Source organism: Salvelinus fontinalis, unplaced genomic scaffold (genome assembly GCF_029448725.1).
Source record: "Salvelinus fontinalis isolate EN_2023a unplaced genomic scaffold, ASM2944872v1 scaffold_0011, whole genome shotgun sequence".
In the NCBI taxonomy this organism is placed as follows: Eukaryota; Metazoa; Chordata; class Actinopteri; order Salmoniformes; family Salmonidae; genus Salvelinus; species Salvelinus fontinalis.
In genome coordinates this window covers 491,410-635,588 of record NW_026600220.1, presented here as the reverse complement: position 1 = coordinate 635,588, position 144,179 = coordinate 491,410, and the positions used below count along the sequence as shown (strand labels likewise).

Genomic DNA, 144,179 nt, shown 5'->3' with positions numbered 1-144,179 from the left:
TGCCTCAGGCCTCACATCATCAAGGGGCCTCGTGAGCGGGGCATAATTTATTAGCTACAGTCAAGGTTATGTCATATCTAATCAACAGAAAATCAAATAAGAATTACAGAATAAAAAATATAAGGAGAAGGATATACTACAACTACCAAGTGCCAACTGGCAGGCTGCAATTTAATATTCTGAATGGAGTTGAAACTGTAGGAGAAGAAAGCGCATGCAGCCTAACTAGCTAACTTTAGCTATCTTAACTAGCTTCTGCCGGTTTGAAGCAGTCAAGACAGGTACTACCTAATCATATTGGATGATAAATAACTTAGCTATGGCAGCTATTAGTCTACTATAGCACGAGTTGGCTTGCTTTGTTGCTGATGCTTGTCTTTTCCTCCCTGTGTCGCTCGCAGCGGTAGCACGGCCCCACCCGCATGCTATAGCGGCAATCGCTTCTTCTTCCTTTGTCACGCCCTGGCCTTAGTATTCTTTGTTTTCTTAATTATTTTAGTTAGGTCAGGGTGTGACATGGGGAATGTATGTGTTTTTTGTAGTGTCTAGGGTGGTTGTAAGGTTTAGGGGGTTTATTAGAGTAGTTGGGTTTATGTTTAGTATAGTAGTCTAGCTGTGTCTATGTTGAACGTAAGTAGTTTGTGTGTGCACTTGCGTTTGTAGCTTCACGGTCGTTTGTTGTTTTTGTATAGTTTGTATAAGTGTTTCGTTTCATGTTCATCTTCGTCGTTATAATAAAAGAAGATGGCTTATTTTCCACATGCTGCGTTTTGGTCCGTCTCTCCTCCACATGATCGTGACATCCTTCTTCCTTTCAAAGCCACAGGGGACCCGCCAACACCACTGATGACCGACTGTACTGCTCTGGAGGAAGCGCCGATCCATCTTCTAAATATTTAGCAGAACTTTGGGTATGTTACAACACTGTATTGAAAAGATTCCCTTGGCATATCCAATACATAGTGCAGGCTCAAATGGCTGAATTCATTGCCAGACTGCGTAATGCATTCATCATAAGACCTATATCATAATGCCTTCATCATAACACCTATATCATAATGCCTATATCATAATGCCTACAACATAACACCTATATCATAATGCCTACATCATAACACCTATATCATAATGCCTATATAATAATGCCTACAACATAATACCTATATTTACAAATGAAATGTCTGCATTAGTTACTATCGTACTACAGAAGGTTATCTTGTGGTTATTAGTCCCACCCTTAAGCTCATTTCAACCCCTCCCATCATACAGAAGGCTTTGTATCAAATAATTAGCATTAAATCTTTATAAAACTCAAATAAAACTCCATTTGGAAAGACAAAACACCCATTTATTCAGTGGTGGAAAAGGTTCCCAATTGTCATACTTGAGTAAAAGTAAAGAGTCAAAGTCACCCAGTACAATATTAATTGAGTAAAAGTCTAAAAGTATTGGGTTTTAAATATACTTAAGTATCAAAAGCAAATGTCATTGCTAAACTATACTTAAGTATCAATTGTAAAAGTATAAATCATTTCAAATTCCTTATATTAAGCAAACCTGACGGCACCATTCTTGTGTATTTTTACACTACTACATTTGTTGTATCAAAACACGCATCAAGAATGTGGTTCAGGCTTGTGTCTTAAAATAGTGACGTCTGCCTGTTGAGTTGGTTAGCTAGAATCGTATGTCTACAAGTGGAGATGTAGCTGACGTTTTATAGCGACGTGGGGGCATAGTTGTACTTCATGAAGTGACTGGTCACCCTTATCTTGAAGGTTTTCCCTTTCTAGTCAGTCAGGTTATTTATTGTAAATCATGGAGGTCCAGTCTGTCAAGTTCAGGTGCAGAAGCAGTTGCTCCTCCCTCACATACTGCCTGCCTCACCTGGGACAACTTTAGATATTGCTGTTTTTCTACAGTCAAAACACTACAACCAAGGAAACCATGACTGCAGACAACGTATTTTCTGTAATCTAAAAATGATTCAACATTTTGTTTAAAGTAATAAAGTTTATTTTCTATTTCTATTTCAAATGGAGCACACTTTATTAATAACATGTATTACATCATATTAAATAATGTAATTCAAATAAGTTGACTCACCCACGTACAGTTGGTATGAATTATTGGATCCTTTCATAAAGATAAAAAAAATGTATTTGAATGTAAATGCATGCATAAAATACTGAGCGATATTGTCTGCTCTTTTTTTTATTTTATTTTTTTACAAAATAATAATATAAAAAAAGGGGTCAAAATGAATGGATGCTCTGTTTTCAATACTCCAGCTCCCTGACCTTGTGTGGACACGTTTTCTTAAATGTGTTATGAGATTGGAGGGGATCTCCTAAATCATTGGGAGGGATCTTGACCATTCCTAATTACAGAATCTTTCCTTTTCCTTGATTTCATTCATCTGCGTTCATGAACTGTCCTCTTCAATTCAAACCACAGGTTTTTAATGGGGTTCAAGTCCGGAGACTGAGACGGCCATTGCAAAATGTTGTGGCCCTACAAACTAATACAAACCCATTGAAAGCTGAGTCTCATCAGGAACACACACGTCGGTTGTTTTGCTCTATGACACTCACAAGCATCACAACACTCGTCTGAATGTAACCTTGCATCAGTCCTCTTAAGGATCTGACCTTTTTTTCAATTTTCACCTGAAATGACATACCCAAATCTAACTGCCTGTAGCTCAGGACCTGAAGCAATGATATGCATATTCTTTATACCATTTGAAAGGAAACACTTTGAAGTTTGTGGAAATGTGAAATTAATGTAGGAGGATATGACACATTAGATCAGGTAAAAGATAATACAAAGAAAAAAACATGTTTTTTTTCATCATCTTTGAAATGCAAGAGATTATATATAATATTATATAACCATTATATAACTTAGGAGTCTATGCACTATTTAGATTTTGGCTACTAGATGACTGCAGTGTATGTGCAAAGTTTTAGTCTGATTCAATGAACCATTGCATTTCTGTTCAAAATGTGGTATCAAGACTGCCCAAATGTGCCTAATTGTTGTTTATTAATACATTTTCAAGTTCATAACTGTGCACTCTCCTCAATCAATAGCATGGTATTATTTCACTGTAATAGCTACTGTCAATTGGACAGAGCAGTTAGATTAACAATAATTTAAGCTTTCTGCCCATATCAGATATGTCTATGTCCTGGGAAATGTTTTTGTTACTTACAACCTCATGCTAATCACATTAGCCTATGTGAGCTCAACCGTCCCGCCGGGAACCCACCGATCCTGTAGAGGTTTTTTTTTTTAAAGAAGAAAAAAAAAGTACTTTAGTGGCAAAAAAAAGTTGTGTTCACATTTTTCTATATCCATGTTAGTTAGGATTTCTCCTTCGTCAAGATAATCCATCCACCTGACAGGTGTGGCATATCAAGAAGCTGATTAAACAGTGTGATAATTACACAGGTGGAGGTGCTGGGGACAATGAAAGGGTACTCTAAAATAGAGGTCAACCGATTATGATTTTTCAATACCGATATCGATTATTAGAGGACCAAAAAAGCCGATACCGATTAATCGCCCGTTTTTAAAAAATGTATTTGTAATAATGACAATTACAACAATACTGAATGAACACTTATTTTAACTTAATATAATACATCAATAAAATCAATTTAGCCTCAAATAAAAATTCTAATGGTTTAAATAATGCAAAAACAAAGTGTTGGAGAAGAAAGTAAAAGTGCAATATGTGCCATGTAAAATAGCTAACGTTTAAGTTCCTTGCTCAGAACATGAGAACATATGAAAGCTGGTGGTTCCTTTTAACATGAGTCTTCAATATTCCCAGGTAAGAAGTTTTAGGTTATAGTTATTATAGGAATTATAGGATTATTCCTCTCTATACCATTTGTATTTCATATACCTTTGACTATTGGATGTTCTTACAGGCACTTTAGTATTGCCAGTGTAACAGTATAGCTTCCGTCCCTCTCCTCGCCCCTACCTGGGCTCGAACCAGGAACACATCAACAACAGCCATCCTCGACGCATCGTTACCCATCGCTCCACAAAAGCCGCGGCCCTTGCAGAGCAAGGGGAACAACTACTCAAAGTCTCAGAGCGAGTGACGTTTGAAACGCTATTAGCGCGCACTCCGCTAACTAGCTAGCCATTTCACATCGGTTACACCAGCCTAATCTCGGGAGTTGATAGGCTTGAAGTCATAAACAGCGCAATGCTTGAAGAAATGTGAAGAGCTGCTGGCAAACGCATGAAAGTGCTGTTTGAATGAATGCTTACGAGCCTACTGCTGCCTACCACTGCTCAGTCAGACTGCTCTATCAAATATCAAATCATAGACTTAATTATAACATAACACACAGAAATACGAGCCTTTGGTCATTAATATGGTAGAATCCGGAAACTATCATCTCTAAAACAAAACGTTTATTCTTTCAGTGAAATACGGAACCGTTCCGTATTTTATCTAACGGGTGGCATCCCTAAGTCTAAATATTGCTGTTACATTGTACAATCTTCAATGTTACGTCATAATTATGTACAATTCTGGCAAATGAATTACTGTCTTTGTTAGGAATAAATGGACTTCACACAGTTCGCAACGAGCCAGGCCGCCCAAACTGTTGCATATACCCTGACTGCTTGCACGGAACGCAAGAGAAGTGACACAATTTCCCTAATTATAAGAAATTCATGTTAGCAGGCAATATTAACTAAATATGCAGGTTTAAAAATATATACTTGTGTATTGATTTTAAAGAAATACATTGATGTTTATGGTTAGGTTTGGTGCAACGACAGTGCTAAATCATTACCCGTTTGGCGAAGTAGGCTGTGATTCGATGAGAAACTAACAGGCACCGCATCGATTATATGCAAAGCAGGATAATGGCAGGGGAAAATGTAATGCAGTAGGTATCACGTAAGACACGGAAGGACTAGGGGGCAAGGACAGGGCAGCCACCTGAGAGCGATAGCTGTGCAAATAATCCTAATACCTTTTCATGGACTATATTCACATTTTAGAAAGAAGTAGAATGTGGTCAATCAACGTGAGTAGTTGGTGTGCAGCCATCATTAGACAGTAAAAGGCACAACGCTCGCTCACTATTAAAAATGTGTGGTTTTATTAGACAAGTTTAAAAGATTGACGTTTCGACCTTCAATGGCCTACATTCAAACCTTGTCTTCTTTTAGAGCCTGAACTGGTATGGTCAGATTTAATTAAAGCACAGTTTGAATCTTGTTGACATTCATCCAAGGACTCCTTGACTTTCATCACACACCCTCACTGCAGAAAGATTTCTAATGAAATCATGTGACTTACAGTTAGAGAAAAGGATTCCTGTAAATGTGCCCTGCTACAAGCAGTAAACAAGTTATGGCCAAACCAGAAATCTGATTTCTGTTTGATAGCAACTCTAGATGATGAATGTGTGAACTATCTTGTCATCTTTTTGGCTAACCACATTGGAACCTTCTAATATTTAAGGACATGAACTGGCAGAACAGGTTTAAGCAAAGTATAGTGCCATTGTTTTCAGGAAGGTGTATCCATGGTTATAGGAGGGACAGGAGGCAGACTAAGGGCATGGCCGCCACCTGAGGACAATAAGGCTTTGGTCAAAAGAAGTGCACTACATAGGTAATATGGTGCCAGTTGGGACACAATCCATGTCTTCCACCTCAGAGAGTTCAAGGGTAGGTAGCAAAATTTTAATAAAGCGAGGCAGGCTAGCGAAGTACTAGTTTATTATGTATTATCTAGATACTGCTGGTTATCATTTGATAACGCTAGCGAGGCAGGCTAGCTAGCTAATGTTAGCCTATAAGTCAGATTTGCAAAGTTAGTTCGTAGCTCATACAAGTATTTTCTGTATTGTCAAAACTAAATAATAGATACAGCTATGGTGGTAGCTAACTCATATCTGAGTCTGACTAACACAGTGAACTAGAAGAATCAAACCGTAACTGTGTCACCTGCCTGAATCTAATCCAATCTGGAGCTACAGTCAGTCTACATCAGTAAAAAGCATAGCATTAAGGTTACCACAGCCACAAAGTCAAAATGAGCTATATCGTAAAAACAATACTGAAAAAAAAATTGTTATGTGAGAAGTTGTATTAAAAAAATACCCAGTTTGATAAACTAGTAGGTAAATTACCCAGCCAAGCAGATACAAGTAGTAGAGCTAATTTTGGTTGTGAAGTGAATCAACGCCGGGTTAATTACCCAGCCATGCAGACATTGCTCGTCCATATATTTATATATTCTTAATTCCATTCCTTTACTTAGATTTGTGTGTATTTGTGTTTATTTGGTATGTTGTGAAATTGTTAGATATTACTTGTTAGATATTACTGCTGTCATGACGTAACATTTAACAAAAAAATCCACAGTCTGTTAACAGACAAAAGCAAACACATTAAATTAGATATAAACTCATAAGCAAAGAGGTTCACATTTCCATCACAGGGGAATGTGTGCAAACATGGCTGTTGTTGAACCACACCAATGATTAGACTATATCTTCATCATCACATCATGAAAGGTCATGTTGATGTTCATTTCTCTTCTGTCTCTCTTTATCCTCTGTGTCTGTCGATGCTCTCTCTTTCTCCTCTCTCTTTCTCCTCTCTCTTTCTCCTCTTTCTCTCCCTCTCAATTCAGATCAAGTTAAGGGCTTTATTGGCATGGCAAACATATGTTAACATTGCCAAAGCAAGTGAAATAGATAATAAATAAACAAGAACACATTTACAGTAAACATTACACTCACAAAAGTTCCAAAGGAATAGAGACATTTCAAATGTCATATCATGTCTATATACAGTGTTGTAACGATGTGCAAATAGTTAAAGTATAAAAGGGAAAATAAATAAACATAAATATGGATTTATAATGGTGTTTGTTCTTCACTGGTTGCCCTTTTCTTGCCTCTCTCTCCTGTATATCTCTCTTTCTCCACTCTTTCTATATCTCTCTCTATTTCTCATCTTTCTCTCTCCTTTCGGTCTCTCTCATTCTCCTTATTTTGTGTCTCTCTCTCTTTCTCCTCAGATCTCCAGGCTCAAAGCGTCAGTCCACCAGGTAGGTAGAGTATAAATCTACAGTGATTATAGCAGTTCAATAGTAGCCAGCTTTATTATCCCACATGTGTTTAGTAAGAAAGATAACTGTCTCTCTCTTTTCTTTTCTCAGGGCCTGGTGTGAAGCTGGTGGGAGGAGACAGTCGCTGTGCTGGTGGAGGGGATTGATACCACCAGGGAGAATGGACCCCCTCTGGAGGGCTGAAACTTTATTTTTCTATGACCTTGGAAGAAATTTAGAAGGAATGACTGCAACCACCATTATTCCTTTTTGTTTGTTTAGACTTTTGCCATGGGGGAAACATGGGGTTTTGTTTAGAGACTAGTTTAATTACGTCTGTTTTGCGTTCTGTACATTTAATTCCAGGATTTGTAGTTTTTTTTATTTTGTAGATCTTATTTTGTTGATTCTTAAAGAGTCGATGTATGCGTCCCCTGCGGAAATCTAATTAGTATAATACAAAAATCCCATCAAAATCCATCAGTTTAAACTAGAGAAATCTGGGGGTTTTGCATTGGATGCATCTCAATCCACCGCATCCGCTGATGTCACCTTCCGCAGCTGCAGCAGTTTGGGTTACACATTAATATGACCCTCCCTCCATGAACATGTGATTGTGGGTTGTTCTGCTGTAGGACGCCCACAAGCCTCACAAAACTCGTATGAGGGTCCCCAGTACCAGTTTCTAAAATAAAGGGTTGAATACAAACGTTCCTGATATTTCTTATATCTCTCTGATATAGGACACTTCACCACAAACTGCCTTTCAATCTGTTGTTTCATGTGTTATTCAATGCGTTTCTATGGGCCAACAGCATTAGAGAGATGCTGGTTGGATAGAGGGTAAATTCATGCTTTAGTCAATATACAAATTAGTTGTTATTTTCTAAGGTTATATTCTATCAATATACAGTATTATCAGAACACATAAATAGGCATGCAATGCCTTGAGGATGTATTTAAAATGGATTCAATTACGATTTTGTGTCACTGGCCTACACACAATACCACATAATGTCACAGTGGAAAAATGTTTTTAGAAATGTTTACAAATGAATAAAAAAATTAAAACTACTCAACCCCTTTGTTATGGCAAGCCTGAATAAGTTCAAGCGTAAACATTTTCTTAACCAGTCACAGAAGTTGCATGAACTGTGCAGTAATAATGTTTCAAACCTCATCTCTGTTCCCCACACCTATAATTATCTGTGAAGGCCCTCTATCCAGCAGTACATTTCAAATACAAATTCAAACGGAAAGACCAGAAGTTTTTCCAATGCCTCGCAAAGAAAGGCACGTATTGGTAGATGTGTAAACATTTTCAAAAGCAGACAATGGATATCCCTTTGAGCATGGTGAAGTTATTAATTGCACTTTGGATGGTGTATCAATACACCCAGTCACTACAAAGACACAGGCGTACTTCCTAACTCAGTTGCCGGAGTGTAAGGAAACCACACAATGAGGCCAATGGTGACTTAAATGTTCAGTTTAATGGCTGTGATAGGAGACAACGGAGGATGGATAAACAACATTATAGTTACACCACAACACTAACCTAAATGACAGAGTGCCTAGAAGGAAGCCTGTACAGAATACAAATATTACAAAACATGCACTAAAGTAAACTGGAAAAAATGTGGCGAAGAAATTATCTTTGTCTCCTAAATACAAAGCTAAATGTTTGGGGCAAATCCAACACATCACTGAGTACCACTCTTTATATTTTCAAGCATGGTGGTGGCTGCATCATGTTATGGGTATGCTTGTCATTGGCAAGGTCTAGGGAGATTTGTCTGATAAAAATAAATGGATTAGAGCTATGCAAAGGCAAAACTCTAGAGGGAAACTTGGTTCAGTCTGCTTTCCAAAACTGAAAAAACTTCACCTTTCACCAGGACAATAAACTAAAACATAATTCCAAATATACACCGGAGTTGCTTACCAAGATTACATTAAATGTTCCTGAATGGCCTCGTTACAGTGTTGACTTAAATAGGCTGGAAAATGTATGGCAAGACTTGAAAATGACTAACTAGCAATGATCAACAATCAACGTGGCAGAGCTTAAAGAATCTAGGAGTGCAAAGCTCTTAGAGACTTATCCAGAAAGAGTCACCGCTGTAATCGCTGGAAAAGGTGATTGATTCAGGGGTGTGAAGACCTATGTAAATTAGATATTTCTGTGTTTCATTTTCAACAAATTAGCAAAAATGTCTAAAAACATGGTTTCTCTTTGTTGTTGTGGGGTATTCTGGGTATTGTTTGAATTCAGGATATACATTAACACAACAACATGTGGAATTAGTCAAGGGGTATGAATAGTTTCTGAAGGCACAGTATGGTATAAAAATGTTAGCATGGGTTGTTTCAAATATGCTTTTTTTTAAATATTTGACAAAGTCAAATTCCCACCAAAACTGGTGAATTACGTTTACTTTCTGTCCATCATTATACAATTGTTTGTGCTATAGTTCAGTCAATATTTAATGGATTTTTTCAATTCTAAAAGCTTTGAGTATCTCATTCTTTATGCAGCTGTTACATTTATCCGAACTGGATTTTTTGTAACCTTTTATACGTTTTGATAACCGTTGCTAGCATTACTATTATTAATATGATCATCTGTCCATTCTTATTTTTCTGTAAAAAAAGGGGATTTCTATTCCACAAGCCATTATGGAATGTTGTTGAAGTTTGAAAAACAAACAAAAAATGTTTTCTTGTTGATTTTTACCTCTCAATACGTTATTGACTATGAATTCTGAATATTATTATGTGGATTATTGTTGTTAGTACAGTATATAGAGATAGTTGGCCAATTGCAACCAACAGGCAGAACAAACTTCTTTGGGCTGCAGGGGCAGTATTGAGTAACTTGGATGAAAGGTGCCCATCTTGAATCCAAGATGGCGTAGCAGTCAGATGTCCTTTGTCCTCGTCCTGTCCCGTGTATATATTTTTTATATATTTTTCTTCGCATTTCTTTTTATATATATATTTTTTCTTCTTAAAAACTCAACTTCAAAACACTCTCCTGCAACCTACCTCACCAAATGTGGTGCGGATCTGCTTTTTTTCTCCTCAAAGGTATTATTCACCTCGTATCCGAAATCTACAACAGAAGCTAGCCAGTAGTTAGCCAGCTCACAAGCTAACGTGAGTAGTTCAGCTAACCACAGCTAGCGCTTATCAGCTATCCTTTAGCTCTGAAAACTATTGCCAGTTTTGTACAACGCGACTCAGACCAGAGCATACCAGACCTATTTTCTCTCCATATCCCCGGATTTTTACCGCAAGCTCTGGACATTTACACCTGGATCTTGCAGCTAACTAGCTGCTATCCGAGTGACTATTGGCTAACATCAATTCCGGAGCAAACACCAATTATCCCGGAGCTAGCCAGCTGAAGAGTTCCATCAGCCACTCCTGGGCTACTATCACCTATCCGGACCCGTTTTACTGCCGATGCGGAGCCCCGCCGGGCCTTCACGACTGGGATACCGACGTTATCTGCCCGAGGGAGTTATTCATCTAGCCAGAAGTTAGCCAACTCACAAGCTAACGTGAGTAGTTCAGCTAACCACAGCTAGCGCTTATCAGCTATCCTTTAGCTCTGAAAACTATTGCCAGTTTTGTACAACGCGACTCAGACCAGAGCATACCAGACCTATTTTCTCTCCATATCCCCGGATTTTTACCGCAATCTCTGGACATTTACACCTGGATCTTGCAGCTAACTAGCTGCTATCCGAGTGACTATTGGCTAACATCAATTCCGGAGCAAACACCAATTATCCCGGAGCTAGCCAGCTGAAGAGTTCCATCAGCCACTCCTGGGCTACAATTACCTATCCGGACCCGTTTTACTGCCGATGCGGAGCCCCACCGGGCCTTCACGACTGGGATACCGACGTTATCTGCCCGAGGGAGTTATTCAACTGGCCCCTCCATCGCGACGTAACCTGAACGCCCATATGCTAACTGCGGCCCGCTAATCGTTAGCTGTCTTGAGCATATCGGCTGCTATCTGAACAGGTCTATCGAACAATCTTACGCCGCCGGCTAGCTTAGTGGAGGCCTCACTACTCCATCTACGGCTGCCCCCTGGACACTATGATCACTTGGCTACATATCTGATGCTTGCTTGACTGTCCATTAATTCACGGTACTCCATTCCGTTTATTTGTGTTTTATCTGTCGGCTCTGTGCTTTAACTCAGGATCTGTGTGTAGTTAATCCGACCCTCTCTGCCTAGCCGTCGCCATTTTTACCTGCTGCTGCTGTGTTAACTGACTAGCTGCTGTTATCTCACCTGTTGTTTTAGCTAGCTCTCCCAATCAAGACCTGCAATCACTTTATGCCTTATTGTATGTCTCCCTCAAATATCAATATGCCTTGCATACTGTTGTTCAGGCTAGCTATCATTGTTTTGGTTTGCAATGGACCCCGTAGTTCCACTCTCCGTACCTCTGATACCCCCTTCGTCCCACCCCCCACACATGCGGTGACCTCACCCATTGAGACCAGCATGTCCAGAGATACAACCTCTCTTATCATCACCCAGTGCCTGGGCTTGCCTCCGCTGTACCCACGCCCCACCATACCCCTGTCTGCACATTATGCCCAGAATCTATTCTACCACGCCCATAAATCTGCTCCTTTTATTCTTTGTCCCCAACGCTCTAGGCGACCAGTTTTGATAGCCTTTAGCCGCACCCTCATCCTACTACTCCTCTGTTCCTCGGGTGATGTGGAGGTAAACCCAGGCCCTGCATGTCCCCAGTCACCCTCATTTGTTGACTTCTGTGATCGAAAAAGCCTTGGCCTCATGCATGTCAACATCAGAAGCCTCCTCCCTAAGTTTGCCTTACTCACCGCTTTAGCACACTCTGCCAACCCTGATGTCCTTGCCGTGTCCGAATCCTGGCTTAGGAAGGCCACCAAAAATTCTGAGATTTCCATACCCAACTATAACACTTTCCGTCAAGATAGAACTGCCAAAGGGGGAGGAGTTGCAATCTACTGCAGAGATAGCCTGCAAAGTTCTGTCATACTTTCCAGGTCTATGCCCAAACAGTTCGAACTTCTAATTTTAAAAATTAATCTCTCCAGAAATAAGTCTCTCACTGTTGCCGCCTGCTACCGACCCCCCTCAGCTCCCAGCTGTGCCCTGGACACCATCTGTGAATTGATCGCTCCCCATCTAGCTTCAGAGTTTGTTCTGTTAGGTGACCTAAACTGGGATATGCTTAACACCCCGGCAGTCCTACAATCCAAGCTTGATGCCCTCAATCTCACACAAATCATCAAGGAACCCACCAGGTACAACCCTAAATCCGTAAACATGGGCACCCTAATAGACATTATCCTGACCAACCTGCCCTCCAAATATACCTCTGCTGTCTTCAATCAAGATCTCAGTGATCACTGCCTCATTGCCTGTATCCGCCACGGGTCCGCGGTCAAACGACCACCCCTCATCACTGTCAAACGCTCCCTAAAACACTTCTGCGAGCAGGCCTTTCTAATCGACCTGGCCCGGGTTCCCTGGAAGGATATTGACCTCATCCCGTCAGTTGAGGATGCCTGGTCATTCTTTAAATGTTACTTCCTCACCATATTAGACAAGCATGCTCCGTTCAAAAAATGCAGAACCAAGAACAGATATAGCCCCTGGTTCACTCCAGACCTGACTGCCCTCGACCAGCACAAAAACATCCTGTGGCGAACTGCAATAGCATCGAAGAGCCCCCGCGATATGCAACTGTTCAGGGAAGTCAGGAACCAATACACGCAGTCAGTCAGGAAAGCAAAGGCCAGCTTTTTCAAGCAGAAATTTGCATCCTGTAGCTCTAACTCCAAAAAGTTCTGGGATACTGTAAAGTCCATGGAGAACAAGAGCACCTCCTCCCAGCTGCCCACTGCACTGAGGCTAGGTAACACGGTCACCACCGATAAATCCGTGATAATCGAAGACTTCAACAAGCATTTCTCAATGGCTGGCCATGCCTTCCTCCTGGCGACTCCAACCTTGGCCAACAGCCCCGTCCCCTCCGCTGCTACTCGCCCAAGCCTCCCCAGCTTCTCCTTTACCCAAATCCAGATAGCAGATGTTCTGAAAGAGCTGGAAAACCTGGACCCATACAAATCAGCTGGGCTTGACAATCTGGACCCCCTATTTCTGAAACTGTCCGCCGCCATTGTCGCACCCCCTATCACCAGCCTGTTCAACCTCTCCTTCGTATCATCTGAGATCCCCAAGGATTGGAAAGCTGCCGCGGTCATCCCCCTCTTCAAAGGGGGAGACACCCTGGACCCAAACTGTTACAGACCTATATCCATCCTGCCCTGCCTATCTAAGGTCTTCGAAAGCCAAGTCAACAAACAGATCACTGACCATCTCGAATCCCACCGTACCTTCTCCGCTGTGCAATCCGGTTTCCGAGCCGGTCATGGGTGCACCTCAGCCACGCTCAAGGTACTAAACGATATCATAACCGCCATCGATAAAAGACATTACTGTGCAGCCGTCTTCATCGACCTGGCCAAGGCTTTCGACTCTGTCAATCACCATATTCTTATCGGCAGACTCAGTAGCCTCGGTTTTTCTAATGACTGCCTTGCCTGGTTCACCAACTACTTTGCAGACAGAGTTCAGTGTGTCAAATCGGAGGGCATGTTGTCCGGTCCTCTGGCAGTCTCTATGGGGGTACCACAGGGTTCAATTCTCGGGCCGACTCTTTTCTCTGTATACATCAATGATGTTGCTCTTGCTGCGGGCGATTCCCTGATCCACCTCTACGCAGACGACACCATTCTATATACTTCCGGCCCTTCCTTGGACACTGTACTATCTAACCTCCAAATGAGCTTCAATGCCATACAACACTCCTTCCGTGGCCTCCAACTGCTCTTAAACGCTAGTAAAACCAAATGCATGCTTTTCAACCGCTCGCTGCCTGCACCCGCACGCCCGACTAGCATCACCACCCTGGACGGTTCCGACCTAGAATATGTGGACATCTATAAGTACCTAGGTGTCTGGCTAGACTGCAAACTCTCCTTCCAGACTCATATCAAACATCTCCAATCCAAAATCAAAGCAAGAATCGGCTTTCTATTCCGCAACAAAGCCTCCTTCACTCACGCCGCCAAACTTACCCTAGTAAAACTGACTATCCTACCGATCCTCGACTTCGGCGATGTCATCTACAAAATAGCTTCCAATACTCTACTCAGCAAACTGGATGCAGTTTATCACAGTGCCATTCGTTTTGTTACTAAAGCACCTTATACGACCCACCACTGCGACCTGTATGCCCTAGTCGGCTGGCCCTCGCTACATGTTCGTCGTCAGACCCACTGGCTCCAGGTCATCTACAAGGCTATGCTAGGTAAAGTGCCGCCTTATCTCAGTTCACTGGTCACGATGGCTACACCCACCTGCAACACGCGCTCCAGCAGGTGTATCTCACTGATCATCCCTAAAGCCAAAACCTCATTTGGACGCCTTTCCTTCCAGTTCTCTGCTGCCTGCGACTGGAACGAATTGCAAAAATCTCTGAAGTTGGAGACTTTTATCTCCCTCAACAACTTTAAAAATCTGCTATCCGAGCAGCTAACCGATCGCTGCAGCTGTACATAGTCCATCTGTAAACTACCCACCCAATTTACCTACCTCACCCCCCATACTGCTTTTATTTATTTACTTTTCTGCTCTTTTGCACACCAGTATCTCTTCTTGCACATGATCATCTGATGATTTATCACTCCAGTGTTAATCTGCTAAATTGTAATTATTCGATTTATTGCCTACCTCATGCCTTTTGCACACATTGTATATAGATTCTCTTTTTTTTTCTACCATGTTATTGACTTGTTTATTGTTTACTCCATGTGTAACTCTGTGTTGTCTGTTCACACTGCTATGCTTTATCTTGGCCAGGTCGCAGTTGCAAATGAGAACTTGTTCTCAACTAGCCTACCTGGTTAAATAAAGGTGAAATAAAAAAAATAAAAAAAATAAAAATTTCAAACGGCCTCGTACTCAATTCTTGCTCGTACAATATGCATAGTATTATTACTATTGGATAGAAAACACTCTCAAGTTTCTAAAACCGTTTGAATTATATCTGTGAGTAAAACAGAACTCATTTTGCAGCAAACTTCCTGTCAGAAAGTGAAAAATCTCAAATCGAGGCTCTGTTCCAGGCCCTCCCTATCATTTTGCTTGAGATGTATGACTATACATGCACTTCATACGCCTTCCACTAGATGTCAATAGGCAGTGAGAGAAGAAATGGAGTGTATAGCTTGAACTGAGGTCGAATAAGAGCTATTGGCATGACGTGACACCAATTTCCTGTTTTCAGGAAGACGCGACAAGGAACCTGGGATTGCCTTCTGAAAAGCTGTCGTTATAGACGGCTATTATCTCCGGCTTTGATTTTATTTGATAAATGTGACAATATCATCGTAAAGTATGTTTTTTCAATATAGTTTAATCAGATTATTGAAATTTTTTCGCGAGTTTTGCCGTGTTCCGTTCTCTGAGTTTGTTGACGATGGAGAGATTTGCGCCACTTGGCTAGTGTGCTTGCTAAATCGAGAGGGAAAAAGGCCGTTCTAAAACCAAACAACGATTGTTCCCGACAAAGGACCCCTTGTACAACATTCTGATGGAAGATCATCAAAAGTAGGACCCATTTATGATGTTATTTCATATATCTGTCGAACATGTGTACTATTAGTTTGCGCCCAGATTTTGGGCGCTCTCTCGCCATAACGTAAGCTGGATGTCGTAATGAAGTTATTTTTAGAATTCTAACACGGCGATTGCATTAAGAACTAAGCTATCTTTAATTTGCTGTCCAACATGTATTTTTTAGTAACGTTTATGATTAGTTATTGATTAGATTAGGTGCCTCTCCAAGATTTCTCCGGACATTGTTATTGCATTTTGCCTAGTATTCACATTGTATAACCACGATTTGTGCCGCTAAATATGCACATTTTCGAACAAACAATATATGTATTGTGTAATATGATGCTATAGGACTGTCATCTGATGAATTTTGAGAAGGTTAGTGAAAAAATTAATATATTTTGCTGGTTTATTCGTTATCACTACTGTTGGCTTGAATCAATGCTGTTGTGTTTTTGGCTATTGTGGTAAGCTAATATAATGCTATATTGTGTTTTCGCTGTAAAACACTTAAAGAATCGTAAAATATTGTCTGGATTCACAAGATGTTTGTCTTTAATTTGGTGTACACCATGTATTTTTCATAAATGTTTTATGATGAGTATTTAGGTATTTCAATTTGGTCTCTGTAATTGTTCTAGCTGCTTCGGTGCTATTTCCGATTGTAGCTGCAATGTAAAACTATGATTTATACCTCAAATATGCACATTTTTCGAACAAAACATAGATTTATTGTATAACTTGTTATAAGACTGTCATCTGATGAAGTTGTTTCTTGGTTAGTTTGGTATGTTCTTGGTTAGTTAGGTTGGTTTTGTGCAAGCTACCTGTGCTGTGAAAAATGTCTGTGCTTTTTTGTATTTGGTGGTGAGCTAACATAAATATACGTGGTGTTTTCGCTGTAAAACATTTTAAAAATCGGACATGTTGGCTGGATTCACAAGATGTGTATCTTTCATTTGCTGTATTGGACTTGTTAATGTGTGAAAGTTAAATATTTCTAAAAAATATCTTTTGAATTTCGCGCCCTGCACTTGGACGGGCTGTTGTCATAAGTGTACCTTTAAGTGCAGCCATAAAAGGTTAACATGCAGCTTAATGTTATGAACCGATTTCTTAAAACACTACTAATGGGAGATTACATGCACCTGGCTATTAAAACAAACCTGCTTGCATCCAAAAACCCACAAGAATAAACCAGCAGATTAGTTGATCTCCTGTTGTTACTGGCCACGTTCCACTGCCCAGACGTTGCTGACATATGCCAGACCTTACAATGCCTGGATAGGTATTTTAAGTATCAGCTAACCACATTATACGTTACAGCAATCTGGCGCTTGACGGTACAGTCGATGACGTGGCATGCAACCATTGGTTGACGCATGCAACGTCTGAGCAGGGGAATGTGACCACTGTGTCAAACCAGTTTGATACCAGACAGCTGCGTTTACGCCTTGATCACCCGACAGCGTCATTGCGCAAAATGTTACGCAGCATCATCTGGATATGTGTGCAACAAAAGTTCAACATTCACCTTCTGCTACCATTTCTGTCAAGCCGTCTACACGTACAGTTTGATGCATACGTTCGATGAATCCAACTTATGCAGCACCGGTGGCGACACATTTATACTTTTTTTTTGTCTGTTCTGTATTTTATTATTTTGGCATTAATACGTGTACGGAAAATACAGAGCTTAGGGGTTGGTAATGTTCTCTAGTTGCGCCGTGATTTGCTCAGTGTTCTGTCACTCATGGGGACACTACGTCACCCCTAAATCGGGTAGAGCTCGAAAATTCAAGCCCCTTGGGTGCTGCCCATCCAAGAAGGCTCAAGGTCATTGGCCACAGATAAAATTACCAAAATCCCTTTAAATCTACAGTAGCTTTGATTGGACTAATCATGTCAACATCATACTTTCAAAACCTTAACTAGCAAGCTAGACAAGCAGCCGTCATCATGCATCAAGTCGGCAATCTACTGGTAATTCCTTTTCAATTCTTGTCATATGAAGAGAAATTATAGATAAAACGTATCACTGCTCATCGGCCATTGGACATAAACATTACACAACAAGTTGGAAATCGCAAATTCAACAATGAGTGCTGCCGCCCCGGGTTTGATCTCAGGCTGTTTCCGCCGGCTGTGACCAGGAGACCCATGAGGCGGCGCACAATTGGCCCAGCGTCGTCTGGGTTAGGAGAGGGTTTGGCCGGCCGGGATGTCCTCATCATGCTCTAGCAACTCTGGTGGCGGGGCATGCTCCTGTAAACTGGCTTCGGTCGTCAGGTCGACTGTTTCCTCCGACATATTGGTGCGGCTGGCTTCCAGATGAAGTGAGCAGTGAGTCAAGTAGCAGTGCAGCTTGGTTATTGACCTTCGCCGAGTCCGTAGGGGAGTTGCAGCGATGAGACAAGATCGTAACTAGCAATTGGATATCACGAAAAAGGGGCTATCAATTGGATATCACAAAAAACGCCATGGGCCAGAAAAGTCGAATACATTGGCCATGCTAGTCTGCCTCGTTCAAAACAACTGGAAACTCAGAACTGGGAAATCTCAGACTGCAGTGAGTTCAAGACAACTGGGAACTCGGATAAAACTTGATTCGACTGGGAAAATATGGAAAATCATTTTGAATGGTCATCTAACTCGGAATTCCAAATTGGGCCTCTTTCTAAAGCCCACAAGTAGGACCGCCGCGACACCTTCCTGTTCAAGTGAGCACAGCACATTGTGAGTCCAAAAATGTCTTGTATGCTGCTGCATAAATGATGTAATATGCCAGGGAGATATGTATACTGTAGCTAAGAAAGTGATACTAAGTGTATGTTGTGTAGTAAGCTGTTAGTAGCCCATGTGCCTCACCCTAATAATTTGGTCCCTTTCCCCCTCATAACTTAGCTTACTGTTCTGACTTGGTGGTTCACATGTAGCCTAAAGCCTGTTTTAGAGAAATGTCATCATAGAATATTGTAAGAGCTTTCATCGCCTGTTTATATGCCCCCTTTATTTAAACTATGATTCTGACATGTACAGGGAGAAAACTGTAAGAACGGCCCATGTTCTAAATTCTGTCGCTGTACATTTAAAAAGTGCTGGACAAATAGTTATATGTCGGTCTTAGCTAGCTCATTAATGTCTTGATAGTCAGGTGTAGCAGTGGTAAAGTGTTGGGATTGCTGTTGGGTAATGTTGTGTTTTGTTGTGTAGTGGCTTAGCTGGCATGCATCTAAAAAAAATTGGGGGGAGTTTGCCCCACACAGAACGAACTGCAACTGCAACGAAATGCGTACCATTGGAAATGAATGTACTTCTGGTATACTCAACTACATTTTAACATGTGGAGAGAGAATGCAGGAGACAGTCAACTAATAAAGCAGGCAGCGGACCATTTTGTGGTGCTGAAACGTAAAGCTGCAACCACAGCGCATTCAATGGAAGGTAAACAGCGCCTGGTGCTGAAAATATAGCTAACTTGTTATATAAGTGGCGCATAGCAACAGATAGAGAAAACATACACCAGTCGAGTAATTCATGTCAACAATCATCTTCATTTTAATTTGACTTCACAAACAAAAAAAGTGCTTAATTGGAGTAAAAAAAATTCCAAGCCTAGTCCAATAAAAATAACTTCACTGGCTGAGGTAGGCTATAAGGTATACCTCACTGATTTGACAGCTTCAATGCAGTTACACACCTCCGACAGCACCAAAATATCAGCTATGCAGATTATTGTTTTTGTTTCAATGAATGATTCTTGCACTGAAGTTGTCATGTTTTGTCTTTCATCATGTCTTGTCCCTGTGCTTCCCTCTGCTGGTCTTATTAGGTTCTTTCCCTTTTTCTCTCTCTCTCTCTCCTCCTCCCTCTCTCCCTCTCCCGCTCTCTCTCTCTATCGTTCCGTTCCTGCTCCCAGCTGTTTCTCATTCTCCTAACGACCTCATTTACTCTTTCACACCTGTCCCCTATTTTGCCCTCTGATTAGAGTCCCTATTTCTCCCTCTGTTTTCCGCTTCTGTCCTTGTCGGATTCTTGTTTGATGTTTGCTGTTCCTGTGTCCTTGTTCCGCCCTGTCGTGTTTTTGCCTTCTTCAGATGCTGCGGGTGAGCAGGTGTCTATGTCAGCTACGGCCTGTGCCTTCCTGAAGCGACCTGCAGTCTGTGGTCGCGTCTCCAGTCGTTCCTCTCTATTGAGGAGAGGAGTTTACCATTGATAATATCCAGGAGAATCATTATTTGTTTAATACTGGAATAAAGACTCTGTTACTATTACGTCGCTTTTGGGTCCTCATTCACCAGCATAACAGAAGAATCCGACCAAGATGGACCCAGCGACTATGGATTCTCTCAACACTGCCGTCGAGTTCCAGGGAGCAATGCTCGGCAGACACGAGCAGGAATTGTTTGCTGCTCGTCATGCCGTTGAGACCCTGGCCGCTCAGGTCTCCGATCTCTCTGGACAGTTTCAGAGTCTTCGTCTCGTGCCACCAGCTACTTCCTGGTCTTCCGAGTCTCCGGAACCTAGGGTTAATAACCCACCATGTTACTCTGGGCAGCCCACTGAGTGTCGCTCTTTTCTCACCCAGTGTGATATTGTGTTCTCTCTCCAGCCCAACACGTACTCAAGTGAGAGAGCTCGGATCGCTTACGTCATATCACTCCTTACTGGTCAGGCTCGGGAGTGGGGCACAGCTATCTGGGAGGCAAGGGCTGAGTGTTCTAACGATTATCAGAACTTTAAAGAGGAGATGATACGGGTTTTTGATCGTTCAGTTTTTGGGAAGGAGGCTTCCAGGGCCCTGGCTTCCCTATGTCAAGGTGATCGATCCATAACGGATTACTCTATAGAGTTTCGCACTCTTGCTGCATCCAGTGACTGGAACGAGCCGGCGTTGCTCGCTCGTTTTCTGGAGGGACTCCACGCTGAGGTTAAGGATGAGATTCTCTCCCGGGAGGTTCCTTCCAGCGTGGACTCTTTGATTGCACTCGCCATCCGCATAGAACGACGGGTAGATCTTCGTCACCGAGCTCGTGGAAGAGAGCTCGCGTTAACGGTGTTTCCCCTCTCCGCATCTCAACCATCTCCTCCCACCGGCTCAGAGACTGAGCCCACGCAGCTGGGAGGTATTCGCATCTCGACTAAGGAGAGGGAACGGAGAATCACCAACCGCCTTTGCCTCTATTGCGGTTCTGCTGGACATTTTGTCATGTCATGTCCAGTAAAAGCCAGAGCTCATCAGTAAGCGGAGGGCTACTGGTGAGCGCTACTACTCAAGTCTCTCCATCAAGATCCTGTACTACCTTGTCGGTCCATCTACGCTGGACCGGTTCGGCTGCTTCCTGCAGTGCCTTGATAGACTCTGGGGCTGAGGGTTGTTTTATGGACGAAGCATGGGCTCGGAAACATGACATTCCTCTCAGACAGTTAGGGAAGCCCACGCCCATGTTCGCCTTAGATGGTAGTCTTCTCCCCAGTATCAGATGTGAGACACTACCTTTAACCCTCACAGTATCTGGTAACCACAGTGAGACCATTTCCTTTTTGATTTTTCGTTCACCTTTTACACCTGTTGTTTTGGGTCATCCCTGGCTAGTATGTCATAATCCTTCTATTAATTGGTCTAGTAATTCTATCCTATCCTGGAACGTTTCTTGTCATGTGAAGTGTTTAATGTCTGCTATCCCTCCTGTGTCTTCTGTCCCCTCTACTCAGGAGGAACCTGGTGATTTGACAGGAGTGCCGGAGGAATATCATGATCTGCGCACGGTCTTCAGTCGGTCCAGAGCCAGCTCCCTTCCTCCTCACCGGTCGTATGATTGTTGTATTGATCTCCTTCCGGGGACCACTCCCCCTCGGGGTAGACTATACTCTCTGTCGGCTCCCGAACGTAAGGCTCTCGAGGATTATCTGTCTGTTTCTCTCGACGCCGGTACCGTGGTGCCTTCTTCCTCTCCCGCCGGAGCGGGATTTTTCTTTGTTAAGAAGAAGGACGGTACTCTGCGCCCCTGCGTGGATTATCGAGGGCTGAATGACATAACGGTTAAGAATCGTTATCCGCTTCCCCTTATGTCGTCAGCCTTCGAGATTTTGCAGGGAGCCAGGTGCTTTACTAAGTTGGACCTTCGTAACGCTTACCATCTCGTACGCATCAGAGAGGGGGACGAGTGGAAAACGGCGTTTAACACTCCGTTAGGGCATTTTGAATACCGGGTTCTGCCGTTCGGTCTCGCTAATGCTCCAGCTGTCTTTCAGGCATTAGTTAATGATGTACTGAGAGACATGCTGAACATTTTTGTTTTCGTTTACCTTGACGATATCCTGATTTTTTCACCGTCACTCGAGATTCATGTTCAGCACGTTCGACGTGTACTCCAGCGCCTTTTAGAGAATTGTCTCTACGTGAAGGCTGAGAAGTGCGCCTTTCATGTCTCCTCTGTCACATTTCTCGGTTCTGTTATTTCCGCTGAAGGCATTCAGATGGATCCCGCTAAGGTCCAGGCTGTCAGCGATTGGCCCGTCCCTAAGTCACGTGTCGAGTTGCAGCGCTTTCTCGGTTTCGCTAATTTCTATCGGCGTTTCATTCGTAATTTCGGTCAAGTGGCTGCCCCTCTCACAGCTCTGACTTCTGTCAAGACTTGCTTTAAGTGGTCCGGTTCCGCCCAGGGAGCTTTTGATCTCCTCAAGAAGCGTTTTACATCCGCCCCTATCCTTGTTACTCCTGACGTCACTAAACAGTTCATTGTCGAGGTTGACGCTTCAGAGGTGGGCGTGGGAGCCATTCTGTCTCAGCGCTTCCCTTCTGACGATAAGGTCCATCCTTGCGCTTACTTTTCTCATCGCCTGTCGCCATCGGAGCGCAACTATGATGTGGGTAACCGCGAACTGCTCGCCATCCGCTTAGCCATAGGCGAATGGCGACAGTGGTTGGAGGGGGCGACCGTCCCTTTTGTCGTTTGGACTGACCATAAGAACCTTGAGTACATCCGTTCTGCCAAACGACTTAATGCACGTCAAGCTCGTTGGGCGTTGTTTTTCGCTCGTTTCGAGTTCGTGATTTCCTATCGCCCGGGAAATAAGAACACCAAGCCTGATGCCTTATCCCGTCTCTTTAGTTCTTCTGTGGCTTCTACCGACCCCGAGGGGATTCTCCCTGAAGGGCGTGTTGTCGGGTTGACTGTCTGGGGAATTGAGAGACAGGTAAAGCAAGCACTCACTCACACTGCGTCGCCGCGCGCTTGTCCTAGTAACCTTCTGTTCGTTCCTGTCTCTACTCGTCTGGCTGTTCTTCAGTGGGCTCACTCTGCCAAGTTAGCTGGCCACCCCGGCGTTCGGGGTACGCTTGCTTCTATTCGCCAGCGGTTTTGGTGGCCTACTCAGGAGCGGGACACGCGTCGTTTCGTGGCTGCTTGTTCGGACTGCGCACAGACTAAGTCAGGTAACTCTCCTCCTGCCGGTCGTCTCAGACCGCTTCCCATTCCTTCTCGACCATGGTCTCACATCGCCTTAGACTTTATTACCGGTCTGCCTTCGTCTGCGGGGAAGACTGTGATTCTTACGGTTATCGATAGGTTCTCTAAGGCGGCACATTTCATTCCCCTCGCTAAGCTTCCTTCCGCTAAGGAGACGGCACAAATCATCATTGAGAATGTGTTCAGAATTCATGGCCTCCCGTTAGACGCCGTTTCAGACAGAGGTCCGCAATTCACGTCACAGTTTTGGAGGGAGTTCTGTCGTTTGATTGGTGCTTCCGTCAGTCTCTCTTCCGGGTTTCATCCCCAGTCTAACGGTCAAGCAGAAAGGGCCAATCAGTCGATTGGTCGCATATTACGCAGCCTTTCGTTTCGAAACCCTGCGTCTTGGGCAGAACAGCTCCCCTGGGCTGAGTACGCTCACAACTCGCTTCCTTCGTCTGCTACCGGTCTATCTCCGTTTCAGAGTAGTCTTGGGTACCAGCCTCCTCTGTTCTCGTCCCAGCTCGCCGAGTCCAGCGTTCCCTCCGCTCAGGCTTTTGTCCAACGTTGTGAGCGCACCTGGAGGAGGGTCAGGTCTGCACTTTGCCGTTACAGGGCGCAGACTGTGAGAGCCGCCAATAAACGTAGGATTAAGAGTCCTAGGTATTGTCGCGGTCAGAGAGTGTGGCTTTCCACTCGTAACCTTCCCCTTACGACAGCTTCTCGCAAGTTGACTCCGCGGTTCATTGGTCCGTTCCGTGTCTCTCAGGTCGTCAATCCTGTCGCTGTGCGACTGCTTCTTCCGCAACACCTTCGTCGCGTCCACCCTGTCTTCCATGTCTCTTGTGTCAAGCCTTTTCTTCGCGCCCCCGTTCGTCTTCCCTCCCCCCCCCCCGTCCTTGTCGAGGGCGCTCCTATTTACAAGGTACGGAAGATCATGGACATGCGTTCTCGGGGACGTGGTCACCAGTACTTAGTGGATTGGGAGGGTTACGGTCCTGAGGAGAGGAGTTGGGTTCCATCTCGGGACGTGCTGGACCGTTCGTTGATTGATGATTTCCTTCGTTGCCGCCAGGGTTCCTCCTCGAGTGCGCCAGGAGGCGCTCGGTGAGTGGGGGGGTACTGTCATGTTTTGTCTTTCATCATGTCTTGTCCCTGTGCTTCCCTCTGCTGGTCTTATTAGGTTCTTTCCCTTTTTCTCTCTCTCTCTCTCCTCCTCCCTCTCTCCCTCTCCCGCTCTCTCTCTCTATCGTTCCGTTCCTGCTCCCAGCTGTTTCTCATTCTCCTAACGACCTCATTTACTCTTTCACACCTGTCCCCTATTTTGCCCTCTGATTAGAGTCCCTATTTCTCCCTCTGTTTTCCGCTTCTGTCCTTGTCGGATTCTTGTTTGATGTTTGCTGTTCCTGTGTCCTTGTTCCGCCCTGTCGTGTTTTTGCCTTCTTCAGATGCTGCGGGTGAGCAGGTGTCTATGTCAGCTACGGCCTGTGCCTTCCTGAAGCGACCTGCAGTCTGTGGTCGAGTCTCCAGTCGTTCCTCTCTATTGACGAGAGGATTTCAGTTCCTGTTTTGGATTACCATTGATAATATCCAGGAGAATCATTATTTGTTTAATACTGGAATAAAGACTCTGTTACTATTACGTCGCTTTTGGGTCCTCATTCACCAGCATAACAGAAGTGGTAAGAGAGCTTTAATACTTCAGGCTTCAAATGATTGAATTCATTGCCAGACATCATTAGAAGTGCAGAATGTGTATTAAATATTTAAGTCCATATTTGTCCCGCTTTAGGAATGTGCATAATGCCTACATCATAATGTCTACATTATAATACCTACATCATAATGCCTACATCATAATACCTACATCATAATGCCTAGATCGTAATGCCTTGATCGTAATGCCTACATCAGGGGTGTCAAACTCATTTCGCATCGTGGGCCACATACGGCCTAGGGAGATGTCAAGTGGGCCGGACCATTAAAATTATACCATACTCTGCTATAAATAACCAAAATATCATGTCTTTCCTTTGTTTTGGTGTAAAGAAGCACAAGAACATTAGGAAAATATTGAAATTTAATGAACTATCCTTTTACAAAACATTTCATGAAACACCTCATATTTCCTTAGACAAATGTGCAATTTACAATTTACTGGCAAAAGCTTGTCGCTTCTCGGGACATACAAGTTCAGCCGCCTTCATCATGCATCGTTTAACAAAGTCACCGTCGGAATACGGCTTCGATGCTAATGCTATTTCGCTAGCAATTAGGTAGCTGGCTTTTACCGCTGCTTCACTGACTTCTCGGCTCTGGATGAAAGTTGACTGCTGTTTCCTCAGACCCGCCAGCAATTCGTTAATCTTATCTCTTCTCAGTTGTCCTTGCAAGCCGTCATATTTTTCGCTGTGATGAGTCTCGTAGTGGCGTCGAATATTATATTCCTTCAATACCGAAACTTGTTGCAAACACACCAAGCACGAAGGTTTTCCGTGCATCTCTGTAAATAAATAGGACGTGGTCCTAACAATGTCGTAACAAGCAGCAGATGGCGCATTGATACCGTCTGCTGTTTTCAGTCTGTCTCAGTGATGCGGCTTGTCTTCTACTCTGATGGAAAGAGTGCGCCCCTTAGCGGATAATCCATGAATTGCAGCGAATTAAAAATATTAATTCCATGTCTTTTATGCATTTTTTCCACTTTCAAATTATCCTGCGGGCCTGATCGAACCTCCTTGGGGGCCGGTTCCGGCCCGCGGGCCGTATGTTTGACACCCCTGGCCTACATCATCATGTCTACATCATCATGCCTACATCGTAATGCCTAGATCGTAAGGACTACATCATAATGCCTAGATTGTAATGCCTACATCATAATGCTTACATCATAATGCCTACATCATAATGACTATATCATAATGCCTTCATCATAATGCCTACATCATAATGACTATATCATAATGCCTTCATCATAATGCCTACATCATAATGCCTTCATCATAATGTCTATATCATAATGCCTACATCATAATGACTATATCATAATGCCTTCATCATAATGCCTACATCATAATGCCTTCATCATAATGCCTACATCATAATGACTATATCATAATGCCTACATCATCATGCCTACATCATAATGACTATATCATAATGCCTTCATCATAATGCCTATATCATAATGCCTATATTTACTAATGACGTATTCATTAGTTACTATTGTTACAATAAACATATTATAGAAGGTTTGTATAAAATAAATTGCATATGCAGTCTTTCCAAATTATTCACAGATATTAAACTTTGTCATACTTCCTTTTTGAATGTCAATTTGGAAAGAACACCCATTTGTAATACCAAAACATGCAACAAGAATGTGGTTCAGGCTTGTTCCTTGTAAGTGTAACTTTATAGATGTCCTTACCTTTGCCTGTTGAGTTGGGTATCTAGAATCGTATGTCTACAAGCGGAGATGCAGCTGACGCTTTATAGCGATGCAGGGTGTTGTACTTCACAAAGTGATTGGTCACCCATATCTTGAAGGCGTTCCCTTTCTAGTCAGTCATGCAATTTCTTGTAAATCCTGGGTTGAGTTGCTGCCAGACTACATTGCTGACTCACTCCAGATCTTACAATGTCAGTGTATCACTATCACTTAATCTCCAATATACGAATGCCGAGAGAGAGAGAGAGAGAGAGAGAGAGAGAGAGAGAGAGAGAGAGAGAGAGAGAGAGAGAGAGAGAGAGAGAGAGAGAGAGAGAGAGAGAGAGAGAGAGAGAGAGAGAGAGAGAGAGAGAGAGAGAGAGAGAGAGAGAGAGAGAGAGAGAGAGAGAGAGAGACAGAGACAGAGACAGAGACAGAGACAGATCGAGATCTGTAAGATGCCCCTACATGTAAAGATTATAACGACAAATAATGCATGCAGGGCAGAATTAGGCCAATATCCACCAATAATAAAAACTAAAAAAATAGCAATTCAGTTTTGAGTTCACAAACCTGTTCTACTAACACACTGAAGCCTCAGTCCCCTCATCCAGCTAGTCCTGGGGCTGAGTTCACAAACCTGTTCTACTAACACACTGAAGCCTCAGTCCCCTCATCCAGCTGGTCCTCGGGCTGAGTTCACAAACCTGTTCTACTAACACACTGAAGCCTCAGGAACAGAAAATCCAAACAATCAGAATAAACCAAATTACAACACAGTCAAAACAAAACTACATTACCTATTGGGAAACACAAGCACAAAGGAAAATGCATTGATATCTGGCCCTAAATCGACAGTACGCCACGGCCACCTTAGAAAAACCTTGACAAAGTACAGACTTCAATGCTTCCCAAAGTTGTGTCAAGTTGGCTGGATGTCCTCTGGGTGGTGGACCATTCTTGATACACGCGGGGAACTGTTGAACTGTTGAGGCATTATGTACATTCCTAAAGCGGGACAAATATGGACTTAAATATTTAATACACATTCTGCACTTCTAATGATGTCTGGCAATGAATTCAATCATTTGAAGCCTGGAGTATTAAAGCTCTCTTACCCCTTCAGTGCTAGAATCATTAATTGAAACAAAAACAATAATCTGCATAGCTGATATTTTGGTTCTGTCGGAGGTGTGTAACTGCGTTGAAGCTGTCAAATCAGTGAGGTATACCTTATAGCCTACCTCACCAGTGAAGTTATTTTTATTGGACTAGGCTTGGAAAAAAATGGACTCCAATTAAGCACTCTTTTTGTTTGTGAAGTCAAATTAAAATGAAGATGATTGTTGACATGAATTACTCGACTGGTGTATGTTTTCTCTATCTGTTGCTATGCGCCACTTATATAACAAGTTAGCTATATTTTCAGCACTAGGCGCTGTTCACCTGCCATTGAATGCGCTGCGGTTGCAGCTTTATGTTTCAGCACCACAAAATGGACCCCTGCCTGCTTTATTAGTTGACTGTCTCCTGCATTCTCTCTCCACATGTTAAAATGTATTTGAGTATACCAGAAGTACATTCATTTCCAATGGTACGCATTGCGTTGCAGTTGCAGTTCGTTCTGTGTGGGTCAAACTCCCCCCAATATTTTTTAGATGCATGCCAGCAAAGCCACTACACAATTTAACACAACATTAAACAATACATTAGTTGCACTAAAACTGTGACAAACGGTGCCCACAAACTGTTAGAGCCTACAAAAAGCTGTCCCAACAGCAATCCCAACACATTACCACTGCTACACCTGACTATCAAGGCATTAATGAGCGAGCTAAGACCGACATATAACTATTTGTCCAGCACTTTTTAAATGTACAGCGACAGAATCTAGAACATGGGCCGTTCTTACAGTTTTCTCCCTGTACATGTCAGAACCGTAGGATAAATAAAGGGGGCATATAAACAGGCGATGACAGCTCTTACAATATTCTATGATGACATTTCTCTAAAACAGGCTATAGGCTACATGTGAACCACCAAGTCAGAACAGTAGGCTTAGTTATGAGGGGGAAAGGGACCAAATTATTAGGGTGAGGTACATTGGCTACTAACAGCTTACTACACAACACACACTTAGTATCACTTTCTTAGCTACTGTGTACATATCTCCCTTTGCACATTGTATCATTTATGCAGCAGCATACAAGACATTTTTCGACTCACGATGTGCTGTGCTCACTTGAACAGGAAGGTGGCGCGGCGGTCCTTCTTGTGGGCTTTAGAAAGAGGCCCGAAATCCCGATTTGGAATTCCGAGTTAGATGACCATTCAAAATTATTTTCCATATTTTCCCAGTCGAATCATGTTTTATCCGAGTTCCCAGTTGTCTTGAACTCAATGCAGTCTGATATTTCCCAGTTCTGAGTTTCCAGTTGTTTTGAACCAGCATGGCCAATGTATTTGATTTTCCTGGCCCATGGCGTTTTTCGTGATATCCAAATGATAGCCCCTTTTTCTTGATATCCAATTGCTAGTTACGATCTTGTCTCTTCGCTGCAACACCCCTACGGACTCGGCGAAAGTCGAGAGCCAAGCTGCACTGCTTCTTGACTCACTGCTCACTTAATCTGGAAGCCAGCCGCACCAATATGTCGGAGGAAACAGTCGACCTGACGACCGAAGTCAGCTTACAGGAGCCTGCCCCGCCACAAGAGTTGCTAGAGCACGATGAGGACATCTCAGCCGGCCAAACCCTCCCCTAACCCAGACGACCCTGGGCCAATTGTGCACCGCCTCATTGGTTTGGTCAGGGTGTGATTTGGGGTGGGCATTCTATGTTTTTGTTTTCTATGATTTTGTATTTCTATGTTTTGGCCGGGTATGGTTCTCAATCAGGGACAGCTGTCTATCGTTGTCTCTGATTGGGAACCATACTTAGGTAGCCCTTTTCCCTCCTTTCAGTATGGGAAGTTGACTTTTGTTAGTGGCACTTAGCCCTGTAAGCTTCACGGTTGTTTTCTTCGTTTGTTGGAGTCATTTTTTCTAGATAAAAGGATTATGTACGCTCACCACGCTGCACCTTGATCCACTTCCTTCAACAACGGCCGTGACAGAACTTCCCACCACCAAAGGACCAAGCAGCGTGGTAGGGGGAGCAGCGTTTTCAAGAGGACTGGACATGGAAGGACATCCTGGACGGCAAAGGATCCTGGACGTGGGAGGAGATCCTGGCCGGAAGGGATCGCCTGCCGTGGGAGCAGGTTCCCCCAGGTTCTCACATTCCCCTGCTCAGACGTTGCATGCGTCAACCAATGGTTGCATGCCACGTCATCGACTGTACCGTCGAGCGCCAGATTGCTGTAACCTATAATGTGGTTAGCTAATGTGGTTAGCTGATACTTAAAATACCTATCAAGGCATTGTAAGGTCTGGCATATGTCAGCAACGTCTGGGCAGTGGAACAACTGATCTGCTGGTTTATTCTTGTGGGTTTTTGGATGCAAGCAGGTTTGTTTTAATACGCAGGTGCATCTCCCATTAGTAGCGTTTTAAGAAATCGGTTCATAACATTTAGCTGCATGTTAAGTTCTGCCTGTTGGTTGCAATTGGCCAACTATCTCTATATACTGTACAATAATCCACATAATAACATTCATAATTCATAGTCAATAACGTAATGAGAGGTAAAAATCAACAAGGAAACATTTTTTGTTTGTTTTTCAAACTTCAACAACAAACAAAAATGGCTTGTGGAAAAGATATCAGATGATTATACTAATAATAGTAATGCTAGCAACGGTTATCAAAACGTATAAAAGGTTACAAAAAAATCCAGTTTGGATAAATGTAACAGCTGCATAAAGAATGAGATACTCAAAGCTTTTAGAATTGAAAAAATCCATTAAATATTGACTGAACTATAGCACAAACAATTGTATAAAGATGGATAGAAAGTAAACGTAATTCACCAGTTTTGGTGGGAATTCAGGTTTAGACTTTGTCAAATATTTTTAAAAAAAAGCATATTTGAAACAACCCATGCTAACATTTTCATACCATACAGTGCCTTCAGAAACTATTCATACCCCTTGACTAATTCCACATGTTGTTGTGTTAATGTATATCCTGAATTCAAACAATACCCAGAATACCCCACAACAACAAAGAGAAACCATGTTTTTAGATATTTTTGCAGATTTTGCTAAACACAGAAATATCTCATTTACATAGGTCTTCCCACCCCTGAATCAATCACCTTTTCCAGCGATTACAGCGGTGACTCTTTCTGGATAAGTCTCTAAGAGCTTTGCACTCCTGGATTCTTCAAGCTCTGCCACGTTGATTGTTGATCATTGCTAGACAGCCATTTTCAAGTCTTGCTATACATTTTCCAGCCTGTTTAAGTCAACACTGTAACGAGGCCACTCAGGAACATTTAATGTAATCTTGGTAAGCAACTCCGCTGTATATTTGGAATTATGTTTTAGGTTATTGTCCTGGTGAAAGGTGACGTTTTTTCAGTTTTGGAAAGCAGACTGAACCAAATTTCCCTCGAGTTTTGCCTTTGCGTAGCTCTAATCCATTTATTTTTATCAGAAAAATCTCCCTAGACCTTGCCAATGACAAGCATACCCATAACATGATGCAGCCACCACCATGCTTGAAAATATAAAGAGTGGTACTCAGTGATGTGTTGGATTTGCCCCAAACATTTCGCTTTGTATTTAGGAGACAAAGATAATTTCTTCGCCACATTTTTTGCACTTTTACTTTAGTGCATGTTTTGTAATATTTGTATTCTGTACAGGCTTCCTTCGAGGCACTCTGTCATTTAGGTTAGTGTTGTTGTGTAACTATAATGTTGTTTATCCATCCTCCGTTGTCTCCTATCACAGCCATTAAACTGAACATTTAAGTCACCATTGGCCTCATTGTGTAATCCCTGAGCGGTTTCCTTACACTCCGGCAACTGAGTTAGGAAGTACGCCTGTGTCTTTGTAGTGACTGGGTGTATTGATACACCATCCAAAGTGTAATTAATAATTTCACCATGCTCAAAGGGATATTCATTGTCTGCTTTTGAAAATGTTTACACATCTACCAATACGTGCCTTTCTCTGCTGAGGCATTGAACAACTTCTGGTCTTTCCATTTGAATCTGTATTTGAAATTTACTGCTCGACAGAGGGCCTTTACAGATAATTATAGGTGTGGGGAACAGAGATGAGGTAGTCATTCAACAATCATTTGAAACATTATTACTGCACAGTCCATGCAACTTCTGTGACTGGTTAAGAAAATGTTTACGCTTGAACTTATTCAGGCTTGCCATAACAAAGGGGTTGAGTACTTTTAATTTTTTTATTAATTTGTAAACATTTCTAAAAACATTTTTCCACTGTGACATTATGTGGTATTGTGTGTAGGCCAGTGACACAAAATCGTAATTGAATCCATTTTAAATACATCCTCAAGGCATTGCATGCCTATTTATGTGTTCTGATAATACTGTATATTGATAGAATAATAACCTTAGAAAATAACAACTAATTTGTATATTGACTAAAGCATGAATTTACCCTCTATCCAACCAGCATCTCTCTAATGCTGTTGGCCCATAGAAACGCATTGAATAACACATGAAACAACAGATTGAAAGGCAGTTTGTGGTGAAGTGTCCTATATCAGAGAGATATAAGAAATATCAGGGAAGTTTGTATTCAACCCCTTATTTTAGAAACTGGTACTGGGGACCCTCATACGAGTTTTGTGAGGCTTGTGGGCTTCCTACAGCAGAACAACCCACAGTCACATGTTCATGGAGTGGGGGTCATATTAATGTGTAACCCAAACTGCTGCAGATGCGGAAGGTGACATCAGCAGATGCGGTGGATTGAGATGCATCCAATGCAAAACCCCCAGATTTCTCTAGTTTAAACTGATGGATTTTTTTTTAATGCTAACTACATTTCCGCAGGGGCGCAGACATCTCTTTAAGAATCAACAAAATAAGATCTACAAAATAATCCTGGAATTAAATGTACAGAACGCAAAACAGACGTAATTAAACTAGTCTCTTAAAATAAACAAAACCCCATGTTTCCCACGTGGCAAAAGTCAAAACAAACAAAAAGGAATAATGGTGGTTGCAGTCATTCCTTCTAAATTTCTTCCAAGGTCATAGAAAAATAAAGTTTCAGCCCTCCAGAGGGGGGACATTCTCCCTGGTGGTATCAATCCCCTCCACCAGCACAGCGACTGTCTCCTCCCACCAGCTTCACACCAGGCCCTGAGAAAAGAAAAGAGAGAGACAGTTATCTTTCTTACTGAACACATGTGGGATAATAAAGCTGGCTACTATTGAACTGCTATAATCACTGTAGATTTATACTCTACCTACCTGGTGGACTGACGCTTTGAGCCTGGAGATCTGAGGAGAAAGAGAGAGAGACACAAAAAAAGGAGAATGAGAGAGACCGAAAGGAGAGAGAAAGAAGAGGAGAAATAGACAGAGAGAAAGAGAGAAAGAGAGGAGAAAGAGAGATATACAGGAGAGAGAGGCAAGAAAAGGGCAACCAGTGAAGAACAAACACCATTGTAAACCCATATTTATGTTTATTTATTTTCCCTTTTGTACTTTAACTATTTGCACATCGTTACAACACTGTATATAGACATGATATGACATTTGAAATGTCTCTATTCCTTTGGAACTTTTGTGAGTATAATGTTTACTGTAAATGTGTTCTTGTTTATTTCACGTTTATTTATTATCTATTTCACTTGCTTTGGCAATGTTAACATATGTTTCCCATGCCAAAAAAGCTCTTAACTTGATCTGAATTGAGAGGGAGAGAAAGAGGAGCAAGAGAGAGGAGAAAGAGAGAGCATCGACAGACACAGAGGAGAAAGAGAGAAGGGGGAAAAGAGAGACAGAAGAGAAATGAACATCAACATGACCTTTCATGATGTGATGATGAAGATATAGTCTAATCATTGGTGTGGTTCAACAACAGCCATGTTTGCACACATTCCCCTTTGATGGAAATGTGAACCTCTTTGCTTATGAGTTTGTATCTAATTTAATGCATTTGCTTTTGTCTGTTAACAGACTGCGGATTTTTTTTGTTAAATGTTCATTTACATAGGTTGGGCTTCCATAGTTGGACTCCTAGTTTCACATTCTTTTTCTATTAGGGTTAGAATTAAGGGTTAGTGGTTTGGGGTTAAGGCTAAGGTAAGGGTTAAAGTTAGGGTTAGGTTAAAGGTTAGGGTTAGGTTTAGGGTTAGGCAAAATAGGATAATTAAATTGCAATCAATTGTTTGGTCCCCAGAAGGATAGTAAAACAAATATGTTTGTGTGTACGTGTGTGATCAAAACTTGACGTTCAGTTGAGATATGTACTGTATGTATACAGTACATTCTATTTACTTGTTGATTGTGAATTTAGGATTATGAATATCATATAGATTTAATGATCAGTTAAACAATTCCGGGGATGTGAATTGTAAATCGATCTACCTTGCAAATGTGATAAGGTTTCTTACATTGTTTTCAGTATAAAAGATCCCGTACCCTTGGCACTGAAAAGCACACACACTGATGTACCCAGAGGCCTTGTCTTGACACGGTGCGCTATGCACATCAGCCAGTAGAGGACAGTATTTACCTCAACAAGCTAAATTAATGATTGGCAGACAAAGCTTAGACTAGTGGACTCGTGTTCCTGGAGGGACGCAGGCTTCACCGTAGTGCTGATTTCCTTTATTTTGGGTGATTGATTGATTGGTGGTATATTGGCTAAAGAGTAATCCAGGTCTGAATCAATCCCTGAGTAGAGGAAGATGTTGATCATTATGATGTACTGTTACTATGGGAAACCTTTTCTCCGTATCAGCAGTGGTGTTGCTGTTGTTAGTCATGTTCACACTAGATCAGTATGAAATAAGTGTTTCCTGTCTCTGTGTGTGTGTGTGTGGTCTGCTTCTGAGTTTGAGGGTACACTATGTAAATGTTATTTCTCAGACGAACAGAGGAGGAGCTGTGAAACTACCGTGACAATACTAGTATAAAACAGCCATGAATACAGATACAGCATCTTAAAGAAGCTTCATCTAAACACAAGGTCATTTCTATTCCATGTGTGTCTGACACAGGGTTTCCATTGCTCCCCACAGACACGTTTGTTTGCAGCCCTTAACTCCAGAGGAGGACAACCCTCCTCTTGGAAAGCTACTGTGTTTCAGCCTGCTCAAACACACCTGATTCAACATACAGTGACAGAATCCTGATTACATTTGAGTAATTTAGCTGAAACTCTTATCCAGAGCCATTCGGGGTAGGCGCCTTGCTCAAGGGCACAGGCAGATTATTCATCTAGTCGGCTCCGGGATTCAAACCAGCAACTTTTCAGTTACTGGCCCAACCCTCTTAACCACTAAGCTACCTGCCAAATAATTGAATTGGATGTGTCGAAGCAGGGTTGCAGTAAAACCCTGCACCCACAGTACTGTTGCTCTCCAAGAGGACAATTTGCTACCCCTGTTTAACACAGTCATCAATAATGCCATAATGTTACTGTGTTTTCTCTGTCCCCCTTTATGTCTGCGGTTGATTTGAATGAAGATGGCGATCGTTACAGTGTGGACATTTCTTCTGTTGACCTCTGGTGTGGCCGGAGAGATGGTAAGCTGAGTTAAATGTATCTTTTGGGTTTGTGTATGCGTGTGCCTGTCTGTGTGTGTGTGTGTGTGTGTGTGTGTGAGGGTGAAAAGGGGACTAAATTGAGCCTAATGTAGCTACTGATATAGATGTAGAATCTTAATTTGATCTCTCTTTTGTTGGTAAGAATTTTCCTGTTCAGCAGGAAATCCAAACTTGTAGGAAATCCAAACTTGTAGTGTATTGGAGGTAGTGTAGTCTATTCGAATAATTAAAAAGGATTCTAAAGATAGTAATTTCACTTTAAAATGTCATACTTAATTTGCCCTAACACAAAATGTATCAACCCGTACAACATTTTTTCCATTCATTATAATCCACATAATAATCTACATTTCCTGCTGCTCTGGGATAATTTTCCTGCTGTAGCAAACTAGCTCAAATTAAGATCCCACACATACGGTACAGTGCCTTCGGAAAGTATTCAGATCCCCTAACTTTTTCCACATTTTGTTACAGCCTTATTCTAACATGGATTCAATACACACTACCCCATAATTACAAAGCGAAAACAGGTTTTTAGACATTTTTGCAAATATATTAAAAATAAAAAACAGATACCTCATTTACAGACTAGAGGTATTCAGACTCTTTGCTATGAGACACGAAATTGTGCTCAGATGCATCTTGTTTCCATTGATCATCTTTGAGATTGACAGTGCATGTCAGAGCAAAACCAAAGCCATGAGGTTGAAGGAATTGTCCGTATTGTCCGGATTGTGTCGAGGCACAGATCTGGGGAAGGTTACAAAACAACTTTCTGCAGCATTGAAGGTCCCCAAGAACAGTGTCCTCCATCATTCTATAATGGAAGAAGTTTGGAACCACCAAGACTCTACCTAGAGCTGCCCGCCTGGCCAAACTGAGCAATCAGGGGAGAAGGGCCTTGGTCAGGAGGTGACCAAGAACCCGATAGTCACTCTGACAGAGCTCTAGAGTTCCTCTGTGGAGATGGGAGAACCTTCCAGAAGGACAACCATCTCTCCATCACTCCACCAATCAGGCCTTTATGGTAGAGTGGCCAGACGGAAGCCACTCCTCAGTAAAAGGCACATGACTGCCCACTTGGAGTTTGCCAAAAGGCACCTAAAGACTCTCACACCATGAGAAACAAGATTCTCTAGTCTGAGGAAACCAAGATTGAACTCTTTAGCCTGAATGTCCAAGCGTCACGTCTGGAGGAAACCTGGCACCATTCCTACGGTGAAGCATGGTGGTGGCAGCATCATGTTGTGGGCTGTTTTTCAGTGGCAGGGACTGGAAGACTAGTCAGATTGGAGGCAAAGATGTAAGTACAGAGAGATCATTTATGAAAACCTGCTCCAGAGCGCTCAGGACCTCAGACTGGGGCGAAGATTCACCTTCCAACAGGACAACGACCCTAAGCACACAGCCAAGACAATGCAGGAGTGGCTTCGGGACAAGTCTTTGAGTGTCCTTGAGTTGCCCACCAGAGCCCAGACTTGAACCCGATCGAACATCTCTGGAGAGACCTCAAAATAGCTGTGCAGCGACACTCCCCATCCAGAAAATGGGGGAAACTCCCCAAATACAGGTGTGCTAAGCTTGTAGCGCCATACGCAAGAAGACCCGAAGCTATAATTACTGCCAAAGGTGAGTAAAGGGTCTGAATACTTATGTAAATGTAGTATTTCAGTATTTTCTTATACATTTGTAAACATTTCTAAAAACCTGTTTTTTCTTGGCGTTATGTGGTATTGTGTGCAGATTGATGAAGGAAAAAAACAATTTAATCCATTTTAAAATAAGGTTGTAACGTAACAAAATGTGGAAAAAGTCAAGGAGTCTGAATACTTTCCGAATGCACTGAACACTATATATACAAAAGTATGTGGACACCCCTTCAAATTAGTGATTTTGGCTATTTCAGCCACACCCGTTGCTGATAGGTGTGTAAAGTTGAGGACACAGCCATGCAATCTACATAGACAAACCTTGGCAGAATAATAGCCTTACTGAAGAGCTCAGTAACTTTCATGGTTACACTGTCATAGGATGCCACCTTTCTAACAAGTCAGTTTGTCAAACCCCTGCACTTTTTCACATGTTGTTAGAAGATGGGATTAAAATGTATTTAATTGACATTTTTTGTCAATGATCTACACAAAATACTCTGTAAGGTCTCTGTAAAGGGGCTGCAGGTAGCCTAGTGGTTAGAGTGTTGGGCCAGTAACCGAAAGGCTGCTGGATTGAATCCCCGAGCTGACAAGGTAAAAATCTGTCATTCTGCCCCTGAACAATTGTAAATAAGAATTTGTTCTTAACTGACTTGCCTAGTTAAATAATGGTTACATAAATGTTGAAGAGGAAGAAAAAATTCTAACAAATATGAAAAATAAAAACAGTAAAATATCTTGATTAGGTGTTCACACAATTAACAAAGGGTTGGTAAGACGTTCAGTCAGCCCCTTTGGTTCATTTATGGCCTTTATCACCCCTTGTTTGTGTGTGTGTGATTTACTTCATAAATATCTCATCCATGGCCTTATACAGTCAGTGTGAATCAGGTAGTTATGTTCTCTATACAGTCAGTGTGAATCAGGTAGTTATGTTCTCTCCACAGTCAGTGTGATTCAGGTAGTTATATTCTCTCTATACAGTCAGTGTGAATCAGGTAGTTATGTTCTCTCTACAGTCAGTGTGATTCAGGTAGTTATGTTCTCTCTACAGTCAGTGTGAATCAGGTAGTTATGTTCTCTATACAGTCAGTGTGAATCAGGTAGTTATGTTCTCTATACAGTCAGTGTGATTCATGTAGTTATGTTCTCTCTCTATATACAGTCAGTGTGATTCAGGTAGTTATATTCTCTCTATATACAGTCAGTGTGATTCAGGTAGTTATATTCTCTCTATACAGTCAGTGTGAATCAGGTAGTTATGTTCTCTCTACAGTCAGTGTGATTCAGGTAGTTATGTTCTCTCTATACAGTCAGTGTGATTCAGGTAGTTATTTTCTCTATACAGTCAGTGTGATTCAGGTAGTTATGTTCTCTCTCTACAGTCAGTGTGAATCAGGTAGTTATGTTCTCTATACAGTCAGTGTGAATCAGGTAGTTATGTTCTCTCTCTATACAGTCATTGTACAGTCTCTCTACAGTCATTGTGATTCAGGTAGTTATGTTCTCTTTCTCTCTACAGTCAGTGTGATTCAGGTAGTTATGTTCTCTCTCTACAGTCAGTGTGATTCAGGTAGTTATGTTCTCTCTACAGTCAGTGTGATTCAGGTAGTTATGTTCTCTCTCTACAGTCAGTGTGATTCAGGTAGTTATGTTCTCTCTACAGTCAGTGTGATTCAGGTAGTTATGTTCTCTCTCTACAGTCAGTGTGATTCAGGTAGTTATGTTCTCTCTGCAGTCAGTGTGATTCAGGTAGTTATGTTCTCTCTCTACAGTCAGTGTGATTCAGGTAGTTATGTTCTCTCTACAGTCAGTGTGATTCAGGTAGTTATGTTCTCTCTACAGTCAGTGTGATTCAGGTAGTTATGTTCTCTCTCTACAGTCAGTGTGATTCAGGTAGTTATGTTCTCTCTACAGTCAGTGTGATTCAGGTAGTTATGTTCTCTCTACAGTCAGTGTGATTCAGGTAGTTATGTTCTCTCTACAGTCAGTGTGATTCAGGTAGTTATGTTCTCTCTACAGTCAGTGTGATTCAGGTAGTTATGTTCTCTCTCTACAGTCAGTGTGATTCAGGTAGTTATGTTCTCTCTCTACAGTCAGTGTGATTCAGGTAGTTATGTTCTCTCTACAGTCAGTGTGATTCAGGTAGTTATGTTCTCTCTACAGTCAGTGTGATTCAGGTAGTTATGTTCTCTCTCTACAGTCAGTGTGATTCAGGTAGTTATGTTCTCTCTACAGTCAGTGTGATTCAGGTAGTTATGTTCTCTCTACAGTCAGTGTGATTCAGGTAGTTATGTTCTCTCTCTACAGTCAGTGTGATTCAAGTAGTTATGTTCTCTCTCTACAGTCAGTGTGATTCAGGTAGTTATGTTCTTTCTCTACAGTCAGTGTGAATCAGGTAGTTATGTTCTCTCTACAGTCAGTGTGATTCAGGTAGTTATGTTCTCTCTACAGTCAGTGTGATTCAGGTAGTTATGTTCTCTCTACAGTCAGTGTGATTCAGGTAGTTATGTTCTCTCTCTACAGTCAGTGTGAATCAGGTAGTTATGTTCTCTCTCTACAGTCAGTGTGATTCAGGTAGTTATGTTCTTTCTCTACAGTCAGTGTGAATCAGGTAGTTATGTTCTCTCTACAGTCAGTGTGATTCAGGTAGTTATGTTCTCTCTACAGTCAGTGTGATTCAGGTAGTTATGTTCTCTCTCTACAGTCAGTGTGATTCAGGTAGTTATGTTCTCTCTACAGTCAGTGTGATTCAGGTAGTTATGTTCTCTCTCTACAGTCAGTGTGATTCAAGTAGTTATGTTCTCTCTCTACAGTCAGTGTGATTCAGGTAGTTATGTTCTCTCTCTACAGTCAGTGTGAATCAGGTAGTTATGTTCTCTCTCTACAGTCAGTGTGATTCAGGTAGTTATGTTCTTTCTCTACAGTCAGTGTGAATCAGGTAGTTATGTTCTCTATACAGTCAGTTTGATTCAGGTAGTTATGTTCTCTCTCTACAGTCAGTGTGAATCAGGTAGGTATGTTCTCTCTATATACAGTCAGTGTGATTCAGGTAGTTATGTTCTCTCTACAGTCAGTGTGAATCAGGTAGTTATGTTCTCTCTCTATATACAGTCAGTGTGATTCAGGTAGTTATGTTCTCTTTCTCTATACAGTCAGTGTGATTCAGGTAGTTATGTTCTCTCTCTACAGTCAGTGTGATTCAGGTAGTTATGTTCTCTATATACAGTCAGTGTGATTCATGTAGTTATGTTCTCGCTCTATATACAGTCAGTGTGATTCAGGTAGTTATGTTCTCTATACAGTCAGTGTGATTCAGGTAGTTATGTTCTCTCTCTATATACAGTCAGTGTGATTCAGGTAGTTATGTTCTCTTTCTCTATACAGTCAGTGTGATTCAGGTAGTTATGTTCTCTCTCTATACAGTCAGTGTGATTCAGGTAGTTATGTTCTCTCTCTATACAGTCAGTGTGATTCAGGTAGTTATGTTCTCTCTACAGTCAGTGTGATTCAGGTAGTTATGTTCTCTCTATATATACAGTCAGTGTGATTCAGGTAGTTATGTTCTCTCTACAGTCAGTGTGATTCAGGTAGTTATGTTCTCTCTCTATATACAGTCAGTGTGATTCAGGTAGTTATGTTCTCTCTCTATATACAGTCAGTGTGATTCAGGTAGTTATGTTCTCTTTCTCTCTACAGTCAGTGTGATTCAGGTAGTTATGTTCTCTTTCTCTCTACAGTCAGTGTGATTCAGGTAGTTATGTTCTCTTTCTCTCTACAGTCAGTGTGATTCAGGTAGTTATGTTCTCTCTCTACAGTCAGTGTGATTCAGGTAGTTATGTTCTCTCTCTACAGTCAGTGTGATTCAGGTAGTTATGTTCTCTCTCTACAGTCAGTGTGATTCAGGTAGTTATGTTCTCTCTCTACAGTCAGTGTGATTCAGGTAGTTATGTTCTCTCTGCAGTCAGTGTGATTCAGGTAGTTATGTTCTCTCTCTACAGTCAGTGTGATTCAGGTAGTTATGTTCTCTCTACAGTCAGTGTGATTCAGGTAGTTATGTTCTCTCTACAGTCAGTGTGATTCAGGTAGTTATGTTCTCTCTCTACAGTCAGTGTGATTCAAGTAGTTATGTTCTCTCTACAGTCAGTGTGATTCAGGTAGTTATGTTCTCTCTCTACAGTCAGTGTGATTCAAGTAGTTATGTTCTCTCTCTACAGTCAGTGTGATTCAGGTAGTTATGTTCTCTCTCTACAGTCAGTGTGAATCAGGTAGTTATGTTCTCTCTATACAGTCAGTATGATTCAGGTAGTTATGTTCTCTCTACAGTCAGTGTGATTCAGGTAGTTATGTTCTCTCTATACAGTCAGTGTGATTCAGGTAGTTATGTTCTTTCTCTACAGTCAGTGTGAATCAGGTAGTTATGTTCTCTATACAGTCAGTTTGATTCAGGTAGTTATGTTCTCTCTCTACAGTCAGTGTGAATCAGGTAGGTATGTTCTCTCTATATACAGTCAGTGTGATTCAGGTAGTTATGTTCTCTCTACAGTCAGTGTGAATCAGGTAGTTATGTTCTCTCTCTATATACAGTCAGTGTGATTCAGGTAGTTATGTTCTCTTTCTCTATACAGTCAGTGTGATTCAGGTAGTTATGTTCTCTCTCTACAGTCAGTGTGATTCAGGTAGTTATGTTCTCTCTACAGTCAGTGTGATTCAGGTAGTTATGTTCTCTCTACAGTCAGTGTGATTCAGGTAGTTATGTTCTCTATATACAGTCAGTGTGATTCATGTAGTTATGTTCTCGCTCTATATACAGTCAGTGTGATTCAGGTAGTTATGTTCTCTATACAGTCAGTGTGATTCAGGTAGTTATGTTCTCTCTCTATATACAGTCAGTGTGATTCAGGTAGTTATGTTCTCTTTCTCTATACAGTCAGTGTGATTCAGGTAGTTATGTTCTCTCTCTATACAGTCAGTGTGATTCAGGTAGTTATGTTCTCTCTACAGTCAGTGTGATTCAGGTAGTTATGTTCTCTCTACAGTCAGTGTGATTCAGGTAGTTATGTTCTCTCTATATATACAGTCAGTGTGATTCAGGTAGTTATGTTCTCTCTACAGTCAGTGTGATTCAGGTAGTTATGTTCTCTCTACAGTCAGTGTGATTCAGGTAGTTATGTTCTCTCTCTATATACAGTCAGTGTGATTCAGGTAGTTATGTTCTCTTTTTATATACAGTCAGTGTGATTCAGGTAGTTATGTTCTCTTTCTATATACAGTCAGTGTGATTCAGGTAGTTATGTTCTCTCTATACAGTCAGTGTGATTCAGGTAGTTATGTTCTCTCTCTACAGTCAGTGTGATTCAGGTAGTTATGTTCTCTCTACAGTCAGTGTGATTCAGGTAGTTATGTTCTCTCTCTACAGTCAGTGTGATTCAGGTAGTTATGTTCTCTCTACAGTCAGTGTGATTCAGGTAGTTATGTTCTCTCTACAGTCAGTGTGATTCAGGTAGTTATGTTCTCTTTACAGTCAGTGTGATTCAGGTAGTTATGTTCTCTCTCTACAGTCAGTGTGATTCAGGTAGTTATGTTCTCTCTACAGTCAGTGTGATTCAGGTAGTTATGTTCTCTCTACAGTCAGTGTGATTCAGGTAGTTATGTTCTCTCTCTACAGAAATCGGTTGGTGGTCGCTCTGTCTCTCCTCCGATTCCCCTGAACATGGCCCCTGACTCTGTTGACGACATGTACAACGGCTGTGGAAAGGAAATGTCCGGGCTGGTAGAGAACAAATATCTTGAGGAGGAGAAAAAAACAACTACAAACTTCAATGCTTCCTGGACAAAGGCAGAAAAGTGTGCAAGAAACAAGACCATTAGTGACAATCTTAAACTGAAGCATGTCCAGGCTATCTGTGCTTACAGTGCAGGACAACCAACAATATACAAAGATTTTAACCAAGCATGTTTTACCAACAAGAGCATCTACACCTCTGCATTCAAGTTCCATTCCCTGCATTTCCTGCTGACTGAAGCTATTCTCCTCCTGAAACAAAACCCAGACCAACGGAGCTGTTGCACCACATACAGAAGAACTAAATTGAACTTTACAGGTGAAGTGAACAAGGAAATCCGTTTTGGCTCATTTGCCTCCAGCTCTTTCCTAAAGAACTTGACACATTTTGGAGAGAAGTCCTGCTTTGAGATAAATACATGTTTTGGCGCTTTCCTCAAATCCTACCCAGTGATGGGAGATTATGAAAAGGAGGTGTTGATTCCACCCTATGAAGTGTTCAACATTACAGCCGTGATCAAGAAAGAAGAAGTGAAGGATCTTGGTGCGATGTTGTGTACAAACTACAGGGTAACAAAACACTGAGTGACCTGAATTGCAAAATGGTCAAGTTACTCCAAATAGGGTGAAATAAAACCAGCACATCTGCTCTCCTACAGTCGGTAAAACATGATCAGCAGGTTACAGTACACCCTTCCTCAAGTTCCCTTCATCATAAATAGAGAATGATCAATCATTCCCAAATCTCATCTGTTATGCTACTGTCAACATGGCGTGATTTGCATTGCTTGCTCAATTAAGGCATGGTTTGCACATATTAGGATTCTTCTTTTATGATATTGTTGACATTGTTCAGCATGTGCATGCAGCTTTTGCTTTGGTCAATAAATAAAACATGATTATATGTGATAGATTGGAAATTAAATGAAAGTAGTGTTAGGTTAAGCTCTTTGTGTATGAGAAGAGTATAATGATTTAGTGGACTGCAGTGGACTGTAGGAATGTGTACTCCCAATAACTCTCCTGACTGATAAGTCCTGTGGTGTGCACGGAGGAGCATGGAGAAATCCTGGCTGATGTTAAAGTAGTGAAGTACATCTTTGTGGAAGGGAGGGGGTGAGGTCTAAGTGTATAAGTGGACACTGCACTGTATTGAATGTACTGTATTCCGATGTGCATCTTCACTGAGTAAACATTTGAAACGTCACTCTGAGTCTGGGCTCTTTTGTATGATAAATATGTTTATTGTATATTAGGCAATTGGTCTTATCACATCTCATGTCCTTTTTTTATACCAACTCTGTTATAGATCTATGGATAATAAAAATTAAAAATACACTTTTAATGGAGTTGAAGATTAATCAAACTGAAAGAGAAAGTAGCTAAGTTATCTATATTATTAATATAACTCATCAGCTGCCAACATCAGGATAGAATTTGAGAGCACTAGTTAGCTCCAAAGTGGTTATAGCGTTGACTGCATGCTGACAGTGCATTTAGTGTCTTACCAGACTACAACCTTCATGTCAAGGTTCCTGTGAAGCAACTGTAATGGCAGTTCACCACAACATACCAGAACGCTTCCTGATTAACAAGGGGTAGTCTGTCTTTATCTTCATTGTGTTTTAGAAACACAGTTCGAGATCATTGTGAGGGGTTTTCTATAGTGGTTGAAAGGTTTATTAGGTTTCCTGGGAAAATGTTGTCTGAGGTTGTAACCGGGGGGGGGGGGGGGGGGGGGCTTAACGAATAGAAAATTCTATCCTCAATGTCAGACCTTAGTCTGATGTTATTTTTTTTGCTCAAAAGTGTTTTTTCACATCACGTGCCGTTACCAAGACAAACTATAAAGGACTGGAAATGAGCATTGCAGGAAATGAGCATTGCATCTGCATACTATTTCAGAGGCTATATGAGTGAGTGGATGAACAATATGATAGATAGCAGAGGACAATTGGAAAGAGCTAGGTAGCCTAGTGGTTAAGAGTGTTGGGCTAATAACCGAATGGTTGCTGGTTCAAATCCATGAGCTGACCAGGTGAACAATCTGTCCATGTGCCCTTGAGCAAGGCTCTTATTAACACTGATTGTTCCTGTAAGTCACTCTGGTTAAGAGGTGTCTGCTAAATGACTGAAATGTAAAGATAGTAGAGGGTGAATGGAAAAAGTCCAGTGGATGTGCTTTTCTAAAAGAACAGTTCATGGCTATACACTCAGTGGTCAGTTTATTAGTTACACCACCCTGTTCACGATGATGGTTTGCTCCTACAGACAGTCACATGGCCGTGACTTGCTATATAAAGCAAAGAGGCATTTATTTACTGTTCGATTGAATGTTAGAATGGGCAAAACGAGTGACCTAAGCGAGTGCGGTATGATCGCCGGTGCCAGGCGGGCCTGTTCCAGTATCTCAGAAACGGACGGCCTCCTGGGCTTTTCACACACGACAGTGTCTCGGGTTTACAGAGAATGGTGCGACTAACAAAAAACATCCGGTCAGCGGCAGTACTTTGGGCAAAAAGAGCTCATTGATGAGAGGTCGAAAGGCAAGAATCATTCAAGCTAAAAGGCGGGTCACAAAAAGGCAAATAATGGCGAGTGCAATAGTCATTGGTGGAAAAAGTACCCAACTGTCATACTTGAGTAAAAGTAAAGATACCTTCATAGAAAATGACTCAAGGAAAAGTGAAAGTTACCCAGTAAAATACTACTTGAGTAAAAGTCCAAAAGTATTTGTGTCACACCCTGATCTGTTTCACCTGTTTGTGTGCTTGTCTCCACACCCCTCCAGGTGTTGCCCATCTGCCCCATTATCCCCTGTGTATTTATACCTGTGTTCTCTGTTTGTCTGTTGCCAGTTCATCTTGTCACGTCAAGCCTACCAGTGGTTTTCCCATACTCCTGCTTTCTCTCTAGTCTCTGTTTTCTAGTTTTCCTGGTTTTGACCATTCTGCCTGCCCTGACCCTGAGCCTGCCTGCCTGCCATTCTGTACCTTGTGACACTCTGTACCTTGTGACACTCTGTACCTTGTGACACTCTGTACCTTGTGACACTCTGTACCTTGTGACACTCTGTACCTTGTGACACTCTGTACCTTGTGACACTCTGTACCTTGTGACACTCTGTACCTTGTGACACTGCCCTGGATTACTGACCTGTCGTTTGCCTGCCCCCTGTTTTTGTAATAAACTTTTGTTACTTCGAACTGTCTGCATCTGGGTCTTCTCCTGAGGTCTGATCATTTGGTTTTAAATATACTTAAGTATCAAAAGTCAATGTAATTGGATCACGAGTGTAGGGAGGGTCACGAGTGAAGGGAGGATCACGAGAGAAGGGAGGGTCACGATTGAAGGGAGGGTCACGAGAGAAGGGAGGGTCACGAGTGTAGAGAGGGTCACGAGTGAAGGGAGGATCACGAGAGAAGGGAGGGTCACGATTGAAGGGAGGGTCACGAGAGAAGGGAGGGTCACGAGTGTAGGGCGGGTCACGAGAGAAGGGAGGGTCACGAGTGTAGGGAGGGTCACGAGAGAAGGGAGGGTCACGAGAGAAGGGAGGGTCACGAGTGAAGGGAGGGTCACGAGAGAAGGGAGGGTCACGAGTGTAGGGAGGGTCACGAGAGAAGGGAGGATCACGAGAGAAGGGAGGATCACGAGAGAAGGGAGGTTCACGAGAGAAGGGAGGGTCACGATTGAAGGGAGGGTCACGAGAGAAGGGAGGGTCACGAGTGTAGAGAGGGTCACGAGTGAAGGGAGGATCACGAGTGAAGGGAGGGTCACGATTGAAGGGAGGGTCACGAGAGAAGGGAGGGTCACGAGTGTAGGGCGGGTCACGAGAGAAGGGAGGGTCACGAGTGTAGGGAGGGTCACGAGAGAAGGGAGGGTCACGAGAGAAGGGAGGGTCACGAGTGAAGGGAGGGTCACGAGAGAAGGGAGGGTCACGAGTGTAGGGAGGGTCACGAGTGTAGGGAGGGTCACGAGAGAAGGGAGGATCACGAGAGAAGGGAGGGCCATGAGAGAAGGGAGGGTCATGAGAGAAGGGAGGGTCACGAGAGAAGGGAGGATCACGAGAGAAGGGAGGATCACGAGAGAAGGGAGGGTCACGAGAGAAGGGAGGGTCACGAGAGAAGGGAGGGTCACGATTGAAGGGAGGGTCACGAGAGAAGGGAGGGTCACGATTGAAGGGAGGGTCACGATTGAAGGGAGGGTCACGAGAGAAGGGAGGGTCACGAGAGAAGGGAGGGTCACGAGAGAAGGGAGGATCACGAGAGAAGGGAGGGTCACGATTGAAGGGAGGGTCACGAGAGAAGGGAGGGTCACGAGAGAAGGGAGGGTCACGATTGAAGGGAGGGCCATGAGAGAAGGGAGGGTCATGAGAGAAGTCACCCTGATGACTGTAGCTGAATGCGGATATTATTTTATTAAATATTTTAAAAGGACAATTAAGATATTCTATTCAGTTCTGTCCAATTCTACTCTATAATGTTCTATTACATTCAAATTCCAGAGCTTGATGGTTAGATGAAGTGAATCTTTATATCAGATGTGTTAGTCCTGGGCTAAAACAACAATGTGCAACTCAAATGCAGCTCAACTTATTTGAGGCAAACCAGAGGAGAGGTCTGAAATGATTCCAGGTAACTACCAGTAGAACTGTGACCTTTGTGTGCTCTTTTAGGACTATTCCACTGGTTCTGTTATGCAGGGCTAAATCAAGCACACATATCAATGAAAACGAATACTATTTAAACCCAGTTCTGGTAGTGGTCCTGGAGAGCATGTGCATGGTTGTATTGGCTCTTAATAATATCTCTTGTGTCATCACCATGACAACGTTATGAAGGTGGTGGCCAATATTATGACAGCATTGTTGCTTTTCTGACACTGTTATGACACTTATGCAGCTAAAGGTCTTAGTGGTGTTGAGGATGCTCTAAGGGAGTACATTTTATTTATATTGAGGGATACATGGAGGTATTTGGACGTCTTTGAAATTAAAATAGATGTCCCTCCCCCTGAGGAAAATATATATTTTACCTGGCCCTCCCAAAGCGTTAAAAAAACTAAAAAAACACATGTAACCCTCCCCCTCCAAAATGATAATTAAAACTAAATAGCAGGGAATATTACATCGATCTTTTTAGTAGGCTATCAGTGTTAAAGTCGTGATTTTTGTCAAATTAACCCGTGGTTTAGAACCACTGCTGTATTCATACCTAACCATTTTGACCACTAGAGGGGAGCATTTACCAATTTAAACGTTAAGGGCTGTCCACATCAAGGACGACAACTATAATGATGCATTTTACATAACTATAAAACGTTGGCGAGCATCCACACTAGAGGAAAGTTTATTGTTCTACAGTAGCCTACACCTGTCAATCAACTGATCAACGCATCCTATTGCACCGCTGTAGACCTATTAACGAGGTGGTAAGACAGACGGTTCAGTGCTTTAGGATATGTTCGTTGTCATAGTGACAACTGTAAACAATACTTCAAAGTAGGCTACATGTAGCCGAATGAAAAATAGAATACAGAAACTCGTATTTAAATTAAATGTAGAAATTCAACAAAAAACGCTGTTTGGCCTGTGCATCTTGTCATGCGTGCCTCGTTGCTCAAGTAGTTTGTAAGTGATTTCCATTTTTCTAAGGAATGTTCTTATGGAGCATATTTTTCACTGTGCTCATCACTGTCTGTCCTGTGCAACCATTTGATACATCAGTGCAAAAATGTTAACATCACTGGCCATGTAAAAAAAAGAGAAAAAAAAGACACTTGTTTTTACATTTTACGGATAGCCAGGGGCACACTCCAACACCCAAACATAATTTACAAATTATGTATTTGTGTTTAGTGAGTCGGCAACATATACTATGTTGAAGTTCGAACAGGTCAGACTAAGCCTACCTAATTCTGGTGTCCCCATTGACGACTGTTGATGTGCAATTGTTAGGATTTGTGTTTATTGCACTATAACCCAATGCTATATCACATGTGATATACACTGCTCAAAAAAATAAAGGGAACACTTAAACAACACAATGTAACTCCAAGTCAATGACACTTCTGTGAAATCAAACAGTCCACTTAGGAAGCAACACTGATTGACAATAAATGTCACATGCTGTTGTGCAAATGGAATAGAGAAAAGGTGGAAATTATAGGCAATTAGCAAGACACCCCCAATAAAGGAGTGGTTCTGCAGGTGGTGACCACAGACCACTTCTCAATTCCTATGCTTCCTGGCTGATGTTTTGGTCACTTTTGAATGCTGGCGGTGCTTTTACTCTAGTGGTAGCATGAGACGGAGTCTACAACCCACACAAGTGGCTCAGGTAGTGCAGCTCATCCAGGATGGCACATCAATGCGAGCTGTGGCAAGAAGGTTTGCTGTGTCTGTCAGCGTAGTGTCCAGAGCATGGAGGCGCTACCAGGAGACAGGCCAGTACATCAGGAGACGTGGAGGAGGCCGTAGGAGGGCAACAACCCAGCAGCAGGACCGCTACCTCCGCCTTTGTGCAAGGAGGAGCACTGCCAGAGCCTTGCAAAATGACCTCCAGCAGGCCACAAATTGATGGAAAAAAAGCCAAAACAGGAAGTGCAATTGCCCTTTAAAAAAGGTCAGATTGAATAGATAGAAACTAGTCGATCTCAGAAAAGTTATAGCAGTATGAGAATTGCCCACTAGATGGTGATCTTGGTATGTCATCTGTGGACATGTGACTACACCAAGGGGGCGTTCAGCAGGATGCAATGTTTAGGAACGTTCAGGTAGAAATGTGCTATGTAGAACAAACATGTCTCTCTGACATGTAGAAAAGAAGAAATCATTTCCACTTAATTCATAGCATTTCTATCTGCAACTTAAAACCACGTTTCGCTACTGAACGTGGCCAGAGGCTCTTTCTCAATTGTCTAAAAATCCGTCTTCTCCTTGTCTCCTCCCCTTCATCTGCACTAGTTGGAAAAATGTTCACAGGTGAAAACAGTATGGCGGAAGGAAGCACATCAATAGGCTGGCTTAACTTTCACCTGGTTACTTCTTTCAGATCAGTGAAGGAGAGGGACAAGTTTTAGACGACTGAGAAAGAGCCCAGGTGTATGAAGTTAGTATTGAATTAGGAAGGTAGTCCTAGATTCTATAGTTTAAAGTGCATCTTAATCTACCTTACCTCCCCACCACCACCAATTGTTTTTCAGTCCGCTCATACTTTTCTTTTATTCTGTATATATTCACTTCCTTGTTTTTTCTCTCCAAGGTCTATTGCCACATTCAAGTCCTATCAAAATGTAGAGTTATCAGAGGAACGACTTGTCAACTTGGAGTAAGAACTTGGGAATGTTAGCAAACAATTTATAGTGTTAAAAAAATATATAGTTATGTTTATTAAAGTTTTGTTGTTGCATTTAACTGCAGAAAATGATGCCATCAAAGTCATTTCCGTGGTAGCTGATGTCAGAGATCAGCATGTGGGGAAAGTCAGGGTCCAAAGATGATAACTGAGTTTCCAACATGTGTTAAGGATTTGTTTTTATGAACGTTTTTTCTGAGTCGGGATCTCGAATTTCAAATATTATTTGTTTTTGTCATGCACCGAATACAAATTAAATGCTTACTTACAAGCCCTTAACCAACAATGCAGTTCAAGAGATAGAGTTAAGAAAATGTTTACTATATAAACGTAAGTAAAAAAAAAAAAAAGGAACAGTAAAATACCAATAACAAGGCTACAGTGCCTTTCAAAAGTATTCATCCCCCTTGGTGTTTTTCCTATTTTGTTGCATTACAACCTGTCATTTAAATAGATTTTTATTTGGATTTCATGTAATGGACATACACAAAATAGTCCAAATTGGTGAAGTGAAACAAAAAATACAAAAATCGGAAAAGTGGTGTGTGCATATGTATTCACCCCCTTTGCTATGAAGCCCCTAAATAAGATATGGTGCAACCAATTACCTTCAGAAGTCACATAATTAGTTCAATAAAGTCCACCTGTGTGCAATCTAAGTGTCACATGATCAGTCACATGATCTCAGTATATATACACCTGTTCTGAAAGACCTCAGAGTCTGCAACACCACTAATCAAGGGTCACCACCAAGCAAGTGTCACCATGAAGACCAAGGAGCTCTCCAAACAGGTCAGGGACAAAGTTGTGGAGAAGTACAGACCAGGGTTTGGTTATAAAACAAATATCTGAAACTTTGAACATCCCACGGAGCAGCATTACTGGGAAACTGGTCAGAATTGAAGGAATGATGGATGGCGTTAACTACAGGGACATTTTTGAGGGAAACCTGTTTCAGTCTTACAGAGATTTGAGACTGGGACGGAGGTTCACCTTCCAACAGGATAATGACCCTAAGCATACTGCTAAAGCAACACTCGAGTGGTGGGGAAACATGTATGTGTCTTGGAATGGCCTAGTCAAAGCCCAGACCTCAATCCAATTGAGAATCTGTGGTATGACTTAAAGATTGCTGTACACCAGCGGAACCCATCCAACTTGAAGGAGCTTGAGCAGTTTTGCCTTGAAGAATGGGCAAAAATCCCAGTGGCTAGATGTGCCAAGCTTATAGAGACATACCCCAAGAACCTTGCTGCAAGTGCTGCAAAAAGTGGCTCTACAAGGTATTAACTTCGGGGATCTCCTTCCAGAGAGACATCAGGGACTGTAACATACTGTTTCACAGAACCATGACTCTCTCCGGATATACTGTCCCCATCCATACAGCCAGCTGGGTTCTCAGTACATCACGCAGACAGGAATAATGGGAAGAAAAAAGTCAGTGGTGTATGTTTCATTTATGGTGTGATTGTGATAACTTACAGGAACTTAAGTCCTCTTGTTCACCCGATATAGAATACCTTACATTCAAATGCAGTCCGTATTACCTCCCAAGATAATTATCTTCGGTTATAGTCACAGCTGTGTATATTCCCGATACCACAATGGCCCTCAAGGAACTACACTGGTATTTATTGTAGCTGGGGATTTTAACAAAGCAAATTTGAGGAAAACGCTACAGAGGTTCTATCAACACATTGCCTGTAGTACTCGCGCATCAAAAACTCTCGACCATTGTTACTTCCCCTTCCAGGATGGCTACAATGCCTTCCCCCACTCTACCTTCTGCAAATCAGATCACGACTCCATCTTGCTCCTCCCTTCCTATAGGCATAAACTCAAACAGGAGTGGGTCATGGGAATATGGTTGAATACAAACAGTGTAGTTATTCCCTCCGTGAGGCAATCACACAGGCAAAACGTCAGTACAGGGACAGAGTGGAGTCGCAATTCATTGGCTCAGACTCAAGACGTATGGGGCAGGAACTCCAGGCAATCACGGATTATAAAAAGATAACCAGCCACGTCACTGACACCGACGTCTTGTTCCCGGACAAGCTAAACACATTTTTCGCCCGCTTTGAGGATAACAAAGTGCAACTGACATGACCCACTCCCAAGGACTGCGGGCTCTCGGTCTCCATGGCCGATGTGAGTAAGACATTTCAGCGTGTTAACCCTCGCAAGGCTGCCGACCCAGATGGCATCCCTAGCCGCGTCCTCAAACCAGCTGGCTGCAGTGTTTACGGACATATTCAATCTCTCCCCATCCCAGTCTGCTGTCCCCACTTGCTTCAAGATGTCCACCATTGATCCTGAACCCAAGAAAGCAAAGGTAACAGAACTAAATAACTTTAGCCCGATAGCACTCCCTTCTGTCATAATGATATGCTTTGAAAGGCTAGTTAAGGATCATATCACCTCCACCTTACCTGACACCCTAGACCCAATTCAATTTGCTTACCGCCCAAATATATCCACAGATGATGCTATCGTACTGCACACTGCGCTATCCCATCTGGACAAGAGGAATACCTATGTAAGAATGTTATTCATTGACTATAGTTCAGCCTTCAACACCATAGTACCCTCCAAGCTCATCATTAAACTCGGGGGCCTGAGCCTGAACCTGCGCAACTGGGTCCTGGACTTCCTGGCGGGCCGCCCTCAGGTGGTGAAGGTAGGAAACAACACCTCCACTACACTGATCCTCAACACAGGGGCCCCACATGGGTGTGTGCTCTGCCCCCTCCTGTACTCTCTGTTTACCCATGACTGCGTGGCCACGCACGCCTCCAACTCAATCTTCAACTTTGCAGACGACGCAACAGTAGTAGGCCTGATTACCAAGAATGACGAGACAGCCTACAGGGAGGAGGTGAGGAAGGAAGGCCAAAAAGATCATTAAGGACATCAACCACCCGAGCCACGGCCTGCTCACCCACTATCATCCAGAAGGCAAGGTCAGTACAGGTGCATCAAAGCTGGAACCGAGAGACTGAAAAACAGCTTCTATCTCAAGGCCAGATGACTGTTAAATAGTCATCACTAGCCGGCTTCCAACCGCTTAGTCAACCCTGCAAGTTAGAGGCTGCTGCTCTATGTACATAGACATGGAATCAATGGTCACTTTAATAATGGAACACTAGTCACTTTATTAATGTTTACATACTGCTTTACTGATTTCATATGTATATACTGTATTCTAAGGTATTTTAGTAAACTTAATAGTTGTATTTCTTATTTCACTTCTTTTACTTTTAGATTTGTGTGTATTGCTGAGAATTGCAGATACTACTGCACTGTTGGAGCTAGGAACACAAGCATTTGGTACACTCACAATAACATATAATAAATATTTGTATGTGACCAATACAATTTGATTTGATTATTATATATTATTGTTTTTATGACTGTAAAATCACTTATAAGGAACTTTGTCTTTCTCTGTTTCCATCTGTTCTCTCCCTGCTGTTGGTGTAACTGCTCTTGACCTGACTCTCTTTCTCCTTATGGTCACCCATCACTCCTTTCAGAAATAGCACAACACTCAAATCGTATGTAACCACATGTACTGCGTAAACATGTCATTGAATCATACACAACCAATTTGTTACGTCATTCAGTTTTCTTTAATTGTTTTTCTATGTTAGTGTAGGTTTCAAATGACTTTGGCCAAACAACCCATTCAATTAGTAACTAAAGTATCAGACCCCCCTCCCCCCAAGGTCTGCGCAAGTCCGCTTCTAGTCAGTCAGGGGATTTCTTGTAAATCATACTCTCTCCTGCAGTTACATAGCAATACCTTACTGATTAAATAGTTTTTTTTACACAATGTAATCTTAGTCATATCAGTGACCCATTATCACTGTCTAATCGTGACATATGGCATATATTATATTTTATATATATTATTAGACATTATTCAGTATGAGACAGTATAAGCTCTCATAAGATGTGATCGTTGTCTCTCTCTTTGCATCTGATCTCTCTCTGCAGTCAGGTTGGTATAACTGCTCTTGATCTGTTAGTTTTAGTTTCAGTTTGAGTCACCTGAAATCCCCAGACAGACTAAACGTGGGGAGGGGTCTGAGAAAGTCTGTTTCTAGTCAGTGAGGGGATTTCTTGTAAATCATGCACCATGCTGCAGTTAAAAAATGATACCTTACTGATTACATTTAATGTATTTCTTTATTTTACATTGTTGGGTTAGATCAGCTATCATATTGCAGATAGATTTTTACTTCCGTCATGTCACGCCCTGACCGTAGAGATCATTTTTATGTCTCTATTTTGGTTGGTCAGGGCGTGAGTTTGGGTGGGCATTCTATGTCTGGTGTTCTATGTTGTCCTTGTGTTGTATTTCTGTGTGTTTGGCCTGGTATGGTTCTCAATCAGAGGCAGCTGTCTATTATTGTCTCTGATTGAGAATCCTACTTAGGTAGCCTGTTCCCACCTGTGTTAGTGGGTGGTTGTTTCCTGTTTAGTGTTTGTTTCACCTTTCAGGACTGTTCGTTTGTTGTTTTTGTTGTTTTGTCTAGTGTTGCGTATTTTATTAAAGAATATGAACACTTACCACGCTGCACCTTGGTCCTCTTATTCTCCTCCAGACGACAATCGTTACACATCAATGTAATTTTCTGCATCATTTCCAATCCCCCATATCTTTTTTGGTAAATATATACAGTATATATATCTGCATATATTTTCCTTTATTATTTTTCCCTAACCCTACCACCCCTCCTCTAACTGGAGTAAACATAATAATAATAACATAACATAATAATACAGAATGTTTTCAGATCAGGTTGAGGCCACTTCAAATCAAATCAAAGTTGATTTGTCACGTGCGCCGAATACAACAGGTGTAGACCGTACAGTGAAATGCTTACTTATAGGCTCGAACCAACATTGCAAAAAAGGTATTAGGTGAACAATAGGTAAGTAAAGAAATAAAAACAACAGTAAAAAGACAGTGAAAAATAACAGTAGCGAGGCTATAACAGTAGCGAGGTTACATACAGGCACCGGTTAGTCGGGCTGATTTAGGTAGTATGTACATGGATTTATAGTTGAAGTGAATATGCATATATGATAAACAGAGAGTAGCAGCAGCGTAAAAGAGGGGTTGGGGGGGCACACAATGCAAATAGTCTGGGTAGCCATTTGATTAACTGTTCAGGAATCTTATGGTTTTGGGGTAAAAACTGTTGTGAAGACTTTTTGTCTTAGACTTGGCACTCCGGTGCCGCTTGCCATGCGGTAGTAGAAAGAACAGTTTATGACTGGGGTGGCTGGGGTCTTTGACAACTTTTAGGGCCTTCCTCTGACACCGCCTGGTGTAGAGGTCCTGGATGCAGGCAGCTTAGCCCCAGTGATGTACTGGGCCGTATGCACTACCCTCTGTGGTGCCTTGCGGTCGGAGGCCGAGCAATTGCCGCACCAGGCAGGGATGCAACCCGTCAGGATGCTCTCGATGTTGCAGCTGTAGAACCTTTTGAGGATCTGAGGACCCATGCCAAATCTTTTTAGTTTCCTGAGGGGGAATAGGTTTTGTTGTGCCCTCTTCATGACTGTCTTGGTGTGTTTGGACCATTCTAGTTTGTTGGTGATGTGGAACTTGAAGCTCTCTTCAAGGAACTTGAAGCTCTCAACCTGCTCCATTACAGCCCCGTTGATGAGAATGGGGGCTCGGTCCTCCTTTACCTGTAGTCCACAATCATCTCCTTAGTCTTGGTTACGTTGAGGGATAGGTTGTTATTCTGGCACCACCCGGCCAGGTCTCTGACCTCCTCCCTGTAGGCTGTCTAGTCGTTGTCGGTGATCAGGCCTACCACTGTTGTGTCGCCTGCAAACTTAATGATGCTGTTGGAGTCGTGCCTGGCCATGCAGTCGTGGGTGAATTAGGGAGTACAGGAGGGGACTGAGCACGCACCCCTGGGGGGCTCCAGTGTTTAATATCATTATGGCAGATGTGTTGCTACCTACCCTCACCACCTGGGGGCGGCCCGTCAGGATGTCCAGGATCCAGATGCAGAGGGAGGTGTTTAGTCCCAGGAGACTTAGTGATGAGCTTTGAGGGTACTATGGTGTTGAACGCTGAGCTGTAGTCAATGAATAGCATTCTCACATAGGTGTTCCTTTTGTCCAGGTGGGAAAGGGTAGTGTGGAGTGCAATAGAGATTGCATCATCTGTGGATCTGTTTGGGCGGTATGCAAATTGGAGTGGGTTTAGGGTTTCTGGGATAATGGTGTTGATGTGAGCCATTACCAGCGTTTCAAAGCACTTCATGGCTACGGACGTGAGTGATGCGGGTCTGTAGTCATTTAGGCAGGTTGCCTTCGTGTTCTTGGGCTCAGGGACTATGGTGGTCTGCTTGAAACATGTTGGTATTACAGACTCAATCAGGGACATTTTGAAAATGTCAGTGAAGAACCTGCCAGTTGGTCAGCACATGCCCAGAGCACACGTCCTGGTAATCCTTCTGGCCCCGCAGCCTTGTGAATGTTGACCTGTGTAAATGTCTTACTCACCTCGTCTATGGAGAGCGTGATCACACAATCGTCCAGAACAGCTGATGCTCTCATGCATGCCTCAGTGTTGCTTGCCTCGAAGCGAGCATAGAAGTGATTTAGCTTGTCTGGTAGGCTCGTGTCACTGGGCAGCTTGCGGCTGTGCTTCCCTTTGTAGTCTGTAATGGTTTGCAAGCCCTGCCACATCAGACGAATGTCGGAGCCGGTGTAGTACAATTCAATCTTAGCCCTGTATTGACGCTGTTCCTGTTTGATGGTTCGTCGGAGGGCATAGCAGGATTTCTTATAAGCTTCCGGGTTAGAGTCCCGCAACTTGAATGCGGCAGCTCTACCCTTTAGCTCAGTGCGAATGTTGCCTGTAATCCATGGCTTCTGGTTGGGGTATGTGCGTACAGTCACTGTGGGGACGACGTCCTCGATGTACTTATTGATAAAGCCAGTGACTGATGTGGTGTACTCCTCAATGCTATCGGAAGAATCCCGGAACATTTTCCAGTCTGTGATAGCAAAACAGTCCTGTAGTTTATCATCTGCTTCATCTGACCACTTTTTTATAGACCAAGTCACTGGTGCTTCCTGCTTTAATTTTTGCTTGTAAGCAGGAATCAGGAGGATAGAATTGTGGTCGGATTTTCCAAATGGAGGGCGAGGGAGAGCTTTGTACGCGTCTCTGTGTGTGGAGTACATGTGATCTAGAAATGTTTTTTTCTCAGGTTGCACATTTAACATGTTGATAGAAATGAGGTAGAACTGATTTAAGTTTCCCTGCATTAAAGTCTCCGGCCACTAGGAGCGCCGCCTCTGGGTGAGCGGTTTCCTGTTTGCTTATTTCCTTATACAGCTGACTTGGTGCGGTCTCTTCTTGTCTGGGATCCATAGCGCTTCGGGCCAATTTCTCATCTCGTCTGGGTTCCATAGCGCTTGGGGAAACTTCCTCTTCTCGTCCTACTGTTGCCCCAGATAACATATTGGGGGTCACAGGTCACAGGAAGTACAAAGACACTTCAAACCGACACACTAATATTCAGCTTAACCCTTTTTTCTACTTTCATTATGACTAATAAGGCAAAACATCCCAGAGACTTAAGGCCTCATTCTACTCCTTAATGACGCAAAAGCCATTATTCACACAAACAGCAATTATCTACAATCTATCAATACATTATATATTATTGTCTTCATGACAGTAGAAGCTCTCATAAGATATGAAATTTGTCTTTCTCTCTTTGCATCTGTTCTCTCTCTGCAGTCAGGTTGGTGTAACTGGTCTTGAGCTGACTCTCTTTCTCCCTCATGTCACCCATCACTTCTTTATCTGAAGATCAGAAATAGCACAACACACAACACGTATGTAAACACATATACTACCTAACATGTATTGAATCATACACATCCAATCTATGTTACTTTTTTGAGTTTAATGAATATATTTGCTATGTTAGTTTTATTTTCAGTTTGAGTCACCTGAAATCCCCTGACTGACTAAAAGGGGAGGGGTCTGAGTAAGTCTGTTTCTAGTCAGTCAGGGGATTTCTTGTAAATCATGCTCTCTGCTGCAGTTAAAAAAATATACCTTACTGATTAAATGGGTTGTTTAGACAAGGGAATGTTAGTCATATCACTGGTCTTTGTATAAATCAATTCATTTTCATCAGCTTTTTGTCAATAACACTCATGAATGCAACTGTTTATGTCAAACACTTTTGTGTTCTAATTGTAGACCTTGTTGTCCTGAAAATAAAATGGTAAAATACTTAATTGTGAGGCTAAATATAGGGGCTGGACATGCAGATAAATGAAAGTCAGATCATTGAAAAGCCAATTTTTGCTGGGATCTCGGGACTGATAGGGTTAATCATGTTCTGATGCTGTTGCTCTTGGTCTTAGATGACGCCCCACATCTCTATAAAACATCAGCTGCATCTCCACTTGTAGACATATGACTGTAGGTCCCCAACTCAGCAGGCAGGCAAAGGTAAAGACATAAAGACATATATAACTGAACTATTTCAACACCAAACACATTGTGCAAATACAAAATGGCTACTTTTGTTTTTTCCAAATTTACATAAAAAAAGTTACATGTGGAACTTTAAGTTTATTAGTATTATATAAATGTCACTTTATTTTATACAATGCCTTTTATAATAAGTTGTATGAGTGATGAGATGTTTGTATGTTCTTTGTAACAAGAGTAACTCATGCAAACGTGTAATATATAGATTACTCAAATAAAATAGGCAACACATGCAATATGATGTAGGCATTTTGTCCATTCCTGAAATTAAACATATCAGGGACTAACATGGACTTAAAATAAAAGGCAGATTATGGACTTCTGATGCTTATCTTAGTGTTAGATCACAATGTGTCCAGGTTGATGACATGACTTCTGACAAGCTTTCTGGAAATACTGGAGTACCACAGCGTTCCATTCTTGGGTATTTCTCAAACTGCAGGAAGTGTTTACAGCTCAAATTGGTTTTATGGCAGCAATCAGTAGTTGAAACAATAACATAATCCCTGTCCCTGTTTTTTTTTAACTTTGTTTATACACTGCTCAAAAAAATAAAGGGAACACTTAAACAACACAATGTAACTCCAAGTCAATCACACTTCTGTGAAATCAAACTGTCCACTTAGGAAGCAACACTGATTGACAATAAATTTCACATGCTGTTGTGCAAATGGAATAGACAAAAGGTGGAAATTATAGGCAATTAGTAAGACACCCCCAAAAAAGGAATGGTTCTGCAGGTGGTGACCACACACCACTTCTCAGTTCCTATGCTTCCTGGCTGATGTTTTGGTCACTTTTGAATGTTGGCGGTGCTTTCACTCTAGTGGTAGCAGGAGACGGAGTCTACAACCCACACAAGTGGCTCAGGTAGTGCAGTTCATCCAGGATGGCACATCAATGCGAGCTGTGGCAAAAAGGTTTGCTGTGTCTGTCAGCGTAGTGTCCAGAGCATGGAGGTGCTACCAGGAGACAGGCAGTCGGCACTCGCCTTCTGCTTCCTGATGGCCCGTTGTAGACGCACATGAGCAGCGTCCCATGTCGCCTCTGAGTGCCGAAACCATTCATCCACCGCAGGAGCCTCGATCTGGCTTTGTTGCCACGGTGCCAGGACCTGCTGATAACCTAACACAAACTGGAAAGGAGATAGGTTAGTGGAAGACTGGCGAAAAGAGTTTTGGGCCATATCCGCCCAGGGGATGAAAACTGACCACTCCCCCGGCCGGTCCTGGCAATAGGACCGCAGAAACCTACCCACATCCTGGTTGACTCTCTCCACCTTCCCCTTACTCTCGGGGTGAAAACCTGATGTGAGGCTGACCGAGACCCCCAGGCATTCCATAAACTCCCTCCAGACTTTAGATGTGAATTGGGGACCCCGATAGGTGTGACCACGGTCGTTGTGGAACAGGAAGAGGCTGTAATTTCCCTCTGGGCAGGTGTCTAGGTGCCTTGCACTGTGCGCACACCGGGCAGGAGGAAACATAAGCCCTCACGTCCTTAGCTAAAGTGGGCCACCAGTACTTCCCAGCAAGACAGCGCACTCTCTGACCGATGCCAGGATGACCAGAGGAGGGTGACGTATGGGCCCAACAGATCAAAAAATCGCGGACATCAAACAGAACATACAGACGCCCATCTGAACACTGTGGGGTAGGGGGATCCGTATGTGACGCCCGCTCGATGTCCCCATCCACCTCCCATACCACCGGTGCCACCAGGCAAGAAACTGGAATTATGGGAGTGGGATCTGCGGACCTCTTCTCCGTGTCATACATCCGGGACAGTGCGTCTGCCTTAACGTCCTGGGAACCTGGTCTGTAGGATAGAGTGAAAACAAAGCGGGTGAAAAACATGGCCCACCTCGCCTGGCAAGGATTCAGTCTCCTAGCTGCCCGAATGTACTCCAGATTGCGGTGGTCAGTACAAATGAGGAAAGGGTGTCTAGCCCCCTCAAGCCAATGTCTCCACGCGTTCAGAGCCCTGGCAACAGCCAACAGCTCCCGGTCCCCCACATCATAGTTTCGCTCCGCCGGGCTGAGCCTCTTCGAAAAGACAGCGCAGGGGCGGAGTTTTAGTGGCGTACCCGAGCGCTGAGACAGCACAGCCCCTATCCCAGCCTCGGACGCATCCACCGCAACTATGAACGCTAAGGAGGGATCAGGATGAGCCAGCACGGGAGCCGAGGTAAACAGAGCCTTCAGCTGACTAAATGCCCTGTCCGCCTCAGCTGACCACTGCAGCCGCACCGGACACCCCTTCAGCAAGGAGGTAATGGGAGCTGCTACCTGACCAAAGCCCCGGATAAACCTCCGGTAGTAGTTGGCAAACCCTAAGAACCGCTGCACCTCCTTTACCGTGGTTGGAGTCGGCCAATTACGCACGGCTGAAATTCGGTCATTCTCCATCTCTACCCCTGACGTGGAAAAGCGGTACCCTAGGAAAGAGATGGACTGTTGGAAGAACAGACATTTCTCAGCCTTGACTTACAGGTCATGCTCCAACAGTCGACCAAGCACCTTGCGCACCAGAGACACATGCTCGGCGCGTGTAGCGGAGTATATTAGAATATCATCTATATACACCACTACACCCTGTCCGTGCAGATCGCTGAAAATCTCATCTACAAAGGATTGGAAGACTGATGGAGCATTCATTAACCCGTACGGCATGACGAGATATTCATAGTGCCCAGATGTGGTGCTAAATACCATCTTCCACTCATCCCCCGCCTTAATACGTACCAGGTTGTATGCGCTCTTGAGGTCCAATTTTGTGAAGAAGCGTGCCCCCTGCAATGACTCTGTCATACTGGCTATGAGAGGTAGAGTGTAACTGTATTTTACCGTGATTTTATTCAAACCTCGATAGTCTATACACGGGCGCAAACCTCCATCCTTCTCCTTCACAAAAAAGAAACTCGAGGAGACAGGTGAAATGGAAGGCCGGATGTATCCCAGAGATTCTGTGACATATGTTTCCATAGCTGCCGTCTCCTCCTGTGACAGAGGATACACGTGACTCCTAGGAAGTGCAGCGTCTACCAGGAGATTTATCGCACAATCCCCCTGTCGATGGGGTGGTAATTGAGTCGCCTTCTTTTTACAGAAGGCGAGTGCCAAATCGTCATATTAGTGAGGAATGTGCATGGTGGAGACCTGGTTTGGACTCTCCACCGTAGTGGCACCTAAGGAAACACCTACACATCTCCCTGAGCACTGAAGGGACCATCCCTTGAGAGCCCTCTGTTGCCACGAAATAGTGGGATCATGAGAAGCCAACCAGGGAAGGCCTAACACAAAAGGATACGCAGGAGAGTTGATCAGAAAGAGACTAATTCTCTCCTCATGACTCTCCTGCGTTATCAAACAGAGTGGAGCTGTGACCTCCCTGATTAGCCCTGACCCCAAAGGACGACTATCTAAGGCATGTACAGGGAAGGGAACATCAACAGGAACAATAGGGATCCCTAAACTAAGTGCAAAAGTACGGTCAATAAAGTTCCCAGCTGCGCCTGAATCTACTAGCGCCTTATGCTGGGACTGCTGGAAAAACTCTGGAAATGCTATATACAACCACATGTGTGCAACAGGGAGCTCTGGGTGAGGTGTGTGCCTACTCACCTGAGATGATCCACCAGTGCTCCGCCTGCCACCTCTACTCCCTGGGGAACCTCCCCAGCACCGACCAGCAGTGTGTCCTCTGCGGCCACAGGTGGTGCAGGGAATGGTCCCCCCTCCGGTACCCCTCATAGCAGCACCTCCCAGCTCCATCGGAGTAGGATCAGAGGTGCTGGGGGATGGAACTGACGGACCCCGATCCGGACGTCCGCGGGGTCGGACCCCGATCCGGACGTCTTCGGCAAATTAGATCACGATTCCATCCTGCTCCTCCCTTCCTATAGGCAGAAACTCAAACAAGAAGTACACGTACTAAGGTCTATTTAAAGCTGGTCTGACCAATCGGAATCCAGGTTTTGATCACACGGACTGGGATATGTTCCGGGTTGCCTCTGAGAATAACATTGACATGTACATGGACACAGTGACTGAGTTCATCAGGAAGTGTATTGGGGATGTTGTTCCCACTGTGACTATTAAAACCTACCCAAAACCAAAAACTGTGGATAGATGGCAGCATTCGTGCAAAACTGAAAGTGTGAACCACCGCATTTAAAAATAGTGCCCAGATGATTTAAAAATATTTTCTTAAACCTCAACTTCTACTCTCCTGCAACCCGCCTCACCCAATGTGGCGTGGATCTGCTTTTTTCTAAAGTATTTCTATTTACTTCTGATCTGGAATCCATCAACTGAAGATAGCCAGCTAACCACCTACCAGCTATCAGTTAGCAAACCATTGCTAGCGGTCATCAGCTAACCTTTAGCTCGGAAAGCTCTCGCTAGTTCGAACAACGTGACTAAAACCAGAGCATAACGGACCTATTTCTCTCCATATCCCCGGATTCCTACCGCAAACTCTGAACATTTTCATCTGGATCTTCGCAACTAGCTAACCACAATCCCGAGTGACCACTCCTGGCTAGCGTTTCCATCCCGGAGCAAGCACCAATTAGCCTGAAGCTAGCCCGGCTAGGGCTCCTGTGCTACCACTGAAGCCCACTCCTGGGCTACAATATCCGGACCCCTTTACTGCCGGTACGGAGCACGGAACCCCGCCGATCCTCTACGACTGGAATACCGACATAATCTGCCCGAGGACTCCAACAGGCCCCTCAGGCGTGACGCCCGCTGAAGGCCCATTCTGCTAACCTACTAACCTACCTACCTGCCTGCCCCGGTCTGCTAACTGCTAGCTTATCTTGCAGCTAGCGCAGCCAGGAAGCTAGCACCAGTTAGCAAACACAATTCTACAATTCACAACCTCTCTTTCGCCATCGCCATCCGGCTTGGATTCTCTGTCGACACGACCACGTCTGGTCTGCAGACGAATATCCCATCCGCTGTGCCCTCAACCGGCCTCCGTCTGAGCAGACCCCCTCCGTCTGAGCAGACCACCCCCCGGGCTACTAACTTTAAACGCGTGCTAGCTTAGTGGAGGCCTCACTGCTCCATCTACGGCTGCCCCCTGGACACTATGATCACTTGGCTACATAGCTGATTCCTGCTTGACTGTCCATTAATTCACGGTACTCCATTCTGTTTATTTGTGTTTTATCTGTCGGCTCTGTGCTTTAACTCAGGATCTGTGTGTAGTTAATCCGACCCTCTCTGCCTAGTCGTCGCCATTTTTACCTTCTGTTGCTGTGTTAGCTGACTAGCTGCTGTTATCTCACCTGTTGTTTTAGCTAGCTCTCCCAATCAAGACCTGCAATCACTTTATGCCTTATTGTATGTCTCTCTCAAATATCAATATGCCTTGCATACTGTTGTTCAGGCTAGTTATCATTGTTTTGGTTTGCAATGGACCCCGTAGTTCCACTCTCCGTACCTCTGATACCTCCTTTGTCCCACCCCCCACACATGCGGTGACCTCACCCATTGAGACCAGCATGTCCAGAGATACAACCTCTCTTATCATCACCCAGTGCCTGGGCTTGCCTCCGCTGTACCCGTGCCCCACCATACCCTGGTCTGCACATTATGCCCAGAATCTATTCTACCACGCCCATAAATCTGCTCCTTTTATTCCTTGTCCCCAACGCTCTAGGCGACCAGTTTTGATAGCCTTTAGCCGCACCCTCATCCTACTACTCCTCTGTTCCTCGGGTGATGTGGAGGTAAACCCAGGCCCTGCATGTCCCCAGTCACCCTCATTTGTTGACTTCTGTGATCGAAAAAGCCTTGGCCTCATGCATGTCAACATCAGAAGCCTCCTCCCTAAGTTTGCCTTACTCACCGCTTTAGCACACTCTGCCAACCCTGATGTCCTTGCCGTGTCTGAATCCTGGCTTAGGAAGGCCACCAAAAACTCTGAGATTTCCATACCCAACTATAACACTTTCCGTCAAGATAGAACTGCCAAAGGGGGAGGAGTTGCAATCTACTGCAGAGATAGCCTGCAAAGTTCTGTCATACTTTCCAAGTCTATGCCCAAACAGTTTGAACTTCTAATTTTAAAAATGAATCTCTCCAGAAATAAGTCTCTCACTGTTGCCGCCTGCTACCGACCCCCCTCAGCTCCCAGCTGTGCCCTGGACACCATCTGTGAATTGATCGCTCCCCATCTAGCTTCAGAGTTTGTTCTGTTAGGTGACCTAAACTGGGATATGCTTAACACCCCGGCAGTCCTACAATCTAAGCTTGATGCCCTCAATCTCACACAAATCATCAAGGAACCCACCAGGTACAACCCTAAATCCGTAAACATGGGCACCCTAATAGACATTATCCTGACCAACTTGCCCTCCAAATACACCTCTGCTGTCTTCAATCAAGATCTCAGCGATCACTGCCTCATTGCCTGTATCCGCCACGGGTCCGCGGTCAAACGACCACCCCTCATCACTGTCAAACGCTCCCTAAAACACTTCTGCGAGCAGGCCTTTCTAATCGACCTGGCCCGGGTACCCTGGAAGGATATTGACCTCATCCCGTCAGTTGAGGATGCCTGGTCATTCTTTAAAAGTTACTTCCTCACCATATTAGACAAGCATGCTCCGTTCAAAAAATGCAGAACCAAGAACAGATATAGCCCTTGGTTCACTCCAGACCTGACTGCCCTCGACCAGCACAAAAACATCCTGTGGCGAACTGCAATAGCATCGAAGAGCCCCCGCGATATGCAACTGTTCAGGGAAGTCAGGAACCAATACACGCAGTCAGTCAGGAAAGCAAAGGCCAGCTTTTTCAAGCAGAAATTTGCATCCTGTAGCTCTAACTCCAAAAAGTTCTGGGATACTGTAAAGTCCATGGAAAACAAGAGCACCTCCTCCCAGCTGCCCACTGCACTGAGGCTAGGTAACACGGTCACCACTGATAAGTCCGTGATAATCGAAAACTTCAACAAACATTTCTCAATGGCTGGCCATGCCTTCCTCCTGGCGACTCCAACCTTGGCCAACAGCCCCGCCCCCCCCGCTGCTACTCGCCCAAGCCTCCCCAGCTTCTCCTTTACCCATATCCAGATAGCAGATGTTCTGAAAGAGCTGGAAAACCTGGACCCATACAAATCAGCTGGGCTTGACAATCTGGACCCCCTATTTCTGAAACTGTCCGCCGCCATTGTCGCACCCCCTATTTCCAGCCTGTTCAACCTCTCCTTCGTATCATCTGAGATCCCCAAGGATTGGAAAGCTGCCGCGGTCATCCCCCTCTTCAAAGGGGGAGACACCCTGGACCCAAACTGTTACAGACCTATATCCATCCTGCCCTGCCTAGCTAAGGTCTTCGAAAGCCAAGTCAACAAACAGATCACTGACCATCTCGAATCCCACCGTATCTTCTCCGCTGTGCAATCCGGTTTCCGAGCCGGTCACGGGTGCACCTCAGCCACGCTCAAGGTACTAAACGATATCATAACCGCCATCGATAAAAGACATTACTGTGCAGCCGTCTTCATCGACCTGGCCAAGGCTTTCGACTCTGTCAATCACCATATTCTTATCGGCAGACTCAACAGCCTCGGTTTTTCTAATGACTGCCTTGCCTGGTTCACCAACTACTTTGCAGACAGAGTTCAGTGTGTCAAATCGGAGGGCATGTTGTCCGGTCCTCTGGCAGTCTCTATGGGGGTACCACAGGGTTCAATTCTCGGGCCGACTCTTTTCTCTGTATACATCAATGATGTTGCTCTTGCTGCGGGCGATTCCCTGATCCACCTCTACGCAGACGACACCATTCTGTATACTTCCGGCCCTTCCCTGGACACTGTGCTATCTAACCTCCAAACGAGCTTCAATGCCATACAACACTCCTTCCGTGGCCTCCAACTGCTCTTAAACGCTAGTAAAACCAAATGCATGCTTTTCAACCGTTCGCTGCCTGCACCCGCACGCCCGACTAGCATCACCACCCTGGACGGTTCCGACCTAGAATATGTGGACATCTATAAGTACCTAGGTGTCTGGCTAGACTGCAAACTCTCCTTCCAGACTCATATCAAACATCTCCAATCCAAAATCAAATCTAGAGTCGGCTTTCTATTCCGCAACAAAGCCTCCTTCCCTCACGCCGCCAAACTTACCCTAGTAAAACTGACTATCCTACCGATCCTCGACTTCGGCGATGTCATCTACAAAATAGCTTCCAATACTCTACTCAGCAAACTGGATGCAGTTTATCACAGTGCCATCCGTTTTGTTACTAAAGCACCTTATACGACCCACCACTGCGACCTGTATGCCCTAGTCGGCTGGCCCTCGCTACATGCTCGTCGTCAGACCCACTGGCTCCAGGTCATCTACAAGGCTATGCTAGGTAAAGTGCCGCCTTATCTCAGTTCACTGGTCACGATGGCTACACCCACCCGTAGCACGCGCTACAGCAGGTGTATCTCACTGATCATCCCTAAAGCCAAAACCTCATTTGGACGCCTTTCCTTCCAGTTTTCTGCTGCCTGCGACTGGAACGAATTGCAAAAATCTCTGAAGTTGGAGACTTTTATCTCCCTCAACAACTTTAAAAATCTGCTATCCGAGCAGCTAACCGATCGCTGCAGCTGTACATAGTCCATCTGTAAACTACCCACCCAATTTACCTACCTCACCCCCATACTGCTTTTATTTATTTACTTTTCTGCTCTTTTGCACACCAGTATCTCTTCTTGCACATGATCATCTGATGATTTATCACTCCAGTGTTAATCTGCTAAATTGTAATTATTTGATTTATTGCCTACCTCATGCCTTTTGCACACATTGTATATAGATTCTCTTTTTTCTACCATGTTATTGACTTGTTTATTGTTTACTCCATGTGTAACTCTGTGTTGTTGTCTGTTCACACTGCTATGCTTTATCTTGGCCAGGTCGCAGTTGCAAATGAGAACTTGTTCTCAACTAGCCTACCTGGTTAAATAAAGGTGAAATAAAATAAAATAAATAAAAAAAACACTGCAAGGTGACTGGGAATATGGTTGAATACAAACAGTGTAGTTATTCCCACCGTAAGGCAATCACACAGGCAGAACGTCAGTACAGAGACAGAGTGGAGTCGCAATTCAGTGGCTCAGACACAAGACATATGTGGCAGGGACTCCAAGCAATCAGGGATTATAAAGGGAAAAGATGGTCGTGAAGATGGCACGACAAAATCTATTCCCAGGAGACTGAAATGATTTGGCATGGGTCCTCAGATCCTCAAAAGGTTCTACAGCTGCACCATCGAGAGCATCCTGACTGGTTGCAACCCTGCCTGGTATGGCAACTGCTCGGCTTCCGACCGCAAGGCACTACAAGCTTCTTGCCATCCAGGACCTCTATACCAGGCAGTGTCAGAGGAAGGCCCTAAAAATTGTCAAGGACTCCAGACACCCTAGTGATAGACTCTTCTCTCTGCTACCGCACGGCAAGCGGTACAGAAGCACCTAGTCTAGGTCCAAGAGGCTTCTAAACAGCTTCTACCCACAAGCCATAATATTCCTGAACACCTAATCAAATGGCTACCCAGGCTATTTGCATTGCCGCCCCCCCCCCTCCCCCTTCTATTTACACCACCGTCTTGCTCCCAGACAAGCTAAACATCTTCTTCGCCCGCTTTGAGGATAGCACAGTGCCTCTGTGGCCGACATGAGTAAGACATTTAAAATCGTTAAACCTCGCAAGGCTGCCGGCCCAGACGACATCCCTAGCTGCGTCCTCAGAGCAGGTGGTTGGAGTGTTTACGGACATATTCAGTCTCTCCCTATCCCAGTCTGCTGTCCCTACTTGCTTCAAGATGTCCAACATTGTTCCTGTACCCAATAATGCAAAGGTAACTGAACTAAATGACTATAGCCCCGTAGCACTCACTTCTGTCATCATGAAGTGATTTGAGAGCCTAGTTAAGGATCATATCCCCGTCCACCTTCCCTGACACCCATAGACCCAATAACATTTGCATACCGCCCCAATATATCCACAGACGATGCAATCGTCATCACACTGCACATTGCCCTATCCCATCTGGACAAGAGGAATAACTATGTAAGAATGCTATTCATTGACTATAGCTCAGCCTTCAACACCATAGTACCCTCTAAGCTCATCATCAAGCTTGGGGACCTGGGTCTGAACCCTACCCTGTGCAATTGGGTCCTGGTGGTGATGGTAGGAAACAGCAACTCCACTATGCTGATCCTCAAACACAGGGGCCCCACAAGGGTGAGTGCTTAGCCCCCTACTGTACTCCCTGTTCACCTATGACTGCGTGGCCACGCACGCCTCCAACTCAATCTTCAAGTTTGCAGACGACACAACAGTAGTAGGCCTGATTACCAACATTGACGAGACAGCCTACAGGGAGAAGGTGAGGGCCCTAGCGGAGTGGTGCCAGGAAAATAACCTCTCCCTCAAAGTTAACAAAACGAATGAGCTGATCGTGGACTTCAGCAGACAGCAGAGTGATCACGCTCCTATCCACATCAATGACACCGCAGTGAAGGTGAAAAGCTTTAACTTCCTTGGAGTACACATAATTGACAATCTGAAATGGTCCACCCACATAGACAGTGTGGTGAAGAAGGCGCAACAACGCCTCTTCAACCTCAAGAGGCTGAAGAAATTTGGCTTGACCTCTAAAACCCTCACAAACCTTTACAGATGCACAATTGAAAGCGTCCTGTCGGGTTGTATCACCGCCTTGCACAGCAACTGCACCACCATCACTAGCCGGCTATCACCCGGTTACTCAACCCTGCACCTTAGAGGCTGCTGCCCTATAAACATAGACATGGAATCAATGGTCACTTTAATAATGGAACACTAGTCACTTTAATAATGTTTGCATGCTGCTTTACTGTATCCTAATATTTCTAATTCCATACTTTTACTTTTAGATGTGTGTGTATTTTTGAGAATTGTTAGATACTACTGCACTGTTGGAGCTAGGAACACAAGCATTTCGCTACGCCCGCAATAACATATAATAAATATTTGTATGTGACCAATACAATTTGATTTGATTATTATATATTATTGTTTTATGACAGTAAAAGCTCTTATAAGGTATGAACTCTCTGTTTGCATCTGTTCTCTCCCTGCTGTTGGTGTAACTGCTCTTGACCTGACTCTCTTTCTCCTTAAGGTCACCCATCACTCCTTTCAGAAATAGCACAACACACAAATCGTATGTAACCACATGTACTGCGTAAACATGTCATTGAATCATACACATCCAATATGTTACGTCACTGAGTTTTCTTTGTTTTTCTATGTTAGTTTAAGTTTCAAATGACTTTGGCCAAACAACCCAGTCAATCAGTAACTAAAGTATCAGACCCCCCCTCCCCCCAAAGTCTGTGGAAGTCCATTTCTAGTCAGTCAGGGTATTTCTTGTAAATCATACTCTCTCCTGCAGTTGCATAACAATACTTTACTGATTCAATTGTTTTTTTTACACAAGGTAATCTTAGACATATCAGTGACCCAGTATCACTGTCTAATCGTGACATATGGCATATATTATATTTGATATATATTATTAGACATTATACCGTATGAGACAGTATAAGCTCTCATAAGATGTGATCGTTGTCTCTCTCTTTGCATCTGATCTCTCTCTGCAGTCAGGTTGCTGTAACTGGTCTTGATCTGTTAGTTTTAGTTTCAGTTTGAGTCACCTGAAATCCCCAGACAGACTAAAAGGGGGGGAGGGGTCTGAGTAAGTCTTTTTCTAGTCAGTGAGGGGATTTCTTGTAAATCATGCACCATGCTGCAGTTAAAAAATGATACCTTACTGATTACATTTAATGTATTTATTTATTTTAAATCTTTTAGGGGGTAGATCAGCTTTAATATTGCAGATTTATTTTTGCTTCCATCAATGTAATTGTCTGCATTATTACCAATCCCCATATATTCTCTCTATTTTTTTTATACAAATATTTTCCTTTATTATTTTCCCCTAACTCTACCCCTAATTGGAGTAAATATAATAATACGACATGTTTTGAGACCAGGTTGGGGTTCCATAGTGCTTGGGGCAACTTCCTCTTCTCGTCTGGGTTTCATAGCACTTGGGGCCACTTCCTCTTCTCGACCTACTGTTGCCCCAGATAACATATTGAGGGTCTCCGGTCACAGGAAGTACAAAGACACTTCTTCAAACCGACACACTAATATTCAGCAAAACCCCTTTTTCTACTTCCACTATGACTTTATCAGGCAAAACATCCCAGAGTCTTAATGCTTCATTCTACTTCTCCTTAATCACACAAAAGCCATTATTCACACAAACAGCAATTATTTACGATCTATCAATACATGATATATTATTGTCTTCATGACAGTAGAAGCTCTCATACGATATGAACTTTGTCTTTCTCTCTTTGCATCTGTTCTCTCCCTGCAGTCATTTTGGTGTAACTGGTCTTGACCTGACTCTCTTTCTCCCTCAAGTCACCCATCACTTCTTTATTTGAAGATCAGAAGTAGCACAGTTATGTAAACACATGTACTACCTAAACATGTATTGAATTATACACATCCAATCTCTGTTATTGAATTTAATGAATCTATTTCCTATGTTAGTTTTTATTTTCAGTTTGAGTCACCTGAAATCCCCTGACTGACTAAAAGGGGAGGGGTCTGAGCAAGTCTGTTTCTAGTCAGTCAGGGGATTTCTTGTAAATCATGCTTTTCGCTACAGTTACATAACAATACTTTACTGATTAAAAGGGTTGTTTAGACAAGGTATTTTGTGTCCTGTGTAATGGTCATACTGTTTAATCAGCCTCTTCATATGCCACAACTGTCAGGTGGATGGATTATCTTGGCAAAGGAGAAATGCCTACTAACAGGGATGTAAACAAGTTATATATTTTGTTCATTGTAGTTTCAAATGACCTTGGCCAAACAACCCATTCAATCAGTAACTGGTCTTGAGCTGTATAAATCAATTAACTCATGAATGCAACTGTTTATGTCAAATAGTTTTGTGTTCTACTTGTATCCCTGGTTGTCCTGAATGGTAAAATTCTTCATTGTGAGGCTAAATATGAGGGCTATACGTGCAGATAAATGAAAGTCAGATAATTGAAAAGATGATTTTTGCTGAGATCTCGGGACTGATAGGGTTAATCATGTTCTGATGCTGTTGCTCTTGGTCTTAGATTACGCCCCACATCTCTATAAAACATCAGCTGCATCTCCACTTGTTGACATATGACTGTAGGTCCCCAACTCAGCAGGCAGGCAAAGGTAAAGACATCTGTAACTGTACTATTTAAACAAACACATTGTTGTGTCTGCAAATACAAAATGGCTATTTTTGGTATTTCCAAATTGACATAAAAAAGTTAAATGTGGAACTTGTACGTTTCTTAGTACTTTGTATGCACTTTATTTTATAAAATTCCTTTTGTAATAAGTTGTATGAGTAATGAGATGTTTTTATGTTCATTGTAACAAGAGTAACTCATGCAAACGTCATTTTTTTATTATGAAAAATAGGCAACACATGTAATTCTGTAAATACTGGCGTGAGTTCCACAGTGTTCCATTCTTAGGTATTTCTCAAATTGCAGGAAGCGTTTTATGTTGTCCAATATTCCCTCTTTCAGCTCAAATTGGTCGTATGGTGGCAATCAGTAGTTGAAACAATAACAAAGCATGTTACCTGCCCCTGATTCTGTAAAAATCTGAGGAGAATTGTAATCACTCTCAAATTCATGGACAGAGCTATGGATGAAAAGACAGACCATCCATGACATCAATCGTTTTAACCATGTTTTGAGGCTATGTAGTGTTAGTTTATATTTACTTTGTTTAAAAACATTGGAGTAAAACAAGCTTATATTTGGGGTTTTGATGGGCTACGACAGTTGAACTAAGCTCATGAGGCATTAATAAGTTATATTCTTCAAGAATCAATCATATTATTTTTTTGGATGAAAAAATGGATGTAGCAACTGCTGATTGCCCATTTAAATGCAGAGAAAACAAAACTAATGGTATTCTCAAGAACAAGAAATTAACCTCCTATGCTGCCTCAGATTGTCACTTTGCAAAATAATCCCATTTCTTGTTCTTGAGAATACCATAAATTGTTTTTACCTGCTCACACTAGACACACATTACCATGCTGCTTTAAGATTTGTAACCAACACAAGATATCTTACCACTCTGCCTTATATCAGTTAGCAGGAAGGCCATCCTTAACTGTAAGACGAACATGTTTGTCTATAAGACCATTTTAGGACAGCCGCCAATATATTTAAGCACTTTATTGACGCTCCAGAGTCATGGGGAGATTCTCAATTTCATTCTCCTCGTATCCTCTCTCCTATCATTGCCTCCTTCTCAAACCCCATTGTAAGAGAAAGCCACAGGTCCAGTTTTTCTGACCTTCTCCACAAATGGGTTTTGAGGCGAGGAGAGAGGATGCAAGGAGATTGCACTTGATATTCTCCCATGGACATTACCGTTAGAGATCACAGAACTGTATTTTATATCGTGTTTACAACACAAGAATTGAGTTAAGAATGACTTTAGCTTTGCTGCCCCCATCATCAAGAAACACTTTGGGAAACGACTTAAAACTAGATCATTTAATTCTGAGTGATGAATTTAAATCCCAGATTGGAGGGTTGTTGGCCACAGACTGCACATCAAATCAAATATTATTTGTCACATGCGGCGAATACAACAGGTATTACCTTACCATGAAATGGGTACTTGCAAGCCCTTAACCAACAATGCAGAGTAAATATTTTTTTTCTGAATAAACTAAAGGAAAAATAGTAACAATAAAATAACAATAGAGATGCGCCTGTTCTATTTAATTATGGGTGCGAAATTCACTCTGGCTTCAATCTACTGTGATTTCAGAGCACTCTCGTCTGAGTGTGCCAGAGCGCAGAATAACTGACGATGTTACGAACGTTCAACACCCATTGAATATGAACGGTGTCAGTAAAAGTTTGCAAAAAATCGTATTTAAATTGTTTCCAGCAGCACAGTTGCAGTCACCAACGCTCTGGATAACATGAAAACAGCCTAACCAGCTCTGCTAGGGGGAGTAAAATGGTCAGTGAGCTGTTCTCTCATTTGTTTCTGGAAGTAGCTAGCAAGCTAGCCAACGCTAGCCAGTTAGCTTGGATCAACCCCACTCCTCGGCCAGAGCGTCAAGTGTGCGCTCTCAACGCTCCAAGAGCAAAACACTCTGACTTTACAAAAGAACAAACTGACAACACTCTGAATTTACAAACGCCCAGAGTTTGCGACATCCGACGAGCGTCAGAGCCGGTGTAGCTAGGATTCAATCTTAGTCCTGAGCACACTCTGACACTCCAGATTGAATTTATGAACACACCCTATGTGTGTTATGTTTATGCTCACCACTAGAGGGCAGCCTTGATACACACAGAGTCCCAGGTTTAAATATTCAAATAAAATCTAATCTAATTTGTCATATGCGCTGAATACAACAGGTGTAGGTAGACCTTACCGTGAAATGCTTACTTATGAGCCCTTAACCAACAATTCCGAGTTTTAAAAAGTAAGAAAAAAATGGCCAAATAAACTAAAGGAAAAATAGTAACACAATAAAATAACAATAACAAGGGGTACCGGTGCCGATTCAATATGCAGGGGTAAAGGTTAGTCCAGGTAATTGAGGTAATATGTACATGTAGGTAGGGGGAAAGTGACTATGCATATATAAACAGTGAGTAGCAGCAGCATATGTGAGTAGTGTGAGGGAATGTGAATGTGTGTGTGTGTGTGTGTGTGTGTGTGTGTGTGTGTGTGTGTGTGTGTGTGTGTGTGTGTGTGTGTGTGTGTGTGTGTGTGTGTGTGTGTGTGTGTGTGTGTGTGTGTGTGTGTGTGTGTGTGTGTGTGTGTGTGTGTGTCTGTCTTGGTGTGTTTGGACCATGATAGTTTCTTAGTGATGTGGACAGCTCTCGACCTGCTCCACTACAGCCCTGTCGACGTGGATGGGGGCGTGCTCGGCCTTCCTTTTCCTGTTGTCCACGATCAGCTTCTTTGTCTTGCTGATGTTGAGGGAGATGTTGTTGTCCTGGCAGATATGTTATTGCCTACCCCCACCACCTACCCCCACCACATGCTTGGTTCAGTGTTTCTTGCCTCGAAGCGAGCATAGAAGAAATTTATCTCGTCTGGTAGACTTGTGTCACTGGGCAGCTCACGGCTGGGTTTCCCTTTGTAATCCGTCATAGTTTGCAACTCCTGCGACATCCGACGAGCGTCAGAGCCGGTGTAGCTAGGATTAAATCTTAGTCCTGTACTGAAGCTTTATCGGTTTGATCTTTCGTCTGAGGGTATAGCGGGATTTCTTGTAAGCGGACGGATTAGTGTCCCGCTCCTTGAAAGTGGCAGCTCTAGCCTATTGCTCAGTGTGGATGTTGCCTGTAATCCATGGCTTTTGGTTGGAATATGTACGCACGGTCAACTGTAGGGACGACGACGTCGATGCACTTATTAATGAAGCCGGTGACTGATGTGGTACTTCCTGTTTGAGTTTTTTCTTGTAGGCATGAATCAGAAGGATAGAAGTATGGTCAGATTTGCCAAGTGGAGGGCGAGGGAGAGCTTTGTACTCGTCTCTGTGTGTGGAATAAAGGTGGTCTATAGTTATTTTTTTCCTCTATTTGCACATGACATGCTGGTAGAAATTAGGTAAAACAGATTTATGTTTTCCTGCATTAAAGTCCCCGGTCACTGGGAGCGCAGTCTCTGGATGAGCATTTTCTTATTTGCTTATGGCCTTATACAGCTCATTAATTGCGGTCTTAGTGTCAGCATCATTTTGTGTTTGTAAATAGACAGCTACGAAGAATATAGATGAAAACTCTGTTTGTAAATATTATGGTCTGCAGCTTATCATGAGGTATTCTAACTCATGCGAGCAAAATGTGAACATTTCCTTAATATTAAGGATTGCGCTCTAGCTGTAGTTGACAAAGAGACACAAACCACCACCTCTGATCTTACTGGAGGTTGCTGTTTTTTAACCTGCTCTTTTAGGCTCTCTTATGCACTTGTCACTGTTAACTTCTATTCTTTGTTATGTTTTGTGTTGTGTCTCGTGTGTAACTATGTATGCTAGTTTCTTGGCCTGGGCTCACTTGAAAAAGAGATGTAAATTTCAATGTGACTTGTCTGGCTAAATAAATAATAATAAAAACACAAAAATGAATTCCATATTAGCAGACATGCTTAAAGATGCATTTACCACAAATGCCTAGTTTGCTAAGTTTTCCACATCTACCTTGCTCTCCGTTCCTCTGTTTTGTATCTGCATTAGCAAAGTATGGATGATCCAAATCCTTGCTCCCAGAAGGCTGCGATTAAAAAAAAAAATGAAAATGTCGATTGTGCTGATTTATTGGCACATTGAAACATGTCGTGCGCCGTTGTTCAAAAACTGCTTGTCGTGCTAAAACAATGACATCATATCTGTATTATGACATCTTCATGCATGTTAGCCATTTTGAAGCCTGCACTATTAACACTTTATTGCCCTTTTAACTGTGTATTGGATATATCAACGGAATCTTTGGAAGTATGTTTTGTAATGTAATTAAAATGTTGCTAAATATTCAGGGGCAATGCTATGTAGGTGATCTAAAGAATTTATAAAACAATACCACTGACAGCCAGCGTAAGAAGGACAACATGTGACTAATTTGAGATCTGTTCTTAGTGTTGGTTGATCATCCACTCATTTTATTTCTTGTGAGAGTAAACCACTAACAATGTTTTTTTTACCTTACTTTGAGAAACTCTAAAAACTATATTATGTTTTCTCTGCCAGACTTTAGAAGACTGATACAGCCCGTTCATCTTTAGGTGGTGGGATTTCCCACAAGTTGGAGTTATAGTGATGAAGAGGCCTGATGATGAGGAGTCACCAGGTGGGGTTATAGAGGTGGAGAGGCCTGATGATGAAGGGTCACCTGGTGGGGTTATAGAGGTGGAGAGGCCTGATGATGAGGAGTCACCTGGTGGAGTTATAGTGATGGAGAGGCCTGATGATGAGGAGTCACCTGGTGGGGTTATAGAGGTGGAGAGGCCTGATGATGAGTGGTCACCAGGTGGGGTTATAGAGGTGGAGAGGCCTGATGATGAGGGGTCACCAGGTGGAGTTATAGTGATGGAGAGGCCTGATGATGAGGAGTCACCTGGTGGGGTTATAGAGGTGGAGAGGCCTGATGATGAGGTGCCACCAGGTGGGGTTATAGAGGTGGAGAGGCCTGATGATGAGGGGTCACCAGGTGGGGTTATAGAGGTGGAGAGGCCTGATGATGAGGTGTCACCAGGTGGGGTTATAGTGATGAAGAGGCCTGATGATGAGGAGTCACCAGGTGGGGTTATAGAGGTGGAGAGGCCTGATGATGAGGAGTCACCTGGTGGGGTTATAGAGGTGGAGAGGCCTGATGATGAGGAGTCACCTGGTGGGGTTATAGAGGTGGAGAGGCCTGATGATGAGGGGTCACCTGGTGGGGTTATAGAGGTGGAGAGGCCTGATGATGAGGAGTCACCTGGTGGAGTTATAGAGGTGGAGAGGCCTGATGATGAGGAGTCACTAGGTGGGGTTATAGAGGTGGAGAGGCCTGATGATGAGGGGTCACTTGGTGGGGTTCTAGAGGTGGAGATGCCTGATGATGAGGCGTCACCTGGTGGGATTATAGAGGTGGAGAGGCCTGATGATGAGGAGTCACTTGGTGGGGTTATAGAGGTGGAGATGCCTGATGATGAGGCGTCACCTGGTGGGGTTATGGAGGTGGAGAGGCCTGATGATGAGGGGTCACTTGGTGGGGTTATAGAGGTGGAGATGCCTGATGATGAGGCGTCACCTGGTGGGATTATAGAGGTGGAGAGGCCTGATGATGAGGAGTCACCTGATGGAGTTGTAGAGGTGGAGAGGCCTGATGATGAGGCGTCACCTGGTGGGGTTATAGAGGTGGAGAGGCCTGATGATGAGGGGTCACCTGGTGGGGTTATAGAGGTGGAGAGGCCTGATGATGAGGAGTCACCTGATGGAGTTGTAGAGGTGGAGAGACCTGGTGATGAGGCGTCACCGGGTGGGGTTATAGAGGTGGAGAGGCCTGATGATGAGGCGTCACCTGGTGGGATTATAGTGGAGAGGCCTGATGATGAGGAGTCACCTAGTGGGGGTATAGAGGTGGAGAGGCCTGATGATGAGGGGTCACCAGGTGGGGTTATAGAGGTGGAGAGGCCTGATGATGAGGAGTCACCTAGTGGGGGTATAGAGGTGGAGAGGCCTGATGATGAGGAGTCACCTAGTGGGGTTATAGAGGTGGAGAGGCCTGATGATGAGGAGTCACCTAGTGGGGGTATAGAGGTGGAGAGACCTGGTGATGAGGCGTCACCTGGTGGGGTAATAGAGGTGGAGAGGCCTGATGATGAGGAGTCACCTAGTGGGGGTATAGAGGTGGAGAGGCCTGATGATGAGGAGTCACCTGGTGGGGTTATAGAGGTGGAGAGGCCTGATGATGAGGAGTCACCAGGTGGGGTTATAGAGGTGGAGAGGCCTGATGATGAGGAGTCACCTGGTGGGGTTATAGAGGTGGAGAGGCCTGATGATGAGGGATCACCTGGTGAGGTTATACAGGTGGAGAGACCTGATGATGAGGCGTCACCTGGTGGGGTTATAGAGGTGGAGAGGCCTGATGATGAGGCGCCACCTGGTGGAGTTATAGAGGTGGAGAGGCCTGATGATGAGGCGTCACCTGGTGGAGTTGTAGAGGTGGAGAGACCTGGTGATGAGGCCTTACCTGGTGGGGTTATAGAGGTGGAGAGGCCTGATGATGAGGTGTCACCAGATGGAGTTATAGTGATGGAGAAGCCTGATGATGAGGCATCACCTGGTGCGACAGGTTGTGAATGGGGTGGCAGAGACACCACACCTGTTCAGAACATTCACACTCCTGATGACATGGCAGCACTGGGAGCACCAGGAGCCAATCTACAGAGTGTCATGTTCAATCAACCACAGCAACAGCAGTCAATGCAACAAGCAGCGCAGCAACAGATACAGCAGCAGTTCGGCCATCTACAGGAGGTGCAGAAAGGAAAGACAAAGCAACTGTGTGTTGTGACCCCTCTGCCAGCAGCAAACCCAGACACTTTGACAAGACCAGCTCCTCAGTCACCAGGTAAGTTGTTCAACATGCAGCTCTTTGAGGATAAAGACACAATACACAACAATGAAACACTTCATATGTTCATTCTTCAAAATAACCACTTCCTGCATTTATGCTGATGTACAATACTCTATCTCACCCTCCATTCTAGACCTAGCAGAGGAGGTGTTAGGTGAACACCTTGACAAGAAGGAGGAAGCAGAGGTTTTAATAGGGGAAAACGTTGACAAGAAGGAGGAGGCAGAAGAGGAGGCATTAGCTGAACACCTTGACAAGAAGGAGGAAGCAGAGAGGGTAAGACACTCTTACATCATTTACATCCTCCGTGGTCATGCTGATTATTTTCCTGTAATGAGATATGATTTAAGGGGAATTCCACCACTCTTTAACCTCATATTATCTCTAGCACCATTCCAGTGTCTTCATATGTGGGAACATCGTGTTTCTAGTTCTGTGTTTAAAAGATAAGAAAGTGCCACATGAGTTTCAAGTACTATACGAACTTCCCCTTGGTCTGTCACCAACTTGCACGCATTGCCCTCGTGCAGAACTGTTTGTAAACACAGAAAGGAGTATATTGAACAGTATAAAACAATCAAAATGGAGAAAGACCCATTGAAATCAAGTTTCAAGTGTTAATGTCACATGCACAAGTACAGTAAAATGCCTTTTTTGCAAACTCAAAGCTCAACAATGCAATAATCAATAACAATGTATTACTAAAAAAACACAAGAAATATGAAATACACAATAAAGTAAATAAGCATACTATATACAGGAAGTATTTAAAAAGTAAGTTCCAATACCATGTTTACATGTGCAGGGATACTGGAGTGATGGAAGTAGATATGTATAGGGGTAAGGTGACAGGGATACTGGAGTGATGGAGGTAGATATGTATAGTGATGGAGGTAGATATGTGTAGGGGTAAGGTGACAGGGATACTGGAGTGATGGTGGTAGATATGTATCGGGGTAAGGTGACAGGGATACTGGAGTGATGGAGGTAGATATGTATAGGGGTAAGGTGACAGGGATACTGGAGTGATGGAGGTAGATATGTATAGGGGTAAGGAGACAGGGATACTGGAGTGATGGAGGTAGATATGTGTAGGGGTAAGGTGACAGGGATACTGGAGTGATGGAGGTAGATATGTATAGGGATAAGGTGACAGGGATACTGGAGTGATGGAGGAAGATATGTATAGGGATAAGGTGACAGGGATACTGGAGTGATGGAGGTAGATATGTGTAGGGGTAAGGTGACAGGGATACTGGAGTGATGGAGGTAGATATGTATAGGGATAAGGTGACAGGGATACTGGAGTGATGGAGGAAGATATGTATAGGGATAATGTGACAGGGATACTGGAGTGATGGAGGTAGATATGTATAGGGATAAGGTGACAGGGATACTGGAGTGATGGAGGAAGATATGTATAGGGATAAGGTGACAGGGATACTGGAGTGATGGAGGTAGATATGTATAGGGGTAAGGTGACAGGGATACTGGAGTGATGGAGGTAGATATGTATAGGGGTAGGTGGCAGGGATACTGGAGTGATGGAGGTAGATATGTGTAGGGGTAAGGTGACAGGGATACTGGAGTGATGGAGGTAGATATGTATAGGGGTAAGGTGACAGGGATACTGGAGTGATGGAGGTAGATATGTATAGGGGTAAGGTGACAGGGATACTGGAGTGATGGAGGTAGATATGTACAGGGGTAAGGAGACAGGGGTTCTGGAGTGATGGAGGTAGATATGGGTAGTGATGGAGGTAGATATGTATAAGGTTAAGGTGACAGGGATACTGGAGTGATGGAGGTAGATATGTATAAGGGTAAGGTGACAGGGATACTGGAGTGATGGAGGTAGATATGTATAGGGATAAGGTGACAGGGATACTGGAGTGATGGAGGTAGATGTGTATAGGGGTAAGGTGACAGGGATAGTGGAGTGATGGAGGTAGATATGTATAGGGGTAAGGTGCCAGGGATAGTGGAGTGATGGAGGTAGATATGTATAGGGGTAAGGTGACAGGGATACTGGAGTGATGGAGGTAGATATGTATAGGGGTAAGGTGACAGGGATACTGGAGTGATGGAGGTAGATATGTATAGGGGTAAGGTGACAGGGATAGTGGAGTGATGGAGGTAGATATGTATAGGGGTAAGGTGACAGGGATAGTGGAGTGATGGAGGTAGATATGTATAGGGGTAAGGTGCCAGGGATAGTGGAGTGATGGAGGTAGATATGTATAGGGGTAAGGTGACAGGGATACTGGAGTGATGGAGGTAGATATGTATAGGGGTAAGGTGACAGGGATACTGGAGTGATGGAGGTAGATATGTATAGGGGTAAGGTGACAGGGATACTGGAGTGATGGAGGTAGATATGTATAGGGGTAAGGTGACAGGGATAATGGAGTGATGGAGGTAGATATGTGTAGGGGTAAGGTGCCAGGGATAGTGGAGTGATGGAGGTAGATATGTATAGGGGTAAGGTGACAGGGATAGTGGAGTGATGGAGGTAGATGTGTATAAGGTTAAGGTGACAGGGATACTGGAGTGATGGAGGTAGATATGTATAGGGGTAAGGTGACAGGGATACTGGAGTGATGGAGGTAGATATGTACAGGGGTAAGGAGACAGGGGTTCTGGAGTGATGGAGGTAGATATGTATAGGGGTAAGGTGACAGGGATACTGGAGTGATGGAGGTAGATATGTACAGGGGTAAGGAGACAGGGGTTCTGGAGTGATGGAGGTAGATATGGGTAGTGATGGAGGTAGATATGTATAGGGATTAGGTGACAGGGATACTGGAGTGATGGAGGTAGATATGTACAGGGGTAAGGAGACAGGGGTTCTGGAGTGATGGAGGTAGATATGGGTAGTGATGGAGGTAGATATGTATAGGGATAAGGTGACAGGGATACTGGAGTGATGGAGGTAGATGTGTATAGGGGTGAGGTGACAGGGATAGTGGAGTGATGGAGGTAGATATGTATAGGGGTAAGGTGCCAGGGATAGTGGAGTGATGGAGGTAGATATGTATAGGGGTAAGGTGACAGGGATACTGGAGTGATGCAGGTAGATATGTATAAGGGTAAGGTGACAGGGATACTGGAGTGATGGAGGTAGATATGTATAGGGGTAAGGTGACAGGGATAGTGGAGTGATGGAGGTAGATGTGTATAAGGGTAAGGTGACAGGGATACTGGAGTGATGGAGGTAGATATGTATAGGGATAAGGTGACAGGGATACTGGAGTGATGGAGGTAGATATGTATAAGGGTAAGGTGCCACGGATAGTGGAGTGATGGAGGTAGATATGTATAGGGGTAAGGTGACAGGGATACTGGAGTGATGGAGGTAGATATGTATAGGGGTAAGGTGACAGGGATAATGGAGTGATGGAGGTAGATATGTGTAGGGGTAAGGTGCCAGGGATAGTGGAGTGATGGAGGTAGATATGTATAGGGGTAAGGTGACAGGGATAGTGGAGTGATGGAGGTAGATGTGTATAAGGGTAAGGTGACAGGGATACTGGAGTGATGGAGGTAGATATGTATAGGGGTAAGGTGCCAGGGATAGTGGAGTGATGGAGGTAGATATGTATAGGGGTAAGGTGACAGGGATACTGGAGTGATGGAGGTAGATATGTATAGGGGTAAGGAGACAGGGATACTGGAGTGATGGAGGTAGATATGTATAGGGGTAAGGAGACAGGGATACTGAAGTGATGGAGGTAGATATGTATAGGGGTAAGGTAACTAGGCAACAGGATATAAGACAAACAGAGTAGCAGCAGCTTGTATGTGAGTGGGTGTGCGGTGTGTAGAGTCAGTATAAATGTATACATTTTGGACACACCTACTCATTGCAGGGTTTTTCTTTATTATTTACTATTTTCTACATTGTAGAATAATAGGGAAGACATTACAACTATGAAATAACACATATGGAATCATGTAGTAACCAAAAACGTTGTAGTAGTTCTTCAAAGTGCAAATACTGAAATTAAGGTCAATAAAGATACAAGGTAAACTAGGTCTGGGTAGCTACTTATTAAAATGTATTTATCAGTGGTATTGCTTGGGGATAGAAGCTGTTCAAGAGCCTGTTGGTGTCAGACTTGATGCACCGAAATCTCTTGTCGTTCGGCCGTAGAGAAAATAGTCTATGGCTTGGGTGGTTGGGGTCTTTGATGATGTTCAGGGCCTTCTTTCCACACCGCCTGATATAGATGTCCTGGTTGTCAGGCAGCTCGGCCACAGTGATGTACTGGGCTGTCTGCACAAACTTCTGTAACGCTATGCGATCGAGGGCGGTGCTATTGCCATACCAAGCAGTGATGCAGCCAGTCAATATGCTCTCAATGGTACAGCTGTAGAACCTTTTCAGGATTTGAGGGACCATGCCAAACATTTACAACCTCCTGAGCAGGAAGAGGTACTGTCTTTAGTTATTTGGACACAGAGGAACTTGAAGCTGTCTACCTTCTCTGCTGCTGCCCTGTCAATGTGGATGTGCTCGAGATTGCATCATCTATGGATCTGTTGGGGCGGTATGCAAATTGGACTGGATCTAGAGTGTCTGGGATGATGGAGTTAATGCGTCCCATACATTTGCCGATGACACAACAGTGGTAGGCCTGATCACCGACAACGACGAGACAGCCTATAGGGAGGAGGTCAGAGACCTGGCCGTGTGGTGCAAGGACAACAACATGTCCCTCAACGGTGATCAAGACAAAGTAGATGATTGTGGACTACAGGAAAAAGAGAACCGAGCACGCCCCCATTCTCATCGACGAGGCTGCAGTGGAGCAGGTTGAGAACTTCAAGTTCCTTGGTGTCCACATCACCAACAAACTAACATGGTCCAAGCACACCAAGACAGTCGTGAAGAGGGCACAACAAAACCTATTCCCCCTCAAGAGACTGAAAAGATTTGGCATCGGTCCTCAGATCCTCAAAAGGTTCCACAGCTGCACCATCGAGAGCATCCTGACTGGCTGCATCACTGCCTAGTATGGCACCTGCTCAGCCTTCGACCGCAAGGCACTACAGAGGGTAGTGCGAACGGCCCAGTACATCACTGGGGCCAAGCTTCCTGCCATCCAGGACCTCTATACCAGGCGGTGTCAGAGGAAGGCCCTAAAAATGTAGCGGTACCGGAGCTCCAAGTCTAGGTCCAAGAGGCTTCTTAACAGCTTCTACCCCAAGCCATAAGACTCCTGAACATCTAATCGAATGGCTAACCAGACCATTTGCATTGCCCCTCCCCCTCTTTACACCGCTGCTACTCTCTGTTGCTATCATCTATGCATAGTCACTTTAATAACTCTACCTACATGTACATACTACCTCAACTAACCGGTGCCCCCCTCACATTGACTCTGTATCGGTACCCCCCTGTACATAGTCTCGCTATTGCTATTTTACTGCTGCTCTATAATTACTTGTTACTTTTATCTCTTATTCTTATCCATATTCTTTTGAAACGGCATTGTTGGTTAGGGGCTCGTAAGTAAGCATTTCACTGTAAGGTCTACACCTGTTGTATTCGGAGCATGTGACTAATACAATTTGATTTGATTTTAACCAGCCTCTCAAAGCACTTCATGATTATAGAAGTGAGTGCTACATGGCGGTAATCATTGTGGTAGGAAGCCTTAGAGTTCTTAGGAACAGGGATAATTGTGGTCATCTTAAATCATGTGTGGATTACAGACTGGGACAAATAGAGGTTGAAAATTACAGTGAATATACCTGCCAGTTCTGCGTATGGTCAGAGAACCCTGCCTGGAATCAAATCAAATCAAATCAAGTTTATTTTATATAGCCCTTCGTACATCAGCTAATATCTCGAAGTGCTGTACAGAAACCCAGCCTAAAACCCCAAACAGCAAGCAATGCAGGTGTAGAAGCACGGTGGCTAGGAAAAACTCCCTAGAAAGGCCAAAACCCAGGAAGAACCCTAGAGAGGAAACAGGCTATGAGGGGTGGCCAGTCCTCTTCTGGCTGTGCCGGGTGGAGACTATAACAGATCATGGCCAAGATGTTCAAAATGTTCATAAATGACCAGCATGGTCAAATAATAATCAGGAATAAATGTCAGTTGGCTTTTCATAGCCGATCCTTAAGAGTTGAAAACAGCAAGTCTGGGACAGGTAGCACGTCCGGTGGAATACCGTCGGGGCCCACGGCCTTGCAGCTGTTGACCTGATTAAAGACCCTTCTCACATCGGTCTCAGAGAGTGAGTCACCCAGTCCTCTGGGTTGGTGACAAACCTCACACCCGGCTTGATGTTTTTGTTTTTAAGGTGTGCATAAAATGCATTGAGTTTGTCTGGTAGAGAGGCATCGTTGGGCAGATCACGGTTGTGTTTTCCTTTGTAATCCGTAATAGACTGTATCCCCTGCCACATCTGGCGGGCGGTGGAGCCTGTGTAGTATGATTGTACCTTATTCCTGTATTGTCATTTTGCTAATTTGATGACTCCGCGGAGATCATTGCGGGCCTTCTTGTACTTATTCCTGTCCATGGCCGTAGCTTTAGGGTTGTCTGCGATAGCTCTGTGTGCTGTAGCCCTGCTCTTTAGTTTACCTCTGTGTTAATCCAGCAGCGAACCCTCACCGTAGGTAGAACGTCATTGATGCATTTTCTAATGAAGCCGGTGACAGAGGTGGTTAGCTCGTCGATGTAATCGGCGGAGTCTCGGAACATATTGCAATCAGCGCCAGCAAAGCAGTCCTGAAGCATACCCTCTGATTCTGGTGACCATTTCTCAACAGAGCAAATCGCAGGTACTTCTTGTTTCAACTTCTGCTTGTAAGCAGGAAGCAAGAGTACATTTTCCGGATGGCGGACGAGGGAGGACCTTGTACGCTTGCTTGTGGGTAGAATAGAAGTGGTCTAGGACTTTATTGCCCCTAGTGGCATTGGAGACGTGTTGATGGAAGTTGGGCATCGTGTGTTTTAGTGATGCAGAATTAAAATCACCTGCAACCAGAAAGGCAGCCTCTGGGTGTAGGGTTTCCTGCTTGTTTATAGCCTTGTACAGTATTGTATTGTCCTGAGGTGGAATTTTACAGCAGTCACGATAACAGCTGAAAACTCCATCGGGAGGTTGAATGGTCGTCATTTGACCATAAGGTATTCCAAGACGGGTGAACAGTGGGTCAACATTTCCACCACGCTGGAATTAGCACACCAGTTGAAGTTGATGAAGAGGCAAACCCCTCCCCCCCTTGATTTCCCTGACTCCACTGTCCTGTCCGCTCGGTGAATGGAGTATCCAGCAAGTTGGATAGACGTGGGGGGTATCTTGTCTGAGAGCCATGTTTCTGAAAAGCAAAGAATATTGCAATTCCGAGAGTCCTGTTGGTAGCGAATCCGAGATCAGAGGTCATCCATCTTATTATCAAGTGACTGACTGTACATTAGCCAGTAGAATGGAGGGAAGAGGTGGCCGGTTCTCCCTTCACCTTAATCTCACCGAGATCCCCCTCTCTTACCTCTGTATCGCTGGCATTTCCTCTTGGGTAGCCCGACAATTGGGTTGGAATTACAGAGTGAGTCCAGGGCAGATGAGTCTAAGTAGAAGCCGGAATTGGGGTAAGTAACTTCCGATCTGATGTTCTTGTTGGTTGTAAGAAATAATAGCAGAAACATTACGTGAAAATAGACAAAACATGTATTACAACATAACCACAAAATAGCAGAGTTGGGTCGGAGCTTGCAAAACGGCGGCCATTCATGAATTTCCAGGCAGGGGAATTTTTGTGAAAATGTTTGTGAAATTTATAGTAATTGAAAGAACATAGGGTAATACTTTGTATTAACAGTCAGTATTAAACCATGTATAAACAGAAAGAACAGGGTAATACTTTGTATTAACAGTCAGTAATAAACCATGTATAAACAGACAGAACACAGGGTAATACTTTGTATTAACCTTCAGTAATAAACCATGTATAAACATAAAGAACAGGGTAATACTTTGTATTAACCTTCAGTAATAAACCATGTATAAACAGAAAGAACAGGGTAATACTTTGTAATAACCTTCAGTAATAAACCATGTATAAACAGAAAGAACAGGGTAATACTTTGTAATAACCTTCAGTAATAAACCATGTATAAACATAAAGAACACAGGGTAATACTTTGTATTAACCTTCAGTAATAAACCATGTATAAACATAAAGAACAGGGTAATACTTTGTATTAACCTTCATTAATAAACCATGTATAAACAGAAAGAACAGGGTAATACTTTGTATTAACAGTCAGTAATAAACCATGTATAAACAGAAAGAACACAGGGTAATACTTTGTATTAACAGTCAGTAATAAACCATGTTTAAACATAAAGAACACAGGGTAATACTTTGTATTAACAGTCAGTAATAAACCATGTATAAACAGAAAGAACAGGGTAATACTTTGTAATAACAGTCAGTAATAAACCATGTATAAACAGAAAGAACAGGGTAATACTTTGTATTAACAGTCAGTATTAAACCATGTATAAACAGACAGAACATAGGTTAATACTTTGTATTAACAGTCAGTAATAAACCATGTATAAACAGAAAGAACAGGGTAATACTTTGTATTAACAGTCAGTAATAAACCATGTATAAACAGACAGAACAGGGTAATACTTTGTATTAGACATCAGTAATAAACCATGTATAAACAGACAGAACATGGTAATACTTTGTATTAGACATCAGTAATAAACCATGTATAAACAGACAGAACAGGGTAATACTTTGTATTAACCTTCAGTAATAAACCATGTATAAACAGAAAGAACAGGGTAAGACTTTGTATTAACAGTCAGTAATAAACCATGTATAAACAGAAAGAACATAGTGTAATACTTTGTATTAACAGTCAGTAATAAACCATGTATAAACAGAAAGAACATAGTGTAATACTTTCTATTAGACTTCAGTAATAAACCATGTATAAACAGAATGAACAGGGTAATACTTTGTATTAGACATCAGTAATAAACCATGTATAAACAGAAAGAACAGGGTAATACTTTGTATTAGACATCAGTAATAAACCATGTATAAACAGAAAGAACATAGTGTAATACTTTGTATTAACAGTCAGTAATAAACCATGTATAAACAGAAAGAACAGGGTAATACTTTGTATTAACAGTCAGTAATAAACCATGTTTAAACATAAAGAACAGGGTAATACTTTGTATTAGACATCAGTAATAAACCATGTATAAACAGAAATAACATAGGGTAATACTTTGTATTAACAGTCAGTAATAAACCATGTATAAACAGAAAGAACAGGGTAATACTTTGTATTAACAGTCAGTATTAAACCATGTTTAAACATAAAGAACATAGGGTAATACTTTGTATTAACAGTCAGTAATAAACCATGTATAAACAGACAGAACATAGGGTAATACTTTGTATTAGACATCAGTAATAAACCATGTATAAACAGAATGAACATAGGGTAATACTTTGTATTAGACATCAGTAATAAACCATGTATAAACAGAAAGAACAGGGTGATACTTTGTATTAACAGTCAGTAATAAACCATGTATAAACAGAGACAACAGGGTAATACTTTCTATTAGACTTCAGTAATAAACCATGTATAAACAGAAAGAACATAGTGTAATACTATGTATTAGACATCAGTAATAAACCATGTATAAACAGAAAGAACAGGGTAATACTTTGTATTAACCTTCAGTATTAAACCATGTACAGGGCATTTAGAAACAGTTTGCTCACCATGTATTTGTCACGTTCCTGACCTGTTTTCCTTTTTCTTGTATTTATTTAGTTGGTCAGGGCGTGAGTTGGGTGGGTTTGTCTATGTTTGATTTTCTATGTTGGGATGTTTGTGTTCGGCCGGGTATGATTCTCAATCAGAGACAGCTGTCAATCGTTGTCCCTGATTGAGAATCATACTTAGGCAGCCTGGGTTTCACGTGTGTTTTGTGGGTGTTTGTTTCCGTGTCTGTGTTTGTTGCACCACACGGTACTGTATCGGTTTATGCACTTCGTTTATTTGTTTTGTAATTCAGTATTCAGTTTCGTTTTAATAAATCATTATGAACACTAACCACTCTGCGTATTGGTCCGATCCGTCTCGCCTCTCCTCGTCCGAGGAGGAGGAAGAATATGACGATAGCCGTTACAGTATTAATCATTACCCCAACATTTGTAAATTATTTATATAAAATGTTTGATATATTTCCTTTAACATCCTGTGTGTGCTTATTATTTTACCATTCATATGTTCTGAGTTATTTTTAGACCTTAAGTGGGCATCAGGTACGGTTGGAATGTAAACCAATGGCATAACCGTCTTTTTGTGAGACATTGCACTTGTCACTCAAAACATTTAAAAAGTATCAATAGCAATCACTTTAGATGAGGGGCTGCAATAACACTTTACTAATGATTTGTAAATGGTTATACATGTTGGACTAATAATGACTAAATGGTGAATTCACTATTTATCAATTCCTTATAAATGGTTTATTACTGTTTTTACATATGTAGACACTGGTGTGGTGCTGGATATAATTTAAATGAGTTAATAAAGTAGTGGAATTTCCCTTTTTATTTTCAATTTCAACCTAACCAATGTTATGAATTGATATAACTGTTTTGTTAGAAATCGGAAGAGGTCCAACAGCCTTTGTCCAAAGCCAATGAGACAAAACCAGAGACAGATGGCTCTTCAGGAGGAAACAGAGAAACAACCAAAGGTATTTTCTCCTGTTTTAAAGTTCTTAAAAAAGGTCCTTTCATTGCCCTTACACATCATGTATCCTAACATACTAAAATATAATGTTGTCAATGTAATAACTCATAAAACTGTTGAAGTTGGCACAGTAATGGAAAATGATGTAGCTGTAGTAGTAGTTGCAGTAGAAACTGTAGCAGCAGTAGTAGTAGTAGTAGTAGTTGCAGTAGAAACTGTAGCAGCAGTAGTAGTAGTAGCAGTAGTAGTAGTAGTAGTAGTTGCAGTAGAAACTGTAGCAGCAGTAGTAGTAGTAGCAGTAGTAGTAGTAGTAGTAGTAGTATCTAATTATATAATAGTAGTAGTATAAGTAGTATATAATTATATAGTAGTAGTATTAGAAGCAGCAGTAGTAGTAGTAGTAGTAGTGGTATCTAATGATATAGTAGTAGTGGTAGTAGTAGTAGTATCTAATTATGTAGTAGTAGTATCTAATTATATAGTAGTAGTAGTAGTAGTATCTAATTATATAGTAGTAGTAGTAGTAGTAGTATCTAATTATATAGTAGTAGTAGTATATAATTATATTGTAATAGTTATAGTAGTAGTGTATAATGATATAATAATAGCAGTTTTCATGAGTATGTGTTTGACTGGATGTGTGGGGATATAATGACGCAGGATTATATATTTGATACACAATTTACTTACTTAGTGGTAAGCTAGTCATAAAAATGTTTTTACTGTATCTGATCTCTCTGCATCTGAGATTCTGCCCTTGTTAAAGTACTATATCTCTCCCTTAATTCTAGGTCCAGCCGAGGTGTTAGGTGAACGCATTGTCAATAAGGAGGAGGCAGAGAGGGTAATAGACACATTTACATGATTTCTATCCTCAGTGGTCATGCTGATCATGTTACTGTAATATGATTATCACGCCTGCTGCCGTTCTCGTGACAATATGCTTCATTTCAAGGTCAAAGCTAAAGGTTGTATAAGGTTGAGATCCAGCACGTTTTGTACAGATGTAGGATCTTAATTTGTCCTATATTGTCCCAGCAACATAATCCTGCAGTAACAGGATTTAACATTTAGTCCATAATGTTGCTTGATTGGTGGTTAGGCTGTTGGCTGGCCAAAAGTAGGCTACATGAAAAGTGAAATACTATTAAAAGTGTGGGTTTTCAGTGAAATTATGTCAATCACGAAGCTCCTCTGCATTTCCTGCCGTACAGGAAAATTCTCAGCAACAAAAGATTTATCAAATTAAGATCCTACATCTGCATGTACATTTTCAACATAAGTTATGTAGAGTCAATAACAATAAAAATATATATTGTAACTGTGTGGATCTGGTGAAATCACTAATTTGTGTATATATTATTGACCGAAAGCCCGATCCAGAGATTTCAGCCCCATCCTTTTCCAATCCAGAGAAGGGTTTGAAAGAAATGACTCACCAGGGAGAACAGGGAGAACAAAAGGTGGGTAATGACTAGGGTTGTAATGAGTAGGCTACTCTGAAAAAATGTACTTCAATAAAATCCAAGATAGAATCCACTGTTGTGCTGTCGCATTGCGTGATCTTGTTCCAATGAAATCTATTGGGCACAGTGCTTGATTTTGGAAGGAGCTCACTGGAACTGAGTACCGCAACCTCTAATTTTCTACTGCTTAAATTTCTGTACTTCTTACAGAATATTAGCTCAAATGTATTGTGGAGTTCCTGCACCTAAATATAAACAGTACTGGCCCTATGAATGAGTACCGGCACCTATTTCAGTCCAAGTCAAGAACTGATTTCGAGAGATCTTGAATATTATGGAGGTACACTTAGAAAAAGTAATAGTTTGGTGATGTTTTGGCTGCCATTTTAACACGGATATACTTTCATAATTGTTTATCCGTGTTAAGATGGGAAAATAAAGGGACATGTTTTACCGGTAAAGTCACTTTCATTTTTCCAAACGTATAACCTCTCCTATGTGATGGTCACAACAGGGCAATGACAGCCGTAGTATGAATTATGCCCAAACCAGGCATGTCAGACTAGACATTAATGTGCCCTAATTCTAAATGGAATCTATTGTGCTTTATCCTCAACAGAGTATTTTATTTTTCAATGTCATAATATATTAAACATGTTAACCTGTGAATTCAACTTTTTATAGCAATGTGAAGAGGAAGAACAACTGTCACAAGCCATAGATGAGTCAAAACCAGAAGAAGGTTCCTCAAGAGAAAACATAGAAACAACCCAAGGTACCACAACACACTCCACATTCAATTATATATAATTTAGTAATACTTTGTCATAAAACAATATGAATAAGCATTTATAAACTATTTACATGTTCCAGCATGTATAAAAATGCATAAGCATTCATAAGCATTGCAAATTATAATCATTGTAAGCATTTACAATGAATTGTAAGCATTTACACTTAGCTCCGCCCCATAATGTTGGTCAACCACTGTCGTCGGAAAAGCTCACGTTTAAATCACATGAAAGCCAGTGAGGGCTATGGGAAAAACATACTTTTCTTCAAAAAATAAATGTTTAAATGGCTAGATAATTGAACAGTGCACCAGGAGTACATGCTACTATGATTCCTGAAATGCAGAGATTTTTAGAATCCGAAATGTTACTTTTGACATTTGTTACATTGTTTGCTAGCTCAGTTGGTTAGCTAGCTCTGTCTCATTGATCAGCAAACGTTGCTTACGCTAGCTAGCAACTTTTATATATTTTTTCCCACAAAATACATGTTAGCTAGGTAAGTTAGCGATGTTATGAATACAACTCCCATCTGCGGTCGACCTCCGGTTATGATTTGAGAGCACTAGTTAGCTCAAAGCGTTAACAGCTTTATCTGCAGTGAATTTAGAGCCAATTTAGGGCTTCTCGGGAAAATGTTACAACAGTAAGCAAGGGGGTTGTGGATTAGTGAAGGATAAATGAGCTAAATGTTCCTCTCGCTAAAACATGTGCAATCTGTGCATTGACCACCCTCATTGCTGTAGCAGTCAGGTAACCATGACAACGGATGCTGCAACAGAGTCAAAGCGAACATTTGTCATGTCTCTGAGACAAGGAAAAGGACCGTCGCCTCACCTGAATATGCATTTATTCAGATCATGTAACACTTCGAACCTGTGTAGGTGGAGCAGAAAATGGGAGTGACATGAAGGTGGAGAGTATGCTTATTAGCCTTTCCACATAAAATATAATTTTATAAATGTATCAAGAGGCTATGAGGAGAATAAAACAAAGACAATAACGATCTGGAATAATTATTCCATAATATCATAGGAAAGGGAAGGGATGCTAGTCAGTTGCAATTAACTGAAATGTGTCTTCCGCATTTAACCCAACCCCCGGGGGGCTGCCTTAATCAACATCCACGTGTTCGGCGCCCGGGGAACAGTGGGTTAACTGCCTTGGTCTGGGGCAGAACGACATATTTTTTTTTACCTTGTCAGCTCAGGTATTCAATCCAGCAACATTTCGGTTACTGGCCCAACACTCTAACCACTAGGCCTATGCTTTAAACAAGGCTGGTGTTGTTGCCCACTTTTTACATTTGGCTAAAATAGCCTATTGGTTTATTTTTGTTGATTATTGTCTGTGTAATGTATCGTTAAATAGCCTATTGGTTTATTTTGGATTCTTGTCTGTGTATTGTATTGTTTAAAAGCTTATTGGCTTCTTTTTGGATTCTTGTCTGTGTAATGGATTGTTTAATTAGAGCTAGGGTTTATTTTCCTGAATTTCTGCCTGACTGACATGGCCAAAGTAAACTGCCTCTTACTCAGAAAACACTTTGAAGTTTCTAGAAATGTTAAAATAATGTCTGAGAATATAACACAATTGATATGGCAGGCGAAATCACAAAGAAAAAGCAACCAGAATATTTTTTTTAGGTCCCAGGCTCTTATAATGGGAAGCTATGGGTCCTATGCAATTCCAACTCCCATATTGCAATTCCTATGGCTTCCACTAGATGTCAACAGTCTTTTTTTAAGGTTTCAGGTTTGTTTCTTCAGAAACTAGCAAGAATTTTGAGTTTTTGTACAAAGACTCCTGGTACAATATCAGTCTGTTGCAACGCGCTTATTAATGTTATTTTTCTATTGAGCATATTACTTTCCGTATGAAATATTATAGTTTAGTGACATTTTAGGATACGTGAGGATTAAATAGAAACATAGTTTGACTTGTTTGAATGATGTTTAGCGGTAGCTTTTTGGACTCCTCGTTTTGTTCAGAAATCCATTGGCTCCAAAACCAATCACAAAATCCAGACGAAAAGTCAAAATTGTATCACTAAAGTTCATAGAACTTCATAGAACTAGAATCCATCTTCAAGTTTTTTTTGGCATGAATATGCAATAATATTTCAACCGGACAATAGCGTTGTCATTACAAAGGAAAAAGAACGAACGCCGCGCTTCACAGACACGCGCCTCAAAGAAGGAAGGGACACCTGGCCATCCACCCTTAGAAAGAGGGTGGATTGGTCAATCTTTAGAAACAATTTCTGAAGACTGTTGACATCTAGTGGAAGCCATGGGAAGTACAATCTCAGTCCTAAGTCAATGGATACTCTATTAGACATGCATTAGAAAACTACAAACTTCAGATATCCCACTTCCTGAATGGATTTTTCTCAGGTTTTCGCCTGCCAAAAGAGTTCTGTTATACTCACAGACATTATTTTAACTTCTTAGCGCTAGGGGTCAGAATTTTTTGTGCCCAACGTAAACTGACATTTTCTCTGGCCCAGATCGTAGAATATGCATATAATTTACAGATTACGATAGAAAACACTCCAAAGTTTCCAAAACTGTCAAAATATTGTCTGTGAGTATAACAATACTTATTCTGCAAGCGAAAACCTGAGAAAACGTAACCCGGAAGTGATATTTAAAAAAAAAAACTCTGTGTTCCCTGGCCCGTCTAATCTCCATTTAAAGGGGTATCAACCAGATTCCTTTTCCAATGGCTTCCTCAGGCTGTGACCAGGCTTTAGACATAGTTTCAGGCTTTTATTTTGAAAAATGAGCGACATTTTTCAGATGTCCTCTGAATATTTCCTGCGCGCGAGAGAGGGGCTCCCCATTTTCCTTTTCTCTCTTAAAGAATAGGTTATGGTCCGTTTGAAATATTATCGATTATGTTTGTTAAAAACAACCTGAGGATTGATTATAAAAAATGTTATTTTCTCAACATAATGCGCAACCCAAATGGCGTTTTTTTGTGATAAAAGTAATATTTATCGAACAAAAAGAACATTTGTTGTGTAACTGGGAGTCTCGTGAGTGGAAATATCTGAAGATTATCTAAAGTAAGCGATTAATTTTATTGCTTTTCTGACTTTCGTGACCGAGCTAACCAAGCTAATATAAGGCTAGCTGTTGTAGCATTGAAAGCTACACTCACAAAAGCTTGGATTTCTTTCGCTGTAAAATATATTTTCCAAATCTGACATGATAGGTGGATTAACAACAAGCTAAACTGTGTTTTGGTATATTTCACTTGTGATTGCATGATTATAAATATTTTTTGTAATATTTTTTAATCTGATACGTTTGGAAATTTTCATCTTCCTTTCAGGACCGGAACGAGGCTGTAGTTTTCTCAACATAACGCGCAACCCAAATGGCGTTTTTTTGTGATAAAAGTAATATTTATCAAACAAAAATAACATTTATTGTGTAACTGGGAGTCTCGTGAGTGCAAACATCCGAAGATTATCTAAGGTAAGCGTTTAATTTTATTGCTTTTCTGACTTTCGTGACAATGCTAATTTGGGGCTAGCTGTTGTAGCATTGAAAGCTACACTCACAAAAGCTTGGATTTCTTTCGCTGTAAAATATATTTTCAAAATCTGACACGATAGGTGGATTAACAACGAGCTAAGCTGTGTTTTTGTATATTTCACTTGTGATTGCATGATTATAAATATTTTTTGTAATATTTATGCATTTGGCGCCCTGCAATTCTCGCGGTTGTTTAGGAAAGTGATCCCGTAAAAGTGATCCGTAGCGCAGAGAAGTTAACAGTTTTGGAAGCAAGTTTCTACTTAGCTTCTGGGCCTGAGTAACAGGCAGTTTACTTTGGGTACGCTTTTCATCCGGATGTCACAATACTGCCCCCTGCACAAGAGAGATAATACATTTTAGCTCTCCCAAGTAAACAATCAGGTTTTCTTGCATTCATCATTAACAACTTAACTACGAAAGAATAATTTTTCTTTAAAAACCTCTTGGCGCACCGATCCCTTTAGCGGGATCATTTTCTTCAACATCCGGGGAATTGCAGAGCGCCAAATTCAAATTATATTACTCAAATATTTAATTTTCATGAAATCACAAGTGCAATATACCAAAACACAGTTTAACTTGTTGTTAATCCACCTGGCGTGTCAGATTTCAAAAAGGCTTTACCGTGAAAGCAAACCATGCGATTATGTGAGGACAGCTCTCAGCAGACAAAACATTACACACAGCTAGCAGCAAAGTAGATTGGTCACGAAAGTCAGAAAAGCAATAAAATTAATCGCTTACCTTTGATGATCTTCGAATGTTTGCACTCACGAGACGCCAAGTTACACAATAAATGTTTGTTTTGTTCGATAAAGATTATTTTTATATCCAAAAACCTCCATTTGGTTGGCGCGTTTTGTTTAGTAATCCACATGCTCGTGCGGTCACGACGGGCAGACAAAAATTCCAAATAGTATGTATAAAGTTCGTAGAAACATGTCCATTTTTTTTAATAATCAATCCTCAGGTTGTTTTTACAATAAATAATCGATAATATTTCAACCGGACGGTAGCCTTTTCAATAAAAGAGAGAAGGAAAAGGTCCCGCTCCTGGGGCGCGCATGCACAAATCTAAGGACATCTGGCTATCCACTGACGCAATGTGATCATTCTCGGTCATTTTTCAGAATAAAAGCCTGAAACTATGTCTAAAGACTGTTCACACCTTGTGGAAGCCATAGGGAAAGGAATCTGGTTGATATCCCTTTAAATGGAGGATAGGCTTGCAATGGAAAAGAGAGGTTTCAGAAAAACAGCACTTCCTGGTTGGCTTTTCTCAGGTTTTCGCCTGCAATATCAGTTCTGTTATACTCACAGACAATATTTTGACAGTTTTGGAACCTTTAGAGTGTTTTCTATCCTAATCTGCCAATTACAGTGGGGAGAACAAGTATTTGATACACTGCCGATTTTGAAGGTTTTCCTACTTACAAAGCATGTAGACGTCTGTAATTTTTTATCATAGGTACAATTCAACCGTGAGAGACGGAATCTAAAAAAAAATCCAGAAAATCACATTGTATGATTTTTAAGTAATTAATTTTCATTTTATTGCATGACATAAGTATTTGATACATCAGAAAAGCAGAACTTAATATTTGCTACAGAAACCTTTGTTTGCAATTACAGAGATCATACGTTTCCTGTAGTTCTTGACCAGGTTTGCACACACTGCAGCAGGGATTTTGGCCCACTCCTCCATGCAGACCTTCTCCAGATCCTTCAGGTTTCGGGGCTGTCGCTGGGCAATACAGACTTTCAGCTCCCTCCAAAGATTCTCTATTGGGTTCAGGTCTGGAGAATGGCTAGGCCACTCCAGGACCTTGAGATGCTTCTTACGGAGCCACTCCTTAGTTGCCCTGGCTGTGTGTTTCGGGTCGTTGTCATGCTGGAAGACCCAGCCACGACCCATCTTCAATGCTCTTATTGAGGGAAGGAGGTTGTTGGCCAAGATCTCGCGATACATGGCCCTATCCATCCTCCCCTCAATACGGTGCAGTCGTCCTGTCCCCTTTGCAGAAAAGCATCCCCAAAGAATGATGTTTCCACCTCCATGCTTCACGGTTGGGATGGTGTTCTTGGGGTTGTACTCATCCTTCTTCTTCCTCCAAACACGGCGAGTGGAGTTTAGACCAAAAAGCTCTATTTTTGTCTCATCAGACCACATGACCTTCTCCCATTCCTCCTCTGGATCATCCAGATGGTCATTGGCAAACTTCAGACGGGCCTGGACATGTGCTGGCTTGAGCAAGGAGACCTTGCGTGGGCTGCAGGATTTTAATCCATGATGGCGTAGTGTGTTACTAAGGGTTTTCTTTGAGACTGTGGTCCCAGCTCTCTTCAGGTTATTGACCAGGTCCTGCCGTGTAGTTCTGGGCTGATCCCTCACCTTCCTCATGATCATTGATGCCCCACGAGGTGAGATCTTTAATGGAGCCCCAGACCGAGGGTGATTGACCGTCATCTTGAACTTCTTCCATTTTCTAATAATTGCGCCAACAGTTGTTGCCTTCTCACCAAGCTGCTTGCCTATTGTCCTGCAGCCCATCCCAGCCTTGTGCAGGTCTACAATTTTATCCCTGATGTCCTTACACAGCTATCTGGTCTTGGCCATTGTGGAGAGGTTGGAGTCTGTTTGATTGAGTGTGTGGAGAGGTGTCTTTTATACAGGTAACGAGTTCAAACAGGTGCAGTTAATACAGGTAATGAGTGGAGAACAGGAGGGCGTCTTAAAGAAAAACTAACAGGTCTGTGAGAGCTGGAATTCTTACTGGTTGGTAGGTGATCAAATACTTATGTCATGCAATAAAATGCAAATGAATTACTTAAAAATCATACAATGTGATTTTCTGGAATTTTGTTTTAGATTCCGTCTCTCACAGTGTAAGTGTACCAATGATAAAAATTACAGACCTCTACATGCTTTGGAAGTAGGAAAACCTGCTAAATCGGCAGTGTATCAAATACTTGTTCTCCCCACTGTATATGCATAGTCTAGCTTCTGGGACTGAGAAATAGGCAGTTTACTTTGGGCACGTTTTTCATCCAAACATCAAAATACTGCCCCCTAGTCTCAAGAGGTTTTTCTTAAGAAAAACTTTATTGGCACCCCTGTCTTCAATACTTTGTGCACCCTCCCCTTGCAAGGATAACAGCACTATGCTTTTTCGATAATGTTTAAATTAGATTGGAGAACATCTTAGACCATTCCTCCATACGGAATATTTCCAGAACTTGATATCCTTCGGCCTGCCCTGTTCTGTTAAAGCCTGCTTGGGCAGGATTGAAAGCCAACCTAAGGAAAAATTTGAAGATCTCGATTCCTTAAATCTCACAAATCTCAGTTTTGGAAGATACTGCCAGTGTCCAAAAACTCATACTAGTGTACTTAATAGTATGCAAAAAATATATAGATTTTATAGTGTGTGAAATTACCAAAATAATACTCTGAATGAGTAATCTAATGCGCAACTGCATTGACTCCTGCCATTCGTTCATTTTGGTACAGTGCGTCAATTTATCTGATTATCAGCTGTTGTCAAACACATCGGAAAAGTCGGAAAAGACGAGTGAATTGTACTAAATCAAACTGCAAAATAAGTATGTTAAGTTTGAACCTCATCTGCATTTCCTGTGATGCAGTAAAATGATCAGTAACAAAAAATCCTACATCTGTAGGCTGTTTCCAACCAGAGAAGTGTTTTTTTATTGGTTCAGCTCTCCTTTTAAATGTGCAGGCTGACACAATTTACAGGTAACTGCCAAAATAAAGGAAACACCAGCATAAAGCGCCTTAAAAGGGAGTTGGGCCAGAACAGCTTCAATACACCTTGGCATAGATTCTACACGTGTCTGGAACTCTATTGGTGTGATGTCTCGGGCGCCGCTCCAGAATATCCCATAAGTGTTCAACTGGTTTGAGATCTGGTAATTTGAGACGGCCATGGCATATGATTTACACCATTTTCATGCTCATAAAACCATTCGGTGACCACTCGTGCCCTGTGGATGGGGGCATTGTCATCCTATGGGGGCATAGCCATGGTAGCCAAAGTAATGGACTAAATTATGGCCTGCCCAGCATTTTTTTTCATGACCCTAAGCATGTTGGGATATTAATTGCTTAATTAACTCAAGAACCACACCTGCGTGGAAGCACCTGCTTTCTATATACTGTGTATCCCTCATCTGCTCAAGTGTTTCCATTATTTTTGCAGTTACCTGTAGATTGCTTGAGAAATATTTTTGATAGTATTTATACTTTTTGTGTTACAACCATATTTGCATAAAACTCAATACATGTCAATGACCATAGCCTTTAAATGTTAAAATATCTGAGATTCTCTTGAACTGTTTATGCATTGAACTTTAACTAAACCATTGTTGAAATGTGCAGACTGACTCAAATTAGATTGCATGCATACAGCTTGTAGATACTATTTATACTTTGAAATATAACTTAGAATGTTAACTTAAATTAACATGTGTTTGAATGAGAAAAGCGGTAGCTTTTCAAAATGGTCATGCTCCTTGGCCAATTAAGCTAAAATACCAACTTTAGGACGTTTAGGCAATCCAAATTTCAAGTTTTCTAAAACCATTATAAACTTTAAACAGTTGTAATTTGCATAAATTAGCATAAGAGTTAATGGATTCAATGCCAACTATAAGAACACAGTAGTATATATTTCACATGCTACTGCTCTTTAACCATTTCAGCTACAAACATTAAAACAATTAATATTTTAAAAAACTTGATAAATTATAACTATTTAAATGTGCATGAATTAGCATTTAAGAGCCCACCAACATTAATCGTAACTCTTGAACCGTTCAAACTAGATTAACCAAACCAACTATCAAATGTTCAGGCTATCCTATCCTATCAATCATTAAGAATTCAAGACAAGCTAAGAACTGCACACATTTTGTTCGGGACATGTAATTTTCTAGTTATTATTATTCACCTTCCGCTGCCACCTATAGCGCCAAACTCTTAAAAGCTACCAACACCAAACAAACTTTAAAATGTGCAGAATTACTCACAATTGATTGCTTGTAGACAGCTTTTGACACTATGTATACCTTTTCAACTATAAACACTTAACATTTGCATAAAAGCTCCATAGACTTCAATGGGAAATATTTAGATTTGATACTGTCCGTAGCCCTTTCCTACAGTCAAATAACCTAGTGGCCTCATGGGTGGAATGTTTTTCATATTTTTCAGAATTTCATAATTAATTAAAAAAAAATCATAAACCCTCCGAAAATCCGGTGATTCTATGTCAAACGGTTTGGTTAAATGTCTGTCTTCTGTGACGTATATGAAGTGTAATATTGGGATGCAACCTCAAAATGTAATACATTTCAACTTTTTTACATTTCAACTCTATATCTGACATGGTGTATTCTTTGTTTAAGCCCATAGCCATGTGTGTGTGAGGTGTATAATTGTATTTCAAAGTAGATTTGTTTAAGACCAAGAAACACTGTGTGACCCTGATTTAGCCCACTGCAGTAAAAGGTTAAACCATTTCAATCTTAGGGATAGGCGTCCCATTAACGGGACAGTTGTAAATCATGCAGCGCCTTGTGTCATGATCGCAGATTTTAGAGAACAAGAAAATGTCGGTACATATAAGTGTCTTATATCGTCTGAAAGCTTAAATTCTTGTTAATGTAACTGCACTGTCCAATTTACAGTAGCTATTACTGCAAAAAAAATCCCATGCTATTGTTTGAGGAGAGCTCCTAACAACAAAACACTTTTTTTCACCGCGATAGGTTTGATAAATTCACCTCTGAAGGTGAAATGTGTACTTATATTCTGAAATCTTGCTCTGATTTATCATCCAAAGGGTCCCAGAGATAACATGAAGTGTTGTTTTGTTAGATAAAATCCCTTTTCATATCCTAAAAAGGTCCATATAGCATGCACGATCGATTTTGTATTTCCACCCGTTCAATTTGCAAAGAAAGGAATCTGTGAAAATCTAACCCTAAATGTTGTTTCAACCAGTCAATTCACTTTCGTATGTATTCCTCAGAGATCCTAGAACGTAACCAGACTTCACTATATCATTAGGGGTGTAGTATATCCAATAGGACACCAAATTTGGACAGAGAGCAACGCCTTCATGGCACGCCAATGATGCGGCCGGTCTTCAGTTGATCGACTGCAACTTTGTCAAATAAGCACCAATCGAGGTCAAACAAAGCTAGCTAGATAGCCAATGAACTGGGCTTTACAGTAGTGCCAAGAATATGGAGATTTATGAATACTGGGTGTTTTGCAAATGTTGAACTTATAATATGGCTACTAATACTGGAAAAGCTAAATAAAGGTCCAAGTATACAGATTTGACAATATTCTTGCAGAAAAATGTAATGTGAATGTGAATGTCTCCTTCACGATTTGCCCAAATGTATCTGGGTGACTTCACACTAAAAGTAATATGGTTTGCTTGTACTTCAAGTTATCCATCTGAATCTTTGCACATACACTTCTGCCGTCTTGTGGACACTATCGGAATTACAACCAGAGTGATGGCTAGATTTGGGGCCTTTCTCTTGCATTTCAAAGATGGTGGTAGAAAAAAAAACGGTTGTTTTTTTCTTTGTATTTTCTTCTACCAGATCTATTGTGTTATATTCTACTACATTCAATTCACATTTCCACAAACTTCAAAGTGTTTCCTTTCAAATGGTACCAAGAATATGCATCTCCTTGCTTCAGGGCCTGAGCTACACGCAGTTAGATTTGGGTATGTCATTTTGTGTGACCCTGATTTAGCCCACTGCAGTAGAAGGTTAAACCATTTAATAAGCTACAAACATGAAAACAATGTTGAATTGTGTAGACTGACTCAACTTAAACTTCTTGTCAAAAGCTTTTGATATGAATACCTGATAAACTATAACCATTTTACATTTGCATAAATTCTTTGGCTCTGACACAGTTCTTGAAACATTCATGCTTCAAAAAACACACCAACATTGAAATGTGCAGAGTGACACACATTTTCTTCAGGACATTTCCTTTTCTAGTTATCATATTGTTATTTAATTGTTAGCCCACTATTACCCCTCCATTACCCCTGTACTACCGTGCAGCAAAAGGTATTGGAGCATCAGCTCAGACCAACAGGCTCTGAGACAGCTTCTACCCCCAAGCCATACAACTGATAAATAGCCACACGACTGCTATATAGTTAATTAAATGGTTACCCAGTAGAGGTCGACCGATTAATCGGAATGGCCGCTTAATTAGGGCCAATTTAAAATTTTCATAACAATCGGAAATCGGTAATTTTGGACGCCGATTTTGCCAATTTTTTAAATGTATTTTTTACACCTTTATTTAACTAGGCAAGTCAGTTAAGAACACATTCTTATTTTCAATGATGGCCTAGGAACGGTGGGTTAACTGCCTTGTTCAGGGTCAGAACGACAGATTTTTACCTTGTCAGCTCAGGGATTCAATCTTTCAACCTTACGGTTAACTAGTCCAACGCTCTAACCACCTGCCTCACGAGGAGCCCGCCTGTTACGCGAATGCAGTAAGAAGCCAAGGTAAGTTGCTAGCTAGCATTAAACATATCTTATAAAAAACAATCAATCAATCATAATCACTAGTGATAACTACACATGGTTGATGATATTACTAGTTTATCTAGCGTGTCCTGCGTTGCATATAATCGCGAAAAAGGACTGTCGTTGCTCCAACGTGTACCTAACCATAAACATCAATGCCTTTCTTAAAATCAATACACAGAAGTATATATTTTTAAACCTGCATATTTAGCTAAAATAAATCCAGGTTAGCAGGCAATATTAACCAGGTGAAATTGTGTCACTTCTCTTGTGTTCATTGCACACAGAGTCAAGGTATATGCAACAGTTTGGGCCGCCTGGCTCATTGCGAACTAATTTGCCAGAATTTTACGTAATTATGACATAACATTGAAGGTTGTGCAATGTAACAGGAATATTTAGACTGATGGATGCCACCCGTTAGATAAAATACGGAACGGTTCCGTATTTCACTGAAATAATAAATGTTTTGTTTTTGAGATGATAGTTTCCGGATTCGACCATAATAATGACCTAAGGCTCGTATTTCTGTGTGTTATTATGTTATTATTAAGTCTATGATTTGATAGAGCAGTCTGACTGAGCGATGGTGGGCACCAGCAGGCTCGTAAGCATTCATTCAAACAGCACTTTCGTGCGTTTTGCCAGCAGCTCTTCGCTGTTTATGAATTCAACTTGCGAGATTAGGCTGGTGTAACTGATGTGAAATGGCTAGCTAGTTAGCGGGGTGCGCGCTAATAGCTTTTCAAACGTCACTCGCTCTGAGACTTGGAGTAGTTGTTCCCCTTGCTCTGCATGGGTAAAGCTGCTTTGAGGGTGGCTGTTGTCGATGTGTTCCTGGTTCGAGCCCAGGTAGCGGCGAGGAGAGGGATGGAAGCTATACTGTTACACTGGCAAAACTAAAGTGCCTATAAGAACATCCAATAGTCAAAGGTATATGAAATAAAAATCGTAAAGAGATAAATAGTCCTATAATTCCTATAATAACTACAACCTAAAACTTCTTCCCTGGGAATATTTAAAAGGAACCACCAGCTTTCATATGTGCTCATGTTCTGAGCAAGGAACTTAAACGTTAGCTTTCTTACATGGCACACATTGCACTTTTACTTTCTTCTCCAACACTTTGTTTTTGCATTATTTAAACCAGATTGAACATGTTTCATTATTTATTTGAGGCTAAATTGATTTTATTGATGTATTATATTAAGTTAAAATAAGTGTACATTCAGTATTGTTGAAATTGTTATTATTACAAAAAATGAAAATAAAAAACCGTCCGATTAATCGGTATCGGCGTTGAAAAATCATAATCGGTCGACCTCTATTACCCAGACTATCTGCATTGACACAATCTTGCACTGACTCAATGCACACTCAGAATACTATATACACACACTATATATACACTCAAACACTACATTGACACAAAACCCCCACACATTCACATACACTGCATGTGCACACAAACATACTGAGATTACACACACATTTTAAATAGTTTACTTGGATCCACAAATCAAATCAAGGAGGATCCAAACATCTCAAAAGTCCCTGTATATATCACCTTGTTCTCCAAAGAGCTAGGTTGCCCACAACAACTGAAACAGAGAAGTACCTAGCTTTGCTTTGGTCATTGGCAGGCCAGCAATCTGGAGGCCATGTACTACAAGCTAATGTACAGTGCATTCGGAAAGTACTCAGACCCCTTGACTTTTTCCACATTTTGTTACGTTACAGCCTTATTCTAAAATTGATTCAATTGTTGTTTTTCCTCATCAATCTACACACAATATTCCATAATGACAACGCAAAAACTGAAATATGACATTTATAAAAGTATTCAGACCCTTTGCTATGAGACGAGAAATTGAGCTCAGGTGCATCCTGTTTCCATTGAGCATCCTTGAGATGTATCTACATCTTGATTGGAGTCCACCTGTGATAAATTCAATTGATTGGACATGATTTGGAAATGGCACACACATGTCTACATAAGGTCCCACAGTTGACAGTGCATGTCACCAAGCCATGAGGTTGAAGTAATTGTCCGTAGAGCTCCGAGACAGGATTCTGTCGAGACACAGCTCTGGGGAAGAGTACCAAAACACTTTTGCAACATTGAAGGTGATCACAGTGGCCTCCATCATTCTTAAATAGAAGAAGTTTGGAACCACCAAGACTCTTCCGAGAGCTTGCCACCCGGCCAAACTGAACAATTGGGGGAGAAGGGCCTTGGTCAGGGAGGTGAACAAGAACCCGATGGTCACTCTGACAGAGCTCTAGAGTTCCTCTGTGGTGATGGGAGAACCTCCCAGAAGGACAACTATCTTTGCAGCACTCCACCAATCAAGCCAGACAGCCCGCTTGGAGTTTGCCGAAAGGCACCGAAAGACTCTCAGACCATGAGAAACAAGATTTTCTGGTCTGATGAAAACCAGGATTGAACTCTTTGGCCTGAATGCCAAGTGTGACGTCTGGAGGAAACCTGGCACCATCCCTACGGTGAAGCATGGCGGTGGCAGCATCATGCTGTGGGGATGTTTTTCAGTGGTAGGGACTGGGAGACTAGTCAGGATCGACGCAAAGATGAACGGAGCAAAGTACAGAGAGATCCTTGATGAAAACCTGCTCCAGAGCGCTCAGGACCTCAGACTGGAGGCGAAGGTTCACCTTCCAACAGGACAACGACCATAAGCACACAGCCAAGACAATGCAGGAGTGGCTTCGGAACAGTTTCTGAATGCCCTTGAGTGGTCCAGCCAGAGCCCGGACTTGAACCCGACCAAACATCTCTGGAGAGACCTGAAAATAGCTGTGCAGCAACGCTCCCCATCCAACCTGACAGAGCTTGAGAGGATATGCAGAGAAGAATGGGCAAAACTCCCCAAATACAGGTGTGCCAAGGTTGTAGCGTCATACCAAAGAAGACTGTAATCGCTGCCAAAGGTGCTTCGACTAAGTACTGAGGAAAGGGTCTGAAAACTCATGTAAATGTGATTTTTCAGATTCTTTTATATAAATTAGGAAAAAATTCAAAAAAACTGTTTTTGCTTTGTCATTCTGGGGTATGTGTGTAGATTGATGAGGAAATGTAACACAATGTGGAAAAATTAATACTTTCCGAAGCACTGTGTATATATATATTAATATAGATTATAATGGCGTTATACACCGTTGCACTTGAATCATTCCCATAATCATTTATATACTGTATATATATATATGCATACAGTACCAGTCAAAAGTTTGGACACACCTACTCATTCAAGGGTTTTACTTAATTTTTTTATTTTCTACATTGTAGAATAATAGTGAAGACATCAAAACTATGAAATAACACATCTGGAATCATGTAGTAACCAAACAAGTGTTAGATTCTTCAAAGTAGCCACCCTTTGGCTTAATGATAGCTTGGCACACTCTTGGCATTCTCTCAACCAGCTTCATGAGGTAGTCACCTGGAATGTATTTCAATTAACAGGTGTGCCTTGTTAAAAGTGAATTTGTGGAATTTCTTTCCTTCTTACTGCGTTTCAATCAGTTGTGTTGTGACAAGGTATTGTTGGTATATAGAAGGTAGCCCTATTTGGTAAAAGACCAAGTCCATATTATGGCAAGAACAGCTCAAAAAAGCAAAGCGAAACGACAGTCCATCATTACTTTAAGACATGAAGGTCAGTCAATCAGGAAAATGTCAAGAACTTTTAATGTTTCTTCAAGTGCAGTAGCAGAAACCATCAAGCTCTATGTTAAAACTGGCTCTCATGAGGACCGCCACAGGAAAGGAATACCCAGAGTTACATCTGCTGCAGAGGATAAGTTCATTAGAGTTACCAGCCTCAGCAATTGCAGCCCAAATAAATGCTTCACATACATCTCAACATCAACTGTTCAGAGGAGACTACGTGAATCAGGCCTTCATGGTCGAATTGCTGCAAAGAATCGACTACTAAAGGACACCAATAAGAAGAAGAGATTTGCTTGGGCCAATAAACACGAGCAATGGACATTAGACCAGTGGAAATCTGTCCTTTGGTCTGATGAGTTCAAATTTGAGATTTTTGGTTCCAACCACCTTGTCTTTGTGGGACACAGAGTAGGTGAACGGATGATCTCCGCATGTGTGGTTCCCACCGTGAAGCATGGAGGAGGAGTGGTGATGGTGTGGGTGTGCTTTGCTGGTGTCACTGTCTGTGATTTATTTAGAATTCAAGGCACACTTAACCAGTATGGCTACCACAGAATTCTGCAGCGATACGTCATCCCATCTGGTTTGCACTTAGTCCCACTATCACTTGTTTTTCAACAGGATAATGATCCATCACACTTCCAGAAAAAACCCTGGAATGATTTGGTGTGTCCAAACTTTTGACTGGTACTGTATACAGCTGAAGCTGGTCGAAGCTGGTTGAGAGAATGCCAAGAGTGTGCAAAGCTGTCATCAAGGCAAAGGGTGGCTAATTTGAAGAATGTCAAATATAAAATATGTTTTGATTTGTTTAACACTTTTTTGGTTACTACATGATTCCATATGTGTTATTTCATAGTTTTGATGTCTTCCCTATTATTCTACAATGTAGAAAATAGTAAAAGAAAGAAAAACCCTGGAATGAGTAGGTGTGTTCAAACTTTTGACAGGTACTGTATTGCTTGATATTAACTGTCACACTGACAATATTGTGTTTCCACTAGTTATCCCAGCTCCAGACCAGCTGACAGTTGACTCAGTGGACACCACATCAGCTATTGTTAGCTGGAGCCAGCCGCCAGGATTGGACCAAACCCAACATCATTACCAGATCTCCTACTACTGTCCAGGGACAGAACCACACATCACCACCACATCTTCACCCAGCATCACTCTCTCTGACCTGCAATGTGATACTCAGTACTCTGTCACTGTCTGCGCTGTGCTGGAGAATGGAAAGCAAAGTCAACTAGTGTCAACAACCCTCACCACAGGTAAGAAAGTACTCTGCTTATTAAGTATTTTGTCTGGTGGCAAAGTTTATATTTATTTATTTTTTATTTCACCTTTATTTAACCAGGTAGGTTAGTTGAGAACAAGTTCTCATTATATAACTTTGACTAGTTAACAAATGACTAATGTAAATGAACTAATCATAATGGATGTGTCAGCATGGGATGTGAAGTTTTTTTCCTGAAGATAAATATGTGATGGTGAAATCCCCAGATTTCAAAATGCAGTTTGGTGTTGAAATCAATAAACATTTTAATAATATCTGAGTTCATGCTTGCTTCCCATTAGTGTGAGTCATTATGTCAAGGAGTTGATCTGCCTCTGCTTGCTTTAACTTTATCAGTAGTACAGTGTAAAACACTTGTTATTGTGGAGAGGATTTATTATCACAACATTCGTAAATTGGGAGGTGCTGGAACACCTCTAATTTATATTGTTATAATTAATAGGCTGACACATTACTTTAACTACAGAATATCTCACCAGTGTTTTCATCACCTCTTCTCTTTCTCTCTCCTTCATTCCTTTAGCTACAGAATATCTCACCACAGTGTTTCCATCACCTCTTCTCTTTCTCTCTCCTTCATTCCTTTAGCTACAGAATATCTCACCACAGTGTTTCCATCACCTCTTCTCTTTCTATCTCTTTCATTCCTTTAGCTACAGAATCTCTCACCACAGTGTTTCCATCACCTCTTCTCTTTCTATCTCCTTCATTCCTTTAGCTACAGAATATCTCAACACAGTTTTTCCATCACCTCTTCTCTTTCTATGTCCTTCATTCCTTTCTTGAGTGTGCAGAGAGAGGAGCTGTCAACAGTTTAATGAAATATTCAGTGCCTTCGGAAAGTATTCAGACCCCTTGACTTTTTCCACATTTTGTTACATTACAGCCTTATTCTTAAATTGATTAAATATGACTTTTTCTCAGCAATCTGCACACAAACCCCCATAATGATAAAGCGAAAACAGTATTTTTTTTAAATTTAGCAAATGTTTTAAAAATACAAAACAGAAATACCTTATTTACATAAGTAAAGGCACACACTGGGGAAGGGTACCAAAACATTTCTGCAGCATTGAAGGTCTCCAAGAACATAGTGGCCTCAATCATTTTAAATGGAAGAAGTTTGGAACCACGAAGACTCTTCTGAGAGCTGGCCGCTCAGCCAAACTGAGCAATCAGGGAAGAAGGGCTTTGGTCAGGGTGGTAACCAAGAATCCGATGGTCACTCTGACAAACCTCCAGAGTTACACTGTGGAGATGGGAGAACCTTCCACGACTATCTCTGCAGCGCTCCACCAGTCAGGCCTTTATGGTAGAGTTGCCAGACTGAAGCCAGTTGTCAGTAAAAAGCACATGACAGCTCGATTGGAGTTTGCCAAAAAGCACCTAAAGACTCAGACCATGAGAAACAAGATTTTCTGGTCTGATGAAAACCAAGATTGAACTCTTTGGCCTGAATACCATGCGTCACGTCTGGAGGGAACACGGCATCATCCCTCAGGACCTCAGACTGGGGAGACTGTTCAGCTTCCAAAAGGACACCGACCCTAAGCACACAGCCAACACAACTCAGGAGAGGTTTCAGGACAAGTCTCTGAATGTTCTTGAATGGCCCAGCCTGAGCCCTTAAACCTGATCGAACAACTCTTGAGAGACCTGAAAATAGCTGTGCAGCAACGCTCCCCATCCAACCTGACAGAGCTTGAGAGGATCTGCAGAGAAGAATGTGAGAAACTCCCCAGATACAGGTGTGCCAAGCTTGTAACGTCATATCCAAGAAGACTTGAGGCCGTAATCGCTGCCAAAAGTAAAGGGTCTGGATAATAAAATAAAATAATAATGAATTATCAACATTTCTAAAAACCTGTTTTTGCTTTGTCATTATGGGCTGTTGAGTGTAGATTGAGCAGGGGGAAAAAACAATTTAATCCATTAGGAATAAAGCTGTAACGTAACAACATTTCAAGGGGTCTGAATACTTTAAGGCACTTTATTTAGTTGTGAAAACACATTAATATTAATGTTCCCAAACAGATTCCACATGGCTTTGGATATTGTGGCTTATATGGACTACTGTCCGTTCCTTCCTGCCCTTTAAAGGCCAGCAGTCAGGTAGGCTACTGCCAACAACATGTCATCAATTCAACTGCAAATAATGCATTCAAGCCTAGTTGGCCTACCATTCTACGAGGGAAAAAATATAACTAATGGGAATATTAAATAACTTTAAACTGCAGCACTAACAATAATGTATTTTCCCTTAGTACTTCCTGCTCCAGACCAGCTGACTGTTGACTCAGTGGACACCACATCAGCTGCTGTGAGCTGGAGCCAGCCACCAGGATTGGACCAAACCCAACATCATTACCAGATCTCCTACCACTGTCCAGGGACAGAACCACACATCACTACCACATATTCACACAGCATCACTCTCTCTGACCTGAAACCTGCCACTCAGTACTCTGTCACTGTCTGCACTGTGCTGGAAAATGGAAAGCAAAGTCAACTGGTGTCAACAACCTTCATCACAAGTAAGTTCTCTACTTAAAAATTATGTATGGTGTCAAAGTAAAAAAAATGTAACTAATGTAAATGAACTAATGAGTAACAATTAACTTTGACTACATATCCATAATGCATTCTCTAATATTACTATGGGTCCCACATATGCATTCAGTGTAAAGTCCAATCTATTTTTCTATTCATAAGGTGTTTATTCAGCCATCATGTGTTGCCAGGGGTCTAAAATCTGCCCTCAGGCCTTCAGAATCAACAGTGCGGGCGCTTGTAGCTTATAGTGAATGGAAATGAAAATTTAGTGTCAACCAATCAGCTTTAGAGTTGGCTATTGTACATTTACATTACATTTAAGTCATTTAGCAGACGCTCTTATCCAGAGCGACTTACAAATTGGTGCATTCATCTTATGAAATCCAGTGGGACAACCACTTTACAATAGTGCATCAAATCTTTTAAGGGGGGGGGGGTAGAAGGATTACTTTATCCTATCCTAGGTATTCCTTAAAGAGGTGGGGTTTCAGGTGTCTCCGGAAGGTGGTGATTGACTCCGCTGACCTGGCGTCGTGAGGGAGTTTGTTCCACCATTGGGGTGCCAGAGCAGCGAACAGTTTTGACTGGGCTGAGCGGGAACTGTACTTCCTCAGAGCTAGGGAGGCGAGCAGGCCAGAGGTGGATGAACGCAGTGCCCTTGTTTGGGTGTAGGGCCTGATCAGAGCCTGAAGGTACGGAGGTGCCGTTCCCCTCACAGCTCCGTAGGCAAGCACCATGGTCTTGTAGCGGATGCGAGCTTCAACTGGAAGTCAGTGGAGAGAGCGGAGGAGCGGGGTGACGTGAGAGAACTTGGGAAGGTTGAACACCAGACGGGCTGCGGCGTTCTGGATGAGTTGTAGGGGTTTAATGGCAGAGGCAGGGAGCCCAGCCAACAGCGAGTTGCAGTAATCCAGACGGGAGATGACAAGTGCCTGGATTAGGACCTGCGCCGCTTCCTGTGTGAGACAGGGTCGTACTCTGCGAATGTTGTAGAGCATGAACCTACAGGAACGGGTCACCGCCTTGATGTTAGTTGAGAATGACAGGGTGTTGTCCAGGATCACGCCAAGGTTCTTAGCGCTCTGGGAGGAGGACACAATGGAGTTGTCAACCGGGATGGCGAGATCATGGAACGGGCAGTCCTTCCCCGGGAGGAAGAGCAGCTACGTCTTGCCGAGGTTCAGCTTGAGGTGGTGATCCGTCATCCACACTGATATGTCTGCCAGACATGCAGAGATGCGATTCGCCACCTGGTTATCAGAAGGGGGAAAGGAGAAGATTAATTGTGTGTCGTCTGCATAGCAATGATAGGAGAGACCATGTGAGGATATGACAGAGCCAAGTGACTTGGTGTATAGCGAGAATAGGAGAGGGCCTAGAACAGAGCCCTGGGGGACACCAGTGGTGAGAGCACGTGGTGCGGAGACAGATTCTCGCCACTCCACCTGGTAGGAGCGACCTGTCAGGTAGGACGCAATCCAAGCGTGGGCCGCGCCGGAGATGCCCAACTCGGAGAGGGTGGAGAGGAGGATCTGATGGTTCACAGTATCAAAGGCAGCCGATAGGTCTAGAAGGATGAGAGCAGAGGAGAGAGAGTTAGCTTTAGCAGTGCGGAGCGCCTCCGTGACACAGAGAAGAGCAGTCTCAGTTGAATGACTAGTCTTGAAACCTGACTGATTTGGATCAAGAAGGTCATTCTGAGAGAGATAGCAGGAGAGCTGGCCAAGGACGGCACGTTCAAGAGTTTTGGAGAGAAAAGAAAGAAGGGATACTGGTCTGTAGTTGTTGACATCGGAGGGATCGAGTGTAGGTTTTTTCAGAAGGGGTGCAACTCTCGATCACTCCAGTGTTACACAGGAGCCAGCTAGCAGGCGTAGTGCGTGCACGTCTTTTGATTGGATTACCAATATTGAGAGGCAGGTCCTATGGAGATCTAGGAAACTGAATTTGATAAACTAATTAATTCGCGTACTACTAAGCTGTTTTTTCAACCCACAATGGCGGAAGGAGGAGAAGATATCGATTTGGTCGAGGATATAATTATAACGCCATTCTCAAGACGAACTTTTCAAGAAAAGTTAGACATTGTAAGGAGAGGTCGCCCGACGCCACAAAGCCTGTCACAGGCGGGAAAGGGTTTCGTTCGCTCGCCACTTTCAAAGTTTCAACTACGAGCGCTGTCAATGGCTCACAGGCTCCTTGGCTCCGATAAGCACTGCAAACTGTACTGCTGGGAATGCCTATTATTTGCAAGTGATCGATTTGGTGTTTGGAGCCACACTGGCTTTGCAAACTTGAGTTGTCTAACCAAGGCAGCAACGAGACACTAAAGTACGGCTGGGCACTAACAAGCAATGGTGCTTTTGAAAACTTTTGGGGACACCGGAGTGGATCTACAGCTCAAAGAACACGCGCGCAGGGCAACGGAGCTGCACAATGAAAAGGTGAAGGGAAATATTGAAAAGACTCATTGATTGTGTCATGTTTTTGGGTAAACACTGTTTACCCAAAAATGTCAATTTGTCAATTTCAAGGTGACGCAACGCCTGGTTATACTGCGTTTCTGTCTAAATGTATAGTGTCTAGAGCCATGGCATCATAATGATGGTAATAAGAGGTGGATTAATTCGGGTGGGACTGTGTAGTACCTCACTGAAGGCCCAGGCCCCAGGCCCACGGCACGCCACTGTGTAGGCATATATAGAAATAACATCGGACCAACACTTTACATGTTGCGTTTATGTTTTCGTTCAGTGTAGTAATCGCATCAAATACATTTTCTGTCAACTTTTAAAAACAGACATTTCTATCACTTTCCCAAAAACTTATACTAAACCAAAAATATAAATGTAACATGTAAAGTGTTGGTCTCATTTTTAATGAGCTGAAATTAAAGATCCCAGAAATGTCCACAACATATAGTCCCGACACGAATCTAGGATTGCTACCCAAGCCGGTTGGTCATTCGTTCTATCGGTTCGGTAGCCAGAGCACGACTCAGTTATTCAGTCTTTTTGTTCTGTATCTATGGACGCGACCCAGTCGTTCGTTCTAAATGTTCCATTGCCATACTGGTTGGCAATGTTCTTATCCCTTGCTTGCTAGCTAGCCAACTACGGCTAACTTAGTAACATCAAACCGTGCAGCCACAATATCAACAGTAGCTGCATTTGCATAAGTTTAAGCTGTTTTCTAGTGACCTTTATTTAGATAGATCCATAACAATGAGCTGACGAGGCGCGATTTCATATGGCATAGAAAATGTGCTCTCTCGCCAGGACACTGTTGTTTAGAGGACCTAGCCAACAAACACAGCTAACACAATCACTTCAAACTGAAGCTGGAAAGACTAAACTAGATGCACTTCATTTCGTTTGACCTTTTTTCAAATGACATTTCTTTGTATATATCCATAAAAATGATGCCAGTTGATTCATTATTTTGACTGAGAGAGAACCGCTGCTTGCTTGTCTGTCTCATCCCGACTACAGACGGAGATCGAATTTGAATATTGAAACAATGTTGCGAATGTCGGAGACAGACAACAAGGTTTATACAAATATCTGCTGTTGAAAACAAAATGTTAGTCTAAAAGAAATGTGAGATATTGTCTAGACGCTTTTATATTGGAGATTAAGTTTATGAATTGCAGTCAGATGGAACAGAATAAATAGGCATTTTAATGTCATAGATTTAGTCCGTGGAAACTTGTGGAATAGACACTGACTGAAATGCTGTTTTAACAAATCAGAATACAGGATTAGAACTACCCGTTGTGTAATGCCTATTCATCCATTGGCAACATTAATTCAGTGAGGAAAGAGATGCATAAGCGCCAGGGTACCATAGCCCGATGACACGTTTGTCTTGGCCTCTTAAATTACTAACAGCTGTAAAAAAACAACAACTGGTAAACAGCCTCTTAATATGTTTCTGTTCGTGATTTAAAAAATTCTGACAACTGAGCAATGTAAAATATTAATATTTAGGAAAAGTCAGGGAAGGAGCAGGACTTAGCTGTTTAAAAAAATATTGTTTTACGTACAAAATCCAATGTCAGAGTCCGTTGGCCTATGGCGTAAAATGAGTCGCGTTTCAAATAATAATAATATAAAATATGAGAAAGATTTAAAGTGGGACATTTGCTTTCGCAAGTCACATTAACTATTTTAGTGAGTAAAACTTTCTAACACAGGGTGTTAACACGACACGAGATAGCATTCCCCTCTTATTCACTAATAAATATCTGTAGCTAGGAACTACAGTAGCTGGAACAATATAAACATGTTTTCTAACTAGGACAATAAACGTTACAAAATCGTTGTAAAATTCATGAAACATTTAGTTAAAAGTTAACTATCTCACTATTTTAAGATTTAGATTGTACTTTTGCACTTTCGGAACCTTTAACAACAGGAAAAAATAAGAGACAGGAACATGAGATTCTTTCCATTTTGTCTGCATGGGAGGATAGTGTGAGAGGTCAGTAAAATGTCACTTCCAGTTGACCTCTTGCTTCTACAAAACCATCAAAAAACAAAATTTAACATTTAGTTAACCTTTTTTGTTCACTATTTCATGACTGGCGTCGTACATTTGCACATTTAAAATAAGAAAAATTGTTAAGAAGGAAGTGATGTCATTAACCTGTCACCTCTCCTCTGCAGTCAATATGAATGCAGCTGGTTCCAGAAATATCTTATTTACATAAGTATTCAGACCTTTTGCTATGAGACTAAACATTTAGCTCAGGTGCATCCTATTTCCATTGATCATCCTTGAGATGTTTCTACAACTTGATTGGAGTCCACCTCTGATAAATTCAATTGACTGGGCATTATTTGGAAAAGCACACACCTGTCTATGTAAGGTCCCACAGTTGATAGTGCATTTCAGAGGGGGTGAGATGGCGGAAGCAGAAGTGTCATTTGAAGTTGAAAGCACATTGAGTACAGTTAGCGAGAACAGTGAAGTCCAAGAATGGAGCAAAAAGGGCTAAAATGTATGTGGAAAATTAGTCTAATGAATCGTTGGAGTGCGTTCTTTGGATAAGAATGTTTATTTGGGAAACCCTTTTGAAGTCACGAGGACGGTGAAGAAGGCGTTGGGGAAAGTGGATGCAGTTAAAGTAACCAGGAGTGGTATGGTGTTGATATCTTGTAGTCATAGTAACCAGGAGTGGTAGGGTGTTGATATCTTGTAGTCATAGTAACCAGGAGTGGTATGGTGTTGATATCTTGTAGTCATAGTGACCAGGAGTGGTATGGTGTTGATATCGTGTAGTCATAGTGACCAGGAGTGGTAGGGTGTTGATATCTTGTAGTCATAGTAACCAGGAGTGGTATGGTGTTGATATCTTATAGTCATCGTGACCAGGAGTGGTATGGTGTTGATATCGTGTAGTCATAGTGACCAGGAGTGGTAGGGTGTTGATATTGTGTAGTCATAGTAACCAGGAGTGGTAGGGTGTTGATACCTTGTAGTCATAGTAACCAGGAGTGGTATGGTGTTGATATCTTGTAGTCATCGTGACCAGGAGTGGTATGGTGTTGATATCGTGTAGTCATAGTGACCAGGAGTGGTAGGGTGTTGATATCGTGTAGTCATAGTAACCAGGAGTGGTAGGGTGTTGATATCGTGTAGTCATAGTGACCAGGAGTGGTAGGGTGTTGATATCGTGTAGTCATAGTGACCAGGAGTGGTAGGGTGTTGATATCGTGTAGTCTTAGTAACCAGGAGTGGTATGGTGTTGATATCTTTTGTTTCTAAAGAGCAAAAGGATCGTGGATTGTGGCTAGTGAAATTATCGGCACATGAAGTGAACAGCTTTGATTTTAGGAGTAGGTACCTTGTAAAAGATGGCCATGTGTCACGTGTTTGCAGACGGAAGGAATAGGTTATTGAAGAGTCTTTGAATGTAAAATGTTGTAACTGTGGTGGGGATTTCCCAATTCCCTGACTGCCCTGTTGGGGTGAAAGAGGTTGAGGTGTCAGGAATCAGGGCTGTACAGCAAATCTCCTATGTGAAGGAGGTGAAGCTAGTTGAAAGGGCAAGAGGCCACAGTTCTGGAGAAGATATGGCAGAGGATGCACCACAACCAGTTGCAAATGTTATACGTCAATCAAGTGATCTGGATACACTTATTGTGAAAAAGGTTGATATTGTATAATTTATAGCCACAGTTATTAAATGTACTGCACAAGTATCCAAGAAGCCCAAAAAGCTGGACATTATTTTATCTGCAGCCTAGAACTGTTTGGGCCTCCAAGACTTAACTGCAGAAGCACTGCAAGGACTACTGTCGCCAGGAAATGTTCCGCAATCACAGGATCCTTCTGAGCCTGTGTAGAGACCTGATTAAAATAGAAAAGCAGGCTGATTTAGTTTAATTAACATTTCCTTACTGATAGTGTGTATGGATTTCTTAAATTATTTTTTTACCCCGCATTTTTTCCTTTTAAGATACTTATTATCTATAAGTACAGTAGGTGGCGGAATGCACATTTAATTGTTGCAAACGCCATTACACCAAAGATAAAGACTAAGAAGTGCATGTCAGAGCAAAAACCAAGCCATGTGGTCGAAGGAATTGTCCGTAGAGCTCAGAGACAGGATTGTATCGAGGCACAGATCTGGGGAAGGTTACCAAAACATTTCTGCAACATTGAAGGTCTGGAAAAACACAGTGGCCTCCATCATTCTTAAATGGAAGAAGTTTGGAACCACCAAGACTCTTTCTAGAGCTGGCCGCCCGGCCAAACTGAGCAATCGGTTAGGGAGGTGATCAAGAATCCGATGGTAACTCTTACAGACCTCCAGAGTTCCCCTGTGGAGGACAACCATCTCTGCAGCACTGCACCAAACAGGCCTTTATGGTAGAGTGGCCAGATGGAAGCCACTCCTCAGTAAAAGGCAAATGACAGCCAACTTGGAGTTTGCCAAAAGGCACCTAAAGGACTTAGACCATGAGAAACAAGATTCTCTGGTCTGATGAAACCAAGATTAAACTTTTTGGCCTGAATGCCAAGCGTCACTTCCGGAGGATACCTGGCACCATCCCTACGGTGAAGCATGGTGGTGGTAGTATCCTGCTGTGGGGATGTTTTTCTGCGGCAGGGACTGGGAGACTATTCAGGATCGAGGGAAAAATTTATGGAACAAATTATAGAGAGATCCTTGATGAAAACCTGCTCCAGAGCACTCAGGACCTCAGAATGGGGCGAGGGTTCACCTTCCAACAGGACACCGACTCCAGGCAAACTGCCAATACAATGCAAGAGTGGCTTAGGGACAAGTCTCTGAATGTCCTTGAGTGGCCCAGCCAGAGCCTGGACTTGAACCCGATCGAACATCTCTGGAGAGACCTGAAAATAGCTGTGCAGCGACGCTCCCCATCCAACCTGACAGAGCTTGATAGGATCTGCAGAGAAGAATGGGAGAAACTCCCCAAATACAGGTGTGCCAAGCTTGTAGCATCATACCCAAGAAGACACGAGGCTGTAATCGCTGCCAAAGGTGCTTCAACAAAGTACTGAGTAAAGTGTCTGAATACTTATGGAAATGTGATATTTCAGTTTTTATTTTGAATAAATTTGCAAACCTAAAAAAAATGTTTTAGCTTTGTCAATATGGGGTATTGTGTGTAGTTTGATGAGGGAAAAAACAATTTAATCAATTTTACAATAAGGCTGTAATGTGACAAAATGTGGAGAAAGTCAAGGGGTCTGAATACTTTCCGAATGCACTGTAGGCATTTAATGTTGGTGTTATATATCAGAGTGGCAAACTGCATAATTAATTACCGTAACACGAAGTGCTTAGCTGTAAATGTGCTTAGCTACAGTATAAATGGTTTATGATTGGGAAAATAGATTTAACTTTACCTTGACTGCATAGAGTTCATACATGGACCCTTCATGTATGCTTTAGACCAGTTTGACCCATTTTATTGTGATGTGGATGAGGTCTGTTAATGAGTTACGAAATAATTATCATTTGAGTCTCAACTACACAATGTGATCTGTAAAATTTCCCCTGAGGATTCACCCCTGTGAAGATCTTCATGCATCACTGACATCAAGGAGAAGAATAAAAAAGAGTTATATACCGGCTGGTACGGGCTATACCTGGTTTGGTCTTTTGGCATATTCACTAACACTGGCATGCCAGAAGTACACTTTAGAGAACAGCCATAATGATGACACGATGCTGTCATTGTAATGATGCATCTTTAAAGATACCTACATATGAGCTCCTGCATAGCATGACATTAATGTGCTATAGATATGCTATATTTAATTAATCCTTTAATAATGTGGTTGGGACCTGTTATAACACATTCATGAAATACTTATAGATGTGTAATGAATGCATTATGGATCTGTAGTCAAAATACATTTTTACAAACTAATCATAATGGATCTGTCAGCATGCGATGTAAAAGTATATTCCCTGATGAGAAATATGATGGTGAATTCATCTTCTCATGAGGCAGTTCTGTGTTGAAATCAATAAATGTTTATTATAATATCTGATTTCATTCTTGATTCTATTCCTGTGAGTCATTCTGTCAAGGAGTTGATCTGCCTCTGCTTGCTTTAACTTTATCAGTATTACAGTGTAAAACACTTGTTATTGTGGAGAGGATTTATAATAACAGATTTATTTTAATTTATATTGATATTGATATTTATTTTAATTTATATATTTTACATTTTTGGGGTGTGGCAACAATTTAGCAGAGGGCAGCGCCGTTATTAAGTTAATATAGTGGAAACTGTTAATTTGTGTTACATTACAAATCCAACTTCTCTTTTCAGCTTATTTCTTCACATATCAAATGGAAATGTGAGATGATCTTTTCAACTTTGACTACTTTTCTTCCTGTAGTTTATTTCTAGAGTTAAACTATAGCGTTGACAATTATGTATTTTCCCTTAGTACTTCCTGTTCCAGACCAGCTGACTGTTGACTCAGTGGACACCACATCAGCTGCTGTTAGCTGGAGCCAGCCGCCAGGATTGGACCAAACCCAACATCATTACCAGATCTCCTACCACTGTCCAGGGACAGAACCACACATCACTACCACATCTTCACACAGCATCACTCTCTCTGACCTGCAACGTGTCACTCAGTACTCTGTCACTGTCTGCACTGTGCTGGAAAATGGAAGGCAAAGTCAACTGGTGTCAACAACCCTCACCACAGGTAAGGAATTACCCTAATTACCCTAATTAACCCTTAAGAGTCAAAGCCATGTCTAAGCCGGGAGGGATTTGGGGGGTTCTATTAAGCTCTAAAGTGTATTCGGAAAGTATTCAGATATAGTATACATATAGTATACAGCCGTACAACTAATATTGATTAATTATTATTTTATTCCTCATCAATCTACACACAATACCCCATAATGACAAAAAATATATATAGTTTATATAGTTTGCAAATATATTAAAAATATAAAGCAGAAATACCTTATTGACGTAAGTATTTAGACCCTTTGCTTTGAGACTCGAAATTGAGTTTAGGTGCATCCTGTTTCCATTGATCATCCTTGAGATGTTTCTACAACTTGAATGGAGTCCACCTGTGTTACATTCAATTGATTGGACATGATTTGGAAAGGCACACACCTGTCAGTAAAAGGCACATGACAGCCTGCTTGGAGTTTAGCAAAAGGCACCTAAAGGATTCTCATACCACGAGAAACAAGATTCTCTGGTCTGATGAAACCATGATTTAACTTTTTGGCCTGAATGCCAAGCGGTACGTCTGGAGGAAACCTGGCATCATCCCTACGGTGAAGCATGGTGGTGTTAGCATCATGCTGTGGGGATGTTTTTCAGTGGATAGGGACTGGGATACTAGTCAGGATCGAGGAAAAGATGAACGGAGCGTACAGAGAGATCCTTGATGAAAACCTGCTCCAGAGCGCTCAGGACCTCGGACTGGGGCAAAAGTTCACATTCCAACAGGACAACAACCCTAACCACAAAGCCAAGACAACACAGGACTGGCTTCGGGACAAGTCTCTGAATGTCCTTGATTGGCCCAGTTAGAGCCCCGACTTGAACCCGATCGAACATCTCTGGAGAGACCTGAAAATGGCTGTGCAGCCACGCTATCCATCCTACCTGACAAAGACCGAGAGGATCTGCAGCGAAGAATTGGAGAAACTCCCCAAATACAGGTGTGCCAAGCTTGTTAGTGTCATACCCAAGAATAATCGAGGCTGTAATCGCTGCCAAATATGTTGCAACAAAGTACTGAGTAAAGGGTCTGAATACTGAATAATATTTCCGGTTATTATTTGTAATAATTTAGCAAATACTTGGTGTGTAGGTTGAGGGAAAAAATTATTTAATCAATTTTAGAATAAGGCTGTAACGTAACAAAATGTGGGGTCTGAATACTTTCCGAGTGCACTGTATGTGTCAGGACCCGGTGCGAGAAACAGTCACTAATAATCAGCAGAACCCAGAAGATGAGGCAGACACAGCAGTACTAAAGATGGTGGTTTAATAAAAGAACAAGATCTTCAGGCAAAGAATATATATCCACAATGTCCAAAATAAAGCCAAAAGGCAAAAAATGGATAACTTCCAAAATACAAAGAAAATCCACAAAGTGGTAAGAACAGCAAGGGAAAAAACAAACCTCAAAAGACTAATCCAAAAAAAACACAAGAACAAAACCAGAGAACCTCTGGAAAATCCAACAAGAGAAAATATATGTTCACAACAAGGCTTGGGCTGGGGCTGGGTGCTAACATACAAACACTGAGCAAAGAACTGAGGAACACACAGGGTTTAAATACTAACAAGGGAACGACATACAGGTGCAAACAATAATTAGAGCAAGGAAAAAACAAAAGGTTCAAAAAAGGTGCAATGGGGACATCTAGTGACCAAAACCAGAACAGTCCTGGCCAAAACCTGACAGTATGGAATTGTTTTAAGAAGATCATACCAAGGATAAATTAGCTATTTGATTTAGAATTTAATTTAAATTTAAAGACCCCTTGAAGTATAAAGAGATATATAAAAAAAAATATTTGATACATTTTTTTATTTCCCCTTACTGCTATTAGCCCATAAAAACGCATTGAATAACAAGAAGGAACAAAAGGAACAAGGAACAAAAGATAGTCCCCTAAAAAATCTAAAGGAAGTTTGTTCTGAAATGTCTGCCCTATATCTGAGAGATATGAGAAAGATCAGAAATATATTTATATATATTTATTTTTTTACAAAACCTGTTATTTTGGGTACTAAACCGTCTCTATATACAGTAACAGTCAAAAGTTTGGACACACCTACTCATTCAAGGTTTTTTCTTTAATTTTACTATTTTCTACATTGGAGAATAATAGTGAAGACATCAAAGCTATGAAATAATAAATATGGAATCATGTAGTAACCAAAAAACTGTTAAACAAATCTAAATATATTTTGGATTTTTCAAAGTAGCCACCCTTTGCCTTGATGACAGTTTTGTACGCTCTTGGCTTTCTCTCAACCAGCTTCATGAGGTAGTCACCTGGAATGCATTTCAATTAACAGGTGTGCCTTGTTAAAAGTTAATTTGTGGAATTTCTTTCCTTCTTAATGTATTTGAGCTAATCAGTTGTGTTGTGACAAGGTAGGGGTGGTATACAGAATATAGCCCTATTTGGTAAAACACCAAGTCCATATTATGGCAAGAACAGCTCAAATAAGCAAATAGAGAAAAAAAAGAAGAAAAAAAAGGGTGCCAATATTTTTTGTCACGGCTGTATGAGGCCAGCATGGGATGGAAAGGTACAGTATCTTCCAGACCTGGGAAAACTATGCTTTGTGGAAAGTAAAAAAAAATTGTGGGAATAAAAACTTACTTTTGAGGTAACTACAACTATTTGAATACAGATCCCATATTATCTCAGAAAGTGAGTACTTTTCAGGAACTACTTAAACAAATATGTTTGAATATAGGAAGTGACTACTTTTCTGAAACTATTGGATTATTTGCCTTCAACTAATGGCAGGGCTGTATCTGGAACTGCATGTTGAAGATATAAATAGAAGGAATAGAGCACACACAATGTCCTATACTATTCCAATCTATCTGGCAGTCATATTGAATCTACACAATACATTTCTACCTCAACATTTTGTAAATTAAAGTCGAACCAATTCATATTTTGTAGAGATAAGTATAAATATGTTGTGAAACTCAACTACTGTATGACTCTTTCAACATGCCACTGAAAAGGCTGAAAGCTGCAATACATTTTATGATACCTGAAAATACTGCAGAATAATTCAAAGGCATTTACAAACATTGCAAACACCAAGTTGGATAATTAGGAAAAACAACTTCAAACAAAGTTGTCCATCTGAGGGTAAGTGTTCTTGTTTCAAACACAAACTATACCCTCTTTAAAGGTACAGTTTACAGTTGACTAAATAACATGATTTGCCACCTAATTTGGCTGTATTTGATTCAAGAAAAGGCAGCTTTGGTATATTTTGTTTCCATATGACACTTATTTATTAGTCATATTTTGTTACTGTTAGCATTCTCATAACACTTAACATTAAACTGTTCTTGTGCCTGTGTAATAAAACTGTAATTACTTTTGGAGCAACAGTTTAATAGCATAATACTTTGTTAATTGCATTGTAATTGCATAGCAATGAGCTGAGAGTTTTTGCAACTACTGTAGACAAGAGGAATAGTGAATGTTCCATATTCAACATATGTAACAACTCCATTAGTATGCAATTATGAAGCAGTGTCCAACGTCCTATTTAACAACAATGTTGCTATAGTAATAATTACAAAGTTAAAATCAAATCACATTTTATTAATCACATACACATGGTTAGCAGATGTCAATGCGAGTGTAGCAAAATGCTTGTGCTTCTAGTTCCGACCATGCAGTAATATCTAACAAGTAATCTAACAATTTCACAACAACTACCTTATACACACAAGTGTAAAGGAATGAATAAGAATATGTACATATAAATAAATGGATGAGCGATGGCCAAACGGCATAGGCAAGATGAAATGGATGGTATAGAGTACAGTATATACATATGAGATGAGTAATGTAGGGTATGTAAACATTACATAAAGTGGCATTGTTTAAAGTGACTAGTGATACATTTATTACATCCAATTTTCTATTATTAAATTGGCTAGAGATTTGAGTCAGTATGTTGGCAGCAGGCACTCAATGTCAGTGATGGCTGTTTAACAGTCTGATGGCCTTGAGATAGAAGCTGTTTTTCAGTCTCTTGGTCCCAGCTTTGATGCACCTGTACTGACCTCGCCTTCTGGATGATAGCGGGGTGAACAGGCAGTGGCTTGGGTGGTTGTTGTCCTTGGTGATCTTTTTGGCCTTCCTGTGACATCGGGTGGTGTAGGTGTCCTGGAGGGCAGGTAGTTTGCCCCCGGTGATGCGTTGTGCAGACCTCAGTACCCTCTGGAGAGCCTTACGGTTGTGGGCGGAGCAGTTGCCCTACCAGGCGGTGATACAGCCCGACAGGATGCTCTCGATTGTGCATCTGTAAAAGTTTGTGTGTTTTTGGTGACAAGCCAAATTTCTTCAGCCTCCTGAGGTTGAAGAGGCGCTGCTGCGCCTTCATCACCACGCTGTCTGTGTGGGTGGACCATTTCAGTTTGTCCGTGATGTGTACGCCGAGGAACTTGAAACTTTCCACCTTCTCCACTACTGTCCCGTCGATGTGGATAGGGGGGTGCTCCCTCTGCTGTTTCCTGAAGTCCACGATCATCTCCTTTGTTTTGTTGACGTTGAGTGTGAGGTTATTTTCCTGACACCACACTCTGAGGACCCTCACCTCCTCCATGTAGGCCTTCTCGTCGTTGTTGGTAACGACATATTTACTACACATGTATAGGAACTGGATGTCAAGTGTTACTGCATTACCTTTTGTTAGTAATATTGAAGCTGCAAAAGTGGTCTACTTTTTTGAGGTGATTCCATGTCCCTCATGTATTAATTCAAGGCTATATATCAAGATTGATATCTAAGAGCCCGACAAACCATGTGCTTATTGGCATATATATAGAGGAATTCAACTAACTGTTGTAGTTTTTTGATCTTCGTCAAATATTTGGCAGCCATCAAATAAATGTATATCTTTGTTTTCAAATAACTTGCATTTCAGAAAGGAAACACGATAAATAAATACGTTTAACCATTTATGAAATAATTAATAATGAAAGGCTTGGTGATATAGGCTCTGCTCTTTCAGGGTAGCTCATTGCCAAAGCAAAGCGTCAATATAAAACTCACCTACAAGCAGTGAGCATGGTAAACTATACCAATACCCCAGCAGGACAACAGAACCTTACAGGTGGAGGCTTGGGTGGTGGTCAGAGCAAAAGAAGCAAACACATACTAGCAGTAACAGCAAGCGGCAGCAGGATGTGTGAGCAGAACCGGTCAACTTAAATGGACTTCCAAATAATGTAGGCATTATTGGTACTAGCATCTAATTGGTGAAATCTCAGCTAATGCATCAGCTGAGGCAGGTACCCTTTCTGAACTGGCTTTACTTTATTTCAGAAAGGAAACACCATAAATATGTTTAACCATTTATTAAATCTTTAATAATGCAAGTCTTAGTGATACAGGCTCTGCTCCTTCAGGGTAGCACACTGCCCAGGTAAAGCATCAATATATTAAATGACCTACAAGCAGTGAGTGGTAAACTATACCAATCCCCCAGAGCGGCAGAAACCATACGACTATGTCTAGCTATGGCAGAAAGCGGACTTTAGTAATGGAGCCGGAGGAGATGGCTGCCGTGTTACGTGCTCCTAACTATTGTGTGTGTTTTTTGGCTTTATTTGTAACTTATTTTGTACAGAATGTTTCTGCCACTATCTCTCATGACCGTAAAGAGCTTCTGGATATCAGGACAGTGATTACTCACCTCGTACTGGACAAAGATTTTTTCTTTACCAAGTCGGACGCAAAGAATTTACTTCAGACACCCAACAAGGCCAAATCCCTGTCATTCGCATGAGAAAGAGACAGAGATATCGGGAACGTAGGTTGGGGTGCCTTGTAAGGATCCGATGGCGAGTGGGTAATCTGCCTCTACCATCAGTCCTATTAGCCAATGTACAATCATTGGATAACAAAATAGACGAGCTACGATCACGAATATCCTACCAACGGGACATTAAAAACTGTAATTTCACCGAGTAGTGGTTGAACAACAACATGGATAACATACAGATGGCGGGGTTTACGCTGCATCGGCAAGATAGAACAGCTGGCTCCAGGAGACAAGGTTTGGCAGTCTGTGTATATTTGTAAACAACAGCTGGTGCACCAAATCTAGTATTAAGGAAGTCTCAAGGTTTTGCTCACCTGAGGAAGAGTATATCATGATAAGCTGTAGACCACACTATTTATCAAGATAATTTTCATCTATATTTTTCATAGCTGCCTATTTATCACCACAAACTGTGTGCTCCTAGTGGCCAGGGACTTTAATACAGGTGAACTTAAATCCGTTTCACCTAATTTCTCCCAGCATGTTAAATGTGCAACCAGAGATAAAAACATCTCTAGACCACCTTTACTCCACACACAAGCTCTCCCTTGCCCTCCATTTGGCAAATCTGACCATAATTCTATCCTCCTGATTCCTGCTTACAAGCAAAAACTAAAGCAGAAAGCACCAGTGACTCAGTCAATAAAGAAGTGGTCAGATGACGCAGTTGCTAAGCTACAGGACTGTTTTGCTAGCACAGACTGGAATATGTTCCGGGATTCTTCCGATGGCATTGAGGAGTACACCACATAAGTCACTGGCTTCATCAATAAGTGCATCGATGACGTCATCCCCACAGTGACCGTACGTACATAGCCCAACCAGAAGATATGTATTACAGGCAACATCTGCACTAAGCTAAAGGGTAGAGCTGCCGCAGGGGGACTCTAACCCGGACGCTTATAAGAAATCCCGCTATGCCCTGAGACGAAGGATCAAACAGGCAAAGCGTCAATATAGGACTAAGATTCAATATTACTACACCATCTCCGACACTCGTTGGATGTGGCAGGGCTTACAAACTATTACAGACTACAAAGGGAAGCACAGCCGCGAGCTGCCCAGTGACACGAGCCTACCAGACGAGCTAAATTACTTCTATGCTCGCTTTTAGGCAAGCAACACTGAAGCATGCATGAGAGAATCAGCTGTTTCGGACGACTGTGTGATCACGCTCTCCGTAGCTGATGTGAGACCTTAAAGTAAGACCTTTAAACAGGTCATTAGACGGATTACCAGGACATGTACTCCAAGCATGCGCTGACCAACTGGCAAGTGTCTTCACTGACATGTTCAACCTGTCCCTGACTGAGTTTGTAATACCAACATGTTTCAAGCAAACCACCATAGTCCCTGTACCCAAGAACACTAAGGTAACCTGCATAAATGACTACCGACCCATAGCACTCACGTCGGTAGCCATGAAGTGCTTTGAAAGGCTGGTCATGGATCACATTAACACCATTATCCCAGAAACCCTAGACCCACTCCAATTTGCATACCGCACCAACAGATCCACAGATGATGCAATCTCTATTGCACTCCACCCTGCCCTTTCCCACCTGGACAAAATGAACATCTCTGTGAGAATGCTATTCATTGACTACAGCTCAGTCACTACACTAAGGAACCTGGGACTAAACACCTCCTTCTGCAGCTGGATCCTGACTTCCTGACAGGCCACCCCCAGGTGGTAAGGGTAGGTAACAACACGTCTGCCACGCTGATCCTCAAAACGGGGGCCCCTCAGGGGTGCATGCTCAGTCCCCTCCTGTACTCCTTGTTCACCCATGACTGCATGGTCAGGAACGACTCCAACACCATCATTAAGTTTGCCGACACAACAGTGGTAGGCCTGATCAACAACGATGAGACAGCCTATAAGGAGGAGGTCAGAGACCTGGCCGTGTGGTGCCAGGATAACAACCTCTCCCTCAACGTAATCAAGACTAAGGAGATGATAGTGGACCACAGGAAAAGGAGGACTGAGCATGCCCCCATTCTCATTGACGGGGCTGTAGTGGAGCAGGTTGAGAGATTCAAGTTCCTTGGTGTCCACATCACCAACAAACTATCCAAACACACCAAGACAGTTGTGAAGTGGGCACGACAAAGCCTATTCCCCCTCAGGAGACTGAAAAGTTTTGGCATGGGTCCTCAGATCCTCAAAAAGTTCCACAGCTGCACCATCAAGAGAATCCTGACAGGTTTCATCACTGCCCCGTATGGCAACTGCTCGGCTTCTGACCTCAAGGCACTACAGAGGGTAGTGAGTATGGCCCAGTACATCACTGGGACCAATCTTCCTGCCATCCATGACCTCTATACCAGGCGGTGTCAGAGGAAGGCCCTAAACATTTTCAAAGACTCCAGCCACCCTAGTCATAGACTGTTCTCTCTGCTACCGCATGGCAAGCGGTACCTGAGCGCCAAGTTTAGGTCCAAAAGGCTTCTTAACAGCTTCTACCCCCAAGCCAGAAGACTCCTGAACAGCTAATCTAATGGCTATCCAGACTATTTGCATTTTCTAAAAACTGTGTTGTTGGTTAGGGGCTTGTAAGTAAGCATGTCACAAATAAAATTTGATTTCATTTGAGATATGATCAAATAGACCAGATAATGTCATCCTACCATTACAAGTCTATATACTATGTGTGAATATTAACCATGAGTAGCATAAGCTATGCAACCTATGTATTATGTTTCCCATATTATGCACGACTGGGTACCCTCGCTTGAGGCAAGATGAGCTGTCGGCTTGGTATATGGGAATATTCTACCTATCTACTATTAGTAGCAACTGTAAGCAATACAAACCCATCCGGCCTGCAGACACACTGCTGGGTACCCTCACTTGAGGCAACATGAGCTGTCAGCTTGGTATAAGTAATACAAACCCAGCCACCCTGCAGACACACTGCCGGGAGCTCTCGCTGAAACTAAATGAGTAATCATCTGGTGGATCTACATTGAAATGTATTTTCTAACAAGCCACCTTACGCAATATGACCCAGCTAACCACCTGCAGCTATATGCAATGTACTTTATATCAGGTAGCCATCAAAGACGCCAACATGTAGGCTATCACCATGGCTGATGCCAACATAGCAAACTTAATGAGACATGTTACTGGCAGGTAAACTCTTTGCCATTTGGGAGCTCTCAAATAGACCAGCGAAGGTCATTCTACCATTATGGCTGTCTACTATGTGTGAATATTAACTGTGTAGTATGCCGTCTTGAGAAAGAAGCAAGTTTTTGATGCTGACAGACCTTTCCTATGCTGTTTCTTTACTAATGTGTCCATGAGGATGTAAATTCGGGGGGTCAGCGCAGTGATGATGCGCCACTACAGCCTGAGGTTCGATCCCAGGCTGTGTCACAACCGGCCGTGACCGGGATCCACATAGCACGGTGCACAATTGGCCCAGTGCCATCCAGGGTAGGAGAGGGTTTTATCGGTGGGGCTTTCCTCGGCTCATCGTGCTTTAGCAAAGCCTTGTGACAGGGCCGGGCGCCTGCAAGCTGACTTCGGTCATCAGTTGAGCGGTGTTTCCTCTGACACATTGGCGTGACTGACACCTGGTCAAGAAAGCAGTGTGATTGAGGAGTTGTATAGATGAGCCAAGTTCCTAATTCAGGGAGAAAATTGGGTAAAAGAATATATTGTGGCCACACCACCCTAAACACGCCTGTTCAGGTTCGGGCCTGGTTAGCACTGGGACAGAGACTGCCTGTGAATACCAGGTTCCACATTTTTTTTTTTTTACGATGTAAGTTTGGGGATATTCTCGGGAGATATCTGGTTTGTTTCTTTATAGTGTTTATACCTATAGTGTTTATACCTGTAGTGTTTATACCTATAGTATTTATATCTGTAGTGTTTATACCTGAAGTGTTTATACCTTTGGTGTTTAAACCTAAAGTGTTTATACCTTTGGTGTTTTTACCTTTGGTGTTTATACCTATAGTGTTTATACCTATAGTGTTTATACCTATAGTGTTTAAACCTTTGGTGTTTATACCTATAGTGTTTATACCTATAGTGTTTATACCTTTGGTGTTTATACCTATAGTGTTTATACCTATAGTGTTTATACCTATAGTGTTTATACCTATAGTGTTTATACCTTTGGTGTTTATACCTATAGTGTTTATACCTATAGTGTTTATACCTATAGTGTTTATACCTATAGTGTTTATACCTATAGTGTTTATACCTTTGGTGTTTATACCTATAGTGTTTATACCTATAGTGTTTATACTTTTGGTGTTTATACCTATAGTGTCTATGCCTATATATAGTGTTTATACCTATAGTGTTTATACCTATATACAGTTGAAGTCGGAAGTTTACATACACTTCGGTTGGAGTCATTAAAACTCATTTTTCAACCACTCCACAAATTTCTTATCAACAAACTATAGTTTTGGCAAGTCGGTTAGGACATCTACTTTGTGCATGACACAAGTAATTTTTCCAACAATTGTTTACAGACAGATTATTTCACTTATAATTCACTGTATCACAATCCCAGTGGGTCAGAAGTTTACATACACTAAGTTGACTGTGCCTTTAAAAAGTTTGGAAAATTCCTGAAAATTATGTCTTGGCTTTAGAAGCTTCTGATAGGCTAATTGACATCATTTGAGTCAATTGGAGGTGTACCTGTGGAGGTATTTCAAGGCCTACCTTCAAATTCAGTGCCTCTTTGCTTGACATCATGGGAAAATCTAAAGAAATCAGCCAAGACCTCAATTTCCAAACACCTGAAGGTACCACGTTCATCTGTACAAACAATAGTACGCAAGTATAAACACCATGGGACCACGCAGCTGTTATGCCGCTCAGGAAGGAGTTGCGTCTCCGAGAGATGAACGTACTTTGGTGTGAAAAGTGTAAATCAATCCCATAACAACAGCAAAGGACCTTCTGAAGATGCTGGAGGAAACAGGTACAAAAGTATCTATATCCACAGTAAAACGAGTCCTATATCATGTTGTTTCCTCCCTTCACCACCTGGGGACGGCCCGTCAGAAAGTCCAGAACCCAGTTGCACAGGGCGGGGGTGAGACCCAGGGCCTCCAACTTGATGATGACCTTGGAGGGTACTATGGTGTTGAATACTGCGCTGTAGTCAATGAACAGCATTCTTACATGGGTATTATTTTTGTCCAGATGAGATAGTGCAGTGTGATGGCGATTGCGTCATCTGTGGACCTGTTGGGGCGGTATGCAAACTGAAGTGGGTCTAGGGTGGCCAATAAGGTGGCGGTGATATGGTCCTTGACTAGCCTCTCTAAGCACTTCACGATGACAGAAGTAAGTGCTACTGGGCGGTAGTCATTTAGTTCAGTTATCTTTGCCTTCTTGGGTACAGGAACAATGGTAGCCATCTTGAAGCATGTGGGGACAACTGACTGGGATAGGGAGCGATTAAATATGTCCGTAAATACACCAGCCAGCTGGTCTGCGCATGCTCTGAGGACGTGGCTAGGGATGCCGTCTGTGCCGACAGCCTTGCGAGGGTTAACAAGTTTAAATGTTTTACTCAAGTCAGCCAACGAGAAGGAGAGGAGGGGGGCGCAGTCTTTGTTAGCGAGCTGCAACGGTGGCACTGTATTATCTTCAAAGCGAGCAAAGAAGGTGTTTAGTTTGTCTGGAAATGTGATGTCAGTGTCCGTGACGTGGTGGTTTTTGTTTTTGTAGTCCGTGATTTCCAGTAGACCCTGCCACAATCGTCTTGTGTCTGAGCCGTTGAATTGCGACTCCACCTTGTCCCTGTACTGGCATTTCGCTTGTTTGATTGCCTTGCAGAGGGAATAACTACACTGTTTATATTCAGCCATATTTCCATATCTCTTTCCATGGTTAAATGCGGTGGATCTCGCTTTTAGTTTTGCACGAATTCCGCCATCCATCCACAGTTTCTGGTTAGGGTAGGTTTTAATAGTCACTGTGGGTACAACATCTCCAATGCACTTCTTTATAAACGCACTCAACGAGTCAGCATATAAGTTAATGTTGTCCTCTGAGGCTTACCGGAACATATTCCAGTACGCGTGACACAAATTGATCTCAACAGACGGGCTACAGTTAGTCAACTGAGTCCAGTTTTTCATTGCTTTACTGGGAGAAGACATGACAAACCATCTGTGCTAACAGAATAACGCAGGTTAGTATGCACATGATTCCTGCTGATAGTAGTTGTCGGATAAAATTAAGTTACTTAGATTATGATTGACAACACCCCTGGGAAAATGTATATTTGCAGCAGCATTATGACAGCTCAGCGACACAATGGTAGGGATTATCTGAGCAGAGCTTGGTTCACTGATAAGTCATTGTTGGGACAGGGTCCAGGCACCAAAATGATTTCGATGGACTCCGTCATTCCTGTAGAGCATCTTCTGTTTCCAAAAGGTGTCGAAGTTATCTATAAAAGTTATGCCAACAGCGCTACAGTAGTCTTTTAGCCAGATGTGTAATACCAGTAGCCTGCTGAATCTTTCACTGTTACTGCCTAGCAATGGCACAGGGCCTGAAATAATCTGCCACTTTTTGGAGTCTTTCAGGGCTAGAATCTTTCAAATCCAGTTTCAGCAGTTCCGAGCTAGCTCTCCTGTCATTTTACCCCAAATGGACTTCCGAGAGTGTCAGTCCCTGGCAGCTATCGTAGAACGGTAGGAAGCAGCCTTGTAATTGTAAGGTACATTTGTAATATAATTTTGCAGTGTTGGTTTGCTAGCTTCCAGTTAATGCTAGCATTGTTTGTGTGTATGTCACGCCCTGACCATAGTTTGCTTTGTATGTTTTATGTTTTGTTTGGTCAGGGTGTGATCTGAGTGGGCATTCTATGTTGTTTGTCTGGTTTGTCTATTTCTATGTGTTTGGCCTGAGATGGTTCTCAATCAGAGGCAGGTGTTTTTCGTTGTCTCTGATTGGGAACCATATTTAGGTAGCCTGTTTTGTCATTGTGGGTTGTGGGTGATTGTCTTTGTGTAGTGTTTTGTGTCAGCACTTTATTTCGATAGCGTCACATTCGTCGTTTGTTATTTTGTATTGTTTTGTATAGTTTCGTCAAGTGTTCTCTTTGTAAATAAATTCAAGATGAACACATACCACGCTGCATTTTGGTCCTCCGATCCTTCAAACCTCTCCTCCTCTAACGAGGAGGAAGACGAGCGTGACAGTGTACCCTGTGCATGCTATCTTTACTACATTTTTTAGAAGTGTTACAGTCATTATAATTGCTGCCTACTATGTATGTGTATCAGCAATGTTTATATTATTTGTATGTTAATGCTACCACTGCAATGTATAGCCTTAGATGGTACTGCTGTAGTAAAGGGCACCATTGCCAAGTTTCTATTGGTTCCAGAACGACCAAATCCGATCCGGTGCTTGTGCCCTTCGATTTACGGCCTAGTAACGGTGTCTGCTCAGATAAGATCTATAGTCAGGCCTGAGAGAGGGCCACAAATCTGAAGTGCAAAAGCCTTCTATTTCTCTCTCTGGCACTCTGGTACTGTATATATTCCTGCTGTGTGAAGTGTGTCGTGGTAATTTCCTGTATTACTAAATGAGGAGAGTTTACAAACCACACACACATCAGAGTTATATTTAAACTTCATCTTTAATCAAATGAGCTTCACCATAGCCCTTTGACTCTCAAATCAATTCAGTGTCTATAAATTAATTCTGAGAGTGCTTACAAAATAATTATAGTATCTTTTATAGCCAAGATACACCCCTCTCAACTCACATGACGAACCACAGATCTCAGAAACTTCACAAAGGGCCTTTTACTTGAGAGAGGAGTATCCCATAGCCAGTTAGCATTAGCTATAAATTATCGTTCAGTTTGGTCTCTAAGACAAGTTTCTGATCTCGTTCTTGGTACTTCATAGTACCAAAACATTACCTCATCCAATGGCATATATCAATTGTCAACTTTAGATACACCCATCTCAAATACACCCCACCCCTGGACAAGCTCACTTAGGGAGTGACTTCTAGGTCATATACTATCTCAAGATTAGTGCAACATCAGAGGGGTAATACAATGGTTCTAGACACTGCCATACTCCTCCCCCCAATGGGAAAAGGAGGGAGTGACTGGAGTACAGACATTGTGGAGCCCTTCACATGGTTTAACAGATACATTCACATATGAAGACAATGTTCAAACCTGACTTCTCCCTTTCTGATATTCTGCATATTACAAGACAAGCCTGACCTCTCCCCTCGCTGGGCCCCAAGTGACTTTTCCCTAGAGAAGAAAGGAAAATGCAACTGCCGACAGTATAGTCCAAAAATAGACATTCTAATGACAAGTATAAAGTAAATAAAGCATCTTATTTATCTATGTTACCTAACTAATTATGATTCAGCTACGACAAGTGTTTGCATTTTATACTAAAGCAGCCACTGTTAGAACAGCATGCCATATGTTGCATGTCATCACTTTACTACAATTGCAGCTATGTGTGTGGTGATGACAAAGTGTATAGTGATGGGCCTCAACATCATGTTCTATCCAGTAGTCCTGTAGTCAGGAGAACGTAAGCAGAACCTAAGCAATCTGCATCAGTTAATAGCTGGTGAGGGCATTCACAGCCAACCGCTCAGACCAGCTCCAGTTAGAAATGTATATATAAGGATATTCTGCCTATGTAACCTACCTACTGGACCTCGGGGCTGACACAATCATGATCATATGGCAATACAGCAGGAAGTCATGTAGCTCCACAATCTCAGAATCAATCAAATGTAACATCGTAGCAGCAGAGGATCATGGGCCTGCGTTTTTCAGGGTGAAACTGGGACCAAATGAGATGCAGTATCAGCGCCAATGCAGAATTGAGTGGCCCATAGCTCAGAGCAGCTGGCACGTTGACGAAGGAACCAGAACCGTAATGAGTTCCAGTATATTGTCTAGCATCAATGTTGAACAGATGCTCAGTATGCAGGTAGCATAACATGAGAGGACAAAGCAGTGTTAGTTCTAGTGATGACGACTGATGTTCCATGCTAATTATTTTATCTAGGTGTGTATGAGAGAATGGTTAACATGCGAGTGTCCATAATGCAAACAGAACTTAAGAGATCATGCTTGAAGGGAAGTAACAGCTGTCTATTTTTTGGGATGCAGATCTCTGAAATGCGATGTAACTTTTTTTGTCTCATGTTACATTGTGAAAACAGTTTTTACTGGCACACAAATCCAAATTAATTTGAATTTGCTAAATCAAATGCTTCTAACAGAAACAGTCACCCTACCTTGATTCACAAAACCAAAATTGCTACTGTCATCAACCTCTTAAGGATCAAACCCTTTTTTTCAATTTTCTCCAAAATGACATACCCAAATCTAACTGCCTGTAGCTCAGGACCTGAAGCAAGTATATGCATATTGTTGATACCATTTGAAAGCAAACACTTTGAAGTTTGTGGAAATATCAAATTAATGTAGGAGAATATAACACATTAGATCTGGTAAAAAGATAATACAAAGAAAAAAAATTGCTTTTTTTAATCTTTGAAATGCAAGAGCAAGGCCATAATGTCTTATTCCAGCCCAGGCTCAATTTAGATTTTGGCCACTAGATGGCAGCAGTGTACGGGCAAAGTTATAGTCTGATCCAATGAACCATTGCATTTCTGTTCAAAATGTTCTGTCAAGTCTGCCCAAATGTGCCTAATTAGTTTATTAATACATTTAAGTTCGTAATTGTGCACTCTCCTCAAACAATAGCATGGTATTATTTCACTGTAATAGCTACTGTAAATTTGACATTGTAAGTTGGATTAACAAGAATTGAAGCTTTCTGCCAATGTCAGATATGTCTATGTCCTGGTAAATGTTCTTGTTACTTACAACCTCGTACTAATCACATTAGCCTATGTTAGCTCAACCGTCCCACGGGGGACACCGATCCTGTAGAGGTTTTAAAGTGGTTCTTCAATTATTATTTGGTGTCCAGATGTTTTCCATCATCATCAATTAATCCAGGAAGTCATTTTCGGACAATATTGCATGTGACGCAACAACAGCCAAAAGTGCTGGGAAAACAGTGTTTGCGAGGAATGTCCAGAATATTTTGCTGTCTCATTCCACCAACCACTGGCCTTGTGGTTAGTGTCATCCCTATGATTACTAGGTTGGGAGTTTGATCCACTGCCAAGTCATACCAAATGCTGTAAAACTGGGACTAAATGAGTCTCTGCTTGGCACTCAGCATTAAGGAGATAGATTGGGGGTAAGGCTCTGCAATAGACTCGGTTCCTGTCCAGGGTGTGTTCACTACTTGAACATCAAGCTGCCTCACACTACAGAAACTGGACCTGTTATTGTACCTTTATTCCATGCTATAATGTAAATAGCTACTGATATAGCTCCATCGCAATAAACGCAGTTAGTTTACAATTTCTCCATTGAATGGATATTTCATTGGTGTTGCAGTAAAATGGCTGTTTCCAAATTTATCCAAACAGAAATTACCCTACCTTATCTGATATCATAATAGCTCCCTTTGGAGTTTAGGAGCTCTATGGATTTGCAGCTCATACTTGTAGTGTTTGAGAGATGAGCAGCATGTTATTATGCACACCTGGTTAAAATGGTACGCACATGTTCAGTGCTTGATGTTGAAAATATGTACAGTGGGGAAAATTACAGGCCTCTCTCATCTTTTTAAGTGGGAGAACTTGCACAATTGGTGGCTGACTAAATACTTTTTTGCCCCACTGTATCTGTATCACGTTTCAAGGTAAGACCCAGATGCAGACAACATCAAATTAAAAACAGTTTATTCATCCAACAGGGGTAGGCAAAAGACAGGTCTAGGGCAGGCAAGAGTTAGTAATCCAGATAGGTGGAGGCAAAGGTACAGGACGGCAGGCAGGATCAGGGTCAGGACAAGCAGAAAAGGTCAAAGCCGTGAACACTAGAAAACAGGAACAATCGAGCGATAGCAACAGAGGGAAACCTGCTGGTAGGCTTGACAAAACAAAACAAACTGGCAACAGACAAACAGAGAACACAGGTATAAATACACTGCGGATAATGGGGAAGATGGGCGATACCTGGAGGGGGGTAGAGACAATCACAAAGACAGGTGGAACAGATCAGGGTGTGAATATCTGATTTAATGCGCATAGCTTTATTGGCAGTACTTCATTGTTTGTTGGCCATAGTATTCAAGTGTGCTACCTTTGAGAAGGTGCAGTTGGACTCAGCTTGTTGTATCCACTGTCATGTTGGAAATAAACCGTCTTCGTGATGTTAATGCTGTATACTTTCAAGTTTCTCTTTGCAATAACTAAAATAATCTGCTTCCTTTAACCAGGGAAGCAACAATACCATATCTGAATTCACATTTAAATGCTTGCTTCCATTTCTGTGAGTAATTGTGTCACAGAGATGGTCTGCCTCTGCTTGTTTTAACTTCATCCATAGTTCAGTGTAAAACACCTGTCAGTGTACTTTTCTGCTACACGTTGAAGAGGATTTGTAATCATGGCTCTCTTTTCATTTCTATTCACAGGACCTTTTCTCAGGGAGCTGTTGTCAAAGACTGGACTAGAAGATCATTATGAAAACAAGCTGACGTTAAGTTCTGTCCTTGAGATAAATGCTGATACTACATCAGATGAACCTCTTACCACTATGCAGTCACTTCCAGGGGCCTTCCTTAAGAAATTAATGATGGCAAATGTGAATGCTAGGAGTGTGAAATGTCTGACCACTGACCAGGAGGTTTCCTATTGTTGTGTAGACAACCTGGACACTGACACTGATAGCATTAATGTCATTAATCCACTGGACCTGATAACTGCCCTGTTTCTGTGTTCAGATGGTTTCCTGCAGCAGGAGATGGTCCAGAAAATGTCCATGTGTCAGTTTGCTGTTCCTCTGCTGCTGCCCAACTGTGACACAAAACAAAGCACTTTGATGCTGTGGGCCTTGAGGGACATAGTGAGGAAGTTCAGACCCTCTTCCCAAATAGCCACAAAGGCTTTTGTGGAGGAGAGAATTGTTGTCTCTGATATTCCTATGGTGTCCTTTGTTAGGCTTGGAGAGAGCAGCTTGTCCAAGTCTCAGATTTTGAACAAGTTGCTTAGTAACCCTCAGCAGTACCATGACACTTTTGTTCATCATGATATGGAATGTGGAGATGCATCTCGACAAATCTCAGATGGTCTGGTTGAAATCAGCTGGTACTTTCCCTGTGGGAACAGAAACATAGACATGTTCACTAAGCCTGTGTCGATGGCCAATCTCAGAGGAGACATCAGGTCCTTTGAAACACAGTTTTCCTTCCTGTGTCAAACATCAGTGGCAGTTTACATTTTCAGTGATGATTTAGAGGCCAATTTCTTCAAGGTCTTGAAAAGCAAAAAAACAAAGGCAGAGTTATTTCTGGTTGTCAACTGTCAGGGAAAGACGTTCAGAGTAGACACCTTGAAAAAAATGATCAGCAACTGCAGTATCAATGAAAAAAATGTGATTTTGAAGAAGAAGCAGAATGATGCAGAATTTGTCAAAACCCTGCAATCATCTGTGGGTGACATCATCAAAAGAAGTCCAAACCGTTTAACAATTGAAAACATGGTTGACGTGGCTCATCAGATGGGGATTTGGGTTGATGAAGACTGTGATGAGTGTCAGAGTGCCAGGAAGATGGCAGATGAAATCACCAGGAACATCAAAGACACAAATGAATTCAAAGACCAACAGCTACAATTACAAGGGCAAATCTGGAAAGAGCTTTCCCAGTTGGAAAAAGAGAGATGTAGACTGAGAAAAGCAGGGGATCAAAACATTGAACACTACAAGAGCTCTCTGAAGAAAAAGGAGAAAGAGCTGAGAGAGAAGCAATATACATTTGACATGTCAGATGCAATGGCAAGCTTCATTTTAGGATTGTCTAGTTCAGGAGCAGAGCGATCCTATTTCCTCAAATGGATGCGGATAAATCTGGACAATCTGTCACGTCAGAACCTGTCTGGTTTGCGGGAGCAGTACAAAGATCTTTGCCAACATTCTCCTGAGAAAAAAGACGACATTAAAGATTTGGATAAGCAATTATCTGACTGTTCCTTAGGTCTTGAACACTTCCTGCGTGAGTTGGGGCAGTTATATGAAGCTGCCTGCTCCCTCCCTGAAAGTAGCCTACAAAGGAAACAGATGGAGCATCTCCCTGGATTGTGTGCTCAGATGCTTTTGGATGGTTTCCCTGTTGAGCTTGTGGATGGAGATGCATCAAATATCCCTCTGAAATGGATTTCAGCTGTACTGACTCAGCTTCATACTCTTGTGGACTCTAACAGCAAGATCCGGGTTGTGACAGTTTTAGGGGTCCAAAGCACTGGGAAGTCCACTCTCCTCAACACCATGTTTGGGGTCCAGTTTGCTGTCAGCAGTGGAAGATGCACCAGAGGGGCCTTCATGCTACTGATTAAAGTCAACAAGGAACTCAAGGAGGAGCTGAAATGTGACTTCATCATGGTGATTGACACAGAGGGGTTGAAATCACCAGAGTTAGCTCAACTAGATGACAGCCATGAACATGACAATGAACTGGCGACACTGGTGATAGGACTCAGTGATGTCACTATCATCAACATCGCCATGGAGAACAACACAGAGATGAAAGACATTCTGCAGATTGTTGTTCATGCTTTTATCAGGATGAAGGAAGTGGGGAAGAAGCCAGTCTGTCATTTTGTGCACCAGAATGTGTCAGACATGTCTGCTCATGACAACAACATGAGGGACAGGAAGAAGTTGTTGGAACAGTTGGATGAAATGACCCAGGCAGCAGCCAGAATGGAGAAGAAGGAGAATATCACCAAGTTCACTGATGTGATGGAGTATGATCCAGACACAAGCAGCTGCTATATTCCAGGACTCTGGCATGGGACTCCCCCGATGGCTCCAGTCAATGCTGGTTACAGTGAGGCAGTGTACAGCTTCAAGAAGACCTTGATGAAAGATTTCAGAAAATGCCAAAGAAATGATGACTTGACACATTTCTTGAAGTGGACACAAAGCTTGTGGGAGGCAGTGAAATTTGAGAAATTCATCTTTAGTTTCAGAAACAGCTTGGTTGCAGATGCATACTCCAGATTATGCTCTGAGTACAATGGTTGGGAATGGGCCTTCCAGAAAAATATGTATTCCTGGATGGTAAGTGCTGAAACTAAAATATCCAATATTGGCATGACAGATCAAAATCCCCAGACGTCAATAAGAGATGTGCTAAATGAATTGATGATAGAGGCATCTAAGAAGATGACATTGGGAGAAAATGAAATCCAAGAAAATCTAGTGAAATACTTTGAGAAGAAAGATGGCCATGTCAATCTGGTGGAAAAATACAAAGAGGACTTTGTGTCCAGTGCCAAAACTCTGAGACGAGAGACAGAAAACACAGTGAGGAACAAACTACAAGGAGCTGTTGAAATCAAAGAGGGAATGACAGAACTGGACAACATCAAGAGTTCTCAGGCAAGTACTATGGAGAAAAAGGTACTAGATCTGCTTCAAAAATGTAGAAAGAAAGAATCTGTTCTATCAGATAAGGAACTCCGTAAAGAATTTGAAAACATGTGGAAGAAAACTCTTTCTGATATACACTTTAAAGGACTTCCAAGAAGGAATGTGGCTCAGGATGCCTTCCAAATGTTACGTGGAAATCTATCAACAAGGGGGAGTCATGTCAATAGTATGGTGGTTGGAAACAATCTGGTGGATTGTGGTAAAAAAGAATTTGCTGTTGAATCTGGGGGTTTATTGGAGAAAGTTGGGGGCTTAGTTAAGCACAGGGACTTCAACCATTACAGGAAGAAACTACAAGAGTTGTGTGACGACATCATAACACAGTGTCAGTTGTTTATAACCCAGAAGGTGGAAAACAAAACAGATTACCATGATACTTACGTCAAAGAGTTGCTGAACAAGATTGATGAAACGTTACAACAACACAAGAATGTTAACGTCAGTGAGGTATGTGAGGTTTCTCTGAAGCTACACATCTGTGGCAGAGCAGCCAGAGCCTTTCAGAAGATACATAATGATTTCATTGAAGTCAATGACCCAAGGAAGTGTCTGGAAACGTCTAAGAGCAAGTACCTTACCGAGTTCAAAGACTTATTTAATAACCGAGACCTGTGCCAAAAGAAAGCTGAGGACTTCACAAAGCTCTGTTTGCAGCCAGCTGTACAGGACTACGTTACCAAAATGATTGGTCCTGATGTGGTTGATGAAGTGAAGAGAGGTAAAGGGTCAAAGGACTACAGCACAAGAGTGGCTTTCCAGTTCTCTATTTTGAAACAACTCCTGACAAATGGAAAATATGATAAATATGAAAAGTACATTAAGAATTATGAAAGGTTTGTGAAGGACTGGTTGTTTGACCAGATTGTCCAACAACTCTCAGATGAGAGCAGTCTGGAGAAATTGGAGAAGAAACATCTTTCAGAGATGGTCAAGATGATCACTGACACAATCTCTAACATCAGAGAAACAACTGGCCTAACAAATGTAAATGATGTCAAGACATTCATTCAGAACATCTGCAGTGCCCTTAAAGAGAAACTGGTCCTCAAGGATGCTCTGGATTCCATCTTGATTCTGAACACTGCAAACACAAAGCAGTTTGCTGATTACCTCACAGAGTTAGTGGGGGAAATGGAGAAGTCACTTGCAGTTGAGTACAACAAGGGAGGAGACATCAAAAAGAGACTCAGTTCTCTGCCATTCAAGCCTCAGGATGAGATGTTCACCAGTCTGTTTGGCTGTGGGGAGCAATGTCCCTTCTGTGCTGTACCCTGTGAAGCAGGGGGGAAAAAGCACTCCAAACACCATGCCTCCATTCACCGTCCACAAGGTATCTGTGGCTATAGGGTGAGTTATTCACAGAAATTAGTAATAGAGATATGTTCATCTCTTGTGGTGAGTGACAAAGTATTCAACAACGCCGAGACTGGAGGAACATATCACCCCTACAAGGACTACAAAACACAGTACCCTGACTGGATCATAACTGGAGATCCCAGTATGGAGGCTGCAGACTACTGGAAGTATGTGATGGCCACATTCAATGAGAGAATCGCTGAAGACACAAATGCACTTCCTGCTGATATCCCAGAGGACTGGAAGGCATTAACAAGTGATGATGCAATGAGAAGCTTGAAAAAGTCATTCAACATGGAATAAAGAACAATATAATGACTTGTTGACCAAAAACATGATTGACTTTTCATAGAGTTATGACGTTTTAGCAATTTACAGATTGAAACGAATAGCATCAGATGTAGATGTAAGCAAAGTGCTTTAAGCAAATTCAGAAGTCCTACAAATAAGAAAAGAAAACATGAACACCAACAGGTTAACCAACAGATTCACAGTGTTTTACTTGATAATGTCCATAGATAAACACAATACAAAGGTAACTAATGAGCTAGTCTAGATAAACACAATACACAGGTAACTAATGAGCTAGTCTCGATAAACACAATACACAGGTAACTAAGGAGCTAGTCTAGATAAATACAATACACTGGTAACTAAGGAGCTAGTATAGATAAACACAATACACATGTAACTAAGGAGCTAGTCTAGATAAACACAATACACAGGTAACTAATGAGCTAGTCTAGATAAACACAACACACAGGTAACTAATGAGCTAGTCTCGATAAACACAATACACAGGTAACTAAGGAGCTAGTCTAGATGAACACTATACACACGTAACTAAGGAGCTAGTCTAGATAAACACAATACACAGGTAACTAATGAGCTAGTCTAGATAAACACAACACACAGGTAACTAATGAGCTAGTCTCGATAAACACAATACACAGGTAACTAAGGAGCTAGTCTAGATAAATACAATACACTGGTAACTAAGGAGCTAGTATAGATAAACACAATACACATGTAACTAAGGAGCTAGTCTCGATAAACACAATACACAGGTAACTAAGGAGCTAGTCTAGATAAACACAATACACAGGTAACTAATGAGCTAGTCTAGATAAACACAATACACAGGTAACTAATGAGCTAGTCTAGATAAACACAACACACAGGTAACTAATGAGCTAGTCTAGATAAACACAATACACAGGTAACTAAGGAGCTAGTCTAGATAAACACAATACACAGGTAACTAAGGAGCTAGTCTAGATAAACACAATACACAGGTAACTAAGGAGCTAGTCTAGATAAACACAATACACTGGTAACTAAGGAGCTAGTCTAGATAAACACAATACACAGGTAACTAATGAGCAAGTCTAGATAAACACAATACACAGGTAACTAAGGAGCTAGTCTAGATGAACACTATACACACGTAACTAAGGAGCTAGTCTAGATAAACACAATACACAGGTAACTAAGGAGCTAGTATAGATAAACACAATACACAGGTAACTAAGGAGCTAGTATAGATAAACACAATACACAGGTAACTAAGGAGCTAGTCTAGATAAACACAATACACAGGTAACTAAGGAGCTAGTCTAGATAAACACAATACACAGGTAACTAAGGAGCTAGTCTAGATAAACACAATACACAGTTAAATATGGAGCTAGTCTAAATAAACACAATACACAGGTAACTAAGGAGCTAGTCTAGATAAACACAATACACAGGTAACTAATGAGCTAGTCTAGATCAACACAATACACAGGTAACTAAGGAGCTAGTATAGATAAACACAATACACAGGTAACTAAGGAGCTAGTCTAGATAAACACAATACACAGGTAACTAAGGAGCTAGTCTAGATGAACACAACATACAGGTAACTAATGAGCTAGTCTAGATAGACACAATACACAGATAACTAAGGAGCTAGTCTAGATAAACACAATACACAGGTAACTAAGGAGCTAGTCTAGATAAACACAATACACAGGTAACTAAGGAGGTAGTCTAGATAAACACAATACACAGGTAACTAATGAACTAGTCTAGATAAACACAACATACAGGTAACTAATGAGCTAGTATAGATAAACACAACACAAAGGTAACATAGGAGGTAGTCTAGATAAACACAATACACAGGTAACTAAGGAGGTAGTCTAGATAAACACAATACACAGGTAACTAATGAACTAGTATAGATAAACACAACATACAGGTAACTAATGAGCTAGTATAGATAAACACAACACAAAGGTAACTAAGGAGGTAGTCTAGATAAACACAATACACAGGTAACTAATGAACTAGTCTAGATAAACACAATACACATGTAACTAAGGAGCTAGTCTAGATAAACACAATACACAGGTAACTAAGGAGCTAGTCTAGATAAACACAATACACAGGTAACTAATGAGCTAGTCTAGATAAACACAATACACAGGTAAC

General features: G+C 42.0%; 1 protein-coding gene across 1 annotated transcript; it reads left to right on the top strand.

The window, feature by feature from the left end:
* Window positions 1–78,668: 78,668 nt before the first annotated feature.
* Window positions 78,669–142,004, top strand: LOC129842090 (interferon-induced very large GTPase 1-like). The gene is made up of 7 exons (XM_055910483.1): window positions 78,669–78,987; window positions 79,127–79,197; window positions 89,663–89,756; window positions 90,544–90,596; window positions 91,126–91,219; window positions 91,919–91,993; window positions 137,329–142,004. Exons 1-7 carry the CDS (start codon window positions 78,669–78,671, stop codon window positions 142,002–142,004), a joined length of 5,382 nt encoding a protein of 1,793 aa, XP_055766458.1.
* Window positions 142,005–144,179: the final 2,175 nt, after the last annotated feature.

Coding starts and splice junctions, on each gene's coding strand:
- LOC129842090 (XM_055910483.1), top strand. CDS start 78,669: ATGGAGAAGCCTGATGATGAGGCATCACCTGGTGCGACAGGTTGTGAA. Junction 90,597..91,125: donor ATAAGGAGGAGGCAGAGAGG/GTAATAGACACA, acceptor ATTGACCGAAAG/CCCGATCCAGAGATTTCAGC. Junction 91,994..137,328: donor AAACATAGAAACAACCCAAG/GTACCACAACAC, acceptor TTCTATTCACAG/GACCTTTTCTCAGGGAGCTG.